At 37.5% G+C, this 141,571-nt stretch overlaps 5 protein-coding genes and 2 long non-coding RNA genes across 19 annotated transcripts; 4 read left to right on the top strand and 3 right to left on the bottom strand.

Moving 5' to 3' along the window:
* The first annotated feature begins 19,127 nt into the window (after positions 1-19,127).
* On the top strand, positions 19,128-45,312 carry LOC121241969 (chloride channel protein CLC-c-like). Of its 6 annotated transcripts, XM_041139829.1 has the most exons (9): positions 19,128-19,339; positions 19,437-19,564; positions 19,812-20,094; positions 29,619-29,819; positions 30,348-30,525; positions 31,013-31,275; positions 42,873-43,142; positions 43,464-44,592; positions 44,982-45,312. In XM_041139829.1, exons 3-9 carry the CDS (start codon positions 19,880-19,882, stop codon positions 45,069-45,071), a joined length of 2,346 nt encoding a protein of 781 aa, XP_040995763.1. In that variant the 5' UTR covers positions 19,128-19,339; positions 19,437-19,564; positions 19,812-19,879; the 3' UTR covers positions 45,072-45,312. The 6 variants fall into 6 exon arrangements, with proteins under 6 accessions (XP_040995763.1, XP_040995764.1, XP_040995767.1 ...); XM_041139830.1 differs by having other exon boundaries at positions 19,128-19,564; positions 30,348-30,459; XM_041139833.1 differs by lacking the exons at positions 19,128-19,339; positions 19,437-19,564; positions 19,812-20,094 and adding exons at positions 28,086-28,832; positions 28,954-29,033.
* Positions 27,917-48,302, bottom strand: LOC121241971. The gene is made up of 3 exons (XR_005935857.1): positions 48,292-48,302; positions 42,017-42,019; positions 27,917-28,052 (listed from the first exon to the last, which is right to left on the bottom strand). It is a non-coding gene; the product is annotated as an uncharacterized LOC121241971 (long non-coding RNA).
* Positions 48,303-57,386: 9,084 nt separating this feature from the next.
* LOC121243245 lies at positions 57,387-62,593 on the top strand. Its single transcript, XR_005936082.1, has 3 exons — positions 57,387-57,537; positions 58,848-58,852; positions 62,470-62,593. It is a non-coding gene; the product is annotated as an uncharacterized LOC121243245 (long non-coding RNA).
* A 269-nt stretch (positions 62,594-62,862) lies between these two features.
* LOC121243243 lies at positions 62,863-66,134 on the bottom strand. 2 transcript variants are annotated; one of them, XM_041141339.1, is made up of 5 exons: positions 65,955-66,134; positions 65,100-65,814; positions 64,071-64,480; positions 63,298-63,367; positions 62,863-63,181 (listed from the first exon to the last, which is right to left on the bottom strand). In XM_041141339.1, exons 2-5 carry the CDS (start codon positions 65,795-65,797, stop codon positions 63,118-63,120), a joined length of 1,242 nt encoding a protein of 413 aa, XP_040997273.1. In that variant the 5' UTR covers positions 65,798-65,814; positions 65,955-66,134; the 3' UTR covers positions 62,863-63,117. The 2 variants fall into 2 exon arrangements, with proteins under 2 accessions (XP_040997273.1, XP_040997272.1); XM_041141338.1 differs by having other exon boundaries at positions 65,100-66,134.
* Positions 66,135-89,197: 23,063 nt separating this feature from the next.
* Positions 89,198-106,083, top strand: LOC121242563 (CCR4-NOT transcription complex subunit 11). Of its 3 annotated transcripts, XM_041140446.1 has the most exons (12): positions 89,200-89,521; positions 91,581-91,691; positions 92,951-93,037; positions 94,065-94,118; positions 94,335-94,480; positions 94,614-94,764; positions 94,834-94,971; positions 101,040-101,111; positions 101,202-101,275; positions 101,386-101,527; positions 104,513-104,591; positions 105,765-106,083. In XM_041140446.1, the coding sequence occupies exons 1-12, from the start codon at positions 89,366-89,368 to the stop codon at positions 105,860-105,862; spliced, it is 1,308 nt and encodes a 435-aa protein (XP_040996380.1). In that variant the 5' UTR covers positions 89,200-89,365; the 3' UTR covers positions 105,863-106,083. The 3 variants fall into 3 exon arrangements, with proteins under 3 accessions (XP_040996381.1, XP_040996380.1, XP_040996382.1); XM_041140447.1 differs by lacking the exon at positions 94,834-94,971 and having other exon boundaries at positions 89,198-89,521; XM_041140448.1 differs by lacking the exons at positions 89,200-89,521; positions 91,581-91,691 and adding an exon at positions 92,001-92,821.
* Positions 106,084-110,289: 4,206 nt separating this feature from the next.
* On the top strand, positions 110,290-114,883 carry LOC121243212. 4 transcript variants are annotated; one of them, XM_041141293.1, is made up of 5 exons: positions 110,290-110,477; positions 111,846-112,167; positions 112,619-113,103; positions 113,187-113,418; positions 113,529-114,883. In XM_041141293.1, the coding sequence occupies exons 2-5, from the start codon at positions 111,891-111,893 to the stop codon at positions 113,999-114,001; spliced, it is 1,467 nt and encodes a 488-aa protein (XP_040997227.1). In that variant the 5' UTR covers positions 110,290-110,477; positions 111,846-111,890; the 3' UTR covers positions 114,002-114,883. The 4 variants fall into 4 exon arrangements, with proteins under 4 accessions (XP_040997227.1, XP_040997229.1, XP_040997225.1 ...); XM_041141291.1 differs by having other exon boundaries at positions 110,292-110,473; XM_041141295.1 differs by lacking the exon at positions 111,846-112,167 and having other exon boundaries at positions 110,290-110,473.
* Positions 114,884-115,017: 134 nt separating this feature from the next.
* LOC121243211 lies at positions 115,018-136,062 on the bottom strand. 2 transcript variants are annotated; one of them, XM_041141290.1, is made up of 12 exons: positions 135,970-136,062; positions 133,946-135,377; positions 132,535-132,542; positions 131,491-131,666; positions 125,042-125,102; positions 124,853-124,951; positions 123,443-123,537; positions 122,983-123,093; positions 119,079-119,146; positions 117,336-117,446; positions 115,676-115,907; positions 115,018-115,339 (listed from the first exon to the last, which is right to left on the bottom strand). In XM_041141290.1, the coding sequence occupies exons 2-12, from the start codon at positions 135,271-135,273 to the stop codon at positions 115,229-115,231; spliced, it is 2,400 nt and encodes a 799-aa protein (XP_040997224.1). In that variant the 5' UTR covers positions 135,274-135,377; positions 135,970-136,062; the 3' UTR covers positions 115,018-115,228. The 2 variants fall into 2 exon arrangements, with proteins under 2 accessions (XP_040997224.1, XP_040997223.1); XM_041141289.1 differs by lacking the exon at positions 135,970-136,062 and adding an exon at positions 135,770-135,929.
* Positions 136,063-141,571: the final 5,509 nt, after the last annotated feature.

The following is a 141,571-nucleotide window of genomic DNA, read 5'->3' as shown; positions in this document are numbered from 1 at the left end:
AATAGATATATGCTATCATATTATATGTATGTATTAATAATTTATATAGGCATATAATATATTGTTATTATGGATAAATATCAACTAGCTACATATTAATTACTTATAGATTTTTAAAATCTTATAATTCGATAGAAGTTTTACTTGTTAGTTGTACAAATTCAATATTAGATTTTTTATTTATCTAATTTATTAATTATTAAATCTTGTCAAAAAAAATAAAAAATAAATAGACAACTCGAGCTCCTTTTTTGCATGAGCTCGAGCTTGAGCTCAAGTTGAGAAGTGCACTAAGAGCTTTTGAGCTTGAGGATCACCCTGCCTAATGCCGCTTATAGGTTTGAAAGCTCTTTGTGGAACTCCATTTATAATAAGAGAATAAAATATAGTAGAGACACACTTCATGATTAAATCAATCCATCTACTAGCAAAGACCATCTTTTCCATAACATCACTCAAGAACCTCCACTCAATCCTATCATATGCTTTGCTTATGTCCAATTTCAAAACCATGTGACCAACATTCCTTTTCATTCTACTTTGCATAGTGTGCATTGATTCATAGGCAACAATTACATTGCTTGATATCTATCTTCCTGAAACAAAAGCACTTTGGGTTGGAGAAATGATCACTGGCAGGATGAACTTCAGTTTATTGGCCAGAACTTTTGCTATTATCTTGTACATCACATTGTAGAGGCTTACAGGTTTGAACTCAAAGACTTTTGTAGGAGTTTTGATCTTTGGAATTAGAGCTATATAAGTCTCATTTGTGTCATCTGTCCAAATATCAGAATTTAAAACTTCCAGTACTACTGCACAAACATCTTGACCAATTGTGTTCCAATGGTTTGGAAAAATGCTACTAGAAAAACATCAAGGCCAAGAGAACTTAAGGGATTCATCTGAAAAGTAGCTTCTTGGACTTTTGTGGTAGTGAACTGTTTTACAAAATTCCCATTCATCTCTTCTGTGACTACTTCATACAGGTTGCAGGCAATCTTCAATACGTTCAGGATATGAGGTAGCGAAAAGCTCTTGGTAAAAGTTCTGGAAACGTTGACTTATTTGCAATGGTGAAGTAGCAGAATTTCCTTCCTCATATGTGATGTTATTGATAGTATTAAGCTTCCTTTTTTTTATTAGCACATATATGAGAAAATTTTGTATTTATGTCCCCTTCCTTCAACAATATTTGTTTTGCTCTTTGCTTTCATTCTAAATCTTCTTCTTCAAGCAAAAGATCTACATCCTTCTTTAGTTTTTTTATTTTCATGGTATGATTGCCAAGATTAGCCCCTTGGAGGTATTTGATCTGTTCTAGTTTAGCCTCAACAACTCCCTTCTAATTTATGAGCACATCCTTGCTCCATTTAACCAAACTCTCTTTGCATCTTTCCAGGCCATCTGTAGAACAAGTTCAAGCTTCACTAATTAAGTCACTGCACTTCCCTCTTTTTGCCCAGCTTACTTCATACCTAAAAGTACTCAATTTCCTTCTTCATGTTCCCATCATATTATGCATAGAGATAAATATAAGATTATGGTCTGACACTGGTTTCTATTTAGCGATTGTGCCACTCAGAATTGCCAAGTGCTCTATCAAGTCTTTCTTTGGTGAATTTACTTCCCACTATGTTGTTACATCAAGTAAATCTATCCCATTGGTAGCCCAAGTCACTTAAACTGCATTCCTCAATAGCTTCTTTGAAATGTCCCATTTGAGCATAAGGTCTAACAGCTCCTCCATATTTCTCATTTTGTTTAAGTATCTCATTGAAATCCCCTATACACATCTAGATAGTGTTATCAAGAGGTTTTAAACCTCTAAGTAACCCTTCAGCTTTCTGTTCTTTTAGCAATCACAAGTTGCCATAAAAACCAGTTAGTAACCATTTCCTCCCATTCTCATTCAAGGTGACCTTAATAATATTGTGCTTTTGAGTGAAATAATCCAATTCTACTTGCATTTGAGATTTTCGAAAGAATGCTAAACCACTATTCCACCCTCTACTATCCACCACTAAGGGTGTAATCGGTCCAATTCGGTCCGGTTTTGGATATATTTTAGAACCAAACCAGTATATATCGGTTTTAAGATTTCAAGAACCGATACTACACCAATTATACTCCTAAACTGGTACTTCTGATTTTACTGATTCCAGTCAGGTTTTTTCGATATATTATATAGTATATATAATATAGTTTATATACTATTGTATATAATAATATAATGATAATATATTGTAGTATATTATAATATAAATTATAATTGTATTATAGACTATAGTGATATATTACAATATATAATATAATGATATATTATAGTATCTATAGTGAATAAATAAGTGCCGATGGATGTGAACAGTAAAATTGTCGTCCTTCGTGTATTCCATACGCTTTTTAGGTGTTTTTACTTTTCTATCCTTTTATGTTTTCCTTCTGTGTCCGTTTACATAGGGATAATTTGGTCTTTTTATTGTGTAGTGTCAGAGGTTGCAGGTTTTGCATTTTGTTTTTCTTTCCGACTTTTTGTTTGCCTCCCTTTTTAGATGTTTTGATATTTCTATCCTTTTTTGTTTTATGCTTTTGTATTTGTTTACATAGGGATGATTTGGTCTTTTTATCTTGTTGGTGTCAGGGGCTGCATGTTTTTTTTTTCCTCTTCTGCCTTTTCATTTGGCTTTTATCTTCTATCTTCTCTCTCTTTCTTTTATCTTCTATTCTTCGCCTTTTCTTCGTCTCTCTATTTCTTCTTTCTTCTTCCGTTTTCTGTCGGTTTCTCTATTGGCCGTTAATTTTCGTCTTCTTCCTTCTCTGTGTTTTGACTTCTGTAGTTTCTCTTTAGGTTTGTTCTTTGCAAGGTTGGGTTTCTTTTTTCTCGTTTTCGTTCGGATTTTTTTGTGGGTTTTTTTTCCCCTCTTGCTGTTGGTCCGCATTTTTTGTTGCATTTTTTCATTTTCATTAGGGTTGTTTTGTGGGATTTTTTTTCCCTTCTGCTGTTGGTTCGCATTTTTGGTTGCATTTTTTGTATGATCTGAGTTTGTATGTTTTTTTTGCATTTTTTGTCAAATTTTTTTTTTTCCCACGGTCTTTTCATGTTTGTTCTCTAGACGGTTTTTTTTTTTTTTTTTTTGGTTTTCTTTCTAGTTGTTTGGTCGCATTTTTGGTAAAAAAATTGTATTCTTTTGGTTTTTTTCCCCTCGCACTATTGGTTTGCATTTTTGTTCTCTGCAACATTGGGGTTGTTCTGGGTTTTTTTCCCCCTCGTGTTGTTTTTTTTACTCCTACTGTTGGTTCGCATTTTTTGTGGCATTTATTGCATGATTTGGGTTTGCATATTTTTTGCCAAATTTTTTTTTCATCGTCTCTTCGGTTTTGTTCTCTGCATGGTTAGGATTTTTTTCTTCGTTTTCGTCCGGGTTGTTTGGTCGTATTTTTTGGTTAAAAAAATTGTGTTTGTTTTGCATTTTTTATCATTTTTTTTTCACAATCTCTTCTCTCTGCAAGGTTGGGATATTTTTTTTTCTTTTTTTGCACCAACTTCATGTGAGTCCCTATATTTTTCATGCGGTCCCTTCATCTAGTATGTTTGTTTGTGTTTTTATAATCCAGTGTTGGGTATTTTGTATATTGTGGCTTTGGATGCTCTCGGTTTTTGCCATTTTTTGCTAAAAAAATTATTTTTTCGTGTTGTTTTTTTTATGCTTTTAAGTGTTTGTTGGTCTTCGGAGTCATGTAGTTTTTGAGTTTTGGGTTGTGTATTTTTTTGGATCTTTTTAAGAATGTGTCTTTTTTTTCATGGGTTTCCATGAGTTTTTTTGTGTTTTATGGGTTTGCATGTTCCAAATTTTCTGTATTTTTTGTAAAAAATTATATCTTTCTCTCGGATTTGTATGTTGCAGATTTTTTGCATTTTTCTTTTCTTCCTACCTTTATTTTAAGGTATTTTGTTTATAACAAAGATTGTGTTCATTAAAATCATTCAATGTTGTGTCTTTTTTTTTTTTAATAATGTGGTGTTGGTTTTTGTTTTTGATTCTGTGATTTACACATGCAATCTTGTATTTACATTTTTTATGTAAAGTTGGTTTTTGTTGATATAGATAAAAAAATTTTAAATTTGTTCTATGGAGTTTGAGTTGTGTGAAGTTAATTTTTCAAGTATAATACAGTGTTGCATTTTTTGATTTTGTGATGCAGTGTTGGCTTTTTTCCTTTCATGTTCTTGAAAGTTTAATCTGTACTATTCTTTTATTTTTATTTTTTATTTTGCTTTAAAGTATTATTTTTTGATTCATTCATTGTGTAAGATTAACTTTTTGTTTGCTTTTTCCAGGAGGATTCTAACAATAGCATTCACATTGGAGTTTTACTTTAAGGTTTGTCATTCTCAAGTTTTTCATTTTGAACATACTCTTAGTTTTGGTATTTTTTGTTAAAGGATGGATTTTTTTTTTTTTATCATCCAGCGTTGCGATTATCTCTCATGCAGCTAAATATTTGTTTGTATATTATGGGTTTGGATACTCTCAGTTTTTGCTATTTTTTGTTAAAAAGAATAGCTTATTTGTGTTGGGTATAGATTTGTGATTATCTATGATCCATATATTTGTGAGAAAATATAATATTTCTTATGATACAGTGTTGTGTCTTTTTTTTTTAATAATGTGATGTTGGTTTTTGTTTTTGGTTCTGTGATTTACACATGCAATCTTGTATTTACATTTTTGCTGTAAAGTTGGTTTTTGTTGGTATAGATAAAAAAAATTTAAATCTATTCTATAAAGTTTGAGTTGTGTGAGGTTAATTTTTTAGGTATAATGCAGTGTTGTGTTTTTTGATTTTGTAATGCAGTGTTGGCCTTTTTCCTTTCATGTTTTTGAAAGTTTAATCTGTACTATACTTTTATTTTTATTTTTTATTTTGCTTTAAAGTATTCCCTTTTTTTTTTCATTCATTGTGGAAGATTAACTATTTATTTGTTTTTCATTTTGACCTCTATTGTATATAGATTTGTTGAATTTCAGATTTTATGATATTACTTCATTTTCTTATGGCACAAGATTTAAAGAAAGCAATCAAAGTCCAAATTTGTTGAAAGAAGTATATGAATGTGAAGTTGTATGGTGTGCAGTGTGTTTTTTGGTTTGCATGTTATGATTGTTGTATAGTATATTCTTACAATAAAATAAAAAAATAACATTTGTCATTCTGTTTGTTCTAAAATAAAGATGCTATAAAGTTGGTTTTTCTGGTATAGATAAAAAAAAATTTAAATCTGTTCTATGGAGCTTGAGTTGTGTAAAGTTAATTTTTCAGGTATAATGCAGCGTTGCATTTTTTGATTTTGTGATGCAGTGTTGGCTTTTTTCCTTTCATGTTCTTAAAAGTTTAATTTGTACTATACTTTTATTTTTAATTTTTATTTTGCTTTAAAGTATTTTTTTTTTTCATTTCATTCATTGTGTAAGATTAACTTTTTGTTTATTTTTTGCAGGAGGTTCCTAACAATAGCATTCACATTGGAGTTTTGCTTTAAGGTTTGTCTTTCTCAAGTTTTTCATTTTATGAATCATACTGGCAAGGTAACATAATATTACATTTTAAAAACTTTTTCAATTCAAATAATACAATTATAAATTAAAACATAATTTTTATAGTAATTTTTTTTATTTTTTTGCAGGAGCATCTACCATTCTTGGAAAGTATGGCCAAAGAAATCTCAGAAAAAGAATAGATAATCAAATTTCGTGCAGATATAGACCAGATGAACCAACAATGCCATAAGAATTTTAATATCTTATCAATTAATTCTACAAAAGAGAAAGAAATATGTTAGTTACTATGGTTGTAATATGAACTTTACTTCGTGTTTAAAACTTAAATCAAACTAATTTTGTAAACTTATATCAAACTTCTTTTGTATATATATTGCTATGGTTGTTGCATATATTATTTGTTTTCTTTGACATTTCTTCTTTTTTTTTTTTTTTTTTTTTTTTTTTTTTTTTTTTTTTTTTTTTTTTGCAATTAGGTTATAATGTAAGAAAATATACTTTTTTTTATAATACAGTTGTGTTATTTTTATTTCTATCTATATATAAAATTAGCATATATATTTTGTCACCACTGGGCTAACGTCCCTTGGACATTTCATTACTACTAGTATTATAATATATAGTGGTATGATATTAGTATAACTACTAATACAATAGATTATAGTAATAATATATAGTTATTTATATAGTATTTTAAAATTTAATATTATATTAATTAGTAATTTATCATATAATACAAAATTATATATAATATAAAAAATATTTTATACAGTATAAAAAATTAAAATATATATATGAACCGGTCCGGTCTAGTTTGGTTTGGTGTTAGAAAAAGGAAAATCGAAACCAAACCGATTTTGACCAGTTTTGAAAAAAATGGATCCGATACCGGATCGAACCGAACCCGATATTGGACACAACCTACCAGTTCGGTCCAGTCCGGTCTGGTTTACCGGTTCACTGGTTTTTTTACACCCCTATCCACCACAAAACTTTGAACAAACCTAGCATGATTTCTTACATTTTCGACATTCGTCCTACATTTAGTTTCAATGAGAAAAACTATGTTTGGGCACTTTGTTTTCTCACCAAATGGTAGAGTTCTCTAAGTGTTTGAGGTTTTCAAACCTTCAACAATTCCACATTAAGCAATTCATTGCTACCTGTGGAGTTGCCCAGCAGCCTCTACCAATCTAACGTGAGTTATGCTCCTTTCATGAGTAAACCTAGTTTTAGACTTTTTAGAAGATGATTTGTCCAAACTAACATCTACACAAACAAAAATCTCTCTCTTTTTCGAACTTCCTTTCATGATTATTGTGTCCATACTTACAAGAGCATTTTGTTCTAATAAAAAGTTCCCTCTTGCTCGTCTCTTCCACCTGGTATTCTTGGCTGGTTTAGCATCAGTATTTTTATGATCCATAAGGAAATTATTAGTAGAACTTACTAAGTTGATGCATGATCTGGGATCCTCGTGAGGATTAGTAGAGACCTTATCTGTATCAATGACACCTAGGTCCATGCTATCAGGTACCTCATTTCCCTCTGAGACTTTTGCCTACACATTCTCTCTAACAGCTATATTGGGTTGACTTTCCATTTCAATACCACTGCCACTTCGTGAATGGAAAGTAGTTCGAGATGGAAAGACTCCCCCTTGTTTAGTAAAATTTCAATTTTCCTGTATCTTCTCTGGAGGATGTACATAATTTGTAGATATTGAAGATAGCATTATTGTCTTTGATTGCACCTTAAATTTATGTAGGGGTGTAATTGGTCCTATTCAGTCCGGTTTTAGACAAATTTTGAAACTGATACGGACCATCACCGAAACCGAAACTTTCAATTTTTCTGGTTTACCATTTTTACACATGTTTTTCATGAATACTAAACTTAATTGTTAGACTTTAGTATTTATTATTAAAAATTACTAATTCATTAGTATCTATTATACTAGTATAATATAAGTAGTGTCTAACTTATTAGTGAGACTAAGTTATTCATTATTAGTAAGATTAACTTATTAGTTATAAGATTAATAGATAAGAATAGTAAGGTCAAAACTTCATGTTATATTAATTAACAATTTAGCATATAATATATATATAATAGAAAATAGAAAATTTCTATAATATAAAAAATTAAAAAATATATATACCAGTCCAATTCGGTTCAAACTGATTTTTAAAAATATGAAAACCGGTAGCAAACCGGACCGAATCCCCCAGTTGGGTCTGTTCAACCGGTTTTTTAATTTTTTTTACTCCCCTAAATTCTTATGATTGATCATTCATGACTTTTACAGTTTACTACTTTCTCCCTCATCGGAGCTACCCTGCTAGCAAGTAGCAATGGTAAAGAAACTAAATTATATTATAATGTTATAAGTTAAATAAAATACAGATATATTATTTATCATAAAAACAAGTTTTTATATTATATATATATGAAATTAATGGTATAAGTTATTATTTTTATATGTACATTATAAAATAGGTACTTTTGGTCATACTCCCCTTCATTTAGAAATAAGACTATTGGTCAATTTTTATTTTCATCACCATTATCTAATATACATTGCTCAATCAAAAGTTGTCACCTATCAACTTTAATTTTTCTTTAAATCTTAAAAAAAAAGTTAAAAAAAAAATTTCCAGGATGGGCCACCGAAACCTCCACGTGGGTGGCCTTGATACCACCATAGGATGGACATGACCTTGCTCCACTTTGGCCACCATGGGTTTCCAGCCATCCTTTTAGTGATTGGAACATGACCACCTGCTAGTCACAATAAGTGGCCCATTCTTAACTTCTTTTTTTTTTTTTTTTTCAAAGAAAACATGAGTTTTAAAATTATGTTTATTATGTTGTATGGAAATTAGCACGTAACATAATAAATCATCTTTCTTATAGAAATTAGCATCCACATTGGGATGACCAATTTTTTTTCTTAAATCTTAGTCAAAAATCATATTTCCATATTTTAACTTCTCAACCTTCCAAAATATCCTACATCTCACTCCTTATCATTTCTCTATTCTATTAAATGATATTCTATTCTTTTTTATTATTTTTTTTCTCCCGCATCCCTTTACAATCTTAACTACTCCATCTTTTATCTTTTTTCTTCTTTTTTGAACTATTACTGTCTAACAAATATTTTAAACAAAAAATTTTAAATTATTTTTTTGCAGGTACGATAATAATGGGCATTACGTTTTTAAGAATAATTTAATTTTTTATGTCAAAATTCGCCTTCTCCAACGTTAATATTTTGTAACGATTAGAATTCTCAACTGTAATACTTTTTCCTTCTTCAAATGGTAATATTTTTTGTCATTTCTCTAATGGTCATATTTTCAAACGATAATATTTTGGTGTATAAATAAGAGCACTTAGGTCTCATCTGGATAGTCAGATGAGATAAGATGAGAAATCTGTGAATAATAGATAGATGTTTTGAGTTAAAATGAGATGAGTTAGTTTGTAAAAAATGCGTGGGTTTGGATATAGAAGTGAGATGTGATGGTTTTAACTCTTAATGAAGATTTGATATAGTGGTGGGTCCCACCAATTATTAGAAAGTGTTTTTAATGATTGGGTATTATTTATAAATATATTTTCAATTAACTAACATCAATTATTAAATGAAATACCCAAAAACATATTAAAATCACAAAATTATATCATTATAAACATTCCTATCTATTATCAATATAGAATACAATAATAATTATAGGTTATAAGTTGGAAAATTAGAAACTGTATTTTTTAATTATTTAATTCAAAAATCCCAATGATAACATAAAATAGCAATAGAAATATACCATTATAATTCTTGATTTCAGCTTTGAAAATTCTCAACTTTAGTTTATTCCAAATTTATTTAATTCGAATTATACAAAATTTATGAAATATCAATATTCCAAATCAGCCGCTATTGAAGAGATTACAAAATCTCCATAAAGTACACAGTGCCAAAATTTCAATAGGGTAGAGGGCAGGGGAATCTTTGGGTACCGATTGTATCAAAACTTATTTGGGCAAATTAAGCACATGGGTAAAATAAAGAACAACCATGGTCTTACCAATCACTGCCTTTGTAGAGATGTTAAGCATGGATATATCACTGGCTTTGCAGGACCGGCGGGCTTCCCAACCACCACGACGGCTGCTCTATACGAGATTCTACAAGGCATTGTCGACTGTTTGTTCCAATCTCGGTTCTTTGGGAAATGTGCAATGCAAAATGGAAACGGTGGGAAACGATGTTGGGCTTCGTGTTAGGGTTGGCCTTCAATGGAATGGAGGGAGGCAATGTGAAAGATTGAAGAGAATAGAGGTAGGTAGACGGGGAGATGAGCATGGATGGGAGGCAAACAGGGAGAAAAGACAAACATGTGATGTTCACTCATTAAACAGAGAGCTCATATGAAATCAAGTGAAATAGATTTAACTAACCATTTGGATACACAAACATCCTCTTTGTACGAAACCATCTAAGATGGTTTTAATCTCATCTCAAGAACCAAACGGGGCCTATTCTTTCATTGACATCCAGACCAACCTAAGTTTTATTTAAGATTAAGAGAAAATTTTCATTCCGGTCTCATTATGAACTCTTGTCTTTAAATGGCTCGTTCTTTCTTTCACAAATTCCTTCTTCACTTAGACTCTGAAGATGAGTTGGAGATAGTTCTCAATGAAGATGGAGGATTAAAATCTACTCGTAGTGATACTCGTCAACGTGGTTAGTACATTAGGCATGATCATATATAAGGGCACGAACGACTATTTCATGACTATTTTGCAAAATCACCAATATATCGCTCGAATCTATTTTGAAGGAGATTTCAGATGATCGTTCTCTTTTTCTTTGTATTTAGCATGATGTAGAGGCTTATGAGCCATACTTCATCCAAAGAAGAAATAATCCTAGAAAACTCGGTCTATCTTCCCTGCAAAAGATAATCGTTCCACTTAGAATGTTTGCATATGGTGTAACTACTGATTTTAAGGATGAATACATATGGATTGGAGAAAAAATCGCAATAGAGAGCTTGAAAAAAACTTTTGGAAGCAGTCGTAAATGTTTTTTCTAATGAATATATGAGGTCTCCAAATACCAATGATATTGCTCGATTGATCACTATTGTTGAACAACGTAAATTCCTAGGGATGCTAGGAAGCATTAGATTGCATGCTTTAGAAGTGAAAAAATTGTTCGTATGCATGGAAAGGTATATACTCGTGTCATAGTCGTGAACCAACTATTATATTAGAATCGGTGGCATCATATGATCTTTGGATTTGACATGCCTTTTTTGAATTACCCGGTTCTCATAATGATATTAATATGCTAGAGAGATCTTTTATTTTCACTCAACTTCCCAAGAGCGTGCTCCTCCAGTTAATTACTCAAATAATGGTAATGACTATACTATGGAGTACTACCTTGTTGATGGTATTTATCCAAAGTGGTCAACATTTGTGAAGACGATTCCATCTCCACAAATTTAGACTTAGCTTTTTACAAGTCTCTTGGATTGCATCTAAGTTAGTATTTAACCATGTGGAGACAAGTAGTTTGTCTTCCTCCTAAATGAAGTTGGCAGCCCTTTGTTTAATTTTGTTATTAAAACCTTTACTTGGGGTAGGGGTGGAGAGTCTTCCACCAACACTGAACTATATTGAGTTTGACTTAAGAAAGTGTGATCAGTGTTAGGGTCTTGATTCAGGATGTTCGTAAGAACATATTTCCATCTATCTCTATAAAATTGTAGACAATGAAAGAATTTAGACATGTTAGAAACTCAAAATCAATGGTGACAACATTTTACAAAATGGCTTAGGAAAAGTATAGTGATATAAAGGAAGTGGTTTTGTCCTTAATGGCTACAACAATCGATTGCGAATATTTGTAGACTTCAAATAGATACTGGCCATCTAAGTTACCTTACTGTGGAGTATGTGCCAAATTCCCTTTGTCCTCAACGAAGCTGGACATCATCATTGCCAAAAGGGAAAAATAGCCCAACAAACAAACAAGCAACAACAAGAAGAAATAATGTTATGCATAGATATATCACAACACAAAAAGAAAGCCAACCAACAAATCCAAAAATAGAAACAACATGCTTAATGGATTAATTCTCCACCAAAAGAGGCAGCTAGAAGTATACGATTTGTTCTTAGCAATTAATTAAGCCAAATGCAACAGCCAATGATTCAGGCCTCGTTTGGATGTTGAGATGAAATGAGAAATTTGTTACTAGTATTAAAATAGTTTGTGAATAGTAGTAAAATTGTTTGATTAGGATCTTTTATAGGGTTTTGGAAAAAAAGAGAAAAAACGTTGAATAAAAATATTATAAAGTTAAAATAATATAATTTTTGTTTTGGGATTTGAAAAAGTTGAATTGATTTTTGTGTTTTGTTTGGAAGTTTGAAAAAGTTATAATGATTAAGTAATTATTAGATAAAAAAATCAAAATTTTAAATTGAGAAGTATTTGTATTTTAGTGGTGTTTGGATGTTGAGATGAGATAACATGAGATGCGTTAAGATCATCTCAACATCCAAACAGGGCCTCAATGAACAAGGCATTCACTTAGCACACAACAGGTTATGATATTGAGCACAAGGGATTAACATTTTTAGTTAAGAAGAAAGGATGCTGAACACAGATATATCACAACATAAAAGGAAAGTCAACCAACAACTCAAAAAAAAAAAAAAACATGCTTAGTGGATTAATCCTCCACCACAAAGGGTTACCAAAAATATATCATATGTTGTTAGCAATTAACAAAGCCAACTACAACAGTCAATGATTCAATGAAGAAATCTGGACTTAAGCACATAACAAGTTATGCTATTAAGTACAATGCCTTGGCATTTTTAATCAAGAAAAAATGATCTTAGCATGGATATATCACAACACCAAAAGAAAACCAACCAACAAATCCAAGAAAAAAAAAAACAGCGTGGCTGGTGAATTCTCCACCATAAGGGGCCGCCAAAAGTATACCATATGTTCTTAGCAATTAACAAAGTCAAATATAATAGCCAACGATTCAATGAATAAAGCACTTTTAGCACATAATAAGTTAGGATATATAGCAATCGGGGCTGACATTTTTAATCAAGAAGAAAATTATGTTAAGCGTGGATATATCACAGCACAAAAGAAATTAACAAAGCCAAATACCACAACCAAGTATTAAAACTGAAAAACATGGGGCTCAGAATGGTCTAATTTCAAGCGTAGGAAATGAGCACAAGCTCGAATGGCTACAAAACATTTAATCTCAATTGTCTTTGTGAAACTTTTATAATAAATATGGTCATCCCGGTTACCCTGCTATAGCGACTGAGCCCTATTCACAATACCTGCTGATTTTACACTCCCATTATTCAATTCAACCATTATCACAACCTCATTATATTACAAATACAACCTCAACAACAACCTGTGTATATCAACACCAAAAGCTACAAAAGACAAAGCTATAACTCAAGAACAAAGCAAATAACCAATTATTCAAAGAATTAGAGACCCAACAACATAAATGAGGAATCAACAAATCACAAATGTCTATGCCAAATATCATAGCAACTGTGGAAGCCAAATATCATAACTACAATGGAAGCAAATTCAAGTCTGAGCTTGTCCAAATTGCTTGAGTTTACAAAAACTTATCAAAGAATAGTGAAAATTGTCACAAAATCACGAAAAACCAGTAATCACAGAAAAGCCAAGGCAAGGAACATAGCACAAATACTTATACAGTAGAAATCTCAAATCACACAAATTGCACAAAGTACAAATAAAACATGATGTAAAATCAAATGACAACTGAATTGATTGAACATAAATCTTGCCAAATTACAAACAAAATATTAGTTATAGAAAACCTAGACAAGCACAGACAGAGACCCAAAAAGAGTAAAGCTAGGGTTTTCATCATATGGCTCAGGAATCACCAATGAAACACTAGGCTATGCGAGAGTGAGTAAAAATGAATTCGAGAATCCGTTTCTCTCATAGCATTCCCATGTGTGAGAGAAAGTGTGTGTGAGTTTGTGCGTGTAGGAGTTAAGGCAGAAACTTACCGGAGAAGTCGATTGGAGGGGCTATCGTGGATGGACAAGTAGGGTGCGCGAAAGAGTTGAACACGAGAGGCTGAAGAGAGAAATAAAGGTCGTAATAATAAACAATGGGAAATGGAATGCACAGTGGCTCTCCAAATATGAGGATCTACTATAGCATCCCAAAATCCAAACCCTAATTTGGGGATCCAAATGGAAGTGCTCTGAATGAAGCAAACGAGTATTACCAGTGTATCTGATATTAAATTTAATTTAATCATCACATGTAATCACATGCACCTTAGTTATCATGTACCTTCGTTGTATTGCTTTACATATTTCATGTGTTTCATTCATTTATACAATTTTCAGATAATACAAGTCTTCTAGAATTTTCCTTCTATCATGGTATCAAACGTAACCCTAACCCTAACCCTAACTCAGTGACTGTTCATTATGCCCATCGTCGATTCATCTTCTGCTTTCGCTATTCCACACCATTATCATAAGGATTATTTGAATCCTTATGTCATTCACAGTGGTGATCATTTTGGAGCCATTCTTGTCTCCCAATCACTGACTGGAGATAAACTATCTCACATGGAACCGATCCATGTCTATTTCTCTCATCACCAAAAACAAACTTTATTTTGTTGATGGTGCTCTGTCGATGCCTTCTAAAACAAATCCAATGTATCACGCATGGATTCAATGTAATACAGGTGTTTTGTCATGGTTACTCAATGCTTTCTCAAAGGAAATCGCTTCTTTTGTCATCTTCATCGATTCGGCTGAAGAAATGTGGAATGATTTGAATGAACGGTTTGCCTAAAGTAATCAGCCCTGTATTTTTTAGATTCTGAAAGCTATTGCCTCCTTGACCCAAGAAACATCCTTTATAAGTTCTTATTTCACTAGACTGAAAATGTTTTGGGAAGAGATGGTTCATTTTCGCTCTATGCCTTCGTGTTCATGTGGTGCTGTGAAAAAGTTTGTTGAATATCAACAAGGGGATTATGTTCTACAGTTCTTGATGGGACTCAATGAGGCTTATGCTCATTTACGGAGTCAGATCTTACTTTTTGATATGTTTCCTCTAATAAACAAAGTTTTTTCTCTTATTCTTCAAGAAGAAAAACAATATGAGATTATTTCTGACTCTTTACCATCCAATGAAGTTGTTGTTATGTTTGCTACCTGTGATTCTAGCAGTTATGATTCTATGAAAGGTTCTGTTGGCACCAAGAATAGCAAGCAGTCTTCTACTCGCAAAGAACGTCCTTATTGTACACACTATGGTTTATCGGTTCACATAGTGAATAAATGTTACAACATCCATGGTTACCCACCTAGATATAAAGCAGAACCTAGAAATACCACTGCTAATCATGCCCCTATTAGCCAATCTATTTCAGATTCGATTTTGGTTCCAAACTTTCCTTTTTTCTCAAGAGTAATGTCAACAGCTCCTTACATTTCTTCAATCTCATTCTATCCCATCTTCTGTGAATCAAGCAGGTACATTTTCTTCCTTTGCACCTACTCCTTCAGTTTTAGGTATTTCAATTACTGCTTCCTCTCAATCTTTAGTTTTACCCAATGTTGAAATAAACAAGTTTTATCTACAATCTTGGATTCTTGATTATGGCGCAACCAATCATGTGATTAGTTTTCTTTCCTTATTTTTCTTTGTAGCATCTTCTGTCAATATCTCTATGAAATTACCTAATGGTTCTTGTACTCGAGTTACACATATTGGCACGGTTAGACTTTCTGATTCTTTGGTTCTTTATGTTCCAACCTTTACTTTTAATCTTATTTCAGTCAGCAAGTTGACTTCTCAGTTATCTTGATTCTTATTATTCTCACATGATTTTTGTAATACTCAGGACCTCTTCAATTGGAGGACGATTGGAGTAGATATACTTTCACAAGGATTGTACCATTTACTACAAGTTATAGGCACTTCTATTTCTTGCAATTTCACTTCTTTTCCTTATTGTAATTTAGTCAAAAACAATTCTCACCTTTGGCATTGTCGCCTTGGAAATATTTCTGATTCCATATTACAGGACTTATCTTTTGATATTTCTTGCTATACTAATCCTAATAATAGTCATTGTGATGTTTGTCCTCTTGCCCAACAGAAAATATTTTCTTTTCCATTAAGTACTTGAGTCTCTCATTCAATTTTTGAACTCGTTCATTGTGATGTTTGTGGTACATTCTCAATTCTTTCATATAATGGTTTCAAGTATTTTTTTTTAACTATTTTAGATGATTATAGTAGATATACTTGGGTCTATTTGCTTAAATCCAAGTCTAAAACTCGATCATATCTACAATCTTTTTTTGTCTTTATTGAAACTCAATTTAATGCCAAAATTAAAACCATCCGTACTGATAATGCATTGGGATTTGATATGAAATCATTTTTTGCTAGTAAAGGAGTTATACATGATAAATCAACACATTTGTGTTTATACTCCTTAGCAAAATGCTATTGTTAAAAAAAATCATCAACATATATTAAATGTTGCTCGAGCCCTTCGTTTTCAATCTAACATTCCCTTACATTTTTGGAGTGATTGCATACTCACTACTATTTACCTTATAAACAGAATTCCCACACTTGTACTCTCAAACAAATCATCTTATGAAATTCTTTTTTGCTAAACCACAATACAAACATCTTAGGATTTTTTACTATCTTTGTTATACTTTTTTCCTTGGCAGTCCTTCCTATAATAAATTTTCTGCTCGAGCTCGAGCTGAAGTTTGTGTCTTCCTAGGATATCCCGCAGGTATTAAAGGTTATAAACTATATAACCTCCATACTCATAAGATCATCATATCTCGTGATGTTATTTTTCATGAAACTATTTCTCCATTTAAAATTTATTATATTCTTCATCAGTCATCTGAAACTTAAGTTCCTTCTTTATCTTCAAACCCTATTTTGCCCACTCTTCTTTTAGATATTCCCATTTACTCACTTGTACATAATTCATTACCTGCTATTCTTGACATATCAATCTTCAGCATCTCAGTATCCCCCACCATCAAATCCCACTCATCCACAAGAAATAAGAGACCACCTGATTACTTGTAGCATTATCATTGTTCCTTGATATCCAATAACAAAGTTACTACTTCTCCTCTGGTTGATGGTTCTTCACATTCAAGTACTTCTTATCCCATTTCTTCTTATTTGTCCTATTCAAAGTTCTCTCCTTCATATCAACATTTATGTTCATTAGTTGATTCTCTATATGAACCTAAATACTTTCCTCAAGCCATCACATATCCTCATTGGAGGGATGCAATGGCAGCTGAAATCAATGCTCTTGAAGCTAATAAAACTTGGACCTTAACTTATTTACCTCCTGGCAAGCAGCCTATTGGCTATAAATGGGTTTATAAGTGCAAGTTGAAATCTGATGGCAAGGTATAAAACTCGGTTTGTTGCAAAGGGGTATACTCAAAAAGAGGGAATTGATTACTTTGATACTTTTTCTTCTGTTGCAAAACTAACCACTGTTCCTTGCTTTCTTGCCTTAGCTGCTATACATAGTTCGAAGTTACATCAATTGAATGTAAACAATGCATTCCTTGACAATGGTTCTCTAAATTCTCTTATACTCTGTCTACTTTTGGTTTTAATCAATCAAAGTCTGACTACTTATTGTTTACAAAATGTTCTGGTAATTCTTTTGTGGCATTATTAGTCTATGTGGATGACATTGTTATTGCTTCCAATAACTCCCAAACTGTTGTTGATCTTAAAGCTTTCTTGCATTTACACTTTAAGCTGAAGGATCTTGGTGTTTCGATATATTTTTTTAGGCTTAAAGTTGCAAGGTCTGCTAAGGGTATATCCCTTTCTCAAAGAAAATCTGCTCTTAAAATTGTTTCTAATACTGGTCTATTAGCTGCTAAACCTGCTAATTGTCTAATGGATCAAAATGGCTCTCTAAGACAAAATTTGCAGGTCCTTTGCTGGATGATCTAGCTTCTTACAAAAGGTTAATTGGCTGTCTTCTTTATTTGACACTTACTCAACCTGATTTATCTTATTCTGTTAATACTTCGAGTCAGTTTTTGGATCAACCTCAGTAGTCCCATTATGATACAGTTGTTAAAGTAGTCAAACATGTTAAAGCTACAACAGGCCAAGGACTGTTCTTTCCCAGATCTTATTCCCTGCAACTGAGAGGCTTTTGTGATTTAGACTGGGCCACTTGTCCTGATTTCCGAAGATCTGTTACTAGTTTCTGCCTTTTCATTGGAGATTCTTTAATTTCCTGAAAATCAAAGAAGCAAGTTATTGTTTCCAGATCCTCTGATAAAGATACTCAGTACTAAAGCTGAGTATGTTCTATGACTTCTACTTGTTGTGAAATCAAATGGCTTATCTCTTTATATGTTGATTTTGACATTTCATTTTTTTCTCCGCTTGTGTTTTATTGTGATAGTCAAGCAGCTCTTCATATTATTGCTAACCTAGTTTTCCATGAAAGAGTTAAGCACATTGAGATAGACTATCATTTAGTCAGAGATATGGTTCAAGATAAAGTTGTAGTCACTCTGCATGTTTCTTCTGCACATCAATTGGTTGATTTTTTTCAAAACATTTGACAAGTTTCATTTTCTTCGTGGCAAGCTAGGTGTCATCAATTTACACACTCCAACTTGAGGAAGGCTATTACTTGTGCATATGATATTAATTTTAATCTAATCATCACATGTAATCACGTGCACCTTAGTGAACGTGTACATTAGTTGTATTACTTAACATATTTTGTGTATTTTATTCATTTGTATAGTTTTCAGATAATATAAGTCTTCTAAAATTTTCCCTCTATCAACAAGAACGTGAGAGAAAATAATAGAATTTTTTCACTTGGGGCTCCCGCTAATATATTTTATTTTATTTTTTACATGATTCTTTTAACATCTTTAAATATTTTTTAAAAAAGAAAAAAAAATTTACAATATTATTAAAAAAATCTTTACTTAATCACGAAATTAAAAAAAAAAAAAAATTCCCAGTGGGAACCCCCTAGCGGGAAGGATAGCTTTTTCCTCAGTCATAATGAAAAAGTCTGTGGGATAGGTTTTGCTGAGGCTGTAAAAGTTGCGTCCAAGCCACCAAATAATTTTTAAACATATGTGTTTAAAAACATGTTTAAAAAATATTTTTAAACATGTTTTAATATTTTAAAAAAAATAAAAAATATCAATATCACTTTATTAATCAATAAATAAATAAAATTTTAAGAAATAAATAAATACGGTCAGACAACTCATCATTTTATGATATAATATTAAATGATAAATTTATAAATAAAATATAATAAATAAATTATAATCATCTAACATTATGAATGATTAGAGGACGATGAAAGAAAAAGACGATAATAGATTTACTCTATTCAAAGAGGCACGGTTCGCAACAACTAGCAGGCTGCAACAACCCGTGGTTAGTTGGTTTGATCATTGATGGATTTTTTTGCGTTACTTGCTCTTTGGTCAGGCGAGGTGAGTAAATACTTGGACGGCAATTGCCCATCTTCCTGAGATTCACCTACTACTGCCAACATCGCTGGATCGGAACAACGTCGCTGCCTTTATCATCTTCATCGTCCACAGCCATAATATATTTATCGTCAACGCGGATAGTGGTGGTCCACATATACTCCTTCCCATTTTTGTAGTCTGTTTGACTTTTCTTATACTTATGTCAAATGGTCCTGAAATTGATCGTTCCTTTGAAATTAGTACTACCATGATTTGGAGATCGGGATTGCAACTAAATACTTGTGAGTAGCGGAATCCCCGAATCAGTCTACCGTAGATTTTGGTGTGACTGTTAACCGAGTTCAAGCGAAAACAGCATCAAAGCTATTGTAAGTACACACCGCTTTATTTTCTCTGGGGTTTATCCATAATGGATTTGTCATCTCTTTTTTGTTCCTATATCTCTCTGTTTATCTACTTAAATTTGTTATTTACTCTGTCTAAGATTTCATTGCTCTGCCTAATTTTCTTGGAGCTGTTGGGATCATCATATGTTTTTACAGTTCTCAGTTTAGGTTTGAATGTGCCAACCGAGTTTCTCAAGCATCATTAGGATTTTGTGGTATGTGCCTGCAGGTAGACATACAAATTAAGTGTAACAGCAAGCTGCGGAAAAAGCTCATTCAAGCATAGATCGTGAGGATATGGATCAAGAAAATATTGTGAACCACATTGATGATGTGCATGACATTGAAAATGAGGGATTGTTGGATAGGAAGGGGATTGACAGGTACTGGTCAGAGGTATCTGACAAAAATATGACATACACAGAGCCGCTTTTGGTGAAAAGGACCAACACCACCTCTCAGATTGCCATTATTGGTGCTAATGTTTGCCCCATTGAGAGCCTTGACTACGAGTAAGCAACCCCAATTGATTGCTTTTCTCAAGAATAATTTTTCCAAGCTAAACAAGTTATATCAAGTCCATACATTTATAAGCTTACTATGCATGCAAAAACATAATGTAACCACGTTAAGTCCTTTGCTTTGACAATTTTAATTAAAGGTGACTGACAATGGTCTTTACAACTTGGAAGTTTGAGTTGGGGTTTTGATTTAATATGGTTGGAGGTAACTTTGAAGGCGATAATGTTCATTGAAATTTTAATTTGATTATGGTGGAGATCATCAATTTCTTCACATACAAAGAGCAAATTCACTTACAGATTGCTTGAGGGGACAAATTGGTGCCTAAAGATTTTGGTTTATTAAGAGTACATAATGAGGGCATATTCAAAATTTAATTGAAGTTAGGGGCCCATCTTGCATTCTTGCTAGTGGACAGGTGGACGACCCATCAAAGATATATCTCTAAGCAAGCGAGTTGCGGGTATGGTATCCGCCCACCCTCTGGGTTAGGCAATGTATAATGAAAAAAAAAACCCTAATTTCTACCTTTCCCCCTAATTTTGGTTATAGCTGCATGACCCCTCTAGTCTCCTTCTCCTCGTCATCTTCTCCTTTTATTCACCGCACTATGTGACCGTGGCAGGGTGCAGATCTGTTTTTTTTTTTTTTTTTTTTTTTTTTTTTTTTTTTTTTTTTTCTTTTTTTTTTGTGTGTGTTGGTTCCAGGGCCGGGGGAGGTTGCTACCCTAATTGAAGTGGTGTTGTTTATTGCTGCTACCCTTATTTTTTGGATTTTGTTTCTTGTTTATTTTAGCGGTACATCGTCGGCGAACTACTACCAGGAAACGTCTCAGCCCTTAGATACATGACAAAATTCTTGTTCTGGCCTTATAATTGAAAGAATTTAAAGAGCAATTTATGTCTAGATTGGGGGAGTTAGGTAATTCATTCTTGGTTAAGTGGGATGTTGTTATCAACCTTTATTTGGCAAGCACTAGGGTCGCTAAATGTGACATTGATGAAGAAAGCCTTTGGTGTAAGTAATTTATTCTCATTAAAAAGCAAGAAAGCCTTGATTAATAAGTGGTCATGGAATTCTCTAAAAGCGCATTCGCTACATCATTCCACGGTTTAAGGTAAGTGCCTTAATAGAACCTGATTGGCTTCATATTGGCAGCTCGAGAAAATGACAAAGTTTGTTATTTGGAAGGGATCTATTTTTTTTGTGATAAGAAATAAATCTTTTTATAAGTGCAAAAGGGTGGAATGCACTGGTGATTTCTCAGTGGCTTATTCTTTTTGGAATGTGGAAGATGGGTCTGAGTGCACTTTTGGTGGTGTGGGCTGAATGTGGATAGTGCTAGGAGAGTTCTACGGGATGAGTTAGTAGGTTTGTACAGCTGGCGGGATGTGCCTTGGTGTATCATTGGTGACTTTTATATCACTCGGTTTCTGAGTGAAAGATCAGGAGATAATCTCATTAGTTCTGCTATGGCCAATTTTTCTGAGTTCATTTTTTATATGAAGCTCGTGGATATACCCTTGGCAGGGGTATGGTCGGGTTTGGTCTCTATTGAACGGATTCTTGGCATCTCCTTCTTGAGAGGTTCATTTCCCTTCAATGTATTAGAAGGAATTATGAAAGGTCTGTTCGAATCACTTTCCTATCTTGTTTGATTGTGCTAGCATTCATGAGGGTAGTAGATACTTCAAGTTTGAGACTATGTAGTTGAAAGCTGATGAATTTTTGGAGAAGATAAAATTGTGGTGGTCTTCTTTTCATTTGGAGGGCACTAGAAAGTTTATTTTGCAGGAAAACTTAGAGCTTTGAAGGACTTGAAGTTGTGGAGCGTGGATGTTTTTTGGGAATATTGATGGTCAAAAGAAGTCTCTCTTTGAAGACCTGTAGGTATTGGAGGGTAGGGAGGAATTGGGTTCTCTTTTTGCTGAGGACATCTCGAGAAAAAGCTTCATTACCTTGGAGCTTGAGAAGATGCATCTAATGGAAGAAATTTCTTGGAGACTGAAATCTCGGGCTCTTTGGTTGAAAGAAGGGAATCAATGCATTGAGTTATTTCATTGGGTGGGTAATTCTCAATGGAGGAACAATGCCATTGAGATGCTACAGGTGGATGGTCATGTCCTTATTGAACATGACGTTATCAAGAGTCACATAGTCATTTAGTACAAAGGACTTCTCACGGAGCAATTTACATGGAGGCCAAGACTATGGCTTGGCTTTTGAGTCTATTGAACATTTGAATGCTAATTGGCTTGGAAGACCGTTTGAGCTGATGAGGTTGTCAGGTGATTAGTAGTTGGCTAAGGATAAAGTGCCCGGTCCGGACGGTTTTTCCATGTCTTTCTTCTATGTTTGTTCTTTGTTGGGAGGTGATTGGGAGGATATCATGAAGGTTTTTAACGAGCTTCACTCTTTTGGTAAGTTTGAGAAAAGTCTGTCACCTTTATTGTTCTTATTCCTAAGTCGGTTGGGGCTTCGAAAATGAAGCTTCCCCCCATTAGTCTTGTGAATGAAGTTTATAAGAAATTTCTGAAGTCCTTGCCAATCATTTGAGTACGATTATGGGAGGTTATGGGGAGTATTATTTCCAAGCTTTTGTTGAAGGAAGACAAATCTTGGACTCGGTTCTTATTGCTAATGAATGCCTGGATAGTCTACACAAAGCAAAGTGCCATGATTATTATGCAAACTTGATATGGAGAGGGCTTATGATATGAACTGGTACTTTTGTGTTATTTACTTGGGAGATATGGTTTTGGGAGAAATGTTGTTCTTGGATTAAGCATTGTATTTCAATTGTCCTTTCTCAGTTTTTAGTGAATTGATCTCAGGAGGGTTTCTTTAATAGTTCACGGGGGTTGAGACTAGGGCATCCTGTTTCACCTTTTCTATTTGTCATTGTTATGGATGCTCCCAGCCATATGCTGGATGCTGCAGTTAGTGGAGGTTTTCTTTCAGGATTCTTGGTGGGAGGTTCTAATCTTGGTCAGGTCAATACATTGCTTTTTTGTGATCTGGACCATGGCTGCATTAAATATTTGAGGGCAATTTTGCTTTGTTTTGAAGCGTCTTGGGATGGAAGGTGAATCTTCTGAAGTCCAAGACCATGGGCCTAGGGAGCAATATTCGGTGTCTAGCAAGTATTATGGGATGTAAAGGTTACTTTGTTGCTTATGATATATCTTGGTCTCCCTTTGGGGGCCACTTTTAAGATGAAGGATATATTGGATGGTGTGTTAGAAAAGATTGAAAGAAGATCGGTAGGATGTAAGAAATCATACTTGTCTAAAGGGGGCAAAATCACCTTAATTAAAGGCACACTTTTTAGGGGTTGTTTGGGAAATATATCCCATCTCATCTCATCTCATCTCAAAATTTCTCAAAATTTCATTCCCAAACATCACTCAAGCACAAACACTTTTACATTTCAAGTTTTCAACTTTTTCATCTAATTGTTATCTAATCATTCAACTTTTTCAAATTCCAAAAAAAAAATTATATTCTAACAATATTTTAATTTTATGATCTTTTTATTCAACTTTTTTTCTCTCCTTTCTAGAGGTGTGAATCAGTCCGGTCCGGGGGGTGATGGACCGAAAGTTTTGGTCCATCATTTTCCCTGACCAGACCGAACACTCATAGGGACCAGACCGGACTGGTAGCTATCGGTCCAGTCTGATCCGTTTGGTCCAGCCTAATTAGTTTTTTATTTTGTTTTATTTTTGTTGCAAATAAATTAATAAAAAATTATTATTTAAATTACTAAAATTAAAATTAAGTGAATTATTAATGTAGATTATATAACTAACTCATTAAAAAAATATTTAACTGTAATTATATTTATTATGTTAATAGTTACTACTTACAAACTTAAACTTTACTCTTTAGTATGCATAATTATTAATAATGTCATACATTTTATATATGGTTAATGAATATCAAATAATTTCATTGTACATAGATTATTCATGCTTGCTTACAACTTAAGTATTTAAAAAAAAAATACCTAAGTACTTTAATTAAGGAGTGGTTTGGATTCAGAGATGAGTTAAGATGGTTTGTGAATAGTAGAATAAAATGTGAATTGTTTATTATATTTGTATGGGAATTTGGGAAAGTTGTTTTGGGATTTGAAAAAGTTGAATTGTTTATTATAGTTTGTGTAGAAATGTGAGAAAATTGTAATGATGAGATGAGTTGAGGTGAATTTTGAATTCAAACGAGGCCAAGTGTAAATAGTAGAGTATGTATAAATGAATTAAATATTTACATATAATGACATAGATTATCACATGATTTATAATTTATTATTAATAGATAGCATATATTATTTAATATTTTATATGGTCAATGATAATAAATTAGATGAAAATTACATCATTAACTTATATAATTACTATATAAAAATAATATATTAAATTATTAAAAATATTTTAAAAAAATATATATACGGGTTCAGTCCGGTCCAAAATTTGTATACCCCGAGACGGGTCCGGATTTCATCGGTCCACATATTTTGGGACCGAGACCGACTAGTCCAAAATTTGGTCTGGTCCGAAAATTTCATTCCGATCGGTTTTGCTGGTCCAGACCGAATTATTTACAGCCCTACTCCTTTCCCAAAACCCCATAAAACATCATATCTCAAACCATTTCAATACTATTCACAAATTTTTCATTTCATCTCATTCCCCAAGTATCCTCTTAGTCTCCCAACATATTTTTTCTCTTTTTCCTTTACCTGCAGGTGTAGCATTTCCCATTGAAAAAGTCTTTCGGGCTTTTCGTTGGGGTGGTGTTGGGGATGAAGCTAATTTCCATCTGGTCAGTTGGGATAAAGTTTGTTCTCTGATCTCGGGTGCTGGCTTGGGGGTTCGTAATTTGAGGACTTTTGATAACGCTCTTCTAGGGAAGTGGATGCAGTGGTATCATCAGGAGGAGGCGGCTTTGTGGACGGTCGTGATTGATTCTAAGTATGGGAGTGTTTGGGGGGTGGTGTTCCAACGAAGTTAGGGGTTCTCAAGGAGTGGGATTGTGGAAAAATATTCAAAATGGATGTGGGGGGGGGGGGGGGGGGGGGGGGGGGGGGGGGGGGGGGGGGGAGGGGTGGCTTCTAGGTTTTTCAGTTTTGAGGTAGGTATGGACTCTAGAGTTCTTTTCTGGCATGATTTTGGGTGTTGAACTAGGGCCCTCAAGAGTGTTTGACCAAGTCTCTTATGGATAACAAGTGATAAGGAGGCCATGGTGGCTGATTGGATGGATCATTCCAATAGCTCTACTCAGTGGAACATTTGTTTTCTTAGAGTGGCCCAGGATTGGGAACTTGGATTCAATGCAGAATTTCTCAGGCTGTTGTTGTGCTACAAATATTAGTATTGTTGCAGAGGATGGGATGATCTGGATTCAGGGTGGGAGTTGGAGATTCACAGTACGATATTTTTCGAAGGCTCTTTCGGTTTAACATAGTAATCATTTTCCTTGGAAGAGCATTTGGAGATGTAAGGTACTTCCCAAGGTTGCTTTGTTTGGTTGGACTGCTTCTCTTGGGAAAATCCTCACCATTGACAATTTGAGGAAACGTGGCCTTATTGTGACAGATTGGTATTACTTGTGCAAGAATAATGGGGAACTGGGGATCATTTGTTATTACATTGCGAGGTGGCTAGGTTTTTGTGGGATGACATCTTCAACTAGAATGGTGTAGCTTGGGTTATGCTTGGGAGGGTGGTGGACATTTTTTATTGCTAGAGGGGTCCTAGCGGTAACATCCATATAGCTGAATGTGTGGAAAATGACTCCTCTTTGTATTTTGTGGTGTCTTTGAATGGAGAGAAAAGGTCGGTTTTTTGAAGATTGGGAGCATTCCTTGGATGAGTATAAGCAATTCTTTTTCAACATGCTATTAACTTAGGCTTGTCATTGATTGTTATGGGCCTAGTTTTCATTACTTGCTTGCATCCATTTCTAGTTCTTAGCTGTTGTTAGGTGTTTTCTATGTATACTTTCTGCATACTTGAGCTATGCCTACTTTTCTATTAATAAACTTTTATTTTACCTATAAAAGAGTTGAAGAATATACTAAAAATTCATGCAAGTTGAGTCCATTGAAGTCTATAAATACTGTCCAAAGGAAAAGAGTGTTGATAAAGAAATTCTTGAGCTCCTCCTTCATCCACTTATGGTCGTCGAAGGTTCTATTATTTCTCTTGTTCCAAATACACCAAATGAGGTAAATAGAGCTATCCACCGTATTGTTGCAATTTGCGGGCTGCCACCTAGTCTCTCTGAAATTCTTCTACACATGACTCAAGCTGATCCAGCTCTCCCAAATAAGTCACTCCACAGTGTGCTTGCAATATCGTCATTAAGAAGAAGATGATTGGACTTCCCCTACACATATAACACCAATTGATCATGACTACACATCTCTTCCTTAAATTAGCCGTTGTGAGAATCTTCCCAACAGTGGTTGTCCAGGTAAAAACAGCTGCTCTCGATGGAACCTTTGTTCGCCAAATGCTCTTCCATGGAAATGGATTGTTAACATGAGGAATTATAATGCTATATAAAGAACAATCATTGAACTGCCCTCTCTTGGACGGAGCCCAACAACTTTTGTTTCATCTCTTATTCTCATTCTAGGGGAATATAACAAATTCAAGAACTAATTGAAAGCATCGATCTACCAATCTTGCGCTGCTCTGATGATAACATTCCACTAAACAGCACAAAATCATCCTTAACGCAAGCAAAACTATGTAGAACTGTGAAGACTTCCTTGAGGATTCTATCTCCACATCAAATCTAATATTGGATCCATCTCCTTTCTGAAATCTGATATGGTCAGAAAACTTCCCCCAACCTTTCCTAATAAACCTCCATAGGCCTATCCCAGCTGGTCCTTGAACATACCCTTCCATCCAGTTAACCGAGGCTCTATCTTCTCAAATAATCTCATCCCAAATTGCCTTTGCATTAAAGGTGGTCCTTGATGAAAGACCCAGATACTTCATTGGTAAGGACAACACCTTACAATTCAAATTACCTGCCAAGCTATCCAAATTAGTAATGTTACCTGCTAGAACCAATTTTGACTTGGCTAAATTAATCTTCAATCTGGAGATATCTTCCAAATGTAAGAATAAAGCTCGCACACACCGAAGGTGACCAAGGTCATTCTCACAGAAAAATAAAATTATTTTCTACATACAAAAGATGAGATGGGTTGATTTCATCGGTGTTACTAGCCCCCACCGAGAATCCTGCAATATAACTCCCTTTAATCAAAGCTGTTAGCATTGCGTTAAGAGCTTCCATGACTATACTAAAGAGAATTTTTTTTTTTAACAAGGCATTCATTCTCAATGCCAGCACTACTACTAAAGAGAAAATTTTGACAAGGGATCACCTTGTCACAAGCCACGAGAACTGTTAAAGAAACCATATGGAGTACAATTTATTAATACTGAGAAGCACATCATAGAAATACCATGTGCTATCCAAAGATCACCATCTTTCCCTAAAAACTCATCTCCTCCCCAAATATAATATGAAATCCCTGCTGACCTTCAGCTGATTTACCATCATCTTCTCCTTAGCCGAGACGATCACATCTTCTTGATATCCACCTTGTATAGCACCCCAAGCACTTTGGATCTAAGTCTACTATCCAAACTCTCATTACCAATGAGAATGGAGTCTAAAATTTGTCAACCTCTAACAAAGGCAGGTTGAGACTTTGAAATAGTTTTTACAACCACCATACTCAATCTGTTAGCAAGCACTTTGGATATGATCTTGTAAAGTTGTACCACTAAATTGATAGGCCTGTAATCTTTAATATCCACTGCATCAGTTGTATTAGAGCAATAAAAGTAGTAGTTAAGCTTCTCTCAAATTTCCATATTCCCTGGAGTTTGCAAAAAACTCACACAATATTTTCTTTCTTTTTATAAGTAACTCACACAATATTTTCTCTAATCACATTTCAAAAAAAATTGGAAGAATGCCATAGAGAAACCATCCTGGCCCAAGGCCTAACCACCATTCAAGCTTTCACTACTTTATGCATCTTTGTCTCTTCAAAAGGCCTCTCAAAATTGGCCAGTCTTCTGTTAGCAAGCACTGTTTTAAAATCTTCTCAAAAAAGTTTTTTTGTTGAGAATGGTGGGGATGACTTCTTTTTGAAGCTCTTCGTTGTTCTTTTAGACTGAATGAAACTCAGGGCTTATGCTGTGATCAAGTGAATATTTGACACTTCAGTTTCTTCTTTAGTTTAAATGGATGGAGATCTAATGAAGTTTCTAATTTTCTTCAAGTTTTGGAAGTCATTGAGTTGTACTCTTTATGAGAATGCTGTTATTTCAGAAACTGTGCCTTATTATCTTTAGATCTTTCTTCCACTGTCTTCGTAAGGATCTGAGCTGTGCTTTTTTCCATCCAACATTGATTTGGATGGCCAAAGTTCCTCCCTAAGTCAAGGTTTGGGCATGGTTTGTTGTGAATGAAAGGTAAGTATGGACAAAATGCTCCATTTATGTTTCAATTCATTGTCCTGTTTCTCATTCCCTTTGCGAAAGGTTACGAATCTTGGCAGGTGTTTTCTGGGTCTTGATGGATATTTAGCTGTCTTGTTTATTTTTTTCTGCAGTCAAGAAAGGGCAAAGATTTGAGCTGATACTATGCTACCCACTTTGCGGTTGAATTAGCATGAGAGATGTGCTAAGTATACGGAAACCATGCTGTCTCTCTTTTTTTTTTTTTAAGAAACCACGCTGTTACAAGCTAGTACTATGCTGGCCACTTTGTGATTGAATTAGCATGAAAGATGTGCTGGTATATTACAGAAACCATGCCATGTTGGATTTTTTCTTGGAAGATCCACTGGGTGCTTTATTGTTAGGAGAGAGTCAATTCCTGTCAAAGGGTGATTTGCTTCTTATTTCTTGGTCTCATGTTGTACTTTTAGATCTTTTTCTTCTAAGCTGGTTGTGGATGCTAGATGTACCTTTATCTCTTTTTATGAATAGGTACATTTCTTGCCCAGAAGTGGGGCTTCTGCATGAAAATTCTTTCCCATCCCTTATTCTGCAATTATTTCATTATTCTATAAAAATCTTGCTTCTTATAAAAGGAAAAAGGGGAAAAGAGGGAAAGAAAGAAGCAACAATGCGACTCTGATTTTAAGTCCCTAGTGAATTACCCAACTGTTTTTTTGGTACTATGTGCAATATTGTGTACCATATTGGGTTAGACATCAAAAAATGGATATTAATTAACATGGTGCTATATTGCAAGATATTACACAAACAAAATTTTCTTTACATTCTTGTCTTCTTTTTTATTTCAAATTAGTGTCTTGTATGTGGCAGGGTGTATAAGCCTTCAGTCAATTTCCATGCTAACCAAAACAACAAATTGAAGCTTCAGGAATTAGCTCACTTTTATGTAGGAGTTTGTTTACTGATATCAAAGCTGAAGACTAAGGTTGTTATTGTTTATTCTGTTTCAGGATTATTGAAAATGAATTATTTAAGCAAGACTGGAGGTCAAGGAAGAAGGTTCAAATATTTCAGTACGTTTTACTCAAGTGGGCATTTGCACTTCTTATAGGCCTAGGTACTGGACTAGTTGGCTTCTTCAATAATATTGCAGTTGAGAACATATCTGGTTTCAAGTTGCTGCTGACTAGCGATCTCATGTCTAAGCACAAGTGAGACTACTCCTGGCTTGAAACATTGCTATAAGTTATTTATATCCAACTTTATCTGAAATTGAGCATCCTCGTCTCATTTTCAAGAGATGTCATGCTCAATTTTTTTGTTCTCTCTGCTACTTGAGATGGGAGTCTAAGAAGGATGTATAATTATATTCTTGGATGAGACACAGACACGTGTAGATATTACATTCTGGTGGGACTGTTAGGGGTTGAGTACTTCACACAATTTCTGGATTTTTCACCGTGTAGATTGAGCCAAGTGAATGATAACAGTTTGCCCTTTTCATTAAATAGTGAAGGCATCTTTAGCTACACGGTTTTGTTTTATCTTTCCTTATCCTTCTTTTTTCAAATAATGTTATTGCGGTAAATGGTTGAATACATGAGATTCATCTACATATAATATTGAACGTGTTACTGTTTTATAAGAATAACTATCATTTTCACTTTATCTTGTATGCACGTGAGATCCTCATGCCATTTCTCTATAACGACAATGACACCATAATGGTTCCAGTGCAGATATTTCAAGGCTTTCGCAGCATATGCTGGTTGCAACATAGTTTTAGCTGTTGCTGCGGCAGCTCTTTGTGCTTTCATTGCTCCTGCAGCAGCAGGGTCTGGTATTCCTGAGGTCAAAGCCTATCTCAATGGCATCGATGCTTATTCAATACTAGCTCCTAGCACTCTTTTCGTAAAGGTGAATAGAAGTTTGTGTCACCACCACACCCCCCCCCCGGGGCGGCAAATACAGAAGGAATAAATTTGAAAATGATCATATTTCCTAAACAATAGATAGATAGAAAAGTGAGCTTCCCTTGAGAAGCTCAGATCGCATGTTTGTGTCCTGAAATAGGTTTAAAAATCAACCCAATGCAACCTAAGCCTTAGTCTCAATTAAATTGTGACTGCATATAAATCCTCATTAATTAATCAGGATTATCACAGATATTCTTCTGCCATTCTATCCTATCTAAAAAATTATCATCTATATTGCCTCTCTAATATGAGCTTTTCACATATTTGTCTGTGTTATTTTAGATCTCTTTTTTTTTTCCTTGTTTGACTTGAGATAGTTTTGAATAGTGATACAAAATGATTTAAAATCAGTTAAGCTGATTTCTTATTTTTGAAAGGAAAAAACCATTCAGGAATTTCTATGATATTTGCAATTATGACATTGGTAGATTTTTGGCTCCATTCTTGGCGTTTCTGCTGGCTTCGTAGTTGGTAAAGAAGGGCCTATGGTACACACAGGTGCTTGCATTGCCAATTTACTTGGGCAAGGGGGTTCTCGCAAGTACCATTTGACTTGGACTTGGCTAAGATACTTCAAAAATGACCGGGACCGGCGAGACATGATTACTTGTGGTGCAGCGGCCGGAGTGGCTGCTGCCTTTCGTGCTCCAGTTGGTGGTGTTCTGTTTGCTCTAGAAGAGGCAGCTTCATGGTATCCCTCACTCTCTCTCTCTCTCTCTCTCATGTGCACATTTGCCTTTTCCTTTTCTTTCCCGTGTTTATTTAAATGATTCTTCCTTTAGCTTGGTACGTGTCAATACATGGCCAGGTATCTAGTGGTTGTTTTTTCCCTTTTGTGTTGAAAGGATGGGAACCTTTCGAATATAGTGTATATGGATGGGAAGAAGGGTCATGGCTAGAAAGTTATAGAGCTCCATTAGATCCTTGTTTACTAGAAGTACTTATAATCTCAAATTGACTGAATGATTTTCTGTTGAGAAAGGAAATCACTTTTAAATTCTTTTCCATTGAAATAGGTATAAAGTGCCTATTCCAGTGGAAACCGATATAAAAACCTACTTGGGATACCAAAATTCTTAGCTTTTGACATGTATTGATGGGAATCTCTTGGCAAGAGTTAATTAAGAATGATATATATGGAGACGGAAATACTAATGTTGCATATTAAATGAGATGGTGTAGGGAATCTACATGCAATATGTTACTCTTCACTATTTTGTTTGAAATTCTGTTTCCTTTGTTTTGTTGATTTATAGAAAAAATTAGCATGTTAGATTGTATGAAAGAGATATACTTGGACCTGGTTTTTTATATCTTCAGGTCTAGATAATGTGGCCATGTGATTTAATCTGCAAACTAGTCAAATCATATTTATGTTTATCTGGTTATGTAACAACGCTTCCCATAGGTCAGGAATGTTACGTACATTCATAACCTTATGCCTGGTGAAGAGATTCAACACCATAATAATACCTCATTTATTGAATCATAAAACTAGTTTGGCATAGCAAAGTTTCATAAAATGAAGACAAAAACATCATAATTTTTTTTTTGATAAGTAATCAAGAAGTTTTATTCATAATAATAGGCAAAATCCAAGTACACAGGAAGTATACATGAGAAATACCTATCTATAATGTACAATTGAAAGAAGAAAATCATGGACATTAAGTCCATTACAAACAATAGCCCCCACCCAAGAAAACAATGTTTTAAAGGAAAAAACTTTCAGCTCCTTCATTGTTCTCTCTTGGTTTTCAAAGCTTCTATCATTTCGCTCCCGCCAAATACACCAACACATACATATAGGGACCATTTTCCATATTGCTGCAACTTGTGTATTTCCTCGAAGGCCTCTCCAGCATGCTAGAAAGTCCAACAATCTACCGGGCATAACCCATGATAAACCAAGTCCTGTAAAAAAATCATCCCAAAGAGTCCTAGCCACCTCGCAATGTAGAAACAAATGATCAATAGATTCGCCATCTTTCTTGCACATATAACACCAGTCTAATACCATTAATCGACGTCTCCTGAGATTATTCGTGGTGAGAATTTTGCCTAAAGCTGTTGTCCAAACAAAAAAAGCTGCTTTTGAAGGAGCTTTGGTCTGCCAGATGCTCTTCCATGGGAATGAGAGCTTTGGTCTGCCAGATGTTTTGGAAGGGCTCCAAAACATCCTATCCATCATACCCTCGGTCATACGTACTGAATACAAAGCTGCATAGAAGTCTGAAATAACCTCCAACTCCCAATCTTGGGCTGCCCTAGTGAAGTCCACATTCCATTGAGGGGAGCCACTAGAAAAAGCCAAAAGGTCCACTATCGCTGCATCCTTTACTCGTGCTAACTCAAAAATAGCGGGGAAGGTGTATTTGAGACAACTTTCACCACACCATTTATAATGCCAAAATCTAACGCGAGAGCCATCGCCCACAACAGTATGTGTCTGTCTCCTAAAAATCTCCAAACCCTTCCTAATGTTTTTCCACAACCCTACCCCATGTGAACCACGTACCTCATTCGAGCACCAACCACCACATGCTTCCCCAACCTATGCATCAATAACAGACTTCCACAAAACCCCCCATTCTTGTTGGTACCGCCACAACCATTTACCCAATAAAGCTTGGTTGAATTTCATCAAATTATGAATACCCAAACCACCCACAGAAATTGGAATGCATATCGTGTTCCAATTGACCAGATGGAACTTGAACTCATCCTCCAAACCACTCCACAAGAAATCACGTTGTAACTTCTCAATACGGTTGGCAATCTTTGCTGGGAGTGGGAACAATGACAAAAAATAGGTGGGTAGGTTAGAGAGAGTACTTTTAATCAATGAAAGCCTACCACCTTTCGATAAATACAACTTCTTCCAAGATGCCAGCCTACGCTCCACCTTTTCAACCACTGGATCCCAAATCTGTTTTGATTTGAAGGAGGCACCCAATGGTAATCCAAGGTACTGAAGAGGTAGAGAAGATACCTTACATCCCAAGAGAGAGGCTAGAGTTGCCACATCAGGAGCATTACCCACTGGCACCATCTCAGACTTTGCCAAATTAACTTTCAAACCCGAAACGACTTCAAAACAAAGAAGTAGAGCCCTCAAAGATTGGATATGCCCAAGATTTGCTCCACAGAATATAAGAGTGTCATCAGCAAACAGCAAATGAGAAATTTTAAGAGAACCATTCCCCACCGGGAAACCGTGGAGAGAGTCGCCTTCCACAAGACCTACAATCATCTTACTGAGGGCTTCCATGACAAATAGGAAGAGTAATGGCGATAGCGGGTCTCCTTGTCTAACCCACGAGATGAGTTAAAGAAGCCCGCTGGAGAACCGTTCACCAAGATAGAGAATCGAGCTATTGAGATACAAAACTCTATCCATTTCCTCCATCTCTCTCCAAAACCACATCTTTCAAGTAAATAGAGCAGAAATTTCTAGTTGACATGATCATAGGCTTTTTCCATATCTAGTTTGCAGATTAACCCAGGTTCCCGAGATTTGAGACGTCCATCCAACACCTCATTTGCAATTAGAACCGAGTCAAGGATTTGTCTACCTTTAACAAATGCGTTTTGTGGCTTCGAGATTAACTTGTCCATCACCGTACTCAATTGGTTTGATAGCACTTTGGAGAGAATCTTATAGATCCCAGTCACAAGGCTAATAGGACGATAATCACGAACATCCACTGACCCCACCTTTTTTGGTATGAGTGCTAAGAAGGTGGCATTGAGGCTTCTTTCAAAACTAGCATAAAAATGGAACTCTTGAAAAACCTGCATAAGATCACCCTCGATCACTTCCCAACAGATTTGGAAGAAACCCATGGTAAAACCATCAGGGCCAGGGGCCTTATAACTAGCCATGCCACAAACAACTTTGCATACTTCGTCATCTTCAAAGGGCCTCTCCAACCACTCTGCACCCTCCTGATCTAAAGCTGAGAAAGTCAACCCATCTACTAACGGTCTCCAAGATTGTTGTTCGGTTAGTAGATGTTCATAATATTGTCCCATGTGCTCCTCAATACTTGGCTAATCCAAAAAAACTAAACCATCAACCATTAAAGTATCTATAGCGTTGATCCTCCAACACGAATTAGCCACCCTGTGAAAGAATTTTGTGCATCTATCTCCCTCCTTAAGCCATAAAGCCCTAGATTTATATCTCCAAGAAGTCTCTTCCATTAGTAATACTCGTTCAAGATCTGTAACTAACTGTCTCTTGCAAACTTTTTCAGCTTCGTTCAAAATTCTTGCCTCCTCCTCCCCCTCCAGGCCCTGTAACTCCTCCGTAAGGGAACGTCGCTGTAATATAATATTGCCAAACACTTGTTCATTCCATAACTTCAAGTCATAGTTCAGCGCTTTTAGTTTCCTTGCCAGAATGTAGCTTGGAGATCCTTGAAATTCATACGAAGACCACTATTGCCTGACCCTGTCTACAAAACCGTCAGATTTAAGCCACTTATTTTCAAATTTGAAATACCTTCTGCCTCATTGGATGCCTCCACAATCCAAAAGGATAGGGAAGTGGTCGGAACAAACTCTAGGTAATCGTCTTTGAATAACTTCAGGAAAGTGTGATTCCCAATCTGAAGTTAACAAAAATCTATCGATTCTCGACCAAGAAGGGATATCTCGAGTGTTGGACCAAGTATATAAGCCTCCTGTTAGTGGAATATCCATGAGCTCCTGTTCTGAAATGAAACTAGAGAATTCCCCCATAGCGGGAGTGATGTGGGTTGTACTTGACCGTTCACTCGGGAAACGAGATACATTGAAGTCTCCCCCTGTAACACCCCCTTCCCGTAGGCTAGGAGTGTCACGTACTTTTCATAAAAATAAACCCGGCAAAAGATCTTATATTTAATAACTGAAAATAGGATTTATTTTGTAGAAAAACTGTCTAATAAAATGTCTTCCAAAAACATTAAATGAATAAACTGAATAAATTCATGTCATAAAAAACATGTTTTATTTTAGAAAGTCTGAAACTAAAATTAACTGCCCTTTCTATTCCTGGCCTGCCTGCTCGTATTCATTATCCTCACCTGGGTAGTTAAAAACATGAAAACAAACAAAAATTAGTTGAAGACTCAACAAGAAATCCATCACAACGTAAACATACTAAACATAAGGTTTTCATAAAAACTTTCATGCTGAGAGTTTAAATTCATGACTATTCATACTAATGCTTGTGCTATGCATGACTGGTTTAACTGAATTAACTGACTGATCTGACTGATTTATCTGACTGGCCAACACACTTAACCTTGTGTGCGAGGTTGTGCATTGGCCCCACATCCTGCGGCCGCAAGGGGAGCCGCTGATAGTATTCTGGCATACTATGGTGGACCACGACTGAGTTCGTGGCTTGCACATCCATCCTGAAACTGAACTGCATTGGTATCATGCATCTGAATAGCCATCTTATTAACTGATCTGATCTTATCTTACACTTGAATTTAAGATGGCTTACGTGTCTTATACACATAAGATACATGACATAATACATACATAATTATAATTTCTGAATCTGAACATGATGCGGAATAACATGATCGTATGCTATGCTAGATGACATGTTTGCATATGACATGAGTGGTTCATAAATAATGGCTGGAAATGAACTGGCTTGAATACTAAATTTCTATAAACTGAACTGTGATAATCCTAAGCTTGTAATCAAATTACTTACCTCGCTGCGTTTCTTCTTGAATAATACTTCGTAACTTGAGGCCTATATAAAATAATAACTATCACTAAATTGGTTTGGAATCACATAAGTACTAATATCTTACTTAATTAAATCCACAATCCAAAAATAGTGTTAAACGATTCAATAAATCCTAGTATCTAAATTACTTAAAATACTAATTTATAATTTATAAGAATACTCAAACTATATTGAAATAATTCATAAAACTTAAATTCTTAAACTAAGTTTCTATTTCTTAACATAATTATTAAATCTTATAAGAAACCTAATAAATTCTATTAAATATTCTTAACATCATAATTTTATTAAATTCTACTAAATAGACAAAGGAATATTAACAAAATATTAGGCTCAATAATATACTTGAAATATATTTCCAATTCTTTAAACATTTTCTTATAAAATAAGTTTATGACTAATATCTTTATTTAAGAAGAAAAACCCATCTTTGAAATATTAAGCCCAACTCAACTTTAAATAAAATGACTTAATAAAATCCATAATTAACATATACTTAAATGTAAGGTTATAAATGTAATTATCTTTAAAACACTCGTTCAAGATACTATGGGAAGTGATTAAAAAGGGCATAAAAGTAATCTCTTTTAAACACTTGCACTTAGTGAAATAAACCTAAAAAGCAACTAATACATTCTGTAGAGAAACAGAGGCAACGGGAGAGGCATGCGAGGCAGAGGACTCACCGAGAGGAGGTATGCGACGGAGATGGGCTGCGCGGCGGTTCTGGGGGACTCACGGCAGCGTAACCAGCGACTTCTCTGTGGTGGTGCGACACTGAGAGAGAGAGAGAGAGCGTGAGTCGGAGTTGCTCTGTCACGCTGAAACCTAGTCGAGGGAGAGAGGAGGCTGGCGGCGTCAGTCCTGGGCTTACCGGGAAGACATGCGTTTGACGAGGAACAACCAGTCGGCAGTTTCTGTGTCGCCTAAGTTGTCCCCGGCGTAGGGTGGTGGCGGAACAACCAAGGCTGGCTGCATCGAGGTGTGTCTACGGGTGCAAGAGGCTGTAGCGTGGCTGAGCTAGTTTCTCAGGCAGTAACGGTCCATGAGCTGGCACCGGCGTGATCTGAAAGTGGTGGTGGCGTCGGCATGTTCTGGGCGGTGTGGAGTTGCCGTGGAGGAACGTGGGTGATGGTGGTTTGTGCCGTGTGGGTTCGAAGAGTGGAGAAGCCATGCTCTGTTTCGGTGAGTGCAAAACAGAGGTGCGCTTTGTGCATGACTGTGGCGCAGGCAGGGGCTTACTGTGTTGTCCAAGGAGTCGGTTCGTCGTCCTGGAGATTGTCGACGGTGGCGTGCTCTGGGCAGAGGGGCTAAGCGTACATGGAGGGGAAGGCAGGTTTGCGGCTTGGAGTTTTTCTTTCCATCCCGAAGTGATAAGCGTAATACATATATATATGGGTGATTCAGAAGCAAAAGGAAACCTAGAGGAAAAAGAGGCGTGCATGTGCATGAGAGTAGAGACGTGCGGAGTGGAGAGGAGGGAAAATCGTGGAAGTTAAAAGTATAAGTTATCTAATAACAATAAAATATTAATAGTAATAATAATAAAAATACGATAATAATTCTATTAAAAAAATTTACAATTTATTAATAATATAAAATCTGATAAAATAATAATAATAATAATAATAATAATAATAATAATAATAATAAATATTTATAGCTACATGAAAATAAATACATAGAACTTATCTTATATCCTAATCTTAGGACCGGGTTGTTACACCCCCTATACAACTTGGTAATTCCCACCCAGCCAATTCTTCCCACAATAAGCTTCTTTCTGAGTCACTATTCGGACCGTATACACCTGCAAATGCCCAACAGAACCCATCTTCTACATTTACAAATGAGCACACCACAGTGAATTCACCCACACATTCCTCTACTCTTTCCACCACTCTTTTATCGAACATAATAGAACACCACCCGATGCACCTTTGGAAGGTAGATACGACCATCCAACATGATGCCCTCTCCACAAACTACGAATTGTTTGCCTTGTAATTAGTTCAAGTTTGGTCTCTTGCAAGCAAATGATATCACCCTGCCATTGTCGAAGTAAATTTCTGACTTGGAGTTGTTTGGCCTGCTCGTTCAGCCCCCTTACGTTCCAAGATATAATTTTTGGTTTCATAACAAAACCATCGTAGCCCTCCCTTCCCATGCCCCCGACAAGAACTATGCTCCCCTCCATCATCATTCATATCCCACATAAGCCTCCTAAGTTCTCTCTCTCTCTCCCAATAATGTAAGCATAAACTAGTCCCATGTGGCAATAACACTTATTTGAAGGTCTAACTCTGGAAAATAAATCTACTCTTAGCCCTCTTGCTTCATGTCCACGCCATAATCATCTGGGACATTAAAACATAAAAACAAACAAAAAAATGAGTCAAAGACTTTGTAAGAGCACATCATACTGTAAACGTAATTTAACTTGACCTTAGGCTTGGCTTTGAAAACTTTCATGCATAATCATACATATATATAGCATATGGATCATTCAGTAGTAACTTAGGCGGAATTTAAGAAGTGATCATGGCAATTCATATAACACGGATGAGTGAATGATTGATTCCATGCATCTAATATGCTTCATGCATGACTTGTTAATCTTGTCTTTCACTTGCATAACAGCCACCATAACATATGTGCATTTGTCTAATTGTCATTGACCGCATAAATCAAAGTGTAACATATGGTGGACCACACTTAAATCTGTGGCTTACACATCCACCCATAACATAAGGCCAAGCATTAACACTTACTTATCATTCACGTGGCTTCTCTTATCTTATCATGATGCATGTGAACATGTTGACTTCATGATGTTCATTGCTTGTCATACTCATATGCATGGCACAGTACTAGACATGGCATATTAACATAAAAACATTTATCGTGACATGGCATTCAATAAGCATGATATAACGTAAGAGTGATTTTCATGACATAGCATCCATTCTACACAAACAACCAAATCAGCATATCAAACATAATTGCATCCACAATCACATTCTCAAAATTCATCAAGGGTTCATAAAAAGGGGCTAACATTGAATATGGCTATACATAGCATAGGTAAACAACACTTTCATGCAAAATAGAATAGTTACAACACACATGAAGGTTATGATCATGCCACTTACCTTATTTCCTTAGCTTTGAGAATCAACTAAGCACGCAATTCACGCACCTATTAAGTTGCATACAAATCCCATGTTAATTTCACTGCAAACACTTAATATTGACTAAGACATGACCTATACTCTAGTGATGCTTGCTGTCTACATCGTGACAATGAGTAAAACTGACCTTGGGTGTGCATTCTACTCTTAAGTTTAATTATATGCTTTCTAAGTGTGAGTAGAATGCCTTTATGATTTTTGATGAGTTAGAATGCATGCAAATCTCAAAACAGTGGCTGTTTGTTCCACTTAGGGTTGCTGACAGCAACACGTTTTTTATGCATTTCAAGGAATACATGAGTTTTTGGTAAAAACAGATGCCAACATGTTCAAATATGACTTTTTAGAGTCATTTGGGGTTGTTAACAGTAACCCTTTTTAAAACCTTAGAGAGTATTGATAAATCTTTAAACAACAATGCATGTGATGGCAACTATGCATGTGATGTCTTGGGTATGCACATGGTTTAAAACATTTTCCTTCCTAGTCACTAGCTGCTGTGTGTGTATCATACGACAGTGAAGTAATCAATCATGACATGTCAATATGCAAGAAAACATGGCTTAATGAATGATTGATCATATTTATGCTTTATATGCTGAAATTTCTACCTTTGATAAAAATCTGGTTTTGAGTTACACAACTATATTTACAACATTTTACATGCAGTGAGTGGGTTTCATGCATGTGCTTTAAGTGTGTCCCTTACCTCTAAATATGTTAAGCATGAAGATCCACGACTTTATTAACTGTGTGATGTTGCTGTGCTGTTGTCAGGCTCCTGAAAGCATGTGTTTTGTGTGTGCCATGCCTATGATGTCAAGGTAGTATGTATCTGAATCTCTCATGCATGTTTCTAAGCCTCTATACATGTAGTACTAGGTAGGGGTAGGGTTCTAAGGGCTGTCTAGGTTGCTGGCAGCAACCTAGATTCTTAGTGCTTCTAAAAGTTGGGTATTTCTCACCTTTTCTAACCCAAGGTGGATTTGGAAGAAATCCTTGGCTGCTTTGACAGCAGCTATGCCCTGTAAAGTCACTAAGATGTGAGTCCTAAGTCTAACTTCCATAATATAACATAGGGGGATTTTCTAATGCTTAGGATCATGGAAACAGCTGAGCTCATCTGAGTTGAGTTCAAATCTAAGCCTACCTCAACATCCAAACACACAACTCCCAAATCATTAAACATCACTCAACTCAAAATCTCTTTACACGTGGGACCCACAACCTTTTTCAACTTAACACCTCTTTCCACGCGGGACCCACAACCTTTTTTAACTTCCCATAAATATATCTAAACTCATCTTAACATCCAAACACATCTAAACTCATCTTAAGTGGGCCCCACAAAACTCACTCCACAATCTCAACTCACTATTATTCATAAAGAACTCAACTCATCTCAGCTCAGCTCAGCTCAACATCCAAACGCAACCTTAATATAATGTATGGAAGACAAATCCTTACTGATATTACAGCAGAGTTTAGGAGATTCCTTCTAGGGGTTTTGGCGGGTAGAACTTGTGAAAGGGCTGTAGGATGGCAGCAACTGGTAAGTGACAGCACATGATTCGAAGCACATATGGTGTATTGAACTTACTTGGAGTTGCTGTCACAGTGGAGAGAAGTTGAAGAAATATGGTGTATTCTGTGCAAGTCTGGAACAGCCTACAATAGAATGTCTTAATGAGTTAAACCAATGTTGTAGAGGGAGAAGAAGGGGTGCTCGTGGGGCTGCATCTTACCTAGGGTGGCAGAGAGTGGCAGCACAATGGCTGCAGCAGCCTTGAGAATCCTTTAACACTTTGATGATATGAAACTTAGTGGAGTGTATAGGGTTTACCCTAAGGAAGAGGGGCTGCACAAGTGTGTGTGTGTGTGCGAACACCGCGCGCGCGTTTGGGGCTGCCTCTGGTTTGCTAATAGGCTTAGGAGGTTGCTAGTAGGTTTCACTTAAGTATAGAATGCTTTAGGGTTTCAGGACATAAGGGCTGAAGTATGGGCATTGGGGCTGCTGTTATAAACCTGGCAGTCCCTTATTACGAATTTTGATTGAGTAATTGCTGGGTTTCTAAGCTGGCTGCAGATCCCTCAATCCTAGAAATTTCCATGTGAGTTGTATAAGGAAATATCTCCTATACTTGCTATAATGGGTTGGGAGTGATTGCTGGAGATTTCAATGCTGGCTGGACAGCTATTTCAAGAGTCAACTTCCAGTCTCTTCCTTAATTTTTTCCTGTGCTAATAAGAATAATGTCTTGCCTAATGCATTCAGGAATTTCGAAATCCTGCTGCCCTATAGATTTTGGAAACTCCCCGGGTCCTATTTTCAGCAATAAAACACATAATACCTTCCTTATTTAAGCAAGGAAAGTCTGAGAGTTTAGGATTGCTAGCAATCCTGAAAATATGTACAAAAAATGACATTTTGGGTAGGGAAAATCAAATATTTTAAATTAACTTGGGTACCAAGCTGGCAGTACAAGCTGTCAGTGGGCTGGACAGCAAGCCCACTAACCCAATAGACTCACTATTATGCATAATTAAAAGCCCAAACATCTATAAAATTAAACAATAGCATTATAAAAAATTAAATCAGGAAGTTCAATCAAATACGATAAATCTGGCCCATGGGTCCATAGTTGAAGGTTAGCCCAAACTTTGAATCTAATGCTTGGGAGTGACAGATTATGCTGTCTATTGTTTTTTTGAGGATGTCCGCCACCTTTTCTTTTCAAATAGCATTTACCCATTGATGAAATGGTGAAATGTACTTTATCTGTTATATCATATTGTTGCATTAATACTTGGTAGAACATCTCCCCATCCCAGACCATGTCATCCAATAGAATTGGGTGTGTACACCCCCACAGGCATCTACATTTGAACATTCACTAGTACAGTATTAAGTTTTGACAAGTTTTGCCTCATGCACACAAGGGTTTCCATGCATGCCGACAATTTCAGTGTTTCATAACAACAAAAGAAAAATTTTCGTTTTCCATATTAAGGAAGAAAGGACATTGCAACCAGAATGCTGGATTTTAATCCTTCTGTAGCAGGGGAAGAATTATGTCATGCCTGTTGGGACCAAGTTTGGCCCCTAAGCCATTATCATTTTCATTTAATGTCCGCACTCAGCCCCCACCCCAGGCTCAAGTTTCCAGTCCTTCTTGTGACCCTGCTTGATTACAAGGCAGCCTGCTGAGGTGTAAAAATTTAGCTTCATGTATTTTCAAGCTTCATTGGGTTTTTCATGGTTTGTTCTTTTGTTAATGTTATCGGTTGTGTTGTAATGTATGAAAACCAATGTGTTCTTCTTCTTTGGCCTTATTTCAGGTGGCGGAGCGCTCTTCTTTGGAGGACTTTTTTCACAACAGCAGTAGTTGCCATAGTTCTGAGAGCTTTCATACAATACTGTACCACTGGAAAATGTGGGCTATTTGGCGAAGGAGGTCTTATAATGTATGATGTCAGTTCTGCCAAGACAACATATAGTGGCTCAGATATATTAGCAGTAATTTTCCTAGGAACTATTGGAGGCGTTCTTGGAAGCATATATAACTATTTTGTGGACAAGGTCCTTCGTACTTATAGCATCATCAACGAGTATGTTCTCCTATTCAGTTATGTATGTTGGCTATTTTTTACAAATATAAGAAGTACAAATAGTTGGTAACATGAAAACCGTAGTTGGTAAAATGAAAGCACCGCAAGCCATTTATACTTATCATCAATGTCCTTTTTACTTGTTTTGATAAACCATGTAACCATGCCAATCCCACTGGTGTGGTCAAAGTTGACCACATGCTTTGACTTAAATCATAAAATACTGGATACAGAACAATGACAATCAGTTAACCTGTTTTAGTCAGATGATTTTCTTCTCATACCAATTCTTACCACCCACTCGTTCCCTTGATGCTGCAGAAGAGGTGCTGCTTTCAAGATCTTACTGGTTATCATCATCTCCTCCTTGACATCATGTTGTTCTTTTGGCTTGCCATGGTTTGCAAAGTGCATTGCTTGCCCCACCGATCTAACAGTGAGCTGTCCCACTGTTGGTGAGTCTGGAAACTATAAAAGCTTCCAATGCTCATCTGGATACTACAATGACCTTGCCTCCCTCTTTCTAAACACTAATGATGATGCTATCCGCAACCTATTCAGCACTAGTACCACAAAAGAATTTCATATTTCCAGTCTTTTCATCTTCTTTGGTGCTGTATACTGCCTGGGAATTATCACTTATGGCATTGCTATTCCCTCGGGTCTCTTTATCCCTGTCATACTAGCCGGAGCTTGCTACGGACGTCTTGTTGGGAGATTGTTTGAATCAATGTCTACACTTGACACGGGTCTCTTTGCCCTTCTTGGAGCTGCCTCCTTTCTTGGTGGCACCATGAGAATGACTGTTTCCCTGTGTATTATATTGCTTGAGCTCACCAATGACTTACAATTGCTTCCTCTCGTGATGTTGGTTCTCCTAATCTCTAAAACGGTGGCTGATAACTTCAACAAGGGTGTCTATGACCAAATACTGAAAATAAAGGGACTGCCTTACATGGAAGCCCATGCAGAACCTTACATGAGGCATTTGGTTGCACGTGATGTTATTACTGGCCCATTGGTCGCCTTTTCTGGCATTGAAAAGGTAGGAAATATATTGCATGCTTTGAAAACAACAGGGCATAATGGGTTTCCTGTTATTGATGAACCACCTTTCTCGGGGGCACCCGAATTGTGTGGAATTGTTTTGAGGTCTCATTTGCTAGTTTTGCTGAAACGAAAGAATTTTTCGAGGGATAGGGTGGTTACTGGAGATGATATCTTGCAAAGATTTGCTGCATTTGATTTTGCCAAGGCAGGGTCCGGGAAGGGAATCAAACTAGAGGATCTAGATATTGAAGAGGAAGAGATGGAGATGTATGTTGATCTTCATCCTATTACCAATTCATCCCCATACACAGTGGTTGAGACAATGTCACTAGCCAAAGCTGCAATTCTCTTTCGGCAACTTGGTCTCAGGCACATGTGTGTAGTCCCGAAGAGCCAAGGGGTAAGCTCTCTCTCTCTCTCTCTCTCTCAATGATTAGTGTGTCTTAGATCAAGATATATTCAGTGAATCTCCAAGTTATATGACACCTTTATTCTTGGAGAAATCGCTGCATTTTATTTTTCTAGAAATAGGAGGAGATTATTTTGCAATATATTTGTTTTATTCTCCTTGTAGAACTAAGAGGACAAAGTAGAAATAGGAGGAGATTATTTTGCAATATATTTGTTTTATTCTCCTTTTAGAACTAAGAAGACAACTTTGTCTTCTGCCATACTCTTTTGGTCGGCCCTTTTGATTTTGTAAGTTGCACAATAGCTCCAGTTACCCTTGGAAATACTGCAATGAATTTGTGAGCATAATTTTTATGTGACTTTGTTGACACATTGCAGAGGCCTCCAATTGTTGGAATTCTGACTCGGCATGACTTCATGCCAGAGCACATTTTGGGACTCAATCCTCATGTGATGCCTGATAAGTAGATCGGCTGAATGTTGATTAAGGGGTCATCTCTTATATTAGTGTTCCGTTCTATGGTTGTGGGCGATCAACTTGGTGTTTTGGACTCATGGAATTGAGATTTGTACTTTAACAGTAATTGAAAGCAAACATGCTGAATCATACAGATATCGCAGGCAAATTTGTGTCTTCCAATCAACGAGAACAATGTATATGACCACATTATAGAGACCATTCTATATGCTGTCGGTGTATTTAAATACACGTAGAGCAGCACGAGAAACAGATCGGCCGTAAGTGGAGCCCTTTGTAATACAACAAGAAATGATATAATTCACATGCAACTGTTTTTAGAGATTTTCGAATCAGTGTTCCTGTGCTGATACTCTAATATATTTCCTTTTGTTAATTAAATTGTTCGTTGGTATCTGCATTCCTCCAAATAATCGCTCTCCTGCCCTGCGAGAGTAAAAGTTCACGATTTGTCTGGCTGATTTTTTTGTTGTTTTTGCAAAGACCCAAACCAAGTTTAAAAAACGGATTTGTGATGTGGAGCATTCCCACTTGCTTCGTTGTAACGTATGACTCTCTTCAGAGGGGTAATGACTACTGCCCCCCGATATATATGAATCATACGTGTCGACCTTGGGATGTTCACAGTGGCTAATTGATTGCAGAGGTTCTGTAAACTAATCTTCTTAAAATTATTGTATTTAGAGATTTTCAGATCATGGCGGTCTCTTGATGGCATAGAAATGGAGAACACGATATCCTTACCTCTGATCCCCTGAGGGGTGGACTTAGGTGGGAAAGAGTTGTGTTAATCCCACTTTTGAGTAATTCGGGTCTTCTTTATGAGAAATCTAATTTCCTAGTTGAAAATTTTGTTAATATTTGTATTTCTCACACGTCCCGCCATTTATACTGAATGGAGTAAGAGATTTGTCGAGTGCTTTGAAGTCATGCAATTTCTCACACGTCCCTTGTTTGTAGTTGTTAGACCGAGTGCTTCGAAGTCCAAAGAGGGCTTTGTCATAATTATAACTCTATAAGGTTGCCACGGGTGCCTTGGGGCTGGCCTTGAAGAGTTGCAGTTGGGTGTGGCTCTTAAGAAGTGCTGACGGTGGTTAGTTGTTGAAGAAGGAATTCGCGAGGAAGTATAGTAACTGAAATAACGGAATGAAGGCTTTAATGAAACGGGTTGTTTTGGAGGCAAAGGGATGGGTGTAGAAGGGTTTAATGAAACAGACCGTTTGGTGTATTGTAATTTTTGTAGTTGCATTTTAATAATTGTTGTTGGCGTATTGTTCTTTCCATCACAGCCTGTGAGTATATAATCATTTTAAACATTGATCATTCGGAATTCTAGCTTTTGGAGGTTGAGAATCCCTCGAAGATTCTCTGCAAGTTTCATAATGTAATCTTGCTCATTCAATGCCTTACTCGAGTGTTACCTCCTCTGTGTTCTTGTTTGAGATTACGTGTGAATTGCTTGAATTACAGTAGGTTTCTTGAAGGAACCTTACAAAGGTCGAAAGCTACCATCTTAAATTGAGTTGATGGCAGCCATCGTCACCAAAATGCAGTGTTGCTTTCTCACGGTGACTCATATTAAGGAAGTTTTCTGCAAGTTTTTTTTTTTCACAGGAAAACATCAATGTCATTAAACATAAAAGCATTACAAATTGTTCTTACAAGTCAAATAGCTTGGGAAACAGACATTGGGACATGATCCCACCACATTTCAGTATCTACCACATGCCAAGCATGCCTAGCCAATCTATGTGCATCTTCATTTCCCAATCTGTGAACATGTATCACTCTACACTCTTGGAAACAGCTCAATAATTTCTGTATTTCTTGCAGCAAATGTCCAAGAGGTGTTAAATTTTCACCAGATGATTGAAGCTCTTAACCGACAATAAACAATCAGTTTCCAATATCAGCTTCGGGACTCCCCATTGAACATAAAACTGCAGCCCTCTTAACATTGCTAAAGTTTCAACATTTTCTGGGTTTGTCATCTCATTTTCTATCTTACTGCATGCTACAATAACAGCCATTGTTTCATCTCTTAGGACTACCCCCACACCAGCTTTCCTTTGATGAAAAAACATGGCACCATCCACATTCAGTTTCAAGTAACCAAATGGAGGGGGTTTCCAACAGCACACTTGCTTGGCCTCTTTACGCCCAGAAACCTACACCTCTTTATGAGCTTTCTGCAATGATAAAGCATATTCAATCACATATTTTGGATCATGAGGAGCATTTTCATAAACAAATTTATTCCTCCTAAACCATAGTCCCCATGCTATTGAAAAGAAAGTGGAGAGATCCTCCTGAGATCCAGCTTCCATCAAAACATTTGCTAAATCCCAAAAGGACAAATTCTGCTCAGCTTGTTGTAACACTGGGAGATAAATATTCAAATATTGCCGAATCTCTTTACAATAGAACATAGCATGTGCAGTCTCCTCTATTTGTTGTTGACAAAAAATGCATTTATCCTCCACATCTACATTTTTCTTTTTCAGATTATGAAATGTTGGTAGGCTGTCCCTTCAGGCCCTCCATGCAAAAATCTTTATTTTGTGTGGGAGTTTCATCCGCCATAACCTTTTCCAAAAGGACCTCTTTCTATTCTCGATCGAGTATCCCCCAGTTGCTGCTTTGATGAATTATGAAGAAGTTTATAAGCACTTCGAACAGTGCAGAGTCCATTCTTTTCCTGATTCGAATACCATTTATCATTTGAGTTGGGACAGATTATGTGCTCCAAAATCTCTACTGCTATATTTGAATTGAATAGAACTCTTACTTTATCCACATTCCACCACTGAGAATTATCATCAATCAGAGAAGCAATAGTTGTATCCCTTTCTTCCACATTAGTCTGCTCAATAAGCTCCTTAGAAGTGAAGCCCAGTATCCAAGGATCTTTGAACACCTTAATTGATTTCTCATTGTCAATTCTCCATGTACAGCCTTGTTGCAAAACTTTTATAGCTTCCCAGATTCCACTCCAAGCATAGGAAGGATTATAACCCACCTTAGCATCAAACAGACTTGTATTAGGAAAATACTTGGCCTTATACACTTTATGGAGTAAAGATTCCTCATTTTGCAGAATTCTCCATCGGCCTTGTTTAGCTAAGAGGGCTAGATTGAAAAGCTTCAAATTTTTAAAACCCAATCCACCTAAAAACTTGGACTCACATAATTTATCCTAACTGACCCAACGTATTTTATTTTCTTCTGATCTCTTCCCCCACCAAAACTGAGCCATCATCCTTTCCCACTCAGTATACAAGGAACCAGGTAACTTAAAGCAACTCATAGCATATGTTGGAACAGACAGTGTTACTGCTTTAATGAGGACTTCCCTACCACCTTGAGATAAAAGATTACCCTTCCAAGCTTGAACCTTCTGCCACACTTTTTATTTAATCATTGAGAAAGCTCGATTCTTTGACCTGCCAACAATAGGAGATAAACCCAATAAATATACTTCATTGAGTATTTTCTTTTCTTTTCCGTTTGAGTCAATGATATTATTAAAAACCAAATTTAGAACAACTAAAAACTAATATAATATAACAAAAAGGGTCCAAAATATTGTTAATTATATATACACACACACACCTTTTGGGTAAGTGGGGGATGCGAAAATTAAGATTTAAGCTCATTTGAAGCCATTTCCCCTCCATTTGTTTCTCTCTATTCCTAGCTTCTCTATTTTTGCCTCTGCCATTATTTTGCCTGTGCCTACCTGTTAAAGATAAAGAGATATCTATACAGTCAGCAATTGTTCCTCCCAGTAGCACTAATCAGCAGTCCAAGATAAACTTGATCTAACCTACAGTCCAAGATAACTATGATTCAAGTCAATTGACTATACATGATAAACATTGTTTTATAAGTAAAAATATTATATATATTAATAGGAGTAACTAAGTACACTGGACTGGACGTATATGGACAGTTAATACTACAGCTGTTTGCAGAATTTCCAGATGAGAAGATTAAAAGGTGTGCATTTGTTTCTTCTGATCCAGAGCCGAGTGGTCTCATTTGTTTTCGCAGATGAGTTAAGATTAAAGTTAAAAATTGAATAAAATATTATTAGAATATACTTTTTTAATATTATTTTTATTTTGAAATTTGAAAAAGTTGAATTTTTTATTTTATTTTTTGTGTGAATTTGGAAAAGTTATAATGATGAGATGAGATGAATTGAGAGTAGTAATGAAAACAAACGTGGTTATTGAAGAAAAGGATACTGCAAAAGAGTGAATCAAATTTGAATCCAAGAGCAGCTATGGCACCTGTGCCATCCAAGAGGAAGGCTATGCAGGCTACAACAACGATGCTAATAAACAGAATTTGGGGGGGTACTATTCAAATTACTCACCAGACAATTTACTAGAAGAAATTACTTGTGATTTGAAAGATGAGGAGTAAGTTGAGGAGCAAGAGGAAAATGAAGATGATGATTGTGAAGAGGATAAGCTATTAATCTCAGATGGAACTCAGAAACCTCTTACAATCTCAAGAACAACTAGATTATGCTCTATGAATAATAAAGAAATAAATTAATTAATTAATTTAAAAAAAAAAGCTGGAATGGGAAGCCATTTGGGAAAACATCAACTGGTGAATTGTGTTATAAAAACGCCATTGTTCACGGTGATGCAATTGCTGTAGGGGTTGCCGTTTTAATGGAAGAAAATGAATCGTATGACCTTCCCATGATCTATTTTGTTGAGTACATGTTTCAAGCATCAGATGGAAGCAAAATGTTCCATGGAAGAATTTTGCAGCGAGCTCTCAGTCTGTTCTCGGCAATGCTGCTAATGATAGGTAGGTATCTCTGACAAATGAGTGCATTACCTTGGGATTGGAGGATGTTAAACAGACACTTGTTGTAGATGTTCGCTTAGTGCCGTGGGGTCATCAACGTAGGAAGGATAATGCTAATGCTGATAAAACCTATAAGAGCACAACCAGAAGAGAGGAAGAGAAAAGGGTTGCCACTTGAATATTACTGTAAAAGCTTGTATTATCCTGGAAAGGTGCTTTCATTACTCTTCCCTCTGAATTTATGGGTCTTGGGTCAGACTTTTGGCACTCTCGCAAAATAAAAAGAAGCGCAGAAGGACAAGGGAGACTTTTAAACTAAATTCATCTGAGACTGGTACTAAATTCATCCGAGACTGGTTTCGTGTACAGGGGAACTGAATACTTTGTTCATGATTATATCTAACTTTCAAGAGTGGAAGGAAAGTGGGTTTGAAACCTTATATTGTTGGCAAAGTGTTGGAGATTATTGTCACAAATGAAACTGCTCAGTTTGGATCAATTCATCTCATCTTATTTTATGATTATAATTTTCACAAATTTCCGCATAGCATATAATAATAATTCAACTTTTACAAATCTTAAAAATAAAAATAATATTAAAAAATAATATTCTAATAATATTTTATTTAACTTTTAACTTTTATCTCAATTTATCTTGTTGGTAAAATACATAATAATAAAATAAAAATTACAATTAAATTAAAATTAAAACGAAACCAGTTTAGACTGAGGCACGAAAATCTCGCTCTCTTTAAGGAGATTCAAGCCTTCTACGGTATATAAAATCTTAAATTAACCAGTACAACAGAACTCTTCTTGATTTGACTTATCTAGGATACAATAGCCCAACTGGTCATCATATAATCCGAACTAACTCTGCACAAATGATTGAACTCAAAATTCTACTAAAAGAACACATTTTTTTATCTAACAATACTCTGAAAATTATCTAGGGGCAACTCTCATTTTAGTCTCTTGGAGATTTTACTCAATCAAACAACACCTCACTCAAATAAGCTCAACCATCTAAATAAAGAATAGTCGTTTTCCTTCATCCGGCAACTGGCCAATCAATGAAAAAGAAGCTGACAAGTAAAAACTAAAGACGTTGGCCATCAAAGGTACTAATAGCAGCCAATTAACTAACTAAAAGCCGATTGCACTAACTTATTACACCATTAACAAAGAGACGGTAAAAAAGAGTATTAAAGAGAGAAAAAACTCGAACGGCTTGATAAGAAAAATATCGTAACAATTGAGTAATAAAAGAATTAAAGCTGCCAGATTTTATACCCATTGAATGCCTTAATGAACACGAACGTTCAAGCTGTAAATAATGCCCGCAAAACTTGAACTGATGGAAATCAATGGTTATCACCTCTTAAAAAGAAACGTTATTAACAAAAAATTATTTATTAAAAAATACCAACACATCTCATCTCAACTCACTATTCAAAACCAACCCAAAAGAGTTAGAAGAAAATTCTACACAGGTTAAACTGTTAAAGTTAGAAGACATTTCAGACCAGAAGACATTCAAGTCGAGAAGGCATACAGCTCTGACATTTAGGAAGTAAGAGCTCCTTTAAGAAACTCATGATGTCATTTTAAGTGCATGGCATAGCTCTTTGGGCTTTCTTTTTGTAGATACTTTGATTTTCTTGGTGATAATGTTCTGCTAATTCAACTGCATTTCCATCCTTGATTTCTCGTATAACCTTTCTTTGAATGTTTTTTCATGGTTCAAATTGTCGGGTCTACTTCAGGGAAGAAACACATGTTATGGTTGTTCAAGATGTAGAAGATAAATGTGAAATCAGAAAGAAGAATGATGTTCCGGCATGCAATGCTTCCACTATTTTCCAACACATTTTCTTCTGTAATATATGTATGATCCTTCTAAAGGTTCCCTCGAGCAGGTTCCCGGTCTTCTCCTCTCCTGTCTTGTATCTTATTTTCAAGTTTGATCAACCCATGGAAACAACGTTAAACCATTTTAGGATTTCAAAACTAACTTCTGCAATTACAGACCATTTACTGGAAGTACAAAAAAATTATTGGAGTATAAATTTTTTGTCTTTCTTTGGGACGTTAAACCATTTTAGCTACCAGTTCGCTGGTTAAAAAAACACAAGCACAGGCAGATTGGAAATGCCATACCTCCTTTGGCATATGCCTGTTGAAAGAATAAATTGCACAAAACATGTTTGATGAAAGTTCACAAGGAAAACAGAGTCTCTTTGGTTAGCCACTACCTTTCATGCCTATTGCATTGCACAGTACAGAGTATATATAGAAAAGTAAATCATAACAGAATTGTGCCACATCATTGTTTCTGTTTACAGACCGAATATTCCTGCGTATTCTCATCTATTCTAGAAGGTTGTTGTGAGTGGTATTTCGATAAGGCAGAGGGTACAATTGTCTCAACATTCCCCCGCGATCCATGCATCACTGGAACAATGGTGAGGTTTGATCAAAGCTTTGTGAACCGAGGAGAAGAAAGTGGTTTAGTCATGATATTAGCAATCTGATCTTTACTTGAAATGAAAAACACTTGTAAGGATTTGGCCGCGACTCTTTCCCGAACAAAAGGATAGTCTAATTCCACATGCTTTGTCCTTGAGTGCAGAACCGGATTGAGAGAAAGATAGGTGGCACCAAGATTGTCACACCAAAGTGTTGGTGGATTAGAGGGCTGTATTCCAAGTTCTTTCAATAATGACTGCAACCAAATAACTTCACATGCAGTATTAGCAACAGATTTATACTCGGCTTCAGTAGAAGACTGAGCGACAATAGGTTGTTTCTTCGAACCCCAAGAACTTAAATGAGTACCAAAGTAAATACAAAAACCTCCTGTAGAGCGACGATCATCAGGACAACCAGCCCAGTCGACATCAGAGAAGGCAGCAAGAGTATAAGTAGAAGATGAAGAAAAGCATAAACCAAAATTGCGAGTGTTATTAAGATAGTTGAGAATGCGTTTAACAGCCATCCAGTGGGGAAGGCATGGACAATGCATAAATTGACAAACACGATTTACAGCAAATGAGATGTCAGGTCTAGTGAATGTAAAGTATTGAAGACTTCCTACAACACTACGATACCAGTGAGGATCCTCAAAAGTTGACCCATCTAAGGCAGTTAATTTTTCAGAACCTGCATAGGTGTAGCCACGGCCTTGGAGTTATTCATACCAGTACATAGTAACAAATCAGTAGCATACTTAGTTTACGATAAGTATAGACCAGACTGATTTCGACAAACCTCTATACCAAGAAAATAATGAAGCAGCCTAAATCTTTAACAGGAAAGTATTTCTTTAAGGAAGTGATAAAATCTGAAATAAGGACAAAGTTTGAACCAGTGACCAAAATGTCATCTACATATATCAAAATATATACACAACCAGAGGCAGTACGCATAATGAAAAGAGAGGAATCAGAGCTAGAACAAGTAAAACCAAGATGCAGTAGTCTATCACTAAGCTTAGCAAACCAGACTGTAGGAGCCTGTTTCAAACCGTAAATATACTTTTTTAACTTACAGACGTGAGTTGGGAAGTCTGGATTCACGAAACCGAGAGGTTGCTTCATGTAGACCGCCTCCTCAAGATCACCGTGTAAAAATGCATTATGTACGTCGAGTTGATGCAAAGGCCAATTAGAAGTGACAGCAAGTGAGAGCAAAAGACGAATGGTAACTGGTTTAACAACTGGACTGAAAGTTTCATGGTAGTCCAAACCGGGTTGCTGATGAAACCCTTGTGCAACTAGACGCGCCTTGCGACACTCAAGTGATCCATCAGATTTTCGTTTGGTTTTCATAACCCATTTTGACCCAAGAAGATTATACGTGGGAGAGGAAGGAACAAGATATTAGGTTTTGTTGCTGAGAAGAGCATCAATCTCAATTGCCATGGCAGTGCGCCATTCAAAAAATTTAGAGGCCTCTGTAAATGAAGTGGGCTCTTCAGGAATGATGGAGGAGGAAGAAACAGAGGAGGTGGTGAGAGAAGTAGTCGACTTGCAAGGAGGCCACAAGATAGTACCATCATTTCGACGGCGGGGACAAAAAACATTCACTTTTGATCTAGTAAACATCGGATGAGTCAAAGAAGGCAAGCTTTGATTTTGAGGTGAAGAGATGCATTCAGTGGAAGGATGAGAAGCAGTCATGAGGAGGAAATGAAGAGGAAACAGAAGATGATGAGTCTGAAGATAAGGTAGGTGTGATAGAATGAGAAGGAACCCTAAGAGATGAAGGGGGTTGGATCGTAGGAGCTTGAATGAGTGGGCCGAAAGAAGTTGTGGGGCTGGGTTGAGGAAAAGTGATAGGAAGCTGTAACATGGGTTGAGAAGAATTAGTGGTCCGAAAATTAGAGTCATGTATTGAGTAAGAAGAATTGTGCTGAGAGGCAAAAGGAAAGTGAGTCTCATCAAAGATTACATCCCGGGAGATGTAAGTTCAGCCCGTAGGTAAATGAAGACAAATGTACCCCTTGTGATCAGGACTATAGCCCATGAAAACACAGGGCTTGGATCGATAGTCCAATTTATGTTGATTAAAGGGCCTGAGATTGGGCCAACAGGAAGACCCAAACACTTTAAAAAATTGCCCCATTAATACTTCAAATGGAAGTTGATTTTGTAAGAGAGAAGTTGGCATGGAATTTATTAAGAAAGTGGCAGTTTGAAATGCTTGAGCCCAATAAATGTGAGGAACGGAAGCATGTGACAAAAGGGATAAACCAGTCTTAACAATATGTCGGTGTCGACGTTCCACACTCCCATTTTGTCAATGAGAGTAGGGACATGTGACCCGATGAGTTATACCACAACTTTGAAAAATATTTTTAAGAGGACGAAATTTCCCTCCCAATCAGTTTGAACCGAAACAACTATTGTATTAAAAGTATTACTCACATAACGAAAAAAGGCCATAGCTATGGCAATTACATTAGATTTAACTTGCATAGGAAAATACCAGACAAACTTCGAAAAATCATCAACCAAGAAAGATAATAACGCATGACATTCATAGAAGGCACTGGAGCAGGGCCCCAAACATCTAGAAACAAAAGTTGGAAAGGTCGAGTTGAAAGTGAGGGAGAAGACGGATGCGGCAGAGCATGCGCTTTAGCACTGGAACAAGTAGGACAGTGACTTATTGAAGCAGTAGTAGAGAGAGGAAGATTAAATCGATGCAAGATAAGTGAAGTGGTGCGTGAAGAAGGGTGACCCAGCCTCGAAAGCCACAGTTGAGCAGAAGTCCGAACACCTAAGAAAGCTTGAGGAGAGGAAGTGGAAGTTTCAGCAGTTGGTGGCAAGACTTACAGACCATCTTCAACGTGACCCTGAAGGAGTACTTCCCGAGAGCATGAATCTTTCACAAAAAACAAATTAGAGTGAAATTAAAAAAAATACACTATTATCACTACAAAATTGACGCACAGACAGAAGATTGCGGGAAATGGAAGGGACATGAAGAAGATAATTTAAGAGAAATTTGCCAGAAGAGGTTGGCATTTGAGCTGTGCCAAGATGTTGGATGGGCAGTGTTGAGCCATCCCCGATGCAAACTTGGTCAGGTCCCTGATATGGTGTCGACTCCAAGTTGAGGTTATTGAACTTAGATGTAAAGTGATGCGAAGCAGCAGTATCTGGGAACCAGGTAGTGGCAGGTGAAGGGGAATGAGAAAAAGAGGTATAGTTGGCTATGGGAGATGGCAAGGGAGAAGCAGGGAAAGGAGTTGTGAGTCGATGATAGCAAGACAAAGTTGTGTGACCAAATTTTTGGCACACTTGACACTGAGGACGAGAGTCAGTTTGTGGAGAAAACATATTATTCGGAGAGGAATGAGGTCTTGGTCCCGAGTGGAAACCACGAGGTGAAAAATGACCTTGTCTTCCTCCACGAGACTGAAATCGACCACGAGTGGGTGCTGGAGATGGAGAAAACCGAGTGGTATTATGTGCTACAAGGGTGGTATTAGAAAGAAGATTTTGAGTTTGATGAGACATACGAGATTCATGATTCAGAAGATAACTATAGAGTTGATGACGGGAAATGTCATCGGGACGGGTGGTAAGTGAGGTTACCAATGATTCATATTCAGAACCCAGTCCCGCAAGAAGAGAAATAGAAAACTCAGAATCACTCAATGGATGTCCTGCAGCACTCAAGGAGGCAGCAAGATTTTTTGCTCAATTATAGTAATCGGACACTGATTCAGGGCCTTTCCTTAAAGATGCTATTTGAAATTTAGTGTGGACAACATGGGCGGAAGATTTAGCAGAAAAAAGACTTTGAAGCGTGTTCCAAATTGCAAAGGATGTAGTGCAATCAAGAACTTGTGCTAACACCGACTTAGAAAGGGAAGCATTAAGAGTGGACATAATCAATTTATCTTGAAGAACCCACTTAGTATGCTCGGGATTGGGAGGAGCAGTGGACGATGGTGTGGGCATAGAAAGCGAGCCATCAACATACCCAAATAATTGATGACCCTGTAAAAATGGGACAATCTGAGCTTTCCATAGAAGATAGTTGTCTATGGTAAGCTTGATTGTGACGAAATGAGAGGCTGTGTTGAGGATGTTTGTGGGGTTTGATTTATCAGATGGTGCCATGGGAGGGAAGAAAGAAAGTAAATGGAAGAGGAAAAAAAAAATTGGACGCGAGTCCTGTTTAGGCTCGTGATACCATGTTGAAAGAATAAATTGCACAAAACATGTTTGATGAAACTTCACAAGGAAAACAGAGTCTCTTTGATTAGCCACTACCTTTCATGCCTTTTGCATTGCACAGTACAGAGTATATATAGAAAAGTAAATCATAACAGAATTGTGCAACATCATTGTTTCTGTTTACAGACCGAATATTCCTGAATATTCTCATCTATTCTAGAAGGTTGTTGTGAGTGGTATTTCGATAAGGCAGAGGGTACAATTGTCTCAACAATGCCTAAGGTGGAAAACTCAAGGAAGCTATAGACAATAAGAGCTTTACATAGTATCAGTGATGTTTCATTGTCTTTTGGATTGACGAATGCACGCAGCAAATAGAGCTTTGTCCCAAAGGATGGACATAAAAGTTTGTGAATAATTCTGCCTAATTCAGTGGCTTTTCCCTTGAGAGAAGTATTGTCTAATTTCAGTGTTTGTCCACAATAATAATCCATTCGCACTTGCTAATGTTGCCCGTACAATCGAGTGGCTTTATTATCTGAAACGAGGGGCGACAAAGCATTATTTACCAACTTGAATTATCGGGATTATTATCATTATTGTTGTTACTTTGTGTTACAAGAATTTTGAGAAGAACAAGCCCACTTCCATTCACACTTGTTAATATCCGTCGTAGCCAAATGGCATTCCTCTGATAGACTCTATTAAAGAAAAGAAATGGTTGGTTATTGTTAAACAGAAGCCTGGTACAAGTTACCAAAACAATAAAGCCACCAGACTCTTTACAAAAATGCGCAGGTAAATATTAAATACCGTGTTTCAATAAGAAAACAAGAAATATAAGTCATTGTTAAATGACTAGATCTACTTGTGACTCGAATTTGGCATTAAATTGCAAGCGTTTGCTACATGTGATTTACATGGCTGACACACTGTCAAAGCACCACACTCACAATATACAAGCCATGCAGGAAAGGATGTGCAGCAACCTCATAAAACAGAGCCTGCAGCAGATCGTGCAAAGGATCACGTCCTTAATGCAAAACATGTAAACGTACAAAATGCAGACTCTGACCAAGCTGATACCATGCATTGTACAGCAACAACCTCCAGACGAATTCCACCCACAAAGATGCTATCAACAAACCATCCGTTATAGCACTACTTTCCATTTTGTCTGTATTAGCTATATTGAGTAAATATTCTACCCATGCACTCTTGAACGTGTATATATATACACTCGTTCCATTTGATTGTAAAGATAAGAAAATAGTGAATATACAGAGGAATTCTCCATAGCTCTTAAGAATTCTAACATGGTATCAGAGAATACCAAGGACTAATCGTCCAATCATGTCTAATTCTTCAGGAACCGTTTCAGCCAATACTCCAACCTCCCTTCCCTCCCTTCCCTCCCTTCCCTTACCCAACTTCTCACACATTCTCTCTGTGAAACTCACCCCAGAAAACTACCTTCTATGGAAGGTACAAATCTTTCCCTAACTCCGAGGCCAAAGACTATACAAATACGTTGATGGAACCTCTCACTCCCCTCCTGAAACTCTTCCTAACGGATCTCCTAACCCAAAATATGAACAATGGTTCCAGCAAGATCAACTTATTATGTCGGCACTTATCTCCTCATTATCAGAGTCTCTCATTTCCCAAGTAGTTGGATGTAACTCTGCCTGAGCTATTTGGTTTGTCTCTTGAATCATCTTATGCTTCTTCTTCCCAAGCTAGACTTGTCCAAACACAACTCAAACTTGTTTCTCTAAAGAAAGGTTCTGACTCTATCTCAGAATACTTTCGACGTGCCAAATCCCTTGCTGATACCATGGCTGCGGCTGGGCGTCTGTCGCCCTCAAATGAATTTGTACCCTATCTCTTGGCTGGACTAGGTCCAGACTATAATTCTCTGGTGTCTTCAGTCACCACCAGATTAGAGCCTATATCTACTAACTCGTTATTGGGTCATCTTCTTGCTCACGAAGCAAGAATGCAACATCATGCTCTTAACTCTACAGTCTTCTCGGAACCGTCAGCCAACTACACTGCTCGCAGTCAGTTTTCTGCTCGTGGACGAAATTCATTCTCGCGTGGTAGGCAAAACTCTGGACGTAATCGAGGTGGACGTCAAAACAATCGTGGTCGTGATCCTGTTAACTTCTCAGGTAACACTTTGACCAACTCCCTTTCTACTAATTCTTCTGAACCTCGCCCCGTGTGCCAAGTTTGTAACAGGATGGGTCATATTGCATTCACATGCATTTATCGCTTCAACCAAGCATATACATCTGTTGCTCCTGCCTCTGCCCACTACACTGCCTTAACTTATGCTACCGACAGTGCCTGGTACCCTGACATAGTAGCCACAAATCACATAACTAGTGACCTTGCCAACTTTAATCTCCAGTCTGATGATACCAAAGCTCGGATCAACTACGTGTTGGTGATGATTCCTCTGTGCCAATCACACATGCAGGTTCAACCATTTTTCCTTCACCTTCATCCAAATTCATCTTATCTAAAATGCTTTGTGTTCCGTCTTTCACCAAGAATCTAATTTCTGTTAAACAATTTAGCACTGATAATAATGTTTATTTTCAATTTTTTTTCGATTATTTCTGTGTAAAGGACTGCACCACGAGAACACTTCTACTCAAAGGGACAACAAATAATGGCCTCTACACATTCTCTGAGTCACCTCAAGCCCATTCAAGTGCACTCTCATCTCTCTCATTGTGGCACTCATGTCTAGGACATCCATCATTCAAGCTCGTTCAAAATGTGCTTCTGCAGCATGGCCTACCTTTTGATCATCTTTCTTCTATTGAGTTTTGTAATGAATGTGCAATGGCAAAACATCATAAAATACCAGCACCTACTAGAAAAACAAAGTCTCTTGCACCTTTCCAACTTTTGTTTAGTGATTTGTGGGGACCATCTCCTCATGTTTCTGAGGATGGTTTTCGGTTTTACATCTCCTTTGTAGATGATCATTCTAGATTTACTTGGTTTTTTCTGATGCAAAACAAATCTCAAGCTCTGTCCATTTTTATTAAATTCAAGGCATTTGAGGAATTACAATTCAACACCAAAATTAAACAACTCCAAACTGATTGGGGAGGGGAGTTTAGATCATTCAAAGACTTACTCTCCAACTCCGGCATTGTCCACAGAATAACATGCCCCCATGCCCACACACAAAACGGCATCGTAGAGAGAAAGCATCGACACATTGTCGATTCCAGTTTGGCTCTACTTACACATGCATCCATTCCTTTAAACTTTTGGCCATATGCCTTCCAACACGCTGTCAGATTAATTAATATGATCCCCTCATCCTCACTTCATCAATCATCTCCATTTCTCCTACTTCTTCAAAAAGAACCAGACCTTACAAACATCCATGTCTTCGGCTCTTCTTGTTGGCCTCTCACACGCCCATATAACACCCACAAATTTGATTATAGGGCTTTCCAATGTGTTTATCTTGGTGTTAGCCCAGCCCACAAAGGCTCCATATGCTACCATATACCCACAAAAAGAATCTACATTTCAAAAGACATTAGACATGATGAGGCCAAGTTTCCCTTTACACAAAATAACAAACAAACAACTAGGCCCATCATCGAGCTTAACAGCGTACCTCTTCCTCTTTTTAATACAGTTCAACTTCAAAACAATCAAACCCAATCCATCCTTGGCCCACCTCCGAACCATCATCTTCAACCTTCATCGCCTTCAACCTCCGAACCAATCCCTGTGTCAAACATGCAAACTGAGCCACAAACACAACGATCCATTGTTACCCGCTCCCAAACTCAGTCTTCTCGACCACGTCAGTTTACTGATGGAACTGTCCGGTGGCCACCACCTTCACCACATGCTGCCCACATCTCCTTTTCTTCTACCATACCCGAAAACCCATCATGCTTCTCCACTGCCCAGAATTTTCCTGAATGGAGGCAAGCTATGTCAAAAGAGTTTAACGCTCTTCTAGCCAATGATACTTGGATTTTAGTTCCTGCATCTAAGGCCACTAACGTTGTATCATGTAAGTGGGTTTTTAGAACAAAGAAACTTGCAGATGGAACAATTGAAAGAAGAAAAGCTCGGTTGGTAGCAAAGGGGTTTCATAAATAGGAAGGTCTGGATTATGATCAAACTTTCAATCCAGTTGTAAAAGCCACAACAATTCGACTGGTACTCTCACTTGCCGTAACAAACAAAGGGCACATCCAACAATATGATGTGCAAAATGCTTTCTTACACGGCCCCCTCTCTGAGACAGTTTACATGACACAACCATCAGGTTTTGCTCACCCTCAGTACCCTACTCATGTTTGCAAGCTTCGCAAGGCTATATATGGCCTCAAACAATCGCCCCGTGCATGGTATTCTTGGTTAAGTGAAAAATTACTTGATCTTGGTTTCAATATTTCCACTGCCGATTCATCTCTATTTGTTCGAATTCATCAAGGCTCAACTCTATTTGTGTTAGTTTATGTGGATGATTTACTCGTCACTGGTTCAAGTATGGATTATATTACTGGATTAGCTCATGCTTTACGGTCTGAGTTCCCAATTACAGACCTTGGTCGGCTCCATTATTTCCTAAGCATTGAGGCAACCAACACAGATGATGATTTAATACTTACCCAGAAAAAGTATATTGCCGAGCTGCTCCAAAAGACCAACATGACTGCCTCAAAACCTGTCAAAACACCAATGGCCACTTCGGAAAAATTGAGCATTCATTGTGGCAACACTTTTGAAGATCCATCCCTTTATCGGAGTACAGTTGAATCACTCCAATACTTATCTTTCACAAGACCAGACTTAGCATTTGCAATAAATAAGGTTTGCCAATATATGCATTCACCAAAACTTCCTCATTGGCAGGTAGTAAAAAAAATATTGAGGTATCTCAAACATACTGTCAATCTTGGGTTGCAATTCACAAGATCATTGTCAATGAACATCACTGCTTTCTCAGATGCAGACTGGGCTGGATGCCCAGATGACAAGAAATCAACCAGTGCTTACTGCATTTTCTCAGGTCCAAACTTAATCTCTTGGTCATCTAAGAAGCAACTGACTGTTGCAAGGTCTTCAACAGAGGCTGAGTTTAAATCAATTGCCAATGCCACTACAGAAATTGTGTGGGTTCAACACTTATATAGGGATCTCGGTATTAATCTTACTGCTGCATCGACTCTATATTATGACAATTTGGGATCTATATATCTGTCTTCCAACCCAGTTTTCCATGCAAGACCTAAGCATGTGGAAATAGACTTCCACTTTGTGCGCAACAGGGTGTTAAACAAATCCTTATCTGTGGCTTTTATCTCGGGAAAGGATCAAATAGCCGATGCCTTAACTAAACCTCTGTCATCTGCAAGATTCCAACAACTTCGTTCAAGCCTACGCTTAAGGTCCCCACAGCTTGACTTGAGGGGGACTGTCAAAGCACCACACTCATAATATACAAGCGATGCAGGAAAGAATGTGCAGCAACCTCATAAAACAGAGCCTACAGCAGATCATGCAAAGGATCACATCCTTAATGCAAAACATGCAGACGTACAAAATGCAGACTCTGACCAAGCTGATACCATGCACTGCACAGCAACAACCTCCAGACGAATTCCACTCACAAAGATGTTATCGACAAACCATCCATTATAGCACTACTTTCCATTTTGTCTGTATTAGCTGTATTGAGTAAATATTCTACCCATGCACTCTTGAACGTGTATATATATACACTCGTTCCATTTGATTGTAAAGATAAGAAAATAGTGAATATACAGAGGAATTCTCCATAGCTCTTAAGAATTCTAACCCACACGAGCAGCCCCCTACCAGTGCCACTGTGTCCAAGGAATGTGTAACATAGCTCGAGGGAATGCTTCTCGAGAGGTTTGGTCCAGTGTACTAATTCGTGCGCGTTACTGTTTGCACCAACAAAAAGACTGACCCCATTTTATAACAGCATGGAATGATGAATAAGAACGGACTGTTGAACTGTTTAACAGCATGGACTAAGCATTTCTCTTTTAACATAAACAAGTGGAAAGAAAGGAGAGGCAGTTGCAAACCCCAAAACTTGAAAAAAAAAATGCGCCTGAACCCTATTGATCCCAACTAACTACATTCAAGGATACACTAATAAGTCAGAACCATCAATCCAATGGTTCTGCATCCATCATCTATATTTTGGCCATTTCCAAATGGCTGGAGATCATAATAAGGTTGAGGGTTCTACAAAATACAAAGTAGACTTGCAAATGGGACTCTTGTACTAAAAAAAATGCATAATTTAGATTAGTAATACAAACCTAGTTAATAACACACAACTAGCTTCCTAGCACTAATAAATATACAAGGGTCTATTCTAAACAGGTTATTAACAACTGAGATTCTTCTCGGGAGGAATAAACTGCATTGCACTTAAAGATTCACGTGCACAACTCCACATTGGCAGAGTTGGTTACTTCACCAATCACCGCTGACGGAACTTAGTCCGAACTGTTACCACCCCAGGCCTCAACTCGTCAAAATGATATCTGCAAGAAAACATTACTGATCGTTTACTTTTAAAAAAGAAAATAAAAGAGAATAAAGAAACTCAACCACACCATTTCAAACTAGAGGATTTAAATAGTTTGAACCTGTTTTCAACCTGTTTTCATCAAGGTAGCTTCTCACGGCTGTTGGAATTGCAGCATGTCCTTTGCTATGATTTCCTATACCTGCAGGAGTAATTAGTGTCAGTCCTGCACTGTAATCCATTCTGGAGTACACATTTCAAACTTCCCCTAAGAAGTCTGAACAAGGCGTGCAGCATTTGAATCTTCATTTCATTGGGCAGTGGTTCAACATTACAGGCCTTATCAATCACAATACACTTGATCTTCATCAAATTCAATGCAGGCACTTAAAAGTTTCTAGTATCGTAGTTCATCAAATTTAATGGAGGCACTAAGGTTCCGTTTGGGTAGCTTGGTGATCTTAGATATTCTATGAATAATAATGAAAAAGTAATGATAAAATATTAAATAGTAGTGAATAGTAATAAATAGTAATGAAAAGTATATGAAAAGTAATAATAAGAATACTCCACTACTCAAACTAGTCCTAAGTAATGTTTATGTAACTAGGTGTATGTTGTCTGTATACCTCTTGTGTACTTGGCTATGCCTATTTATTTTTAAAAAATTATTGTCTTACTTATAAAAAAAAAAAAAAAAAAAAAAGATAGCTAAATAGTGATGCCACCCTTTTGACCCTTTTGTAAGTGTCTCAATCACAATAATGAACCCGTAAATTTAAACAATGCACAGATCTGGACACACATGCATGTGCACGAAAGCAAAATATCAAATGGCAACTTTACATACAGCACAGATAGGTATATTAGAATATGTTTACAGTGAGTTTTATAAACCTACTTACCCGTTATGACTTGTAATGATGCTGGCCTCTGCCTTGATAACACCTGCTGTATATCTAAATCTTCCGTGTCCAGGCAGTTAAATGACTCAAGTGATGAGGAACATACAATTCCACTCTTCATATCGACCCTGTTTGGAGATACTGAATGATTTGGCTGCGCTTGGGTTTCAATCTGCTGAAGACGCTCTTGCAAGGCTCGAATTGCTTCTGATGCATGAAGACCGTGCAGGTCCAATTTCCATATATTTTTCTTGCTATTCCTGATGCTAAAAATTTCCTTGGCTGCCTTAGCATTGAGCCTTTCAGCAGCCAACCATTCTTCATGAGCCTTCATAGAGTGGTGTTGGGCCGAAAGATGATCACCTCTTAGAAAGGCATTTGTGCTTGCCCTCGAGTGCTGGGATGCTGATCTGTTTGTTGGAAACAAGGAAAACTCAATGTCTATTATTAAAGACCGTAATATATTCATGAAATCCTACATATCAGTCAGTGCCTTTTTTACTTCCCTTTATAAGTAATACACCCGTCAGAGGCAATAACAACCAAGGGTACAACATCAATATTATCGCATTCTAAAATGCATTTCAGACTGAAGAAAATTGCGTTTAGATGTAGGCAAAGATTGATGACTTTGTCTGACTCAATGTAATAGAAGTTAGCAAACCATATTACATCATAACAAACTAAGTTGCAATCATCGGTAATTTTTCTTTTTAATCTACATAGACTGAATAACTACGTTTTCTATCGACTAGAGGTACTGTAGTTTATAGCACTAATCAAACGAATCACAAGCAGGATAAATTGATTCCTACTAAGTTAAAACAGACCGATCCCGCAATCATCATCAATCGAAGCATAAAATTAATTAAAATAACTACGAAAAGCATTTGTTTCAACAAAATCCATCACAAGCAATAACAACAGGGATTTTGTGATATAGCTTTTTTTTTTTTAAAGGCTTATCCTGAAAAAGAAAAAAGCCATCATCCTGATCATGCAAACACATGCCGTCACAATCACATGTACCTTATCATCTTCAATGCATCTTTTCTGTGGATCAAGTAGATATCGTCTTTTTCCCACTCGGGTTCAACAGGTACAGACTTCAGACGCTCCAAAATCAGTTTAGTGTCATCAGATAGCTTTTCTCCAAAAGAAAAGTTTTGATCTTCCGATTCGTGGCTGTTGTACTGAAGAGAGTCCTCAAGCGTAGAGCTCCGGTCGGCGAGGCTCGTGGTGTTTCCCAAAGAATCATTTTGATCTCTCTTCTGGCCACATAATTCGTTAGAGGTATAATTTGTTTCCGCAACTACGGTTGGCTCATCCTCAAGGGTGTCATTAATGGGAAACATTGCTTTCAAAAAAGTGGAGGCACTATCCACGTTATCATCCGCAGCTGCCAAGACATCCTCAACCAAACTATTCTCAGCCCACCGGTGGAGCTCTTTGAGCTTCTGGACGGCTAAAACACGGTCATCTTGCTGGACGAAATTATTGCTAGAATCACCAACTGTTCTAGCTGTTTTTTTGCGGTTCCCATTATCTGGAGAAGGAATGAGTAGTGACGAGAATGGCATAATATTTGTCGGATCAGGAGTGGTAAGAGAGCTTCTTATGGGTGGGAATGGATCCTCCTCCGGAATATGAGGCTCAAGTGTTTGTTTTTGTCGGTGCTTGAGGTCAAAGGCGGCCCAACCGGGGGATTTACTTTTTCCCCGCGACATCTTAGCAACACCAAGACCTGGCAAACAAATGGAAATTCCCTTCTTCAATTACATCTTAGAATCCGAAGAACTGAACGAATCTCTCGGGAGACAAATAAAAACATGAATAATAAAAAAGAAAGGATGCCGTGGCATGGATGATTACGGTAACAATTACCGTTTAGCTGGTTTTGATCTTATTCTTTCTGATCTTTTTCGGCGGGCGTTATTCGGGAAGATAAGCGCCGGAATGGTTGTAACCAAGGCGTCGACCGATTGAACGACTATCAACCCTTCTTGTTTTGCTGCTCGTCCAGATCTTCCGAAATTACATGCTCCCACGAACTGATTCGAATCTTTTAGGCTCGATTTAGAAATATTTTACCCTACCGTTATAATTTTTTTAAATTTTTATATAAAATATAATAAATAATTTAATTTTTTTAAATTTCAATTCAATTTTTTTTAATATTAAAATAATATTAATATTAAAAAATATTATTCTAATTATTTTATTTTTAATTTTCATCTTTGATTTAAAATAATTTTATCTCACCTCTAAATCCAAACTAACTCTTAATATAATCGTTTTTTCTAAACGCATTTTGAATACAAAAGGACATTTAACTCATCTCATTTAATTATTATAATTTTTTTAAAATTTAATATAAAACATAATAAATAATTTAAATATTTTTAAATTTTAAAATAATAATAATAATAATAACTAATAATATTCTATTCAAACCTCGCCCAAAACAAAGATGAGAGAGAGATTTCTCTAAAAAAACAGAAGACGATAATGGTCTGTTTGGGTAGGGGCTAACATGCCAGTTCACTCGGTTTGAAAACCAAATCAGTACCACTACTGAAAATTTAAAAATCAATATCAAACCATTTTACTATCGAAATTGGAATGTTTTATTTTTTCAGTTTAGGTTTTTTCAGTTTAGGTCCAGTCTAATCTTTTTTTTTTTATTATTTTAAAAATTATCTATATTAGTAATAAAAGAATTCTTATTATCAATCATTATTTATCACTTCATATTTTATGAAAAACACTTTTATATTCTATAAAAAATACCCCTACACCTTATGAAAAAGTTAGAGGTATGGAGTGTAAGAGTGAATAGTAATTGATGCATAATAAATCTCTTAGTAATAATATAATATTTACATATACTAAACTATTAGTCTATTTATATTATAGTATAACTATATTATTTTATAATAATTAACACATATTAATATAGTATTGAATTTTTATATGAGTATATATGATCAAATGTGTAAAAACATATTTATAAAAAGAATATTATATATATATATATTATAATTTAGGAAAATAATAGTATGACTTCCAAATGTGCCCACTCATGTATTTATAATTTTTTTTAATTGTTAAGAAAATGACTATTAGTTAATATGAATTTTTTTCTTAATGATTAAGAATGTTTAAAAAAAATGTTTAATCAGTAAAAAAAAGAATTTAGTATGCATAATTATTAATAATATCATATATTTTATATATGGTTAATGATTTATTATTAATTGATAACATATATTATTTTATATTTTATATGGTCAATGATAATAAATTAGATAAAAATTACATCTTTATAGTAAATGTTATGCACATGAGCAGCACGTTCAGTGAACTTCCGTTTCATTTGACGTTGCTGGTAGACAGAATGGAAGGATTGGTAAGTTTTAAAAGTAAACAAGTCCACTTTGATGCAATTATTAGTTTTGGAGGTACATTGTGAATTGAATAAAAGTTCAAGGAGGTAAAGTGTAATTAACCCTATAATTTATTATGTCAAATATGTATTTATCATTGATATATATATATATATATATATATATATAATTTGAGCGAGCCCCTGAAATAATTGAGGTGCTCAGAAATAATGTGGGAGTGCTCGAAATGATCTCTCAAGTTCTCACACAAGTGTCCTCACGAACTCCTTATTCCTACCAATACCACATTATTACAAGGAGAATCACAAACTCACTTTCCACCCAACTAGGCGCAAAATCTTTATCACCACATATACTACATTCACCAGCGGCAAATTGGGAGACCAATCTCATTTAAGGAACTCGTCTCTCCTTGAACGAGCTTCTGGAACACGAAAAGATACATCATTTCAATCACAGCCACCTCTCTCGCCATCCCGAGACTTGTGGCAGAAACCAGTGACAATTTCTTTTCCCTTTTATTCTCCGCATCGGCCTCCTTTTCCACTCACTTTCTGAGTCTAAAAACCCAAAACTTCTCTCTCTCTCTCTCTCTCTCTCTCTCTCTCTCTCTCTCTTTCTCTCTCTCTCTCTCGTTTGTTTTAACTTCCTCTTTAGAAAATGAACTATACTTCTTTGAAATTTAAGCTCGCACACATTTGGACACTTGAGGTCATTATCAAATTGTTCGAGGTAAGTGTCTTCCTTGACGATGCTTACAATGTATACTTATTATAGTACACTATGTGCATTTAGTTTACATAATTGAGAAAGGATCTTGTCATCTAATTATTTTGTGTTTGCATGTTGTTTTGCAATTTTCAATGCTCATTCAAAGAGTATTCATACGATTTCATGATTTTATCCCACTTTATGTTTTGGGATGATTACCCTATGTATATTATACGTGTATTTTTTGGTAAATCTTTATAAGGTTATATTTTGATTATGTGATAATGTCTTAAAGGGGATGTTGGTTGTTTTAATGAAAATGAGTGTGTCTCATGATCCCAATCCAAGATGGAGTATTATCTCGATGGAACTCCCCTGGTCACTTAAAAGCATGTATTAATTGAGTGACATATTTTGGGTTGACGCTGGGTGATCAACGAACTGAGATAAGATAGTAACGCTCTCAGGTTAAAATCATTGCCTCTTGGTTGACGAAGGCTAGATGACGTTTTGGTTAAGGACATGTATGCAAAGCCAAGCATTGCTTATATCGAAGTCATATGCATGATCCGCAATATGGTAAAGAGAGTCGAGTTGTGTGCACAACCCTTATAAGAGAGGTCGTGGTGCATACATTAAAAAAAATGGATGGTTTAATATGTTTATTAAGGAATGAGGCCTTGGATCCTCAATGGATTTGGTTAATTGAAGAGCCTAGGGTCCTCGGTGGATTTGTTAATGGGAGGAGATGGGTACTCAGTTGCTTGGGTTTGTTGAGAGCCTTAGATTCTTGGACTTATGAGCTTTCATTTTTTTAATGTTGAGCATTGGGATGCTTGGAAATGTTATTGTGTTGAAGTTATTTTATTTATGATTGCTAGGGACTTTCATGACTTGAACACAATACTTATATTTTTTACTATTTCAAGGTTTAAAAATTATGAATAGTAATTTCTCGGTATCCTCGCTTCTTTTGAATATAAATGCACGTGATTATTAATTCATGTTGCTCAGGATGCTGCATATCCATGAAGCGAAATATCGTTTGCTTGGTTCTCCCATCTCAATAAGCATGCATCTTTGCTCAGATTACCTTATGTTTCTCTCTTTGCATAATTACTGTCCTTACGTACATTATGTGATTTGTCATGGCTTATACTTAATGAGATTTCTTGTAACCATGGTAGTCTCACTATGATTTCATTCATTGATGCAGATATAGGCAATGATGGCAGATACAAGAAAGAAGACCCATCACGGCCCGACAAATGAGATGGGGGCTTGTCTTCATTTGGACTATGATTCTATAATTAATTAAGTTGTATAATCTAACTGATATCGGTGGACAACTGTATGGTTGTAATAACTTTGTGATGATGAGACAGTGTGACTTATGGATGTTTATGATGTTGAGTTTGGTGCTATTAATATTATCTACGGTACTCAAAAGTGGTAGTCTTATGTCATGACTATTATTTTTCCATTGCGATTCTTTTATACGCTTGTGCTTAGCTGACGAGCACCCAACATTTCACATAAGGCGAGGGGTGTAACCCGTGCGGTACATATCCCAAGACCGTGATACTCTGCCAAAACATAAGTGCAGACCGGACACATCACACTGAAAACCTTTGCTTACATGCCTTTACCAACATTGTGACAATACGAATTTTCATTAGTCAAGAAATATTGTCATGTATAAATAACTAAATTTTCAAGTAAATAAATCGTTATAGGGTAGTTCATATGCTATAAACATAAAAGTTATATTCTAGTTGGTACTAGAGTGGGATTTGATAACAATTATTTTTGGTCACTTTAATCTACCCGTTCTTACCATTTGGACTTGAACCTATTCTTTAAGCTCTGATGCAATATTAATTTCTAAATGTTTAAGAAATAATAATAAAAATTTTTTTGAGGGTTTTAAGGCAAACCTTCTTCCTCACGAGTAGGCAGGTGGTGTTTATGTTTTATTTTTTTAAGATGTGAAATTCATGAAACATGGTTTCTTTATAATGTCTCTGTTTTGTGGCCACCTCTCGCTCTTTCTCTCATCTTCTATCTACTAAATTATGTTGATGTGGTTGCTTATACCTTTTTTTAACTACAAGCTATCCCTCATTAAAGGTCATTTTGCCATGCTTAACCCACCAATCTCACTTTTCTTGTACCAAAGTTTCTTGTAATGCAAACTTCAAAGGCACATGACTATGCAAGACCATTTGCCTCCATCTTTTCAAGACGAAAACACTCCATTACTTCGCCAATCATTTTTATTCATTGATTTCATGGTGGAGGGGAAAAAGATGAAAAATAAAACCCTATCTATCCATTTCTGTCCCATACTCCTTGTAAGGTATTTTTCCTCTTTTAGTGGGCCAGTGAGGAGCAACTAAGGAAATAATAAAAGAAGACCCAGCCCAGAACAAATAGGCCCTTTGACCAGGCCCGTAGGTAGACTCCCCTAGATGCAACCCCCATATGGAAGCAAACTGCAGGGCAAATGGGACTCACCGTCCTGGAGATCTTTTGAAAGCGTCCAACCTTTGAGTACATGCCCACATGAACGAGTGGGAAGCAAAGGGGACTCTTGATCCTCTGACACGATGACATCGATGAACCACCGAAGACACCAACAGAGTAAGACGCCACATTAATGGCACAACTACCTGAGTAACACGCCATATTAATGACATTGTTGCAGAGGCACACTACATTAAAAGACCCTGACAAAGGGAATAGTAGGGGGACATGGGCTCCACGAGGGTAGACACTATCTTTCCTCCTAGACTCTCGGTATAAATAGCAACTTCCAGGTACAAAAAAGCTCTTTAGACTCTCTCATTATTTATAAACTTCCAAAATACTCTACTGATTTTGGTATTGGAGCTCGGCCCAAAGGCTGCCCTCTCCCAGCTTCTTTTTTCTTCATTTTTGCAGGCCCAGCTTTAAAGACTCGAGTTGCTGGAACCTGGCCAAAAGGTACACGAAACACAACGTTAATAGTGGTGCTGTCTGTGAGATCCTTGGTGGATCTTGCGTGTACTTCGTATGCCTGCGATAACCTGTTTCAGACAACTTGGGAGGAACACAAAGGAAGTTGCCATGGAGGCGAGACTGAAAGCTATGGAGGACTGGATAACAAAGTTAACTGACAAAGTGCAAAAACTTCGCAAGGAGAGTGGGGAGCTTAGGAAATCTCAATAAGGACAAAACGAAGAGGTGGAGTCCAGTAATAGCAAGCACATAGAGTCCCGAAATGCAGGAGTTGGAGCGAATGTGGAGGAGAAAAGGAAGAACATGCAAGACGAGATTCGCAATCTTAAAGGAAAATACGAAGAGATTGCAAAGAAAGTGGGCACATCATCATCGGTGGACCAACTGCTCGCAAGCATTGGTCTGCCCTATACAGGAGAAGTGATGGTTGTGCCCTTGCTATCGAAGTCCAGGGTCCCCACCATGGAGATGTACGATGGGGGGAGGGACCCCCTTAAGCATCTCAAAACCTTCAGGGCTCACAGGCTATTCCAGGTGATCCTAAAGAGGTTAGCACAAGTATGGTTTGGGTCTCTGGCGCCCAATTCTGTAGATAGTTTTGGCAAGTTGGCTGGACTATTTTTGACCCAATTCATATCAAGTCGAAGAAGGCGACGCCCAGCAACATACCTCATCATCATTAAGCAAGGATAAGAGGAAAGTCTGACGGTGTACCTGTTCCGACTCAACAAGGAACGCATGACTACCGATAACCAAGATGAAAAGATAACCCTGGCGGTACTTCTAAGAGGGGCCTGGACACGATCTCAGTTCATGGCCGAACTAGCGAGAATGACTCATGTAACGTTGTAGGAGTTTATGGATCAAGTTTATAATTTCATTAACGCCGAATACATTCTTTGGGCCTTAATGAAGCCAACGAAAAAGGAGCTGGAGTGAGCGGAAAGGAAGGCAAAGGCCCCAACCAAGGCTTGGGCCCATGAAAAGCCAAAAAGAAGAAGGGAAGAAGCCCCGATGAGGCCCTAGCCAAGGCATGGGCCCACAAGAAGCCAGAAGAGAGAATGGAGGAAGCCTCAGCCAACATGGTCGACCGACGTTTACCATCCACGAGGCTGACCTCTCCTCCTCCCGCAAAGACAATGACCGAGGCATTGTTCACCACTATTGCACATACCACAGGTCCACCTCGCACAATACTAATGACTGCTTCTCTCAACAAGAGAGGAGGGAACATGCGGAATGGACAAGGCAACATTACCCGCCCGCCTGAAGGCTGGAGCCTGTGGCGCCCCCAATCCCCCTTATAAAAATACACAGGGATCGAGACGCCAGGATGGTGACAACACGGTCACACATCCCAACGAAGTGCCAGTGTGTGTAAATGCAACGGTGTTCAAATAAAATAACGCAGCGGATAGTCAACTAAGTACCAGAATTTAATTACAATCAAACATCAGTAAAGATTTAAATAGCAGTTATACAGTCATCCCTGAAATATTTTACAATAGTTCTAAATGTACAAACGAGTGATCCTAGATCACTCCTCAGGCGGAGCCGTCTCCTCCGGCTCGCCCTCATCCTCCTCAGCATCAAAATCTGCGACACCACAAAATGGTCTCGCAGGTAAGTATAACCCAAACAACAATATAATACAAAATGTATTAAATGCAACTAACATGCATGCACATGAAAACATGCATTTTTCCACAAAACATCATTTTCCCCAAAAATGATAAATTTCCAACACACACCAAAATCCCATTTGGTCCAAATTATTCGTAAAACATTTTCCCAGAAAATTATTTACCCAAAATAAATCAACTCGCACTATTTTCCCAGAAAATAGTGCATTAATCCCAATGCACCATGCATTATTTCCATATGCACCATGGTCTCCCCTATGGACCATCCGCACGTCCTGGCTTCGCAGCGGTGCTCAGTTCCGCGCCCAGCGCGTACGTGGCCAAGCACTCACACTACGCAACGAGCGATGCCCAGTTCCGCGCCCAGCGCGTACGTGGCCAGACATCCTCTAGTCCCCGCCAGCAGAAGGACCACGGAGTGGGCACGAGACCATCTCGTCCGATCCCATTGTCGCCCGGCGACAACCCAGGGGACGTTACTCAGTATATTCCGCTCCCGAGTAACCAGAGGAGCTCCACCGAGTTAATGCCCCATCTCGGCTTGGGGTCGTGATACACACGCACCAAAAATATTAACATATAAAATCATAGCTTTTCAAAGCACATGAACATGAATGCAATACACGAAAACCCAGTTTTCTTTTACAAACATGATCATGCATGAAATGATGAAATGCACATGTACCAACACAACATCCAAATCAACAAATACCAATCCAATCAAAACCAACCAAACAACTCCAATCACAAATCCATCCGACCCCCGAACTCCTCGGACTCAGTCCGGCATGCCAAGAACACAGTGAAATGGGTTAGTGCAAAAATACATTTAAATTACGAAAGTTCTTTGGAGAAATACTTACAGTGCAATATAATAATTTTTCGAGGATTGCGAAGTTGAAAAAAGCGACGTTTGAGCAACACCACAGTGTAAAATACATTGTGGCCGTGGGTCACAATTACCAACTTTCCAACGAGGACAAACGAAGACCCAAGATTGATAGGGTAGGGCCTAGGGAGGTCGGTGAAGCTAGTGGTGGTGGTGGTTTGCCGTGGGTGGCGGCGCAAGGGGCGGTTTTAGGCCCGAAAAGTGCAAATCGGAGATGGACTTGGTGGGGCTTCACCGGTGACGGATCGGAGCTGGGGTTGGGTCCAATGGGTTGCCAAGAGGCCGGGGATGAAGTGGTAGGAAGATGGTGGCCGGAGGTGGCGCGACGGCGGCGCAATGGAGGAAAACGTGCCGCGGCGTCGTGGGTTTCGTGGGCTTCGTGGAGGCTAACGGCGGCACGAACGACGGTGATACTGGTGGGGTAGGACGGCCGGCGGCTGGGGAGTCTAATGGGTTGGGCGGTGACGACCACCGCCGGCGGACGGCGGCGCTGGGAGTAGACAAGGGAAACGGGCGGAGGAGAGGGGAGGAGAGAGAGGGATCGCGCGGGAGAGGAAAGAATAAGGAGAAAAGAAAAAAGAAAAAAAGAGGAAAAGAAAAGGAGAGGAAAGAAAAAGAGGGAAAAAGAAATGAGGTCCAATCCTCATAACTTGGGTCACAAAAATGATCCAACGGAAACGATTTTAAAACCACAAGTTAAATAAAATAATTTAAACGTAATGGTAAAGTCAAATTGAAATAATTAAATCCCACGGTAATTAATTTAAATATTAAAAGCAATTTAAATGCATAATAATAAATAAATATTTGGAAAGCACATAAAAATAATTTTCACCAAATAAAAATCATAGAAATAAACTCACTAAAATCCAACCAATTTTAAAATAAGAGAAATTATTTTAATTACATAAAAATAATTCCTTCAGTAAAAATACACTAAAATACGGGGTGTTACATCCTCCCCCCTTAAAAAAAATTTCGTCCACGAAATTGGCAAGGTCAAATATTGCACCAAGACAAGATCAAGATTCAACCAAGAGAATACTTAGAACATACCGTCAAAATCAATCAAACAAGTATGGATATTGCTGCCTCATGTCGGCCTCTCTCTCCCAAGAGAAATCTTGAGCCAACGGATCACCCCACGCCACTTTCACCATAGGTATTACCTTGGATCTTAACTCTTGCTCTTTCCAATCTACGATCTGGGTCGGGGCAACTTCATAAGTAAGATTGGGCCGCAGTTGAATGCGTTCGGGATCCACAAAACGTGGCTCTTGCTGTCCAAAACTCTTCTTCAATGAGGACACATGAAACACATCATGAACATCTCCAAAATAATCTGGCAAGGCAACTCTATAAGCAACAAGCCCAACCTTCTCTACGATCTGAAAAGGGCCAATATATCTTGGACTAAGCTTTCCTTTCTTACCAAAGCGCTTAACCCCATTCATAGGAGAGACTTTAAGATAAACCCAATCTCCTTCTTCAAAAGATAAGTCTCTTCTTCTTGTATCTGCGTAACTTTTCTGGCGATTTTGCGCTTCAGCCATCTTCTTCCTGATAAACTGAACTTGATCCTTCATTTCTTGAATTAACTCAGGCCCAAGCAATTTGTTCTCGCCAACTTCATCCCAACATAAAGGCGATCTGCATTTCCGTCCATATAAGGCTTCATACGGGGCCATCTGGATGGAGGAATGAAAACTGTTATTATAAGAGAACTCAATAAGTGGTAAGTGATTCTCCCAACTTCCCTGGAATTCCATGACACAAGACCGCAACATATCCTCCAGAGTCTGAATAGTACGCTCTGATTGACCGTCCGTTTGGGGGTGATACGCCGAACTAAACTTCAATTTAGTGCCTAATGCCACCTGCAAACTCTTCCAGAAATGGGACGTGAATCGCGGGTCCCGATCTGACACAATACTCTTGGGTATTCCATGCAAACGCACTATCTCCTTGACATATAACCGAGTCAACTTACCCAACGAGTCAGTATTATTAACAGGCAAGAAATGGGCACTCTTGGTTAACCGATCCACAATCACCCAAATGGAGTTCTTCCCACTAGGAGTCCTCGGCAACCCTACCACAAAATCTATGGAAATATCATCCCACTTCCATTCCGGAATAGGGAGAGGTTGGAGTCTACCAGCAGGTCTCTGATGTTCAGCCTTCACCTGTCGGCATGTGTCACATTTCTCAATAAACAGGGCGATGTCCGACTTCATTCCTTCCCACCAGAAATTCTTCTTTAGATCCCTATACATCTTTGTGCTTCCTGGATGAACCGAATAAGGAGCTGCATGAGCTTCTGCTAAAATTCGCTCTTTAAATTCAGAGTCTCGGGGAATCACTCTACGATCCCGAAACCTAAGAATGCCATCCTTATCCAAGCTGTAATGCAAGGGTCCTCTAGACTTTCTGACTCTTTTCCTGATAGCCAACAGATTAGGGTCCTTTCTTTGAAGAGTCTTCAATTCATCAAAATCCACTACTCGGACATCCAAGACTGAAGATAATAATTCTTCTTGCTATGAACTCTCGATAAGAAGTCTCCTCATTCCACAAAGGAGAGAGTCCACATCTGAAGATTCCGCTTCATCCACTTGTTGTGACTTCCTACTCAAGGCATCAGCGACTAAATTTGCCTTTCCTGGATGATACTTGATTTCACACTGATAGTCGCTAATTAGCTCTAACCACCGTCTCTGCCTCATGTTTAGATTCTTCTGAGTAAATAGATGCTTCAAGCTCTTGTGATCAGTATAAACTTCACAGGCTTCGCCATACAGATAATGCCGCCAGATCTTAAGCGCAAAAGCTATTGCCGCCAACTCCAAATCATGCGTGGGATAATTCCTTTCATGAATCTTCAGCTGACGAGATGCATAAGCAACAACCCGTCCCTCTTGCATAAGAACGCATCCCAACCCGAATTTGGATGCATCACTGAAAATCACAAATGGCTTGTGTGGCTCCGGAAGTGCCAAAATAGGTGCCGTTGTCAATCTTCTCTTCAACTCTTGAAAACTTCTCTCACATTTGTCAGACCATACAAACTCAGTATTCTTCCTAGTCAAGGCAGTGAGAGGTCCTGATAGCCGAGAAAAACCTTCCACAAATCTTCGATAGTAACCGGCAAGTCCCAAGAAACTTCGTATCTCACGAACTGTTGAAGGGCGAGGCCACGACAAAACAGCTTCTACTTTACTGGGATCTACAGCCACCCCTTCTTGAGAAATCACATGTCCAAGAAACTTAACTTCTTCTAACCAGAATTCACACTTGCTCAGCTTAGCGTACAATTGATGTTCTCTTAATTTCCCAAGTGCCAGGCGAAGGTGACAAGCATGCTCTTCAAAATCTCGAGAATAAATCAAAATGTCGTCGAGAAACACCACCACAAAAGAATCCAAGAAAGGCCGAAACACCCTATTCATTAAATCCATAAAAGCAGCAGGGGCATTAGCTAACCCAAAAGACATCACCTTAAATTCATAATGCCCATACCTCGTCCTGAAAGCAGTCTTGGGCACGTCCTTATCTCTTATTCTCAACTGATAGTACCCTGACCTCAAATCAATCTTCGAAAAGATAGCCGCTCCCTGAAGTTGGTCAAACAAATCATCAATTCTTGGTAGAGGATACTTGTTCTTAATAGTCACTTTGTTAAGCTCCCGATAATCTATACACATTCGAAGAGTACCATCTTTCTTCTTGACAAACAACACGGGCGCTCCCCACGGAGAAGTACTAGGCTGAATAAATCCCTTGTCGACCAGTTCTTGCAATTGAGTCTTCAACTCTTTTAATTCAGCCGGTGCCATGCGATAAGGTGCTTTATGCACAGGAGCCGCACCAGGTTCCAAATCAATAACAAACTCCATATCGCGAACGGGAGGCAATCCGGGCAAATCATCTACAAACACATCAGGAAACTCGCCCACAACTGGAATGTCTACTAACGACTTCTTCTCAGATGACGTAGACTCAACTTGGACCAAAAAAGCATCTGCTCCACGAGCTATATCTCTCCTAGCTTGAATTGCTGATATAATTGTTGGTTTTGCCTTCAACTTACTTCCCGCGAATTCCACATAATCATCATCCGAGAGTTGAAAACCAATTACCCGACTTCTACAATCAATATTTGCTGAATATCGATATAGCCAGTCCATTCCCAGAATTATATCAAATCCCAGCAACTTGAATACAATCAAATCTGCATCCAGTGTCCTCCCTCCAAAATCCAAAGGACAGCCCAAAGCAACTTTAGAGCACCACACCATCTCACCATTTGGAAGTGCCACTACTAGAGTTTGCGATAAAGGCTCCGTGACCAGATTACACATCCGTGCAAAAGTGGCAGACACAAAAGATCGAGACGCCCCAGAATCAAACAAAGTACATGCATAGAAATCATATAGGCGAACTCTACCTGAAGCAAACACATCCACCAGACAATCCCAAATAATCCAACCATAACAAATATTAAATCAAATTAAAATAATTAAATGCATACCAGTAATAACCCCAGCATCGTGGGTCTCTGGAGCTCCGTAATCCACATCACCAGGGGTCACTGCATAAACCCGAGCTTGTACCAACTGTCTCTGGTTGCCCCTTCCTCCTCGTCGACCTCCTCGCGCTCCCCGCGCTTCTTGTCCTCCTTGAACTTGACCAGGACACTCCCGAGCAAAGTGACCCGGCTGGCCACATCTAAAACACTGAATTCCTCTCTGGCCACACTCACCCTCATGGGCTCTATTGCACCTGTTACAAACTGGAGCTCGACCTCCAGCACGAGCACCGGTGGTCGTCTGCGGACGGGCACTAGTCCTTTGCACGAACTTATGAGGCGACCCAGAACTACTCCCTTCGCCAAGGTAACTCCGCCTTTTCTGACCCGGAGGGGAACCTGCTCCAAAACTGTTTTCCCGCTCTGCAATGCTGGCTAAATCCACTAACTCTTGAAAGTCCTTAATCCGAAGGCAGGCCACTTGTTTACGTACCTCATGGCGCAAACCCTCCAGGAAGCGCTCGACCCGCAACTCCTCCGTAGAAATGAGGTGAGGAGCGAACCGTCCAAGCTCCATAAACTTTCTTGCATATTGCTCCACAGTCATGCCACCTTGGACCAAATTATTGAACTCCCGAGCCTTTTGCCTTCTCACTGAAGCAGGAAAGAACCGGTCATCGAACTCTTTCTTGAAACGCTGCCAAGACACAGCAGCCAAGGAACCCAACTCCATTTCTAATAATGTCCGCTTGGTCTCCCACCAATTTGCCGCTTCACCTTGCAGCATATAACTTCCATATAATACCATCTGAGCTTCCGTGCATCCACAAACTTCAAATGTTCTTTCCAAATCTTGAATCCACCTCCTAGCACGCATTGGGTCCTCCTCCCCAATGAAGGCAGGGGTCCTATGCGTTAGGAAGCGCTCATAGGGACACCCCACTTGGGCTCCCCTACTTGAATCTCCCTGCGGCGGTCGGAAATTCTGTTGAAGAAATTCTGTCATTCTATTTAATGCTCTTGCCATAGCATAATTTCCATCACCTCTAGGTAACTCATCTTCAGGCACCTCAGCTTGCCTTCTTGGTCTCACCATAATCCTGTCATAGAACATTCTCCAACCCCGCTTAAATCCATATAATTTATACTCAACCAAAAATAAACAATAATTAAAGCGATAAATAAAATAATTTAAATAACAACAATTAACATAAAATGACATAGCAACAAACTCATAATATAAAATAAATAACTTAACTTACATAACTAAATTTTTTTTTTTTTTTTTTTAAATAAAAAATAATAAAAATAATTTTCTGGTACTATTCTAAAGGACATGTGGTTTTACCCAGAGCCGAACTGCTCTGATACCACCTGTGGCGCCCCCAATCCCCCTTATAAAAATACACAGGGATCGAGACGCCAGGATGGTGACAACACGGTCACACATCCCAACGAAGTGCCAGTGTGTGTAAATGCAACGGTGTTCAAATAAAATAACGCAGCGGATAGTCAACTAAGTACCAGAATTTAATTACAATCAAACATCAGTAAAGATTTAAATAGCAGTTATACAGTCATCCCTGAAATATTTTACAATAGTTCTAAATGTACAAACGAGTGATCCTAGATCACTCCTCAGGCGGAGCCGTCTCCTCCGGCTCGCCCTCATCCTCCTCAGCATCAAAATCTGCGACACCACAAAATGGTCTCGCAGGTAAGTATAACCCAAACAACAATATAATACAAAATGTATTAAATGCAACTAACATGCATGCACATGAAAACATGCATTTTTCCACAAAACATCATTTTCCCCGAAAATGATAAATTTCCAACACACACCAAAATCCCATTTGGTCCAAATTATTCGTAAAACATTTTCCCAGAAAATTATTTACCCAAAATAAATCAACTCGCACTATTTTCCCAGAAAATAGTGCATTAATCCCAATGCACCATGCATTATTTCCATATGCACCATGGTCTCCCCTATGGACCATCCGCACGTCCTGGCTTCGCAGCGGTGCTCAGTTCCGCGCCCAGCGCGTACGTGGCCAAGCACTCACACTACGCAACGAGCGATGCCCAGTTCCGCGCCCAGCGCGTACGTGGCCAGACATCCTCTAGTCCCCGCCAGCAGAAGGACCACGGAGTCGGCACGAGACCATCTCGTCCGATCCCATTGTCGCCCGGCGACAACCCAGGGGACGTTACTCAGTATATTCCGCTCCCGAGTAACCAGAGGAGCTCCACCGAGTTAATGCCCCATCTCGGCTTGGGGTCGTGATACACACGCACCAAAAATATTAACACATAAAATCATAGCTTTTCAAAGCACATGAACATGAATGCAATACACGAAAACCCAGTTTTCTTTTACAAACATGATCATGCATGAAATGATGAAATGCACATGTACCAACACAACATCCAAATCAACAAATACCAATCCAATCAAAACCAACCAAACAACTCCAATCACAAATCCATCCGACCCCCGAACTCCTCGGACTCAGTCCGGCATGCCAAGAACACAGTGAAATGGGTTAGTGCAAAAATACATTTAAATTACGAAAGTTCTTTGGAGAAATACTTACAGTGCAATATAATAATTTTCCGAGGATTGCGAAGTTGAAAAAAGCGACGTTTGAGCAACACCACAGTGTAAAATACACTGTGGCCGTGGGTCACAATTACCAACTTTCCAACGAGGACAAACGAAGACCCAAGATTGATAGGGTAGGGCCTAGGGAGGTCGGTGAAGCTAGTGGTGGTGGTGGTTTGCCGTGGGTGGCGGCGCAAGGGGCGGTTTTAGGCCCGAAAAGTGCAAATCGGAGATGGACTTGGTGGGGCTTCACCGGTGACGGATCGGAGCTGGGGTTGGGTCCAATGGGTTGCCAAGAGGCCGGGGATGAAGTGGTAGGAAGATGGTGGCCGGAGGTGGCGCGACGGCGGCGCAATGGAGGAAAACGTGCCGCGGCGTCGTGGGTTTCGTGGGCTTCGTGGAGGCTAACGGCGGCACGAACGACGGTGATACTGGTGGGGTAGGACGGCCGGCGGCTGGGGAGTCTAATGGGTTGGGCGGTGACGACCACCGCCGGCGGACGGCGGCGCTGGGAGTAGACAAGGGAAACGGGCGGAGGAGAGGGGAGGAGAGAGAGGGATCGCGCGGGAGAGGAAAGAATAAGGAGAAAAGAAAAAAGAAAAAAAGAGGAAAAGAAAAGGAGAGGAAAGAAAAAGAGGGAAAAAGAAATGAGGTCCAATCCTCATAACTTGGGTCACAAAAATGATCCAACGGAAACGATTTTAAAACCACAAGTTAAATAAAATAATTTAAACGTAATGGTAAAGTCAAATTGAAATAATTAAATCCCACGGTAATTAATTTAAATATTAAAAGCAATTTAAATGCATAATAATAAATAAATATTTGGAAAGCACATAAAAATAATTTTCACCAAATAAAAATCATAGAAATAAACTCACTAAAATCCAACCAATTTTAAAATAAGAGAAATTATTTTAATTACATAAAAATAATTCCTTCAGTAAAAATACACTAAAATACGGGGTGTTACAGCTGGAGCAAGACAGGAGAGGAAGGTCGAAGGAGAGGAGCACGAGCCGAGTTGATCGATGCAGAAGGGAAGAAAGCTCTCCGCAACGACCACCAGCATAGGGGTCATAGCAAGACCGCCCCCTCTCACCACTACGAGGAGGGCCCCCACTCAAAGAAATCAGGACCATAGCAGGAGGATTCGTAGGTAGGAGTGCTACCTCCTCAATCAGAAAGACACATGTTAGGTAGGCTTGATACCACGAAGTATACTTGACAGAGTACCACCCCGCCAAGCACCAAAGGGGCGAACCGACCTCAGTCGTCTCCTTTGGAGAGGCTGACGAAGAGGGGGTCATGTACCCCTATGATGATACACTGGTGGTGACCATGTTGGTCGCCAACTTCACCACTTGAAGAATCTTTATTGACAACGGGAGCTCCATGAACATCCTGTTTTGGGAAGCCTTCACCAGGATGAGAATAGACGCTGCTCGGTTGCATCTAGCCCCCCATGGTCGACTTCCTGGTGGAAAGACTCTGTCATCCTACAACGCCATCATCGGAAGGCCCACCTTCAACATCTTGTGGGTGGTTACGTCAACCTACCACCTCAAGATGAAATTTCTGACTTCCCATGAAGTGGGAGAAATCCGAGGTGAACAAGTCCTAGCGAGGGAATGTTACGTCCAAAAACAGAAGCAGAAATATGGTGGGGTCACCCCGAACGGCACCTCCAGGGGAGAGTAAGGCATGCACCGCTTAAGGAGCCCTGGCAGGCCTTAGTCTACGACTTGCCCAGCTGGGCTTGAGGGGGAGCAGAAGGGTGCACGGTCCCAAAGGCAAAGATAGAACAGACAAAAGCTCCCCGATTGAAAGCTCCATCTCCCCTTATTTTGTAATTTGCTACTTGAATACTATAAATTCTTTTTTGTTTAATGAAAGACATGATTTCTCAGGACAGGGCACCACACTTACTTCGAACTTTTGAGTCGTTGACAAAACATCGACAAGACAATCTCCAATTAACTTAATCTACAACGACAAAGTCATTGCCAAATCAATGCCTACCTTCCCTGCTATGTCAACGGGCGGGAGCGGGACCAGTTTCAAACTGCCTGAACATCGTACCTTCTGCAGGATCAAAGGGAGAGCTAGGCCGAAGGCCACTCTACCCCTCCCAATATGTTTTGCCCCCGGCATCTCAAACAACTTACCTTGACCCCATAGCATCGAAGAACGGGCCAGCTACATTGCTGCCTGAAAGAGTTACCTCCCCCGTGTGGTACTAAAAGGATGAGTACATTAAAGACTGCTTGATCCTTCCTGTGGCAGAGGGCGGGCCAACTCTCAATTGCCCAAAGATAAAGACTTACCTTCCTTGCAAGCGTCAACAGGCGGGAGTGGGTCCAATCTCAAACTGTCCGAACAGCGTACCTCCAGCAGGATTAAGGAGAGAGCTAGGCCAAAGGCCGCTTAACCCTTCTCGATGGAGAGTGGATCTTGTCCCCCTGGGAGGCCCAAACAACTTACCCCGATCTCTGCTGCAACAAAGAGTGGGCTCAACGCCAGCCTGACCCAACACTTACATTCCCTGCGATATCAACGAGCGGGAGCGGTCCAATCTCAAATTACCCGAATAGCTATCTCCTGCAAGACTAAAGGGGAGAACTAGGCCGAAGGCCGTTCTACCCCTCCCGTGATGGACAGCGGGTCTCGCCCTCCCTACAGCCTGAATAACTTACCCTGACCCCTATTGCGGTGAAGAGCAGACCAGCTATATCGTTGTTCGAACTTACCTCCCCCATAGGGTACCAAAAGGATGAGTGTAATGCCTAAGGCTGCTTTGTCCTTCCAGCAGCGGAGTGCGGGTCAGTATTCAGTTACTAAAAAACGAAGGCTTACCTTTTTCGTAAGCGTCAACAAGCGAGAACCGGTCCAATTGCAAACTGCCTGAAAACTTACCTCCCCAAGGGATTTACAAGGGTGAGTCATGCTAGAGGTTGCTCTACTCCTCCCGAGGAGAAGTGCTGATCCAACCCCCGTGGCGGCCCGAAGACTTACCCTAACCTCCGTTATAAACAAAAAGTGGGTTTAACGCCAACCTAACCCAAATCTTACATTTTCTTACAATGTCAATGAGCGAGAGCGGGTTTAGTCTCAGGATGAAAGGGGCGAGTGCACTAGAGGCCGCTCAAGCTCTCCCGTGGAAGAGAGAGGGTCCAACCTTTCAGTTGCCCGAATACTTACCTTGACTCACATTGTAGCGAAAGAGCGGACCAAGCCCACAACCTTCTAAAGAAGTTACCTCCTCAGAAAATCAAATAGGCAGGTTTGACTTAAGGCATCCCGACCTCTCCCCAATAGAGTTTTCGACTACCCGATGTGAATAAAGTCTCCAATGATAAAATTTTGAAGTAATGGGTGCGCCACCTCGAAGGCCAAGTAGCCTAGCTAAATGGCAAACTTTGGGATGTCAACGAGCGAGAGCGGGTTCAGTCCCAGACTGCCTGAACAAATTACCTTTCCGAGGGATAGCAGGGGCAAGTTGCCCTTTTGGACCCTCCTGCGGAAGAGTGCGGGAACAGCCTTTCGATTGACTGATTATTTAACCCGACTCCCATCACAATAAAGAATGAACTGGCCTCATGGCCACCCAAAGGAATTACCTCCTCGAGGGGCAGGTTGGCCTGAGGCATCCTGAAATCTCCCCGATGGAGTGTGGGTTGGGTCCTTCGACCGCCGAATGCTGCACCAATGAATGCGAACATCAACAACATCGTAAAAAGCGGCACATCGCGTCATAAGCCAAAGGGCCCAGGTTTGTGAAGTCTAACTCCTACGAAGCTAAGGATAAAGTTATGATAGCCTGCTTATTTTTCAGTCAAGAATTAAATACACAATGTCAACGGGTGGAAGTGAGTCTAGTCCCAAACTGCTCGAACAACCTACCTCCTGCAAGGACAAAAGGGACGGGTCGAGCTAAAGGTCGCCTTGTTTCTCCCATGAAGGAGAGCAGGTCCGGCCTCCTGGTCACCAGAATACTTACCCCGGCCCCCATTGCAGCAATGAGCAGTCTTGATTATTTAATTCGACTCCACAACCACGATGCTGCTCGGAGGAACAAAGAAGCGGGTTAGTAAAACGCTTCCCTACCTCCTCACCCCCCCAGGAGGCGAAGTCTTCCTAATGGGCTTAAATCTTAAGGGGGATTTACATCCCCTCCAAGCCAACGACAGCAGATAAGGATCGACATATGCTTATAACACTTCTTTTTAAGTTACATATGAAAATAAAGTACTGCAATGCAAAATGGAAAAACCAAAGGAATAGGCAGGGTAAAGTGCATCTGAGAGACAGACGACAAAAAGAAGGAAATTGGCTTAAAGAAAAAGTGGAGAGTCATCAGCCTCATCAAACAATGTCACTAAAGGCACCAAGAGAACAACTAACTAACGAGGGCGAATGAGGACAATATAAGCAGAGAGCCATCAACCAGCGGGATCATCGGTAATAGGTTAGGCACTAGTGGGTGGACCGTAAAGCTTTGAATGATAGTAATCCCCCGCCTAACTCAAACCCCATAATTTCCTACATCAAAACCCCCAAGCCAGCTGTAAAAAAGAGAAGGGAAGAAGAAGAAGGAAACATCGGAGAAGAATACCTAAAAACAAGCAACCTGTCACAACAAAGTATAAGGCAGTTGTATTAATGATCAAGAGTTACACACAAGCCACATGGAAACGGCACACATGTATGTATATTTACAAAAAGAAAAGAAAAGAAAGAAGTGCAAAGTGAAACAACAGCAACGGTGCAAAGGAGCTAGGGCGTCGGAGCATCAGCATCATGCTCAGAGACCTTGGCATCAGGAGCATTGACCTCAGGCACATCAGGCTCGGGGTCGCTGTGTTTGGGAACTGCAGGCTTGGACATGGCCGGGACGGCGAGACCCGTAAAGGCGTCAGGGATCACGTCCATCCCTAGCTTGCAGCCAAACTCAAAAGCTTCACTATCAACTACGGTCCCACAAATACTTCTTAAAGGCTTGTGGAAATGGCTGCAGACTCTCTAGAATGTGGTCCCACAATGAACTAAGGACCTCAGCACACCCATGCGCCCACGTGGTATTGTGAACACCCATGGCTAACTTCAGTTGGCTGTCTAGGTGGGAGGCGACGCCCTGCACTTGGGACAAGTCTCTCCGTAGATCTGCGACAAGTCGCTCCAAGCTCCCCATCCATTTGGCGTCTTTCTTCACCTTCTCCTTTGGCTCGTTTCGGCGACGACTAAGTTTCTCAGTTTTCTTACTACCCTTCTCCAGGGCAAGTTGGACCTTCTTCAGCTCTTACTCTAGTTGTTCCTTCTCATCCCTCTTGCCACGAGAATACCGTAGTTCGGGTCATCATGCAAAGGGCTTGATTTTCTTGTGCAACGGCCTTTTAGCCATTCACGATGAAGACTGCCATGAGAGGAACTCTGACAACAAGAGGAGCTAACATGGAACGGTCAATAAAAAGAATCTAGAAAATAACAAAAAAGAGGAAGAAGACGAGAAAAGAAGTTGTAAAAAAAATCCTCATAGAAGAAGCCAAACAAGCACTTGACTACTTGGTTGATGGCTTCCGCCCGACAACCCCCATTTTGAGCTGGGTCAAAGGGGGGATGACCTCCACCGGACTCTTGTGTGGTCGCCTCAGTTTGACAAGCTCTGTTAGCAACCTCCGCAGTCGCGAGGATCAAAGGGTAGCCCTTGACGCCTTCTACGTAAGACGGGATCGCCTCTTCACCAATCGTTCTCGCATGAACGAATGGATCTTTGCACAAACTTGCCGAACCCTCGCTGACCACAACATCCTGAAGGATCCCACCTTCCGCTTGGTGCTCAACCTCTGCGGCATGGTTACTGGAGGCAGTGGTGATCGCCCTCTTAATAACGAGGTCCAAGCCTCTGAACGGCTCTGGCTCCTCTCCACCAACCACAAGAGTTGGATCGTCCCATCCCACGATAGCAGGCGAATACGCCGCGGAAGGCTTTGCCTCGACCTTAGAACTAGGGCCCCTGGTGAGCCTCAAAGCGCGGTCGCCGACAGTAGAACGAGTAGTAGAAGTGGAGGGACAATTGTATCTACACCCAAGGGACGTTACCTCGCGTCAGCCCGCTGAGGCACCTTGACTGCAAAGTCACCAGCTTTTGAGGACACGCCACGGGCACTGAATGGTGCGGGCTGCATAACAGAGACCTCAGTCAAGGTGTCTCTCACCAACGGTACTGAGGGTTCCAAAGAAGAGGATTCCACCAGCGTCTCCACGTTTCCACTGGCACCACCAAGATGACGGGATGATGGGCCTCAGGCGTAGCCAACGCCTGCCTTTCAGAAATCGAAGACTCTGGAAAAGGGCTTGCTGTTGACCCTAGCCTCTTCCAAGCGAGGTTTTTTCCCCTTGCCCACGGGAGGAGAATTCAAGGGACACTTTTGAGCAGAGGTAACCCAAGGTCAGGCAACAGTCACCCTATCGTCAAGAAGAACATGGCCGAAGGGAAGCAGAGAGTTCCTTATGCTCTCCTGTGAAAGAAGGGTTTCCAAGAAGATGCTGTTGAAGTTTTTCTTCACCCACTCCTTTACTATGGCGATACGCTCCGACTCAGCTGGGGTAGCCGTTGGACCCACCGCATTATCCTCAGGAACCCTCTCCCAATTAGTTCAAACTGGGAACTTGCGGCGATTCACCTGACTAATCGGGAATTCCCATTCATGGACAGACACAAAAAAGAATTTCGGAGACTAGTCCTTCATCTTGCAATATCGTAAATCCAAATTAACGAGGGCATGCATCACCCTGAAACTGCAAATGTTCCCTTTAAACCATAAAACATTGTGGGTAATAAGGAACTCACGGCCGGTGAGGTCAACCTGCTCCGAGTTCGACTCTAGCAAAGCTTGCCGCCAGATGATGCTACAGCAAATCAAAAGCCTCCAAGCATTCGAGTGAAGCTGAGACGGAGCCAGACTGAGACGATCTAGCAAATCACAAACAGTGCGAGGGAAAGGCAACCTCAAGCCACATGTAAACATGGTGGGAAAAAAAACAACTCTAGAAGAGTGACCCTCGGCGTCGACGACACCCTCATGTGGGCTAGGGACCTCGAAGACCACTCTTTCAGGGATCTGGTAGGTTAAAACTAGAGATGCCAGCGTCGCGGTTTAGAAGCTTGAACGCCAAGTGCTACCCAAGAAGGATGGTCCGACATCGCTAACTTCTAGTGCGTCTACCCCATCGAGAACCGTAGGTTGGGCGGTCTTCTCAGGGGCCATTGATGAAAAAGAAGAAAGTAACAGAGAAATAAGAAATGAGTATAAAGGAAAAAGGATGGGGTTTGAAGATCTAAGATCAAAGATCAATACGTTGGTATTGTGTGTGTATGTAACACTCCATTTCCTTGGATAAGTTAAAAGAAGAAAAGGGCGAGAAGATTACGGTACGAAGAAAGAAGAGAAGACAACGACTCAATCGCGCTTAAAGGAAGGAGGCAGCGATTAATCTCCCATGCCCCGTGGCAGAAAAAAAAGGGTGTGAAATGCTTTGAATCTAGGGAAATACACACCCTGAAGCGACGTGAAGGCGAAGAGCTACCTGACGCCTTCAATACTGACACAACTGAAAGGACACCACCGAATACCAGTATAGTTATCGAAAAGCGTGCCCACAAAGGCAGAAAGGGAACCGTTACTAGGGCTGCCAAGCTATAAGGTACCCCTCAGATTTTGAAGCCAAACACGCATCATCAAGGCGACCCCAACCTCGACATCAAGATGAGTTTAAGATTAAAAAGAATTCTCACCGTACGAGTTCGATGAGAATTGACGAGATAACTGTAAGAGGTTTTCTCTCCCCTTTTAGTGGGTTTGTGAGAAGCAACTAAAGAAATAAGAAAAGAAAGCCCAACCCAAAACAAATAGGCCATTTGGCATTGGGCCTACAAAATACTTTATTGACTTTGGTATTGGGAACTCCTCGACCCCATAGTAGCCCTCTCCCAACTTCTTTATTCTTCGTTTTTGTAGGCCCAGTTTTGAAAACTCGAATTGCTAGAACATGACTTAAAGGTGCACGAAACACGATGACAACACTCTCAATTTTAAATCTTTTATTCATCATCATTTCGATATCCTCTAATTTGATTTAAAATAATTAGAAAATTGTTTTTTATTTTTATTATCTATCATTCATTTAATACAAAATTTAAAAGAATAAGAGAAAATGATAATATCATTTTGTTGGAATTAGCTTTTCAATATCCATTTGCTTATTGAAAAAAAAAAAAAAAAAAAAAAAAAAAAAAAAAAATCTTTCGTCCGTAGACTCCAGAACTAGTCTAAAAAAGAGCATATTGTAGATAATCGAAACCTCGCTCTCTCTCTCCCCCTCTCTCTCTCCGCCGGTTTCAAAGGTCAGTAGCAGAATTCGGCGCCGTGCAGTGACTATAAGAACACAGATCTTCTTTTTTCGTTTTTTTCTGTTCCGTTTTGAAGGAAAAGGGCGAAAGCGAAAGGAGATGATGAAGACGCTGAACACTGAAGAGTCAATGACGATCTACGCTCTGCTGAAAGCGGAGCAAACGCCGTTGGACGAGATCGCGTCCGACTTCAAGTCCAAGCTTCCTAGTGCCCGCCACTTCGTCGCCTGCTCTTCCCTTGTCTCTCTCTTACAGGCAATGTCCCCACAATCTATTTCCTGTTTTATTTTAGGGCTAGGGTTTTATGATTTTTCAATGCCATTTTCGCACTCTACGTGGACTTTTGCTGCTAGAATCAATGCCATTTTCGCACTCTACGTGGACTTTTGCTGCTAGAATATCAAAGGCTTTGGATTTACCATTAATTCTTTGATTTGTGGGTACTTATCCTCGGAAATAGTAACTTCATTAGTTTCAATATTTTATAAAGAGGTTGGTTTCAATATTAACTTCTTCACCATGTTCCTTGATCAAATATTCAGGTGGGTATTCATTGTTGGAGTATAAAATCATTTCATTCTGAAAATTAAAATTTTTCACTAATTATTGAAATGCACAGTTATACCATCTTAGAAGCATGGAATGACTAGGTTCGAAGATTCTTCTCTTGGTTTTTTGTGATATGAATATTGTAGAATATTTTATTTAGTTTGTAGTGTGAGTCTAGTGTTAGATTGTAACACACCTGATGAGTAGTGTTTGGATAACTAGAAAATATGAGAGAAAATGTAAAAAAAAATGGTCAGATTCGAGGTTGACCTAGCCTCCAAGAAAAAGAGAGAAAAGAGAATAGAAAAAGATTTTCATTAATGATTTTGGATAATGAACCCTAGAGCCCTTGGATCTTACATAAAGGAGATGACCCTACATGGGCCCAGACTAACACACTAAAAGCATATAAGAAAATCAAACTAAGGCCCAAGGCCCATTAACTCTATTGTAGTCTAAATAACATGTAGCATTAAAGTAAATGAAGATAAACTGGCCCAAGGCCCATGGCCCATGTTATTCTATTCATGGACTCTGACATAGATATACCATAATCGTTGTAGGTTTGTTATGCCAAACCCCTAGGGGTTGGCTCAAGTGGTAAAGGCCTTGGTCTTGGTGGTTTGCTCTCTCCAGGTCTAAGGTTCAAATCCTCTTGGGTGCAAACAATTTCTAGGGGCTATTGGACTAGGGGAACTTCCCCTTGAATTACCAATGGTGAACTTGCAGAAATTTCCTTGTCGAGGGCCTATGTACTCCCGGGATTAGTCGGGATTTTGTTCTTGGACACCCGGTGCCAGTAAAAAAAAAAAAAAAGGTTTGTTATGCCAAACCCAAAATTTTACCTCAACCTCAATGGTTGGTTAGGCCTTAATGGCAATTTAAGTCCCTCTTAAACGAGATGTGCATAAAACTGTTAGCATACTTAGCTATCTGATTGTTAGCAGCTTATACTTTGGTATCGTGATGCCGCTTCTGCAATATATTGGTCTTTCATTTTGCATCTGTACATGATCTTGTTTTTATTTTTAGTGGATCGGTCTAGTGAATATGGTTTGCATCCTTGTCAAAGTTGCTCAATGCTTTCATAACTTCTAAACAATCGAATTGTTTTCTTTCTCTATTTTTGTGTGTCTGTTGTTTTTTTTTTGGGTTGGGGGGGGCGGGAGGGGGAGTAGTTCCTAAAATTCATAAAATTTAAGCCCATTAAAGTCAATAGAGGCTGTCCAAAGGAGGAGGGTATTGAAAAAGAAATTTTTGAGCTCCTCCTAGTGATGAAAGTTTCTATCATTCTTGTCTCCATATACACCATACGAGACAGGTAAGAACCATCTTCCACACTGCTGCAATTCACGGGCTACCATCTAGATCCAAGAATAGAAAGGTCTACTATTGTTCTAGGCATGGCCCAAGCCAAACCAGGGAATAACACATTTTAATTCCTTATGGTTGTGATGTAATACAAAGATTCCCCAAAAGTTAAGTCCACATGTTTAGTTCATGGAAAATTGCACTTTGATACATCATGAATTCGTTACACACATTCACCCACACTATTATTCTGTATAGATAGGTTGATAAGGACAATTTTTTTAGAAGTTAAGCTTTTTTATTACAATGAAAAACATGATCATGAGGGGGTTAAGTGTTACAACCTAAATTTTAGGGAGTTTGTGTTTTATGTCTCAACCACTTAAGGTAAAATGTACTTTTCCTTAAATATTTATATGTATCAATTGCTAACTAGTGCCTTATATTCTTGCAGGACAAAAAGATGCTTTACTCAACTCAACGTTTGGTTGCATTCACCATTCTTCATCAGGCTTATGCCTCACAGAAATCTTCTGCAAACCCTTTTATAAACTTTATTGTAGATGTAAGGAAGTGTTGTGTTAGTTTAAAATCCTAATTCAATAATATTTTAGTAAAGCATCCCTTCCAATTTTATCGTGGAAATATTTTTTTCTTTGAGTCAAGGTTATCAATTATTGATTTCTTGCTCAAAACAACAAATAACGTTCATAGATATATAAGATGTTCTCTTTGGAGCCTCATTTTTCTCCGAAAATCCTCGTGATCCATTTTTCTCTGTTATCGGATTAAGCTAAAAGTTTTGAAAACATGTCAATTTTTCTATTTTTTTTTTGTGTAAAATAATAAAAAATGCATTAAGGTGCGCTTCAATTAAGGAGAAATAAACTTGATATAGGTCTGTTTCATTAATGGATTATTAGAAATTTAGTCGACCAAATAACTAATTTTCTATTTGTTTTTTATTTATCTTTGGAAGAAACACCACTTTCAATGCTAGGACTCATACAAACCATTTAGGGTTTCAATGGGAATAGAGAAACTCCTATAGGAAATCTACCTATAAAAATGGTGGGAATATGGGTGTGAGGTGAGGAATAGAAAAGGAAAGAGATGAAGTAAACTGGAGGGTTGGGCTTGATTTTATTTTCACTTCCATGGACTTTTTGTGATGCCTTCAAAAATTTAGGTATGGTTTTCCCTGAACACAGATGTTATAACCTTGCATTTAGTGAACTGTGTTTTTGAATGACTATTTCTCTTGAAAACCATATAAAATGTGGACTGGATGTTATAAGAAGTTGAACAAATTCTTTAGTATTCTGTTAAAGGTCCATGATTCCAGGTCCAATAAGGAATAAGGATTTGCCTTGTTTGGTAAGCCACTTATATCTGTCAAGTTCTTTATTAATGACCTTGAAATGAGCTTCTCAAAATTTATTGATAAAACAAGAACCAGCATTGAACTCATTTGCATCGAGTATGGATATTTCTGGTAAGATATTGGTACTCAATATTTTTTTTCTTCACGGTATATACATATTTATTTTGGCATAGCTGGGTGGTTATGTTAGCAAATCAGGCTCATGATTAAGCTGATGTCATTGTAGTGTTAAACTTAGAAGAGAGTTCAATCTTTTTTATAAGCTTGTGGTCTTTGGCTCTTTCTACAAATTTTGTTTGATGTCCTTTGATGTTAAGTATTTTGATATACTGTCATCGATTTACTCTGGCTTAACTAAGGTTCTTTATCTACGTAATAAAGTAACTGTATGATCTCTCTTTTTTTTTTTTTTTGTGCGCGGTTCTACTTATGGCATACAGGCTGCGTCTGAAGATGAAGCTGAAAAGTATGAGAGAACATTTATTCTCCAGCTGCTAGGTTCTGATGGTTCCAGTACTGGCAAAGAGGTTCTATTTCTGAATTTAGTACTTTTGATTTGTAGCATTGAATGGTCCAATCAATCATTATGTATAGAAGTTTCTTATTAGGATATATGTTTATGAACATTGACAAACTTTTGGTCATTTTGGCATGTGACCAAATGATGCAAATGAATATGACATTTGGCTTGGTTCAATTATAGTTACTATGTACGTCACCCTTGCCTATTGGATTCTTGGGTTCCTTGGGGGTAATTTTGTGGCATATCACGGACTCTGGATTTCTCAGCTATGTTGCATGGATTTGTGTATCTTTTCACATGTCAATACTTGGTAATGGATATGGATGATTTGTGGGAGTGAAGAATGCTTAATAGATATTTCTGTTTAGCTTAGCATGCCCATTATGGTTGCTGAAACTCTTGACATTTCTGTTGTGTGAAGAGGTAAGGAAATTAGCTTTTTTACATGTCAATATTCAGAAATGGATATGGCTATGGTGTGGGCGTTGCAGAATTCTTAATAGATGTTCTTTTTTAGCTTACCATGTCCATCATGGGTAAAAGAAAATTAGCATATTGAATTGTGGCTGCCCTTGGATATGATCCTCTTTTTGAGTCCAATTCACTTGTTTCATGCATCTCAAAATTATTGTTCTTAGATATAACCTTTTGCTTGTATGTTTTAGATTTGTTAACTCCAAAAAACTTATTTGGATGCTTCTAGGTTTTCTATAATACTTTATTCCATTGGTTGATTGAAATAGATTTTCTTGTATGCCCAGGCAATCATACATAGGTGTTGCTTGTTTATGTCCTGTTTACTTGGCTATCCTTATTTCCATTATCAATAAAGTTCTTATTTACCGATACAAAATAACTGAGTTGGATGCATCTAGGGCCACATTGCTTCTATTCACAAGTTCTGCTACTTAGTTTTTGCTACATTTTGACATTTTAATGTTATATGATTCTTTCCCTGATTATTACAATAATAAAAAAAGAGAGATTCTTTCCCTGATTATGAATTTCTGATGTGGTTCTCTGTGTCACAGTTTCTTAAACAGTCTGCTGCAGATTATGTCAACAGTTTTGATTCGTCATTGCATGTAAGTTAGACATATATAATAGTATTATGGATGAAGGTATCTAGTGAAACTTTTAATAAGTAACTCCTTTTTTTCCCTATACATTTAAATGGGTAAACTCGTGTGAAGCATATGCAAGGGATCCTCATTTCTGAGGCAAAGATTTTGACAGAATTTTCCAAATTTTATTCATAACCTACTTCTTTTCTTGCTTCTGTTTTTTCTTTCAACTGTCAGGATTTTCCAAAACATGAACAGCTGCAGCAGCAGTACTGTGTTAAAATCCCTCCAGAACCATATAATTGCTTGTGTAAGGATGGTTCAGTGAAAAGTTTGGTGCCAGACCCTGATGTACCCCTTGGTTGTGATGCAAACTCACCTGAGTATGACTCTTAGCAATGGAGAAGCTTTTTTTTGTTTTTGTTTTGACCTTGAAGGTTTCATCACAAGGAACTTATGTTCATGCGAGTTCCACAATTTTTACTTTGTGCGCTTTACATTGAGGGTTATATTTAGGTTTGACCTGCAACCTGGAGCCAAACCTAAACTTGGATCTGGAGATAGAGAAGATACAGTGCTTGGGCTGTTGCGGAACTTGTCGCCGGAAGGATTAGATCCTCAGTGGATCAGACCTCTTCCACCAAGGCTTCCGGTACAGGAGGGCGAGGTAAGAGTTTAATTGTTGATTTGTCTTGCTTATTGGTATACTCAATTTATGCCTGCATACCCTTTTCAGCTAGTGTGGCTCAACCCTGACGAGAATCATGAACTTTTATGGGACTATGGTATGTGTGTTGATACTAGCAGAGGGGCAGCCGTTAGAGACTTAATTGCAAAAGCTTTGAAGGGACCTCTTGTGCCTCCACAACAAGAGGTGCATATTTACGACTTTGAATACATTGTAATGTTTTATGTGGATATACACCTTTAGTATTGTTATCAGTTCAAAATTGAATTCATTATCATAATGGCTCAAAATAAAAAGAATAACCAAGATTTTCACTCCGTGCAACCAAAACTTAGATGATGAAAAGTGTTTTTTCTCTCTCTCTCTATTGATGGTCTGTGGTCTGCGATGATGAGATTGCAATTGAGTTTGGAGTTGTAGGGGTGATTACAATGGGGTTTCCTAAACACTTACTAATAGAATCAAAGGCTTTTTCATTATCAAGGGAGGGTAGTTTCTTGCTCATTATTGAGAGAAGCTGGAAGATGATGAGTAAGGTAAGATTGGGGTTGTCCATGATGCAGTGGCTTGCTAAAGCATTGGAAGATTGCTTGAAGGGTGAAACAAAGGATTTCTACACCAAGGCAAGGGAAGGGAATCACAGTTTCATAGCGCAACAGTGCTCTAATAGTTGTGGTCGATACATGGCAATAGTGGAATATGGTAGGGGTAGCAAGCGCAGTTTCATCTTCATACCAGAAGAGGTGGAGGGGAAGGGATGGAGGAGGATGATGGAGACGTTGTGGGATTTCGCAAATGAAGAAAGAGGCCTAAACCACAACAAAGGGAGAGCACCTTTGGTGGTGGTGCTTCAACTGTAAAATCGCTCCTATAGGGAGGTTCTGGAGGTAACTATGAAGCTGGTGCAACCTAGTGACAGGGGTGGAGGCAGCGGTGTCAGGGAAGCTTCGAGAGGAGCCTTTGCAAATCTGGGCAATGGACAGGGGTATGGCAGAGCTCCTCGTACCATTGGGACAGGTGTTGCCTAGTGGAAGGGTGGCGGTGGTAGGCCTACTGTCGCCTGGCAGGGGGGAGTACATAGTACGCTGCTGGACGTGAAGAAGTAACTGTGCGCGCTTTAGGATAGAGTGGACTTTTTGATACGTTGTGAAGAGGAAAAAAGAGTCATGGGTGTGGGCTTGGAGGAACCTGAACTTAATAGATAAGGGCAGCTCAAAAAGGGTCAAATGGACTTGTGCTCGGTTGGTACAACAACAAGGTAGCAAACTGTGAGGAGAGTCTTAGGTTTCGTTTGTTTTCACAACTTATTTCAACTCGTCATTTAATTATTATATCTTTTACAAATTCTCATACAAAATAAAATAAAAATTCATTTTTTTCAAATTTTAAAACAAAAATAATATTAAAAAAATATATTCTAACAATATTTTATTCAACTTTTAACTTTAGTCTCAACTCATCTCATCTGTGAAAAAAAACAAGGCCTTAGGCTGCGTTTGGTTCCTTGACAGAGTTTAGTTCAGATTTAGACCTCTTCTAACATCTAAACACTCAACTCTCAAATCACTAAATTCATCTCAACTCAAAACCTTTTTACACGTGAGATCCACAATCTTTTTCAACTCAATACCTCTTTACACGTGAGACCCACAATATTTTTCAACTTCCCATAAATACATCTAAACTTATCTTAACATTCAAACATATTTAAACTCATCTTAAATGGACCCCATAGAACTCACTCCACCATCTCAACCCACTACCATTCATAGAGAATTCAATTCAGCTCAACATCCAAATATGTCTTAGTTGAGTTCAAAGTTGAGTTTGAAAAAGATTGTGAATCCAAACTCAACCTTAGTAACCTAGACCAATTAGAGTGGACCACTTTGTTAGGCCTCAGCCCATGGGGCAAAACGGAGGAAAGGAAATGGGAACCCAGCCTATTTGGCGAATTAGAGAGTGAGGTGGTCCACGACCTTCCACCAGCAAGAGTTTGGCATCCTTGCCAGAAAAGGCTCCGAGATTCTTGCGAATGGCCGAGGAACACTCGACGCTAGCCCAAAGGGTGACGACGACGGTGGAGGAGCCGTCGGCAACAAGTTCGGAAAGAGATATGGAAGTCTCCTTGCCCCTAAGTGCTGGATCTCCAGCATATCTTAGCCAAAAAATGCCGACAAACAGCAGGGATGATGTTAATCTTCCGGCGGAGGCTCTTCAGCAGACATTGGAGGGGCAAGATGCTTCCTCCGACTAGTTTTCCCCCCCTGGAAGTGACAAGGGAGTTGTTGAACCTTTACAGACGCTTGTCCCATTGCAGGGCCTCTCTAATGGGATTGAGGAATATCTTTGTGGAGGAGGAAATGGGGATGCTGATGGGCTCTCAGTGGGCTTCTAGAGATGGGGAGCCCATACCCCTTAACTGTTTGTTACCAACCCAGTCTAGTGTCTCTAATTGGGTTTTACACAAGGTGAAGGAAATTCAATGTTGTGTGGGGTTGGAGTGTGAGGGTTTTGAGGAACAATTTATGGCTTTGCTCACTGCCATTGAAGTGGGTCATAATCAACCTAAAAAATCTAGATCCAAAAAAGAGGGAGCTAAAAAGGCTAACGTGGTCTCTTAATTATGAGGGTAGCTCAAGCCGAGAAAGATCTAAAGGGAAGGGGCTAGCGTCTTCCTTATGAAGCCCAAAATTGTTTCTTGGAATGTCCAAGGGCTCAACGAGGCTAATAAGCTTCTTCGTATAAAAAATTTGCTTCGTAAGTGGAAGGCAAACATAGTATGTTTATAGGAAACTAAGTTGAAATCTATTACAAGAAGAATTGTTCAAAGTATCTGGAGCTGTTCATATGTGGATTGGGCTTATATAGCACTGGATGAGACTTTAGGAGGTGTTCTAGTGATGTGGGATAGAAGAGTGATGGAGAAAATAGAGGAATTCATAGGGGAGTTCACAATGGCATGTTCCGCTAGGAGTGTGTAATATAACTTCTTGTGGGCTTTTGCTGGTATCTATAGGCCGATTTTGGACAGCACCAGAAGGTTTTTATGGGAAGGATTAGCTGAAATTCATAGCTGGTGGGACCTTCCATGGTGCATAGGTGGGGATTTTAATGTTATAAAGTTTCCAAGCAAACATTCAAGAGAAAACAGGGTGCGACCAGCAATGTTAGAATTCTCAGAGTGTATTTTCGACTGGAGTTTACATTCCTCTCATGGGGAGAACATTCACGTGGTCCAATAATCAAACATAGTCTAGATTGGATAGATATTTCGTCTCATCGGAGTGGGAAATTCATTATCCAGGTGTATGTCAAAAGAGGTTGTCTTGTCGTCGTTCGGATCATTTTCCTATATTGTTGGACTGTAGTGCTATCCAAGAAGAGCGTTGTTACTTTAAGTTCGAAAATATGTGGTTGAAAATTGAAGGTTTTGTTGAAAGGGTCAGACAATTGTGGTCCTCTTATCAGATTCATGGCACCCCTATCTTTATCTTTGCAGGTAAACTGAAAGCTTTAAAAAATGATCTAAAACTTTGGAACACTCTCTCCTTTGGTGACATAGCCCATAGGTGAACGAAAGAAATCCATGTTGGAGTTACAAGAGTTAGAGAGATTACAGGAGGGCCGGTTTAGAGGCGTGGTGCATGTTAATTGGGACTTTTTACTTTAACTACTTGGGAGGTGTGGTTTTGGGGAGAAATGGTGCTCGTGGATCAGATGGTGCATATCAACGGCAAAATTTTCAGTTTTGATGAATGGTAGCCCAGTTGGTTTCTTAAACAACTCCCGAGGCCTAAGACAAGGAGATTCATTGGCCCCACTCTTCGTTTTTGTCATGGAGACACTTAGCAGAATGATCTCAACATTGGTTATTAATGGATTCATGACTGGATTCTCGGTTGGTTACCCCAATAGGGGAACTCTTAACATTTCTCACTTGTTTACAGATGATACACTAATATTTTGTGAGGCAGACCAAGACCAGATTTGTGCACTGAGGGCACTTCTACTCTATTTTGAAGCGGCATCGGGTTTGAAAGTGAACTTTGACAAATTAGAGTTGGTGCCAGTTGGCAATGTTTGTAACATGCAATACTTGGCTCACACTCTTGGATGTAAGGTCTCCTTTCTTCCTATAAATTACCTTGGTCTTCTGTTGGGGGTTGGTTCAAGGGCTTAATCAATATGGGATACAATGATCGAAAAGATAGGACGTAGATTGGCAGGTTGGAAGAGATTGTACCTGTCGAAAAGTGGGAGGATCACCTTAATCAAGAGTATCTTGTCTAATTTACTAACGTATTTTTTATCTCTATTCCCAATTTCAGCAAGTGTGGAGACCCCCATTGAGAAACTTCATCGTGATTTCCTATGTAGTGGCATGTGGGATGAATTCAAATTCCATCTAATCAATTGGGATAAGGTTTGCTCCCCAATCTCATTTGATGGCTTGAGAATTAGAAATCTAAGGATTTTCAATCGGGCCTCTTGGGAAATAGTTGTGGCAATAAATATGAAACCAGAAGCCCTATGGAAGACGGTGATTGACTTCAAATGTGGAGGTGTGCATTGGATTTTTTTTTTTTTTTTTTTTTTGGGGGGGGGGGGGGGGGTGTGGTACACTAGAAAGGTAAGTGGAGCTTATGGGGTGGGAGTCTGGAAGCATGTTAGACGAGGGTGGGGGGTTTTTACTTGGCACGTCATGGTGGGAGATGCCTCTACAATAAAATTCTGGAGCGACCTTTAGTGTGGGAATAATTCCCTAAAGGAATCTTTTCCTTCAGTTTTCCATGTTGCAAGTGAGAAAGAAGCTTCAATGGCTGATCTTATGTGATATTTGGGGATCAAGTCCAATGGAACATCAACTTCAATAAGGCCCAAGATTGGGAAGTTGGCTGCTTTGAGAAAGTTTTTAGTCTCTTGTATTCCATGACACCGAGCACTCAAGGTGTTGACTTGCTGTGGTGGGTACCTGCAGGTAAAGGCACATTCTTGGTTAACTCTTTCTATAAGTCTCTCACATAGTCACAAAACATTCAGTATCCATGGAGAAGGATTTGGCGAAACAAGGCACCTCCGAAAGTGGCATTTTTTGCTTGGCCAACTTCTCTAAGTAAGATTTTGACGACGGATAACTTGCAAAAACACATGGTGATCATAGTAGATTGGTGTTGTATGTGTAAGAAAACTAGCGAGACTGTGGATCATCTCTTACTGCATTGTGAGCTTACTAGAGCGTTATGGGATGAACTTTTTTGCAGATTAGATTTAGCTTGGGTTATGCCTGCCTTAGTGGCAACGCTGTTGGCCAGCTGGACAAATCTAAGAGTTATCCCACAAATTAAAGCCGTGTGAAAGATTTTGTGGTGTTTGTAGCAGGTGCAAAATGACTGGACGTTCAAAGACAATGAGCGCACAATAGAGGAACTTAGATCTCTTCTTATTAGAACTCTATTTCTATGGGCCATAGCTGTATATTTTAATGGTCTCGATGTTCATGACTTTCTTGTATCCTTTGTTTCTTCCTAGATAGGTGTTACCTCTTGTATACCATCTTGTGTATTTGGGCTATGCCTATTCTTATTAATACAATCATTTACTTGTATATAAAAAAAAAGACTTAGAAAAAGTTGATTATCCTTTTCCTCCTAATCAAACATGTCATTAGGTATCTATGCCATGGGGTGGTGAGAATTTAACTGTGAAGTAATTTTCCTTACATGTGGAAGGTTTTAAAAGTTGTCATCTGCAACTTCCATGAGTGAGGATGCACCTTAAAAGTTGTTTTTTCACGGGCTTTTTGGGTCATTTTGGGCAATGTGTTTTCTTGTATACATTTAGTGTACTTGGTTTCTCCTTTTGATATATATAATATTTTTACTTATAAAAAAAAAAGGATGCACCTTATCCTTGCTATGCCTGTTACCACTGGAGGAAAGAAAAGGCAGGGCGGGGCTTTGTTAGTTGTCTCTTTGAAAGTTTTTGGAAAATTCTAGTGAAGGAAGATCCTTTGATCCCTCGGTAGCTACAAATGATTTTTTTTATAAGAGTGCATAAAGGAGAAACTTGTCTAATATCCTTTGATCTTAACAGTTTGCTTGAAGGTAGTAATTTCAAGTAATAAGTAGATTTGGTTGGCTTGTTAGGCTTCACATCAATTTTTAATGTGAAAACTGTGGGCTTCATTTTCTTTTCATTCTGTTGCATTAATTATTTTGATGTTTTTGTGTATGTCCATTTTCATTGTGCAGCAAGTCTTGGTGGAGTTGGCAAATGACCCAAAGCTCGTGTATCATTGTGGACTGACACCGAGAAAGCTACCAGTACGTGTTTATGTAATCAAACAGTTTTTTTTCCTGGACTGTTAGTATGAGTAGCTATGCCTTATATGAATTATTTATTTTTTAAACCAGGCACTGGTGGAGAATAATCCTCTAATTGCAGTTGAAGTTCTCACCAAATTGATAAATTCCCCTGAAATTGCGGAGTACGTCTTGGTGTATTGATTTTTTGTGTTTATTTTGCTGTGCTGATGCACCTCCTGGCATTCAAGATTTAATTTTCTTTTTCATTTCTTGATTTGAATCCCTGATGCAGATATTTTACAGTGCTTGTCAATATGGACATGAGTCTACACTCGATGGAAGTTGTTAACAGGCTTACAACAACAGTTGAACTTCCTTCTGAGTTCATACGCATGTACATAACTAACTGTATATCATCTTGCGAGAACATCAAGGTACTTAATCTTGTGGCTGTTAAGCATATTATTTTCTACAAATTATATTTACAGCATGGTAGAGCTGTTGTTTGGTAGCGAAAGATGTAACCATTTGCTTCTGATGGCTGCTTGACTAGATTAGAAGGGTAGGGGTTTTGGTCCGCTCAGAGGCTTCAAAATGTAATTGAGCCATGGATTATTGTATCCAACTATTGCAAGGGGTATTTGGTTGCTCATAGGTATAAGAATAGGAAATGACTACTTGTTCTCATGGTTGTCCACTTATCCTGGTTTTTTTGAACATTTATATCCCGGATATGTGTGTGTGTGCGCGCGCACGCGCATGTATGTATGTATATTGTCTATGCCATGTCATATGAGATTACCATGTATGCATCGAAACAACAATGAATGTTTCGAGATCCATTGCATAGAGATGGCCAAAACTCCATCCTCATAAAGATCCTCACCTGAAGTGGTGAAAATGTAAAAAAAAAAAAATTACAAAAAAAAGTAGTCGAATACTCAATAAGTAGTACATCATACAATAAATATAATAAACATAGGATTTGCTTCAAATCATGCATGCTTAGTACTTTTACTAATATAAACATGTAACATGTACAATGCATAACTCATTAAACTTGTATCTTCCTTTCTTTAATGGCCAAAACACCTTAACCCCCGTGTGCAAGGTTGTGCACCGGTTCCACTGCCTGTGGCTACAAGGGGAACCGCTTAACTTATAATTGCATAGTATGGTGGACCGCGCTTAGGTCTGTGGCTTGTACATCCATCTATAACTACATTGGTACTATGCATCTCTTATAGCCATTCTTAAAACTTCGTTCATAATTTATCTTTTATCTTTCTTGCCCATGATGCATGCAGAACACAATAACCTAGCTTATCGTAATCATAAATGAAAACATATCATAATGCATGTAAAACATATATTAACATGATATTGAAACTCACTTTCATCATATCATAACTTGGTATGTAAAAAGGGGCTTCCAATGAAGGGAATGCATACATAATGTTTTTTATAAAAGACATGTCATTTACCGTACATACGTGGAGGGGTATGATCATGCTACTTGCCTCGTAGCGTTAATCTACGGGTTCACTATGGAGAGGAAGGTTGTTGCTTGTTGGTGCACGAATGGCTTGCTCCTTTGTGGTGCTAGTATGGCGATGGTGAGAGAGAGAGAGAGAGAGAGAGAAGGAGATGTTACCACATGGAGAGGGAGATAAAGAGCTTCATCGAGAGAAGGGTTGGCCGTGACTATGGGTGGAGTTGGGGGTGTCGGAGTAGAGGTGGGTCTTTGGTGGTGTTCCGCCGTGCAAGCTGGCTTGGGGTGGAAGAGAGGCGGCTGTCAATGGAGCAATGTGCAAAATCGGCTCTCCATGGCTGCTACGGCGTGGAGGAGAGGATGTGTGACGGTGCTCTGTTTTGATGGGTGCAAAACAAGGGGTGCGCGGTGGCCAAGATGTGGAGGCTTGCGGGTTTAGACCCTTGGTGCGCTCTACACTTTGTTTCAAGGGAGTGGTCTGGGAGTTTGATGATGGAGGAGAGGTTGTTGGTGTGGAGGATGGTTCTTGGACGTGTGCTGCCAGTGGCTTGGCCTTGGGCTGTGGGGGAAGAAACTGTGAAGGTTGTGTTCGCGGTGGCCGTGCAGTGATGCTCTGTGGAGAGATGTCGGGGTTGGTCTGTAGCTTGGTGCGACTTGTTGTTCCGTGTGATAGGGGGTTTGAGGGGAGGTGGTTGCTGCTATGACTTGTGGTGGAGAGAAACTATAGGGCTGCAACAAGACAACAGCTGAGCCGTGTTCTGAGGAGTTTGGTGCGGCAACCCTAGCCCTAGGTTGAAGATGGTAAGTGATGAATGAGACTGTCGGGCTGAAACATATACATATTTATATGTTTGTTCTTGGGTCTGGACGTTGGGTAATCTGGCCTGTGCTCTAGCAAATGGGTTGGGTAATTTTAAGGATCCAACTAAATTCTAAGGCTTGCCTATAATTTCATGGGCTAAGTCACTTCAACGGGCGAATCTTAAATTTCAAAATGAGCCCAACTTGTCCAATAAGTGATTTTGGGCTTTTAAATAAATTCTTGGGCCTAATGCCAATTAAATATAGGCTCTCTTGGTCCATAAAATATTAAATGGGCTTTAATCTAATTATTGAGCCCAATAAAATTTTCCTAATCCACCATAACAAATTTTGGGCTCGTGACCTATTCAAAATTATCCACTAAATCTCAATTGGGTTTCCCAAAAATATTGGCCTATTAATACCATCCAAAATCATCCACTAAACCTTAACGGGCTTTAAATTAAACTTTTAGGCCTAATAAAAATTCCTAGTCGTCCCCAACAAATTATGTCTTGTGGGCTTATCCAAAATAGCCCATTAAACCTCATTTATGCCCAATAAAATTATACACATTCCAACCTTAGAATATTGAACCGGGTTGTCACTGACTTCTTAGTAGCCATGCCATGCGGTAAAAAAGTTCTGTAGGAAAATGGAGTAAGAATGGAGTTTTTCCAACATAGATCTGTTGTATTGAACCTGTTCTCACAGTTTTGTTCAACTCCATTTCACATGGATTCCAATGCATGCATTGGAATGGAATGAATATTATGAGATCTAATGTCAAAGAGATGACAGTATATTTTGTCATCTCCCTGGCATTCATGCACCCCAAATGCCTGGGTTTGTACAAGTGGTACACAGCAATTTCATTTCATATAATCAGCTTTATTTACTTTATATAACATTAGTAGCCATACCAAGCTGTAAAAGTTGTATAGGAAAATGGAGTAAGAATCGTTTTCCAAAATAGAACTATCTGTTGTTTTGAATCCGTATCTCAACTGTTGAGAGGGGAATTAGGAATTTAATGCTTAGTGTTTGTATTACTTAGATGTTTCTCTTAATTTATAGGGTTTGCCATGGGTACACTATAAAATTTGAAGCATTCTTTTTTCCCCAGGATAAGTACATGCAGAACAGACTTGTGAGACTTGTTTGTGTTTTCCTCCAAAGCCTTATCCGAAATAATATCATCAATGGTGAGTGCTCTATCTTATTTGCAGCTTGAACTACTATTTATCTTCAGGCAAGTTGAATGTGCGAATCACCATTTAAATATTAGTGTCTGCAAAAGTGACCTTTGACTGCTTGGGCATTAAAAAACAAGATTCAAATGGTGAATGGATTGCAGAAATGGAAAGAAACAAGGTAGGTGTGTAGCAGATACCAAAATTCATGCATGATGAAATTTAGGGTGCAATGATGTCAAAATCTTGATAATATAGCTGTTTTCATCTTTGGGTTGAAAAACTGTGTCGTGGAAATTGGAAGCATGTTGGCAACTGGCTAGTAACAAATCGTGGATGCAACTGTAGATGATGACATTGGGTGTAGGATGAATGGATAGAGATCCCCCTTGGTTCTTGACTGAACTCTAGGGCCTAGAGAGAGAGATAGAGACATGAAGTTGGCCCCATAACATGTATTGAGCAATGTTTTGGGGTCTACTTCTTGAATCTATCTCTTTCCACTAAGTCCTAGAGTTCGTGACAGAATCTAAATCCAGAATGTATAGTCATAACATGTTTGAAAGTGGTGTAATTTTGAATTAAGCTATTGTCCTTGAGGGATATATTCAAAAAATCTTCAGAAAAAAAATGGAATGCTATTTTTTTAATTATTGAAATTTCACTAAAGATTGTTGGATGAGTAATTGTGTCATAATAACTAATGATACAAATTGTTGTCTGATCAAAATTTCTAAAGAATCTTTACAAATTTCTCTCTTTTTATCAATAAAAATTTGTTTACCGATAAAAAAATAAAAAAATATTGCCGTCTGAAGAGATGTCCAGTTATCACTATCGGAAATTTTGGGGGCAACTGACCATGCGTTTAGTTCAGAAGTTCACGATTCTGTACAAATATAACAGGTTTCTGTATAACTATACTGTTATTTGTTTATGAGTGGGGTTTGAACTTAGGTGTATGAGGACCTGATTTCCGGACATCCGCTAAATGCCATCATACCGTAAGATCTTTGACCAATGTACTGTTGTTAACTAGAGTAAAACTGTGGGGAGTTTAGCCTGTTTTGATGTGCCGTATGCCTTTGTAAGCATAAATCATTGAATAACTATGATGTGTAACAATAAGATGCGTAATGGTTACAACATTTGCTGATTTCTCTCGGTGGTTTGTCATCCTTGCAGTCAAAGATCTTTTCATCGAAGTTCAAGCTTTCTGCATTGAATTCTCGCGTATTAGGGAGGCAGCTGCTTTATTTAGGCTTCTCAAGACCTTGGAATGAATTGATCCTTTTTGTTGGCCGTAGTTTTCTTGGACTAAATAATTAGCTTTCCTTTCCTTTTGTTGTTCTTTACATGTAGATAAAAACACTATCAATTAGAGTGCAGAGTGTCTCTCTCTCTGTCTCTGCGCGCGCGCGCGTGTGATCCACCATTATTGTACCAGTTCGTGCTTAAAAGATAATAAGACGAGTTTGGCATGCATGCATGTTGAAATTTACCCTATATACCTTTGTACAACAGTATAGTTATACAGGAATTTACCCCATATACCTTTATTTGAAGTCAACGAAATTTACCCCATATGCTATAAACTTACCTCATGCTTGAACTCATTGTTTGCCTTCTACTTTGGTAAACGAAGGATTTGGTGTAATCTGATTATTTTTTTTCATGTTAAAAGTTTTAATATAATATTTGAATTTTGATATTAACGTATAAATTGTAATTTTATAACTTTTTAGCCAAAAATTATAAAATATAACTGGCTAAATTTTTGTTCGAGAATAATTTTTTTCTGTAAAATTGGAAGTTTTGGTTTAGGCAGTTAATCAGTCTGTTATTGATTATTAAATTTTCAAAATCGGTGAATACTAGTTTGGTTATACAAAATGTCCAAAATTGGATTGAATCAGATCGGTTACATCCCTGATCAAGATACATAAGGAGGGAGTGCATTTCTTAATAAACACCTCATTATAACAGAATTAAATCAGATTTTGGGACAAAAAAGAGGTCCCCACCCATTTTCTGCAATGAGGGTTGTATAGGTCGTTGTATGAATTGTGGTACCATCATTGGAGGTAGTAGTTGGTGGTGCACTGCAGTTTGTTGCCTTGATATGTTCATAGAAGAGACTGGTGTCCTCATCCTCAAAACCTTAAGTTAGGAAAAACAAAAATATTGTGGGATAAATGGCATTGACTGGTCCGAATAGGCGATGGCTGAATTTGTTCGTGGCCTATTAGGTGTTGGTTTGTCTATTCTGAATTGATCCAAGCTCCATCTTAAAATTCTACCGAACATTAAATTCTGCAAAGCAGTGATGCTATTACTGGTTTGCTTGGGTCTATGGTTTTGCAAAATGCTCCAATAAACTAATTTTTTGAAGTGAAAAATGATGGTGTAGCAAAAACATGGGGAAAACAGAAATTTCTGAGTAGTCTTCTTTCTAATTGTGCATTTGTGGAGACTCATGGCTCGTTTTGATATTAAGAATATCATAATGAAATAGTTTGTAAATAGTATTGAGTAGTTTGTAAATAATAGTAAATTAGTTTGAGAATATCTTAAAACAGTTGTGCACTCAATCAAGCCCTTAGAGTTTGACATGATGTAAGAGGGATAAATAGAAGCTGTTAATTATATGATTGGTCAGCTTCAATCATGTAATTATCATATGACTCTTCACATTATTATCCTTATTTGCTTCCTCGGCACCATCCATGAGATTAGGAATGTATCATAATTTCAAAAAGTACACTTATTTTGAATTCTAAGCATAATTTGCGGTAGTCAAAACAAGCCAGCTATTTTACAAATAATATAGTATTGAGTATCAAATAAATAGGCTAGTCAGTTCGATTCACGATTACGCTAGTTGAGTTGAAAACAACACGATTATTAACCCAGCTAATTTGAGTTCGTATTGAATAGGAATAAACTTGATTAAGCTCAACCATAGCCTTTATCATTTTGTATCGAGATTTTGGATTGCATTGAAAAAAAATTTAGACCCACGACTGGATATTGCATCCTCACTCCATTGTAGTACATACTGTTGTATTATTTCCGATCTTCTAGAACATATCTATACTCTATGATATAAGGCTCAAGTGAGAGTCATGTTGGATGGGTTGGGCTACTTGTGTTAGCAAATCAAGCATAGCAGACTCTTGACCAAGATCAAGGCTCAATTGCCAAAGATAAAAGCTTGATCTCAGCCATCAATTTAGCCTCAGATGGAGATGGCTCGCATGCAGACCATGCCCAAGACAGCAAGACAGTTGACACTTAGTTTTCTTGTTTAGATTTATTCTCTATTTAGTTTCCTTGTACAGATTTATTATAATTGAATGTAATATTGTAATCTCATTATTTCTTCCTATGTCTCAATCCCTACAATTATGGGAACATATGTATTTAAGCAGCTCTGCTGCATTGTAAAGTTTTATGTGGTGAAATACAGTTTGCCTTTTATTTCCTTCTATATTTTTGCAACTTGGGCATTGAGGTTGAGTCAAACTTACAGATGGCGATTGAATGGGTAAAAGCGTATAGAGTCGCACCATGGTATCTCAGGGAAACATGTGAGCAGGTTTTTGAGGTGAAAGATTTCACTTTAGCTTCATAGTCTTTCTAGCATATAAATTGTGAGATAAGTCAACCGGCGGATAGCTTGGCGAAGGATGGAGTACAAGGAGTTAGTTCATCAACAATTAATGGGCTGAGTTAGCACGCAACGTTCAGGAAGTGCTAGCATGCACCAGATCGTGCTAGAATTTCTCACAATAGATGTCAATGGGGAAGGGAGCTCAGTAAGGCTCAATGGTCTGTTTTGTTTATATACTAATAGGTTTTACACACCTTTGTTTTAGGATTTATTGATTGATCTTGTAACCTCCAAGGTCGTTGATAGTCTTTACGGTTTTTCTCTATCAAAAGTGAGAGTATTTTATAATAGGAAAATAATATTTGCAGTCGCGCAAGTGCGAACAATTCGTTTGAAAAAAGTGAATAAATATAAGACTTATACGAAAAGAAAATTAATTTTTTAATAATGAATTCCACTCTTTTAAATTACAAGTCTATCTACTTAAAAAGAAAAACGTTAAAATGGAAAAAGGTTGTCACATCTACAAATCTTTTATAATTAATTTACAACTCATTTTATAAACTAATGTAATTGTGCCCTTTCATTAATATAACTTTTATTTTACATAACTACCCTCCACTTAAAATAGACTTGAGAAAGAGTTGGAAAAAAATTGTAGTTTTATCATTTTCCATGTTATTGTTGTACATAATAGAAATGAGTATTTGCTTACTATAACAAATTGTATGGTGAGCCATAAATTAGGAGAATTCGTTACCAACTCTAAATTTATGAGGACGAGCGAAAAATGACAATAGATCTTATCGTTAATAATTAATAAAATAAAATGAATATAGAATGCTCATTAATCATCATTCTTTAGTAAGAGGGAAATCTTATGACAAAAGAAGAGAACGAGTAATCTATATATAGAAATATGATGAGGCGAATCTTATGGAGCATGTCATCCACTTTTAAAATTGGTTTATTCTGCAGTTATAAATGTCACTCACAATATGAGTTGGTAATATTATACCTATAACTCTTTACAACTCTTTTATTATTATTTTTCATTCCAACAAATGGTCTATTGCAATCATGTTACGCTATTAAAAATAAATCTTAATATTAGAAAACTACCTTTCATTTCATATAGAGTTGTGAAAATAATCGTAATTAATTATTTTCTTAATTTTTATAATTTGGTATTATTTTTATGGACAATACTTAAGTATGAATTATTCTATTATCAAATTATTGTGAAGAGCACATCATCTATATTAATTAATAAATAATTATATTCTTACACCTCATTTACTAATACTTTATTACTTAGGTTTTTTTTTTCTTTTTGCTCTTTAAATCTGAATTAAAAATATAGAACATAGTTTTCTTGCATAATCTAAAAAAAAAAAATTCAATCAACTAAACGTATTCACAATTTTATTCAAAATAAATTCAACTTTATAAAAATTAACTTTTTTTGCTCTTTGAGTCAATTTTTATAAAATTGAATTGAATTTATATTAATTTATACGATTACGTTGGTTGATTAAATATATTTTCTTCTAAATTATATAAGAATATCAATTTTTAATTCAGATTCAAATAATAAGAGGAAGAAAAAATATCTTAATAATAAAATAATAATAAAGAAGATATAAGGATATTATTATTGTTAATGGATTATCCTTATTTTTAATTATAAGATTTGATCATTTAATTCAAATTTTTATTATTATGTTTTGTGATGATGGTGCATTTTAATTCAAAGTAATGTTAAATACAAATCTCAAATGTAAAAGTATTGTACAAGTTTTTTATAAAAATGTGGGCTCCATAAAAAAAGTAAATTTTTTATACTTTTTCATAATAGGATTATCTTTTCATAATATTACTCACTATCTCAACTTCCATTATCTTATGATGTGATATTAAGTTATTAGAAATTATTTATTACATTTTATTTGTAAACTTATTATTTAATATCAAATCATGGAATAATAGAATGATGATAAAAATTGAGATAATGAATAAATTTTTCCTTTCTATAAAGAACTTGTGCCAAGCTTATGCATTTGGGGTAACTATATATCATTTTTCTTTTAGTATCATTCTGATCTATTTGAGCGCTTCTCTTTAAAAACAAACAAAAAACAAAAATAGAGGGACAAAAAACCAAAACCCTAGTAAGAAGACATTACCTAGCTCGTTTTGATTCTGATTAGTAGTACCAGTAAGGAGATCGACTGGAGGAGAAGGGCTCTAGGCTTTTCCAAGATATAAAGCAGCGATCTTGGTCAGTTTGTCTTTTCTTCTCAACCTCTCATCATATGATTGTTTTATCTTTTGCTTGTAAACGATCTGTAGTTCTTAATAATTATTCTTTTGATCGCTGAGAAAAACAGTGAAAATGCAAGAAGAAAGGGAAAAAGAATATGAAAGTTTGTATTTTTTGTGTGTGTGTGTGTGTTTTTTTTTTTTTTTTTTTTTACTTTCTCGAGAATATGCATAACCAACGTCAAGTAAGCCAGGTGATTATGTTTGGCTCGGCCCGACTTTTAGGAATGTCAATGATTCAGAGGCTTTTGCTCTTTGCATCTTCCTACATTTTCAACCGTGATGTTCAGGATATGTTGGCCCTTGCTTTTTTGTCCCTCTTATCATATTTTTGTTCTTTTTATCTTGAATTCTCGTTTTATTTTTAATTTCTTTTCTTTTTTTCCTGAATTCGCATTATACGTTATTGGGTTGCTTAAAACCGGTCAAGAAGAAAGGCCAGTTTTTTTTTTAGTCCAAATTGGCTTTTAATAATAATTAAAAAACTAGCTTTGGGTTTTTGTTTCCTTATCAACTAAATTGGCATAAATATGATCTTTTCAATTAAAAAATTGTGTTTTATGGTTTTCATTCTTATATTCAAGCAACCTCTTAAGTTAGTAAGTAAATAATATATGGACATTGTCCTTGGAGTAATTCTCCTTCTTTCTTTTTTTTTTTTTCTTTTTTCTTTTTTCTTTTCTGATCTATGCTGGATATGCTTCTGTATTGTAAGGATGGTTGGTTAATACCTCGGCGTCGCACGTGCTTTGCTAACATGGATATCTTAATGTTTGCTGGTGTAGATGCATGGTTTTTCATTTTGAACATTTTCAGAAATGGACCCCTTCATTTTGCATTGAATTTGTGTTCTTCCCTCCTTCGTGGCCAAGAACTGAGATAGCAGATGTAATAAAAGTGAAAAATATGATTCACGCTATGAATCGAATGCCTGAGAAATATCATTCAAAAGTCAAAGTCATAAAGGAATATTGTTAAACTGTTTGCCTGACAATCTGAGTTACCAAAAGATGATTGTACAGAAACGGACACATTTGTTGGGTTCCATCTGGAATTCTTTGAGAATTTGATTATCCTTCTCTTACCTGCAGCTTTGTTGGTCATTGTAACAATTAATAGAACTGGTGCTCATATATATGGTGAACAATAATGATGGATGCATAGTCTTTCTTTGTTCGTTTCTCTCCCCTTTCATTCAACATACGTACCTATCTTATGTTTTTTTTTTTTTTTCTTTTGAGTGCTTTGTCCTCTTGTTGATATTGAGTTTTTTTTCATAGTAGAGAATTGGAATGATTATGGTTTTTATTGTTATTTTGAAATGAAGACAGTTCGGATCGAATGATTCTCGGTTGATATGTTTTGAGACATAAAGCATGTCTATTGATCCTAGTGCACCAATGAATTTTGTGGATGAGGATGCTTCTTCAGGCTCCGGAGATGATGTTAACGTGTTAGAGGGACATAAGCGTCAGTCCGGGATGCCATCTAGTTCAGGTCGTCGGAAGAGAAGTCGAAAGGCTACTGGTGATGCTATAGTGGATGCCATGCTAGAAATAGCAGCTGCTTCAAAAATGAGGGCAACTGCAATTATGAAGAATGGGGACCGGTTTTCTATTAGCAAATGCATAAAAGTTTTGGATGATATGAAAGGTGTTGATCAAAGGATCTATTTTTTCGCTTTGGATTTATTTGAGAGCCCCAGTGCCAGAGAAACTTTCATATCTCTTAGAAATGAGAAACGGTTGCTATGGTTGCAGGGCAAGTTTGGTGCTTCCTCTAGTTGACTGGATTGAGCCACCTTGTTGGCTTTGTTCTTTCTGGTTCCAAAGTTATTGTTTGTGCAATCAAGAAGACTCTTAAGGAACTTTTGTTTGTAACTAGTTTGACTTTGTGGTTTACGGCTGTTACTTTAATATTGTCAGTTTTGTGGTTTATGCATGCAAGTATTGTTTGAGCCTCCTTGTTAGTTTCTGTAAGGTTTGTTTCTATAAGGTTAGTTTCTATTTGTACATAATTGAAATACTGCCAAGAGCAACTAATTGTATTATCAACAGGTATTGGCTTGCGTTGCACATACTGTATCTTTAATTTATTTTTTCAGATGCACCTGCTGGCATGGACGACTTTGACTTGGAATTGGATGAGATGGAAATAATTGCAGCAGCTGCTGGCTACTATCATTATAATAGTATAACTAGGCAGCCTCCTCGTATGTTATCGCCTCGTGGAAGTGTTTTCATGAGTGAAGTGCTTAATGGTCATGATGATGGATGTTGTGAAATGTTTCGGATGAACAAACATGTATTTCACAAGTTATGTGACATTCTTCGACAAAGAGGCATGTTACGAGACACATCTGGGGTTATGATAGAGGAGCAGCTGGCAATTTTTTTGAACATTATTGGCCATAATGAACGTAACAGAGTAATCCAGGAGCGGTTTCAACACTCGGGTGAAACCATAAGTCGGCATTTCAATAATGTGTTGAAGGCAATCAAGTCACTGTCACGTGAATTTTTGCAACCTCCTCCGCTCACAACTCCTCCCGAAATCCTTGGAAATAATAGATTTTATCCATATTTTAAGGTTCAGATTGCTCTCTCTTTTTCTGCTTTCGCTTTCATTCTATGCATCATACAATGTCATTGACCATGTATCTTTCCTCTCAGGATTGTATTGGAGTCATTGATGGCATGCACATTCCTGCACATGTCCCGGCAAAAGATCAGTCTCGATTTCGCAATAGGAAAGGTATTCTATCGCAAAATGTATTGGCAGCTTGCACGTTTGACCTGCAGTTCATATTCATTTATCCTGGTTGGGAAGGCTCAGCTGCAGATTCTCGTGTATTGAGGGCAGTCCTTGACGACCCAGATCAGAATTTTCCTCGCCTTCCTGAAGGTTTGACCAAACAATGTTACTTTTCTAATAAAAATGCTTTTATATTTTTATATGATAGTCTTTATTAACATCAAAGGTGGAATGATTGAACGAACGATTTTATGTCACAGGTAAATATTATCTTCTTGACTCTGAATATTCAAATAGGGAGGGATTTCTTGCTCCATTTCAAGGAGTCCGGTATCACATTCAGGAATATAGAGGTGCTAATCAGTTACCTAGAAATGCGAAGGAGTTGTTCAACCACAGACACTCGTATCTAAGGAATGTCATACAAAGGTCTTTTGATGTGTTGAAAATTCGATTTCCCATTCTCAAACTTGCCCCTCAATATGCATTTCATATACAAAGGGATATAGTTATAGCTGCCTGTGTTCTACACAATTACATCCGGCGCGAGGAAAGAAATGATTGGTTGTTCAGTAGTGTTGAAGGCTCATCTGTGGATGAATCGCCTGATCCTGATCAACATCCAGATATGCAGTTGGCTTCTCACATACAGGAAGAAGATGCCTTTTCATCACGAGAGTCAATTGCGGCTGCGATGTGGGATGACTTCATAAACAATTGGGATGAATGGTGACCGTTGGCACAAGCAATGAGTGTGCACAGATGCAATGAAAATCTTTTGAAGGAATGGTACTATGACTTTCTAGACAAGCATCTGCTGTGTCGATTCCTCTCTCTCTCTCTCTCTCTCTCTCTCTCTCGTTTGTTCCAAAATCTTCTGCCTATATCCTGCTAAAACTTTTCGAAATCTTTGTGCATGTCTCTCTCGTTTGTTCCAAATATTTTCTGCCTATATCCTGCTAAAACTATTCGAAATCTTTGTGCATGTCGCAAAATGCAAATAATGGTCGTGTCAAGGTGTCTATTATCCCTCTGACGCAGGTTGGAATGCGTGTGCCTACCATGAAAGTATAAAATGCTTTTTTTTTTTGCCATATTTTTTGGGCTGGTCTAATAAATTTGCAGTCTCATTTCATGTTGTTTCGAATATCAATGATGGTGGACCGTGGTGGTGTGCTATATAAAAAATGACTCAAGTAAAGCATACAGGACAGATGCCTAAAAAATGTGGGATGCAGGTCAAAGTACATATTGTAGATGTTGCAAAGCTCATGATTATTTGTGCTTATTAGTAAACACATTTCAGATCTTCCAAATCGGAGTCTCAAGGGTGGTGGTTTTTTGTTTTCCAATCGTCATCTGGGTGATGCATCATGAGCCAGGCAATTTGCAGATAAATCTAGGTTTTGCAAGTATATAGTTGCTGCCAACATGGCTTGCTTAGCCACGGTATACAAGCTTTTTATCAGCGTACCGGGATAAATTTTATTTTATTATTTTGTTAGTATAAAATATAATAAGCTTATATTTTATTTTTCCATAATATTTGTAGGATGTTACTTTTAATAAGTTGTTTTGGTTGCTTAATAGAACCCTTCCTGTTGGTTGATGAAAATTAGCCCCGAGTTTGATGAGTCCAAGCTCTGACTGGTGCAAAAGGGCTCTATAGAATTGAGAAGGAACGAAAAAGATTATTCTACAGGCTGCAACCTCATTGTAAAAGGGTGCCAAATACCATCATCTCCGAGAAAAAAGTGAAAAATTACTGGACATTTCTTGCCCAAGATATGTTCTTAAAAACCAGGTTTACCCATATACATCGAAAAGTTTAAATTAATAAATACAAGCATTTTCATAAGTCAAAACTTGCATCAATACGAATAACAAACTCGTTCAACGCACCAGATTGGGATTATATAGTTCTAAATACATTGTGACGGCAAACATTAAGAGGACTTAACTAATTCATTGAGAGAAAATGCACCCGAGCAAGTGTGTATTCTTTCCCAGCAATCCAAACGCCTGTTTGTGACCACTGCACATCTTCCCAGCCAAGATTCTCCTCCAATACCTATTTAAGCAGAATATTTAACTAATATATATGTAAATATATACATGTTATATTACATAGAATTTAAATCAGAATATGAAAACGACCACCCTCTTCCACATTTCTTGACATTGTCACTGAATTATTAGAAAGATGCAAAAATATTGTACGCCAATTCACTGGAAGTACCCTAACAAGAATGTAAAACCACAAATGCTCATGTTTATACAAAAATGCAATAAGTAGTCAAAGAAGGCGTTTATGAAACGGCAGATTATTATCTGAAATCAGACATTCCAACAAATTTCTATACAATATGGCAGGGAAGCCAAAATGGACTAATGGAGTGAAAAGTACCTCCAAATATTCAAGGGGAAGCGGGATCCCAACCGATCGCATGACTTTCTGGGGAAGAGGCTTCTTACAATGAGACCATCTAAACACATCAACCGCCATGTTATCATAATCACTTCTTTCACCATTTGTGGCATGCGAGTGATGATTCTGAGACTTCTCTGTCTCCATGTCATGTACCTGAGATGCCGCCATAGCTTTGACCACTTTTTCTCCAGTGAAACAAAGCTCATACCTTCAGATATGAACTCAAAAAGATAAGAAAATACATGATAGTCACTCATAAAAAAAGAAATGCATGACAATCACCACGTGGAACTTCAGCCTCCAGCACCTCAAATGTCAAAATTTCAGAAATATGTCTGCATAACTATAAAAAAGTACAAAGGCAAACAACAGAAGTAATAACCTTTTCCAACTATGGAAACAGAGTAGGTAAACATAGACATTTTCAAAGAAACTTCCAGCCGGATGGGTAACCCCAATAATTAAAGCATTCTACTTCATTAATTTATTTGAATTTCAATTACTATTTTCAAATTCAATGATAGGTTTTTTGTCACATTGTCATACTTTCAAATTCAGGTTCAATATGCTAAATGGGGTAAATATTCAGGATAAATAGTTGAATTTGGATGTGATGAAAGCCACTAACATTGAAAAACAATGGTTGGTACCTGAAAAATTGTTGTTTGCTTGCTTACCATCCATCCAGTAGAATACCCCGAGATAGGAATGAAACCAAGATTTCTCCCTAGGGGCCACATATTATTCTAAATGAAATTTAATAGAACAATTGCATATGATTAAAATCGTCAACTTACTACACAAAAAGAATGCTTTGCATGGAACTGTTCATGCTAAAAATTGTAATACAGTTCATGCACATACAAAATTGTTTTTTCACACAAAGTTGGCAAATTGAAGCATGATTTTGACTAACTATATTAAATTCAACCAAATGCACCCAATTATGAAAAAGGAAAACTTGACAAGGGTATCTTTTTCCTCAATTTATCAAAAGCTTTTGAATGTAAAAACATGTATCAAAATTTTTGTATTTTTAATCTTTTTCTTTCAAATATAAAAAATTAAAAAATTAAAACTTACAAAAAACGAAAGCTTAAGGTACCTACTAAATTTTTTTATTACTATGTTTATTAGTTTTTGATTGGGAAAAATAGCACGTCGTGTGCCATGTGTGATACATCTGTAAAAGCATGATGGCATGAGTGATAGGAAGCAACATAGGTTTCAAAGGGAGTTTTTGATATGTGAGGGGAGTTTTATCAAAAGGTTTCAAAATGAGAAAGTTATAAGATACAAGAAAGGACGAGGGAAAAGGGAGATGAATTTTTTTTTTTAAAGGATTAAAGACTCTTCCCATTGATGTCGCAGAAGGTAACAAGTACAGCCTTTTGTTCTGAAGGAAGCCTGATTGTTATTTGCAATGATGAAGTGTTTTGGGGCAGTCAGCGTACAGAATAAATTTCTTTCCTAAAACGTCTTTTTTTGTGGGGCAGGGAGAAGAGCCCTCATATAAGCTTAGTTTTTTTGTTTCTTCTCAGCATTCATGGGGCCTCACGGACTCATCCCTGGACTAGGAATTTTAGGTGACTTTACTCCCAGCCACAGCCATCTGGTAAGCATATATTAAGAATACCTGTGTGCATGTGTTTCTAAATACAAAACTTCTCCTTTCTTCAATCGTGCAGATGTATAGAGGGGTTTTTTCAGACCCTTGTCAGCAACAATGCTTATACTGTACTTAATCCTGAAGACATCACAAAAACATATATGATTAGAGTAGCAATCATTTAAGAATTAAGGGCTTAAAAATACAAGTAGGTGAATGTAGACTATATTCTCGAAACACAAATTTAGTTTCCTTGTCCCTGTGATTGAAGTTATTACGTGTGGCTGAACAAAATATCTATTGCATTAACAACACTGAAAAGCAGATAAATCATAGCCACCAACAATGTAGATGAAGTCACGTATACCCAGACTGGACATGCATTTTTACTGAGAATTCCAGTGGACACAAATTTGTTTTATAGGCAAAAACTTTATTGATATTGAAAGAAGAATAGCAGTGGACACAAATATTGAAGTGGGGATATAAGAGAAAAATGCATTAACTAACTTTTAAAAAATACCACACATTAATATCAAGAGCATTGATATAAACTATATTCCTATCCTACTTTCATCCCACTTTATAATTGAGAAACTTTCCATCATCCTTGGATCATCTCTTGACCTTTTTTTAAAAATAATTCAAAGGTTGATGCGTAGTGCCACCTAAACATAGTGGGATAAGTATTGGATGATGGTGTAGTATATAGAATTTTCTTAATAGTAATATCAAGCCTGCTTCTAGGATGATATGAAACATAACTGCATGTGAGAGCGGATTAAAAAGCAACTACATGGACTTAGAAACGTTAAGTATATATATATATATATATAGTTAAGTACTTCAATCTTATAACAAGCATAAGAGAGTAGCGTCCCAAGTATAGAAGACATACAAGAAAAAAAAAAACTCAATTAGGGAGAAGCAAAGTACATCCATATTTTGTTGAAAATTCCTAAAATCATAGAAGTTCAGGATCTAACAACCTGAGTGGAGTGGAATGAAATATTCTTATTTAGTACCTATTTGTTTTAAGAATTGATCCATGGGTAAGCAAACAACATCCATATTTGTTTTGCTTCTTTCTTTTCTGTTTATCATGTTGCCATGCCAGAAATATTAGATTCTAGTCAAACACCCAAACTTGTGAGATAGTCCTAGTTGAAATATCGGAAAGAAAATAGAGTAGGAAACTCCGATAAGTAATGATTCTGATAAAATACTAGAGACCATTTAAATATTAGAAGTATGATATATGAATGACAGTCGTTCATATATGAGAATCAATTTCTCATGATTTTAATACATCTGAATTTTCAACATCAAGACAGGTGATGAGATATGCTTTATAAACATATGAAGAAAATGGGTCACAACAACAACGAAAAGCACATGCAGATACACACACAAGCACAAATTTTTTTTTTTATGACAAGGAACAATGGACACCATGCAAACACGTCTTTTATCTGATTCAAAACCGGGCCTAGTGTTACATGGATAAGGTAAATCATCAGAAGCACAGTTCTAGAATAGATAATAATTTCAATGGATATATATATATATATATATATATATATATATATATATGCGAAGGCCAATGTTTGTTAAAAACAAGGCTACACAGCTCCACCTTTCCCGGAACACCAACAACATACATGTTTCAAGAACATAAATATCTGCATTCCCCATGTGCATCTCCAATAAAATCATGATGAAAAAAAAATAGGTGTGCGCGTGTGTGAGAGAGAGAGATTTTAAGCGTACCAAGGCTCATTGCAGAGGCTGTACTGTATCGTAACTTCTCGTACATATCTTTGCAGCCGCAATGCATTCTAAGGAATAAAAGCCACGATGAGACTGATTAGGATCCATAATTTCGATCTAGAAAATTCATGTCCAACAATTTGTATTTTAAAATTTACATTTTGCAACTACGCAAAGTCAGATATCTGCTGTTTGATGATGCTACCATGCTTTATTGCTCTCCTTTTTTACTGAACAGACAGCATAGTCTATTATCCTAGAAACTTTAGGCAGGAGACCATCTTCCATCCCTTCTTGCCTTACAAAGTTGTTTTGAGGATCAAAGAGCTGCTTGACTTCTTTCTTTGTTGGCCTATCTAGGTTTCATTATCATTTACAGAACTCCGTATATTGCTTAGTGTTCTAGAAGCTTTGCCAGAAGCGAGTAGTTGCTTCCCAAGTAAGTTTGACTAATGATTTCCAAGTTGGCATCAAAGCCTTGTTGACTGGAATGTCTCAAACATATTTTTTAAGTACAAATAATTTTGTTAATGATCAAGTGTACTTGGGCTATGCCTATTTTTCCATTATGAATAAAATATTTTACATATAAAAAAGGACATTTGTTAATGATCAAGAGAAGTGAGAGGCATAATCGAAGTTCACGGGAGGTATATGGCCAATACACCTAAGAGAGAATAGAGCATAAAAGTTCTGGGAAGTAAAGCTAGACAGACAGGTTGTTTGCCATCCACAGGTTAAGTCTATAGAAAAAGAATGCCTTAGGTCTTCAATATTTCTTGTAGGGCTTCAAAATTGCAGTCATTTACTTCCCTCCATAGATGCCACATTAAGTAACTTATGATCATCTTCCACAAGCTCTCTCTACAATGGCTCACTAACCATCCCTTCCAGCATGCCTAAAGGTCTACCGCTCCTCTAAGCATCACCCAACTAAGCCTAAACAAGATGAGAAAAGCTTGACATAAAGTCCTAGGTACATCATAATGAAGTAACAGATGATCCACCAACTTTCCACCCCGCTTAAACGTGCAACACCATTCTACCACCACGATAGGTAGCCTAGATTGTCCAAGTAAGGATCTTCCCAAGGGCAGCCTTTCAAACAAAGAAGGTGTCTTTCAAAGGAACCTTGCTCCTTCAAATGATCTTCTATGGAAAAGTACTGTTGTCGTGAGGGACTGTGCATTAAAAAAAGGACTTCATTTGAAACGCCCCTCTCTTCGATGTGCTCCAGTGCATTTTATCCACCCCACCTAATTTTAATTGCAGAGAATATAGCCAATCAAAGGAGGTGAAGGGGTTAACCTCCTAGACCTGAGCTGCACAAACAAACTCCACCTCATATTGAAGATTTCCATTTGAAATTTGCAAGTTGTCTGCTACTGATGCATTCTTTTCCCTAGCAGTGTTGTACTGGTCCAGGAAAGCCCTTTCAAGAGTCTTGTCGCTGCACAATAGATCATCCCAAAACTTTATCCTGGTTTTTCATTTACACCTCATATGTCATGTACTTGGAAACTCATCAAATCTCTTCAGATGTTTTTTCACAAACCTGTCCCATAACTCCCATTCACTTCATTTGAGCACCAGCCACCCCTTCAGCTATGATAACTCATCTCTATCACAGCTCTATCATTGACATGGCGCTAGAGCCACTTCCCTAAAGCTCTATTTAAAGTGACCAATCTTCTAATACCCGACTGCCTATAGAAATTGTAGGAATTTCGTCTCACCCTCTACAGCCTCATTACCTTGAAGCTTTTCAACATGATTAGCAATGCTTGAGAGAGTGCCTTTTGATTCAAGTTACCCTACCTCCCATCAATAAATACAAATTCTTTCTTTTTTATTAACAAGTACTCAATAAATACAACATCTTCTATTAGCCAATCATCTTGGCCTTAAAATGATTTCCCTATGGTAAGCCCAAGTACATCATCAGCAATGAGGAAACCCAATATCCCAGGATACTGACTAGGCAGCCAACATAATCCACATTGCCAATTGATACTAAGCTAGACTCAGCCAACTTAATCTTCAAACATGGTTACATGAGACTGCTTTCAAACAAAGAAATAAGAATCACAGGGAGAGCAATTGATCAGGATTTGCCTCACAAAAAAGCAAGGGAGAGCAATTGATCAGGATTTGCCTCACAAAAAAGCAACGTGTTGTATGCAAATAAAAAATATGAGATGAGTAAAATCTCCTCAGTCCACGTCCTCACCAAGAAGACCTAAAGATGCATTGCTGCAATCATTCTACTAAGAACCTTCATTATGATAACGAACAGCAAGGGAAGACAACGGATTCCCCTATCGTAACCCAGGTGAGCTATCAAAAAAGCCAGGGGAAAGCCGTTCACCAAGACTAAAAAGCAGACTGCAGAGATAAATTGAGTTATCCAGCTATACCACTTCTCCCCAAAACCACACCTCCTAAACATATACATCAAAAAATCCCGATTCACAAAATCACATGCCTTTTCTAAGTCTAACTTGAACAAAATACCTGACTCCCTCAATCCTATCCTGTTGTCCAGTCATTTGTTTGCAAAGAGAACTGAATCCAATATTTGCCTTTTCTAAGTCTAACTTTAACAAAATACCTGACTCCCTCAATCCTATCCAGTTTTCCAGTCATTTGTTTGCAATGAGAACTGAATCCAATATTTGCCTTTTCCAATGAAAGCATTCTAGGATTGGGAATTGATCATCTCAAGCATCAACTTCAACATATTAGCAAAGACTTTAATGATGATGTTGTATACTCCGCTCACAAAAGTAACAGCACAATTAAAGCCCCAGATGAATCACATTAAAAGAGGGTTATCAAATGAAAACTCTCTTTCACAAACATATGATGCTCATATGCCAAGTGAAAATTGCAACTACCTTTTCATTAGGAAAAAAAATTACTTGCAAAAAACATATTCGAAAAAATTATGAATGCACATCATTATGTCATCTTCTGATCTATTTTACATTTAAATCTTCCAGAAAAGTGATATAGCATATATGCAGTCAAAACCACTTGCAATAAAGAAGTGGAAGATGTGTAAGATTTCCACTGTGTGTGATACCCCAAATGACGTGTAAGGGTAGGTGGTGCATAAAATCTCACATTGCTTGGGGAGGAGAAGTTCTTGCTCTTTATAAGATTTCAATGGGGCTCCAATTGTATCATTAACTAGTCTTTTTGGAGTATAGGCCATGTAGTTTGGACTTTCCATTGGAGTGTTACAAATGGTATCAGAGCTTATTCCAACAAAAAATGTGGGACTTAAGCCATGCCACCTACGATGGACTAGCCCGATGAGGATGTTAGGAATTTAAGAGGGAGAGAGTGTGATACCCCCCATATGATAAGGATAAGGGCAGGTGGTGTATGGGATCCCACATTGCTTAGGAAGGAGATGTTCTTGCTCTTTATAAGGTTTCAATGGGACTCCAATTGTATCATTAACTAGTTCTTTTGGAGTATAGGTCATGTGGTTTGATTAGAGGTTACACTGTGGGATCGCAATTCTTACACACCCTTTCAATTTCAGACTTAGTGTCACCATCTAATTGAAAACTGCATTCAATATGCAATAAAAGTAATCATCACCACCCAAGAATCTTCTCATCTATAAGAAAATAGTCTAAACTTTGTGTGTTCCTTAATAGCTCCAAATCTGAATCTAATTTTAATTTCAAACCACCGGCAACTCCTCTCAAACTATCACTCATACAAAAAGAAGATATCCTAGTGTACTGGATGCTTGGAGATACGAGTCCCTAGACCCCCAAATATAGATATGTTTTAAAATGAAAAAGCACAAGTTATTCAGCAGCATAAAAAATTATGTAAAAAGTAAAAATGAAATAGGCAGGTTAGTTTAAGAGGTGGTCAGTGATACCGAAGCAGCAGCCCTGGTAGTCATTGTCCGCTCAACAGCCACTGGAGCAAGGGTAGGCTCCACTGTTGATGTATGTGTAAGACAAGGCTCAAGATTAATGGTTCCACCTCTCTAAAATCAGAAGAAAACAAAATGGACAAAATATCAAGATTGTGTATCAGATTAGAAAAATAGATTATAAAGATACCATTTAGATAGTCAAACGAAACTAACAGTAAATCAACAAAAAAAGTCCATGGATTTATAAAATCATCTTACCGATTGGGAAAAACAGATCTATAAAATCATCTCTGAAATTAAATGAGGGAGCAGCAGAAATTCCACAACTACTTCCAAGAATAAACAGTTCTTTTATAACTAATAATTAATTCATTAAAAAGCGAAAAAAGGGACATTATAAGTACGACTTCCAACAGCCGGCAATGAAAAAGGCAAAACTCTAACTAGATGTTTCTATAACCTTCACGATGCAGCATCGCTCAACACGGTAACTACAACCAATTGCAGCACCCCAGGCACGTGAACGGACATTATTTCTCAAAGTGGAGATGTAACCTAATAAAAACATTAGAAGTGCAATATTAGAATCACATGAACAAAGCACAAGCAGAATTATTTGAAAAATGTAAGTCAATATTGCAATCACAGGAAAAAGGTAAAAGATGTCTACATGAATATGAGAATCCCAGCAAAACTTAAAAAAAAAATCATGAACATGCTCATAGAGTATTAATTATTTGAGTACCTCCTCTAAAAGCCCAACCACAAGGCTCTCATCCTCTCAAAGATCAAAAGGCTTACAGCAATTTTAGAAGGCCACTAAATTGACTATTCAATTACATTTAGAATTCTTCTTATGGTTAAAATATTAATGTAGGAGCAGCAGAATAGGATTTGCTTGATCAAAGGGTTAGAAATTGCCAATCTATCAGATGTTGCAATTCTCACAATGAGAATTAGAGCTCAAGAACTTCCTTAGTATCTAATGTTATAAACCTCTCTCTTTCATCATCCTCTTGTTTCCACCTTTTTTCTTCTTCCCTACTTAAACTTCTGCACTTTCCACAACCACTACAAACTAGCGTATCAAGCTCCCTAAAACGTCTATTACAACCTTAAAATTCTTATCATTTTTCTACTTGTGATGAAAACCTTAAAATCCTTATCCTTACCAATTTATGGTCAACTTATGAATGCTCAAGCATCTTAATTGTAGGGGTGAGTGGCGGGGCACCGCGCCCCGCCACCCCGAGTCCACCGCCCCAGCCCCGCCTAGGCAGAGCAAGCAAGGGGCCCCGTCTGCACCTCACACCCCAGGGCTAGGCTTAAGCCCAGCCCAAACACACACACATATATATATACAAACATATATATAAAATAAATAAAGAAATGCCCTCTTGGAACCTCTCTCCCTCTCGCAGTCGCCTCGGTGGCGAGGCCCGCGTCCTCGTTTCCTCCACCTATTCTTCTTCTTCTTCTTCTTCTTCTTCTTCTTCTTCTTCTTCCTCCTCTCGCAACCACCGTGGGTTTGCTCAAAGTTTTTGATAGTTTAGTCTTTTTTTTTTTTTTTGGTTCCGATTTATTGTGTATTGTGTTGTGGATTTTTTGTGTATTTTCTCTTTTCTTTGAATTTTTTTCCCCATTGTGACTGTCGTGAGTGGGTGGTGGATGGGGGTAGGGTGGGTGGACAAACGGACCAATGGTCCACCCGGGGGCAAATACCCTGCTCCGCCCATGCGGGGGCGGGGTGCAAGTAGCACCCCTACTTAATTGAGCAATGTCAAACTTCAATGGATGACAGTGCCTACAGTACGTGTTGTCAACCATTCACTTATGCAGGAAAGCAAGATAGAGTTGAACATAGACTTACAATCTTGTGGAGGTAACACTCTGATGGTAGCACACAACTCTAGAATAGCAGGTGGAGGAGGAGAAGCTGTGGGACGGCAGTAACCTGTATGCATGAGAACTGGAACACAAGTAAACTTCAATATTAATTTTCATATACCACTTCAATGATTTATATAAAAAACACAAATGCCATCATCACACCACATACCAGAAACAAGATCTGAGTCATCAGTGTATATATCTGTCCCCCACAGTTGCCCACCTCTGACCTGCACATTATGACGTCAATAACTCAATATGAAGATACCGCACGGCCACCGGAACTATATGTTCAAGTTTCAACCCCAAAATACACAATAGAAATAATGGAAGTAAATTAAAAGAAGAATCATAAGTCAAATTGATCTAAAGCTAGTAAATGCCCATTGCTACAATGATGTATTCTTTGGTTTCTAGCAGTGTTGTTAAAAGCATGCTTACGTGAAAAGCGCTTTGGTTATCAAAAGCGAAGCGCATTTACAAAAACTTGCTTTTAAGCATGCTTTTTTAATGAGCTTGGCAAAAAAGCACGCTTTTATAATTTTTAAAATATATATTCAATATTATTTCAAGATACAGAAAAGGACGTGAACAAATATTCTTAGTATTTAGATGATCATTTACATACCGTAGCTCCACATAATTTCATATGTGATGTATATGCTTTGAACTTGATATAACAGTCCAAATTGGCTCTCTAGATGGAATGATATTTGATTGTTTATGCTAGCAGGAGTCAGAACCGACAACTTTCGAGCTTTTTTGGTCATGACCCTTTTGGTATACTTTGATTCAAGCATGTACTTTAATTTGATTATGACGATCAAATAACTTTTTTTTAATGAGTGGCTATCAATGTCATGTGTATATCAAGTAAAGCACAAGAGTTTTATATAAAATGATATGTTTGAGTAAAGTTTGCCCACCACGTGGGTGGGGCCACCCCTTCCAGTTTTTTTTTCTAAGTTTAATATATTTAAATAAAAAATATGTTTTCAAAATAAAAAATTTATTTATTATTTAAAAATTAATTATTTTAAAAAATTAAAGTTGACATGGCAATCTGTGAAGCTGCCAAGTGCTTTCGATTAACGTTAATGAAAAAAAATTAATATGGAATCTTCTTTCTGATTAACTCATACGTCATACATGTGGTTAAGGGGGAGAGTATTGGCAGGTGTTGGGTCCTGTCTCAGACAAGTTGGGTGTGGTACAAACAAGTCCCTTGGTCAGTGAACACGTACATTGGGAAGAACCAACTCCACTGTTTTCTATACACCCAAGCAACAAAAGCAACATCCAGATCTCAGATTTGGTCTTACACAAGGCAAAGGAGAAATACTCTTATGGGGATCTTGCGTGACGGCTTCGAGGACCAATTCATAACTCTCCTTGCAGCTATAGAGGCTGGACAGACCCACTCTAGCTCACCTGGGGAGCTCAATTCAGCTTAAGAAGAGAGCTAGAGAATTAAAAAGGCTTAACTGGACAGTTAATGATGGAGCAAGAGAGAGAAGCTCTAACCGTGGAAGATCAAAGGGAAGGGCAATGGGGGTTTGGACAAAACTTGTACAACCAAAACTACATCTGAATTTGAGGGCACTTCTTCTATGCTTTGAAGCTGTCTCCAAATTGAAAGTGAACCAACTTAAGTCAGAACGGGTTAGGGTGGGAAATGTTCCTAATGTGGAGGACTTGGCTTAAATTCTAGGGTGAAATGTATCTTCCTTGCCAATGAAATATCTTGGCCACCCCTTGGGTATTTCATTCAAGTTGAAGTCTATTTGGAATGAGGTGATCGATAAAATGGTGAGCAGATTGGCTAGTTGAAAGAGGATGCACTTGTCCAAAGGTGGTAGGGTTACATTGATCAAAAGCACTCCTACTTCTTGTCATTGTTTCCACTTCCTACTAAGGTGGCCATCATATAGAGAAGCTAAAACGTGATTTTTTATGGAGGGGGGTGGATGATGAGTTTAAATTTTATTTAGTGAAATGGGCCACAATATGCAACCCAATCTCAGGAGGGCGGCTTGAAGTTTGGAACCTGCTAGGTTTAGCAGGTCTCTATTGGGAAAGTGGTTATGGAGATACCAACAAAAAAGGGGCTCTATGGAGGGCCATTACAAACTTAAAATTTGGTGGAGCTTGGGGTGGATGGTGTTCAAATGAGATGAGTGGACCATATGGGGTGGGTTGGAATCATACAAGAACAGGATGGGGAACTTTTTCTAGATATGCTTGCTTTGTGGTGGATGATGGGTCCAAAATTAAAAGGCAGGACCTATGGTGTGGCGGGCAATAGGGCCCTCAAGGAAGCCTGTAAATCTATGGAATCACGCAATGCAGGAAGCATCAATTGCAAATTTTTTAGAACTATCTAGTTGCTCTCCTCGATGGGATGTCACTTTCTTCAGAGTTGCACACGATTGGGAGTTGATACATTCATTGCGTTTTACAATCTCATGTACTCTAGTAGAGTGAGCGTGGGAGCTACATATAAGATCATTTGGCGTCCATTTAAGAAAGAGAGGTTGTTTTTTATAAGTAAACAATAGTGTTAATAACAAAAGGCTCAGCCCAAGTACACAAGAGGGTATACACGAGTTAACGCCTATCTAGGAAGAAGAAAAAGAACCAAGAAAGTCATGAATGCCCAAGCCATTAAAATCTACAGCTATGGCCCATAAAAATAAAGTTATAACAAAAAGTGATCTAAGTTCCTCTAGGGCATTCTTTATCTTCAAACGTCCGGTCATTACACTCCTTCCATAGGCACCACAAGACGCAAATAGGCACCAATTTCCACACAACTGTGATTTGGGGGGCTCCTCTTAGGTTTGTCTAGCTGGCCAAGAGCTCATCCACTGTGGCTGGCATGACCCAAGCTAGCTCCAACCTCCAAAACACATCATCCCATAGCTCTTTAGCGACCTCACAATGTAGTAGAAGATGATCCACAGTTTCACCACTTTTCTCACACATGCAGCACCAGTCTACTATGATCACCCCCTGTTTCCTTAAGTTATCCATCGTCAAAATCTTACCCAAGGAAGCTGACCAAGCAAAAAATGCCGCTCTACGAGGTGCTCTATTTCGCTAAATCTTCTTCCATGGAAATTGGTTGTCTTGCAATTGTGTGAGAGACTTATAAAAAGAACGAACCGAGAACATGCCTTTATCTGTTGGTTTCCACCACAACCTATCAGCTCGTTGAATGTTCGGTCTCATGGAGGTATAGAATACGAAAAAAATCTTCAAAGCTACCAATTTCCCAATCTTGGGCAGCCCTCCTAAAGTTGACGTTCCATTGGACTTGATCCCCAGATAGTACCAAAACATCTGCCACTGAAGCTTCTTTTTCACTAGCAATCCTGAAAACTAAAGGGAATGAATCCTTAAGGGCATTATCCCCACACCATAGGTCACTCCAGAATTTAATTCTAGAGCCATCTCCCAACATAAGTCTAGTGTGACGAGTAAAAACCCCCCCACCCTCGCCTAATATGCTTCCGAACTCCCACTTCATAAGCCTCACTCACCTCTCTAGTGCTCCAACCCCCCCCCCCCCCCAAAAAAAAAAAAAAAACACCTCCATATTTAAGGTCTATCACCTACTTCCAAAGGGTTTCCGGTTCCATAGTGTATCTCCACAACCATTTCCCAAGTAAAGCCCTATTAAAGATTCTCGAGTTTCTAATTCTCAACCCACCAGAGAAAATTGGAGAGCATACCTCATCCCACTTGACCAGGTGGAATTTGAATTCACCCCATACCACTCCAAAGGAAATCACGATGCAATTTTTCAATCCAAGTTGCCGCACTTGCTGGAATGGGGAATAGAGATAGAAAATATGTAGGTACATTGGACAAAGTGCTTTTGATTAAGGTGATACAACCACCTTTCGACAAGTACAATCTCTTCCAACCTGCTAATCTACGTTCAATCTTCTCAATCACTGTATCCCAAATTGATTTGGCCCATGGTGCTGCCCCCAACAGAAGACCAAGGTAATTCATGGGAAGAGAGGAAATCTTACAACCAAGAATGTGAGCCAACTATCGGATATTGCTAACATTACCAACTGGCACCAACTCTGACTTGTCGAGGTTCACTTTTAGACCAGATATCACTTCAAAGCAAAGTAAGAGAGCCCTCAATGCCTACATCTGGTTCTATTCTGCCTCACAAAAAATCAATGTACCATCTGGAAATAATAGGTGAGCAATGTTGAGAGTACCCCTAGTGGTGTCCCCAACCAAGAAACTAGTCACAAAACCACTGTTAACCAAGGCAGAGATCATTCTGCTAAGCGCCTCCATAACTATGATAAATAAAAGTGGAGACAAAGGATCCCTTTGTCTTGGGCCTCTTGAACTATTGAAGAAGCCAACTGGGTTGCCATTTACTAGCATTGAAAACTTCACTGTTGAGATACACCATCTGATCCACGAATACCATTTCTCTCCAAAACCACATCTCTTAAGCACGTAAATTAAGAAATCCCAATTCACATGATCATAAGCTTTCTCCATATCCAATTTACATAAGATCCCCCTTATTGTCGGATTTTATACGACTATCAAGGCATTCATTGGTTTACTTTCCATTCATTCTATAAGCCCCTTATTATGCAAAATGCAAATCCATTACCTTGGAAGACTAAGGCATGTTTTAAAGTATTTCAAAATTTTGTGAATAGCAGTGAAATGTTTTGAGTGAAGATGTTTTATTGGATTTTGGAAAAGGAGCGAGAAAAAGTTGAATAAAAATATATTTGAAAATAAGTATTTTATTAGAGTTTGTAAAAGTGAATAGATAAAATTAAAAAATTGTTTGAATGTAATTTTTTCATATTATTTTTGTTTTGAGGTTTGTAAAAGTTGTATTGATTTTTGTGTTTGAGTAATGATTAGGTAATGATCAAATGAAAAAGTTTAAAATTTAAAATTGAAAAGTGTTTTATGATTGAGTTTGGGAATGAAGTTATGAGAAATTTTGAGAATTTTGGAAATTCTCATGTTTGCCTAACATGCCCTAAGGCACACCCCTAAAAGCAGTTTTCTTTATGTGGAAGTCTTCCTTAGGGAAAATCCTCACCTTAGACAATCTAAGGAAAAGTTAGAAGCTTCTTATGGAGGGAGTGGAATGAAAGAAGCTTCAAAGATCGCAAGCGGTAAATGGATAAGCTTAAAGTTTTCTTTTTCAAGTATGGGAGGTGGTGATTGATACTAAGTATGGGAGTAAAAGGGGGGTTGGTGTTCTAAGGAAGGTAGGGGGGCATACGGAGTGGGGTTATGGAAGCATATCCGGAAAGGTTGGTGGTCTTTTTTTTAGCAACACTAGGCTGTGTATGGGGATGACAGTAGAATCAGTTTTTGGCATGATGTTTGGGTTGGAGATATGGCTCTTAAGGATGTCTAGCCCTCTATTTTCAGAATTGCATGGGAACAAGATGCTATGGTGGCTAACTTGTGGGCAATTACTAATGGTTCGCAGCAATGGAATGTTAGCTTCATTAGGGAGGCACATGATTGAGAAGTAGGTGTCCTGGTGGAGTTCTTTAACTCCTCCATACAATATTAGACTCGTTGTTACAGTGGTGGATAAGATGGAATAATTTTCTATATGATCTTTCTATGAGACACTTACAGCTCAAGCTAGGAATAATTTTCCTTGGAAGAGCATATGGAGGAGTAAAACACCTACTAAGGCTGCTTTCTTTGTTTGGAAAGCAGACTTAGGGAAGATCAAGACCATTGATAATCCAAGAAAACGCGGGCTTATCATCATTGACTAGTTCTGTATGCGCAGAAATAGTGATGAGATAGTGGATCGTCTACTCTTATATTGTGAGTTTGCTCGAGCCATATGGAATTACTTTTTTAGCAAAGTGGGATTAGGATGGGTTATGCCGGGGAGGGCAGTTGAACTACTAGCAAGTTGGAGAGGGATCATGAGGACACCATAGATTGCAGCTGTGTGGAAGATGGCTCCCATTTGTATATTTTGGTGCATCTAGAGCGAAAGAAATTATAGACATTTCGGGGATCGTAAGTGCTCCTTGGAAGAGTTTAAGAGCTTTTTCTGGAAGACTTTATTTATGTGGTTCATTGCTATAGATTTAAATGGTCTAAGCTTCCATGATTTCCTTGTAACCGTTTCTAGTTCCTAAATAGGTGTAATCACATGTATACCTCCTCTATACTTGGGCTATGCCTATCTTTATATCAATTAAATATCTTCGTACTTATTAAAAAAAAAATTCTTTTTTAACACTTCATTCCATTGGCCGACTGTAACAGATTTTAATGGTTTGAATATCCATGACTTTCTTGTATCACTACATTAACATGGCTAGGCGTCGCTGTTGTACATGTTCCATGTACTTAGGCTATGCCTATCATTCTCATCAATAAAAGTCTTGTTTACCAATTAAAAAAAGTATCATGAATCATGATAGTGCAATTGACATTCAAAAATAATGCCCACAAAATGCACATAAAGTATAAATATATGACTAGCAAAGAAATCATAGCACATATATAAGACACGTTATGCAAATCATAAAACGATCATCAATCAATGTCATATAAACATGAATCAGTTAACCTTACTTGGCGATTTGTAGCAGTAACATGCTCAGCTGGAATCCGGATTTCAAGAGTTGGTCCATTTAAAGTGCTTTCTCCATTTTTTTCCAATTCCAATGCTTTGTATTCATTCCATAACTTTATCAGTTCTTGCATGCATTCACCAACTTTATAAACAACAGAGGATACTTCAGCTTTACCTGCAACACTCCCAGCTTTAGAAAAAAACAAACACACACAGCAAACCATGTAATACCTAAAGACATGATAATCGAAACAATTCACTTCCATTTTTGAATACAATGCAAAAAAAATGAAGCAGGAAAGGGATCAAAAATTTTTATCCATGCTCAAATCTGTTATGAAAAAAGGAAGTAGGAAAGGGATCAAAAAGCTTTATCCCAGAAGTATCACCACTGATAGTTAAAGCAGAATTAAAATTCAAATAAAAATCGAACCGGGCTTCCTAAAAGCTTTTTTTCAAATTTAAAGCTGAATTATTACATGAAATGTCATTTGTCTTCAGCAACAAATTTAACTCCCTGAACCCAGTTTTACATTTGTCATAATTTGATATACAGCTAGCTTCCTATCTCTTGCTTTCAAAATCTGAATAAAAAAAATGTACAATAAACACATGTATACCCCCTCCACCCACCCTCTATAGCGTCTTCCAAGCATTAATCAGAACTGGGATAATGTGGTAAGTACCCACCCTCATATGAATGTGTACAGACTAGTTTTGCAATTCAATCGCTCTAGTAGTTGCTAAAAGTAGTTATATTAATGATGCATAGATACTAATGCTAACATAGAGAGTAAAAGCTTGGTTAAGAACCTGAATACGGATTTTCATATACAATTAAGTACTAATACCCATTAATACCCATAGTATAAACTAGAATTATAGAAATTTGCAAGTGAAATTATCACTTAATGCGTTGTAAACTGGAGCTGCACATATGACAGTAATAAAGTTGGAATGCCCATTACTTCAACAGGGCACAGATCCTGTTACTATGCGAGTGTAGAGAAGATCCATCCAAAAGACAGAATACAAGAGCTTACCTTGAGATCTGCAAAACATAAAAGGCAAAAAAACCGAAATGTGTTCAGCCGCCAAGGAGGGAAAAAAAAAAAAAAAGAGGATATTAAGAATACCATTAAATAATAAACGCATAAAGAAACAGATAATATATAACATCTTTCAGTTAAGAAAATGAACAGAAACGATAGTATTGGCATCGTTGACTTTCTAAATAAATCATGTCACTTCCATGAAGTTCAAGTTCTGTCCTTTCATTTGCATTCTAGACTGTCTAGTGGAGTCCTTTTTCTTGTGTGTAAGTAAAAGAAGATGTTATTAGAAATCGCAAAGGCATAGACCAAGTACTACAGTTTTGTGGTATCTTTCAGGGTCTTTCCTATCAATTATGATCTTTATTGTTTGGCTAATAATCACCCCCAAATCCCTCACCCACAACCAACCAACCCCAGACCTAAAAGCCATATGAAAGAAAAAGTGGCAATTTCAACAACAATATTAATTTCTGCTTTAAATTTCCCTGCTGGAAACCCAGAAAAACTATACTTTTTCCCAGCCTATGAATGCTTTGTTTCTAGTTAAACTAAAATCTATATCCTCAACAATGCATTATTTTAGATTATAACCAATTTAACCTAATAATTGCAAATCAAATTATTTTTCACTATGTCACATCCCTAAATGTGCCCAGTATCACTTTATAAAGTAAGAACATCACTTACTTTTAACCATGATAATTGAGATATACAAAAATATCATCTACACTAAACAGAATCATGAACATGATGAAGCCACACCAAATACCTTTTGTCCTTTCAAAGATCAGAACTTTATCATTAGCAACAGATTAATACATATACACACAAAATTACCAAAGTATCAAGGTTAAAAGAAGGAAAATGTATATTAATATCAACAAGTGCTTTTAGAGTGGAAAAGAAGGAAAATAATCAAACATCGATACGATATCTAGACATTATGCAATGAATCAAACCACAATAGATGACCACAAGCATGTCTCATGCAGACACACTGTCTGATAAAAACAGTACAAATCATTCTCTAGGTGATTGATTACGAAATTTGATAGATCTTAATCCATATTTCAGGTAAGCTAAACTTCATTCCAAGGCAAAGATCTGAATCCAAGGGCATACAACGAACATGAACCTGATCACAGGAATAAATATCTATCCAGAAGGGGGGAAAAATAGAAACTAACAAATTTAGATCCAATATATTTTTTACATAGGTATTAGATCCAATATTTACAGTTTGACCATGCAGAAATCAATATGTAGAGCTCATTTTCACAAACATTAATATCTAATAATAGAAAATTGATCAATTAAGGCAAATAAGCTTTCAATTAAATAATTACTTGTAAAAGAACTTTTAATTAATTAATCAACAAAAGAAAATAGTTCAACTCACCCTTCATTCTCTTGAGCACAAGACTTAAAACGGTGCTCGCGGTTAGCCACTTGGAGGCTACCCCTTGACCGCTGCATCCTCTTCCGTTGTTGAACTCCATAATTATAGACCTCCCTTTCCCTTTCATTAGCTCCTTCACCATCTGCACATCCATCATCTGAATCTTTGTCATCGCACCTAGTGCGCCTTTCAGTTTTATCTTTTTCAATGTCATTGCTTTCTTTCCTCCTGTCTCTTGCTTCCCTATCGACATTTTTCCAGCTATCAAAGTCTTTCTGTTTCTTCTGCTCTGATGTTGGGTTTTCCTGCTCTGACCTTCTTACAGATCCATCCCCTAATTCCCTCTCATTGTGAGAATTCTCTTTGTGTACTCCATTCCATGAGTCTCTCCTGGCCTGATCCTTTTCCCTCTCTTTTAGTCTTTCCTTGTCTTTTAAAAAATCTTTCCTCTCTCTCTCCCACCTATCTACATCTCTTTCTTCTTTACCTGAATCTTTGCATTCACTACTGCTATTAGCTACTTGCATACCAATCTTACGATCAGTTCTTTCCTTTTCCCTTTCTCCCCAATCCCTATGCTTCACATCTTTCCTCTTTCTATCCTTATCTTTCAATTTCTCGTCACCCTTTGAATCAACTTTGTTTTCCCCAACAGCCTCATGAGCTTCCACATAATCCCTCTCTTCAGTTGTTGAGCCTTCCTTTCCAACCTCGATGGGACTTTGTGAATTACCACACGGAACATGCCAATAATTTATACCTCCACTTGGGGCATCAGGGTATCTTTTTCCCCTATGGTGTTCTTTTGATTCTTTCCAAGTAAAGTGTGTATTTGCTGCACCATAACCATCCTTTTCCATCTTCACATCACCTTTTGGATCACTAAAATTTTCCCTGTCATACCTCATTTCCTTACTATCATCCCCTCTACTCTCAGATCTTACATCCTTCTCACTCTTAGCATTTTGAGATTCTCTCCTTGCATCACCAAATAACTCCCTCATCTCCATCTTTGTATCCCGGTTTTCAAATCGAAGATCTCTGCCATCCTTGGAATCCTTTAAATCCATCCTATTTTCAGAATGATCTACATGAGAATCATTCGAAGAAGATGGCATTCTATACACTGAATGAAGAGGAGATCTTCTATCTGCATCTCGAGATTCAGTACGTGGAAGCTTTGGCATCCGACTTTCTTGAACCATCTCATAGGGAGGATGGTACTCGCTCGGAACTGCTGTTGATAACTTGGGGAACGCACTGGAATCCTCATTCGGGTATTTCGAATGGCCACTCTCTTCATGAGATCTTTTAGGAGCACCGCTCATAATGACAATCCAGTACAATTACACAATCCAGTCTTTATTCAACACAACCACCGAAACAAATGGGCTTCTACTATCGACTAACCCAAGCATTTGATAACGGTCACCTAGAGGCAAAAAAAAAAGTGTTCAATACAGATAGTTCAAAAGATCACATATATCCAGAATCATTAATGATTAGCACAGTCCTCATAGATTGAAGAAAGAAACACAACTGTAAAGAATAAAATTTGCAAATATGATAAAAATGACAAATAGATGAAAAGAAACTATAGTCCGTTTCATAACATCTGAGAGAATACGTTGCATGAATTAATTCAACCATGACTTGTTAGTTAATTTCGACCTAAGCTAATGAATGTGGTGAACCAATCAACATAAAAGCATAAAAGTTCTCATATTTTGTCAGCAAACAAGCATTAAAAGAAACGTCACCATGATTACTCTTCGAAACTAACAATTAAACAATAAAAGTTATAAACCTAACGAAAGACCTCACATTAGGGAAATAAGTACGAATTTCAAAGCTTTTAATTCCCCGTTCGGTCGCCGAGAAAACTGAGAAACAATGAAAAGTAAAATTGGGAGGAAACCCTAGAGATTTAGAATTAGAAAGGAAAAGAAACCGTAAAAATTAAATTCTGAATAGAATTGAAGCAATAGAAGTGGAGTGTGTATTTGAACTTCCTCTACTCTCACCTTCTTGCTCGATCAGCCCCTGGGCCTTGTGCGTGTGTCCGGTGCCATTTCTGAAGTCTTTTTCATATCTCGCTTTGAAAACGACATCGTTTTTGTAACTGAATTTAATGGCAAAGGTGTAAAGATGCTACCGCAGCCCGCTCCGGTATGGGTAGGGATGTAACTTGTCTGAGCCTCTCCTGTATTGTATATTTTTTTAAATCGAAGATGTATACGTTGGTTTCGAAAATTTAAGAATGGATACTAAACTAATTTACTTTCGAAATGAAAATTTTTGATTTGTTCGATTTCAATCCGATCAAGTCTGGCTTTTTCAGTTTTACAGATTATCTATGTTAGTAATGAAAAATGCTAAATGTATTTAAAAAAAATTTACAAAAAAATTATTTCTCTACATATCAATTATTAATATGTTAAAAATCATAAAATTTGAAATTTAAAAAAAAAATAACAAAATGAATCTTGTAAGTAAAAACGTAAATATATATAACACTACTCGTTAATAATAATATAATATTTATATATACTAAATTATTATTTTATTTCTATTATAGTATAAGTACATTATTTTATAATAATTAATATGTAATAGTATAGTATTGAATTTAATTATAGTTTATATAAGTTATAGACTTTTTACATGATTATGGTGCCTAATGTTATGGTCGATACTAGTATAATATCAAAAGTATCTTTCTTTTTTATGGGCTATCAATTTTATCTATTAATTCAAGAAATGACTATAGTCACTAATGTTTATAAAGAAAATAGAAAAACATATCATCAAATGGCTCACATAATTGTTACAGGTTTTATTGGTCAATTAAAAGGTTGGTGGGATCATTATCTTTCAAGTGAGCAAATAAATAGAATAATAAATCAATATAAACATGATGAAAGAATGTAAATAATAAAAACAGAAGATGGCCAACAATTAAAAAATATTGTTAATACTTTAATATTTCTATTAACTAAGCATTTTGTTGAAGACTCTATTCAATTTAAAGAAAAAATCAGTAGTTTATTAATTAATTTAAGATGTCTTCAATTATCTGATTTTCGTTGTTATAAAGATGTATTTATAATTAAAGTTATGATCAGATTTGACTACCAACAACTATACTAGAAGGAAAAGTTTATAACTACACTTCCTTATTACTTCACTCAAAAGATACGAGAATTATTAGTAAAATCAGATGGTATAATTGATTTTATTAATTTTACATATGGTTTAACCATGTGTAATAATTTAAGATTAAAAAATCAAATGGATAAAGAATATAATTTTTTTTAAAAAGAACTAAGTACCTTTTGTGAACATTTTGATTATGCTCCATTGTTGCTTCCTTTTAAAAAACATAAAACTGGAAAAATAAATTATAATAATTATTCTAATAGAAAATGAAAATATAAAACCTCTTACAAAAAGACAAAAGATAAAAAAATCTATAATAAATCAATAAAAAGTACAAAAAAATATAATAGAAAGAAAAACAAATTTTTTGTTATAAATATAAAAAAATGAGTCATTACAAGTCAAATTATAGAGTCAAACGATAAATTAATTAATTAGATATACCTGAGACATTAAAATAAAAACTATTAAATATTTTTCTAACACCATCAAGTTAAGAAGAAGATAATTCTTCTGAAGAAATTTATCAATTAAAAGATTCAAGATCTTCACAACAATCTCTTGATTGTGAATAAGAAGAAGATGAAGAAGCAACTCATGTTTGTTATTGCTTGAATAAGGATAGTTATATTTGCAATAAAACTATTAATGTTCTTTCAACATGAAGTTCTAGTTCAATAAAATAGATTGCAGGCCCAATTAGTATCCATTATTAGCAAGAATGAATGATCATGTCAAGAAAATATTTTCAAAGATTACCAAAACTCCTGAAATTCTAGTCCAACGAAATATATTACAAGCCCAATTAACATTCATTACAACAATAAAGATTTAAAGAAATTAGCTGAGGCAATATCACAAGTCTTAGACAGCGATGATGATGAAGACTCATCACCATTGTATCCGGTCAGATGATCTCCATCACAACAGGTCACATCATCACTAGCTCAACAGGCCTCCCCTTCTCAGGCCAACTCATCTTTTCATCTAGTCAATCTAATAGACTCTCAAGATCCGTCCGATCTAGATCTTTCAGATTATGACTCTCACAGTATGATGTGATTCCAGTAGACACTTCAAGACAAAATCACTCGTTATAAAGGAAGCATTACGGTTCCACTTGTCATATAAGAAGCATTATTGGTTCCATTCATCAATTATCCACCGACGCATGAATACAAACAACTTTAGACATTCATTATCGAATTACTGTATTTAAAGTTACTGTATGTCATTGTTCTAGTGTCTATAAAAAGGAGGTATGTAAAGAAACGAGAGCATCCGGAAAAATGTTACCCTATGCTCTTCCCTTCTCTCCATCTTCACTTCGGAAACAATCCTATTGTGTAATATTTTCTTCATGACTTTTCCCTCCAATCATCTTGAGAATTAATCTCATTGTAAGTATTATTTTTTTAATAAAATCAAATTTATCAGTTATGATTTCTATCTTTTATGCTTATATAATAATTAAATCATGCATATGGTCGACCGCCTATTATAATTTACTTATACATATGGCTGATTATATTGCCTATTACTATATTATAAACTATATAAATTATAACGTGGGATACGTTATTTGTATCGACTCATTGGCTATTAATATTGTATTATATTGTATACAATAAAGATCAACGTCATTAACTATTATATTGTATTATATTGTATATTGTTGCATATTTTTGTTATATTATACAGTTATGAAATATTGTTTTACTCATGGTATCGGCCATCATGATCGTTATGATTTAAAATGTTTGACTTATAATACAAGGCTTAAATTAAAAATAATAATTGGAAGAGTTCATGATCTTAATAAAAAACAACAATTAATGAAACTAGATTAGGAAGCAATGATTAATAAATATCATATATATTTAAGTAGACCAGCAACAATAGATAAAATGGATAATCATTGCAATTTTTTAAGAACTGAGATTAAAAGAATACATAACCATTTGAGTATTCTTACTTTATAAAAAAAAAAAAACAAAAAAGAGTAAGAATTTGCTAAAATGGTTAACAATGATAGACTATAGAAAAGAAAATGGAGTATATTAAGAGTCTTGTAGTGGTAAGTCAAGAAAAATCTGTTGGTTAACCCGTTTATGCTAGGAAGTTCTAAGAATGGTCCTGATGGTGTTCTCTCAAGATTTTGATCTACTTATTCTCTTTGAAAATAAGAAATCCTTATTTAAAAACTATGTCTCAATAAATTCATTATTTAGATCTAATTCATGATCCTCTATAAGTATACCTATAAAACGTAATAATATCAATCAAGAATATTATAATATATTAAATATATAAAAACATTTACAAGATTAGACAATTCTTAATGTTCCAAAAAATCAAATTTATAAACAATACACATTCTCTTTAAAATTGTGATTTCTTACTAATTATTCTATAAACTGTAGAAAAAAACTATTAGTTTAAACAATGATTATAAATTACTATAATTATTAACAAAAGATGCTATTAAACTTCATATTGAACAAAAATATTCTTTCATACATATTGGAGTAGTACAAGTACCCGTTTAATGATTAAATGCTTCAGTACTACTCTGCTTAAGAGATGGAAGACATTAAAATTTCCTGACTCTTTACTTGGTATGGTAGAATCCAGCTTGTTTCAAGGTCCGGTTTATTTCAATTGTTATCTCAAATTTTCCTTTCATTATTTGATATTAATATCCTACATGCTTTATTGTTAAATATTAAAACAAATGGTTATCACATGATGAAAGATTCACATCCTCTAATTGTAATTTATAGGATCTATTATAAACTTATGAAAACAACACTAGAGCCATAAACACTTGTTACTAGTCCAAAGGGCTACACATTATTATTATAATCTAACACCAAATTCTAGTATACAGATTTCTAAATAGATTAATTGGAATCAAATTACTTTTCGTAATGAATGGAAGTTAGATAATAGAACTTCACTATTTAAAATAGAAAATAATGCTACAAATGATCTAGAATACATTGATAAAAAAACAGACAAATCAATCCAAATAACTTTTCAACATTTTAGAAAATCGTTTTCTTATTATTCCTCACTAGCACTAGGGGTGTTCATCCGAATCCGAATCCGGATATCCGGCCATAACCGGATCTGGATCCGGATGCTAAAATCTGGGCGGATAACCGCCCGGATTAATCCAGATTTAATCTGGGCGGATAACCGGATTAAATCCAGATACCCGGATTGTAACCAGATATCCGGATTTAATCTGGATCCGAATTATAACCGGATTTAATCCGGGTTATAACCGGGTAAATCCGGTTTTTATTTTATTTTATATTTTTTTAAACACTTTAAAACTTAAAAAAATGATTTATAGCACTTGTTTTTTTTAAAAAAAAAATTCTGATATGCTTAAATTGCCCAGATTGTTTTAAAAAAATAATTTAAACACTTTATAAAAGATTTTTATAAAAAAAAAATCAATTAAAAAACAAAATAAATAAAAATGCAAAATAAATAATATTGTTGTTACATCACAATACAAAACATAAATTTACAAAAAACAAAATAAATAATAATACATCACAACTAATTAAACTAAAACATAAATTTATAAAAAACAAAAGAAATAATAATACATCACAACTAATTAAACTATTTCTTGGTGGCACCACATGGATGAATATACAAACGAAGCTGCCTGCAAAATGGATCCAGATAAAAAAACTCATAAATGAGTAATATTCAAGAAAGTCACAAAAGTTTTTATCTGCTTTATGACTTGCTCTACAATGATATTCTTTTCAGGGTAGCTGGTGATTGAAGTTTTGTTGAGGTGCTGAGTAGCTTCCTCACAATTCCCACCTGAATTCCATTGTCCTCCCCTATTCATTTCAAATGATATACTACTCAACTACTCAGCCACTGGCATGAAGAGACTTGAAAAGAAAAAGCATTATTAAATAACTTCCCCTAATGATCTATCTATGTGCCTTCAGCAATGTACAAATTATGAGAATATATATTTCTTTGCTCTTAATTTTGATCTTCTAGCACTGTATAGCGTTACTGTTACATAAGAACTGGTTAGATATATAGGAGTAGTGTAAGTATTAGAATGCCAATCTTCTCTCTTTTCTTCCTCTTTTTTTTTCCTAGTCCATTCAATTCATATTCTCTTTGATTTGGTGATGCTTTCATTTTATAGAAAAAAATATTAAAGAGTTTCAATCTGAGTTTTAAGATCATAAAGTATAAAAAAGACAGAAATAAGAAGTAAAACGTTTCATATATCTGTTAGATAGATACCTTTGTGTTGAGTGGAGCATTAAAAAGTTGAAACAAAAGACTAGGCTGAAACCATATAAACCTTGCAGTTATTGGCATCAAAATCTGGACCATATAAACCAGAAATCAGAACAAACCAGCAATTCATTAATCCAAACAAACAGAGTATTACAATGAATTATTACAAAAATAAAG

Source organism: Juglans microcarpa x Juglans regia, chromosome 8D, assembly GCF_004785595.1.
Source record: "Juglans microcarpa x Juglans regia isolate MS1-56 chromosome 8D, Jm3101_v1.0, whole genome shotgun sequence".
Lineage (NCBI taxonomy): Eukaryota > Viridiplantae > Streptophyta > Magnoliopsida > Fagales > Juglandaceae > Juglans > Juglans microcarpa x Juglans regia.
The sequence above is the reverse complement of the archived record's forward strand: the minus strand, read 5'-3'. Positions and strand labels throughout refer to the sequence as shown.

Coding starts and splice junctions, on each gene's coding strand:
- LOC121241969 (XM_041139829.1), top strand. CDS start 19,880: ATGGATCAAGAAAATATTGTGAACCACATTGATGATGTGCATGACATT. Junction 20,095..29,618: donor ATTGAGAGCCTTGACTACGA/GTAAGCAACCCC, acceptor ATTCTGTTTCAG/GATTATTGAAAATGAATTAT. Junction 31,276..42,872: donor CTAGAAGAGGCAGCTTCATG/GTATCCCTCACT, acceptor GCCTTATTTCAG/GTGGCGGAGCGCTCTTCTTT.
- LOC121243243 (XM_041141338.1), bottom strand. CDS start 65,797: ATGTCGCGGGGAAAAAGTAAATCCCCCGGTTGGGCCGCCTTTGACCTC. Junction 64,481..65,099: donor GATGCATTGAAGATGATAAG/GTACATGTGATT, acceptor TCCAACAAACAG/ATCAGCATCCCAGCACTCGA. Junction 63,182..63,297: donor AGCTACCTTGATGAAAACAG/GTTGAAAACAGG, acceptor GTTTTCTTGCAG/ATATCATTTTGACGAGTTGA.
- LOC121242563 (XM_041140446.1), top strand. CDS start 89,366: ATGATGAAGACGCTGAACACTGAAGAGTCAATGACGATCTACGCTCTG. Junction 94,481..94,613: donor TGTGATGCAAACTCACCTGA/GTATGACTCTTA, acceptor GGTTATATTTAG/GTTTGACCTGCAACCTGGAG. Junction 101,276..101,385: donor AATTCCCCTGAAATTGCGGA/GTACGTCTTGGT, acceptor TCCCTGATGCAG/ATATTTTACAGTGCTTGTCA.
- LOC121243212 (XM_041141293.1), top strand. CDS start 111,891: ATGTCTATTGATCCTAGTGCACCAATGAATTTTGTGGATGAGGATGCT. Junction 112,168..112,618: donor AGTTTTGGATGATATGAAAG/GTGTTGATCAAA, acceptor TTATTTTTTCAG/ATGCACCTGCTGGCATGGAC. Junction 113,104..113,186: donor GATTTTATCCATATTTTAAG/GTTCAGATTGCT, acceptor CTTTCCTCTCAG/GATTGTATTGGAGTCATTGA.
- LOC121243211 (XM_041141290.1), bottom strand. CDS start 135,273: ATGAGCGGTGCTCCTAAAAGATCTCATGAAGAGAGTGGCCATTCGAAA. Junction 125,103..131,490: donor TTACTGCTACAAATCGCCAA/GTAAGGTTAACT, acceptor CATAATGTGCAG/GTCAGAGGTGGGCAACTGTG. Junction 115,340..115,675: donor TTCCCCTTGAATATTTGGAG/GTACTTTTCACT, acceptor CTGCTTAAATAG/GTATTGGAGGAGAATCTTGG.